This window comes from Oreochromis aureus, linkage group 22 (assembly GCF_013358895.1).
Source record: "Oreochromis aureus strain Israel breed Guangdong linkage group 22, ZZ_aureus, whole genome shotgun sequence".
NCBI classification, from domain to species: domain Eukaryota; kingdom Metazoa; phylum Chordata; class Actinopteri; order Cichliformes; family Cichlidae; genus Oreochromis; species Oreochromis aureus.
In genome coordinates this window covers 16,291,001-16,435,179 of record NC_052962.1, presented here as the reverse complement: position 1 = coordinate 16,435,179, position 144,179 = coordinate 16,291,001, and the positions used below count along the sequence as shown (strand labels likewise).

The 144,179-nt window shown below is 40.5% G+C and overlaps 6 protein-coding genes across 9 annotated transcripts in view; 3 read left to right on the top strand and 3 right to left on the bottom strand.

Moving 5' to 3' along the window:
- The window catches only part of vps50 (VPS50 EARP/GARPII complex subunit), a 116,444-nt gene extending 106,555 nt beyond the window's left edge, over nucleotides 1-9,889 (top strand). For both annotated transcript variants that reach the window (XM_031756891.2, XM_039605593.1), the window contains 3 exons: nucleotides 1,361-1,482; nucleotides 8,053-8,242; nucleotides 8,355-9,889. In XM_031756891.2, coding sequence (XP_031612751.1) covers nucleotides 1,361-1,482; nucleotides 8,053-8,242; nucleotides 8,355-8,474 — 432 coding nt within the window. In that variant the 3' untranslated portion in view covers nucleotides 8,475-9,889. The remainder of the gene's footprint in view (nucleotides 1-1,360; nucleotides 1,483-8,052; nucleotides 8,243-8,354) is intronic.
- A 31,803-nt stretch (nucleotides 9,890-41,692) lies between these two features.
- Nucleotides 41,693-101,145, bottom strand: calcr (calcitonin receptor). Of its 3 annotated transcripts, XM_039606051.1 has the most exons (23): nucleotides 101,011-101,145; nucleotides 100,788-100,906; nucleotides 74,670-74,737; nucleotides 69,925-70,075; nucleotides 69,412-69,519; nucleotides 67,523-67,608; nucleotides 67,282-67,423; nucleotides 67,075-67,185; nucleotides 66,767-66,879; nucleotides 66,572-66,644; nucleotides 65,284-65,394; nucleotides 65,017-65,129; nucleotides 64,736-64,901; nucleotides 64,537-64,647; nucleotides 64,339-64,451; nucleotides 62,458-62,549; nucleotides 59,195-59,321; nucleotides 52,605-52,758; nucleotides 50,456-50,516; nucleotides 50,219-50,285; nucleotides 49,875-50,093; nucleotides 49,009-49,050; nucleotides 41,693-42,932 (listed from the first exon to the last, which is right to left on the bottom strand). In XM_039606051.1, the coding sequence occupies exons 3-23, from the start codon at nucleotides 74,712-74,714 to the stop codon at nucleotides 42,711-42,713; spliced, it is 2,427 nt and encodes an 808-aa protein (XP_039461985.1). In that variant the 5' UTR covers nucleotides 74,715-74,737; nucleotides 100,788-100,906; nucleotides 101,011-101,145; the 3' UTR covers nucleotides 41,693-42,710. The 3 variants fall into 3 exon arrangements, with proteins under 3 accessions (XP_039461985.1, XP_039461986.1, XP_039461984.1); XM_039606052.1 differs by having other exon boundaries at nucleotides 100,788-101,115; XM_039606050.1 differs by lacking the exons at nucleotides 100,788-100,906; nucleotides 101,011-101,145 and adding an exon at nucleotides 78,918-78,951.
- Nucleotides 101,146-111,185: 10,040 nt separating this feature from the next.
- tfpi2 (tissue factor pathway inhibitor 2) lies at nucleotides 111,186-114,385 on the bottom strand. The gene is made up of 5 exons (XM_031756894.2): nucleotides 114,226-114,385; nucleotides 113,830-114,000; nucleotides 112,470-112,649; nucleotides 112,174-112,347; nucleotides 111,186-111,686 (listed from the first exon to the last, which is right to left on the bottom strand). The coding sequence occupies exons 1-5, from the start codon at nucleotides 114,344-114,346 to the stop codon at nucleotides 111,607-111,609; spliced, it is 726 nt and encodes a 241-aa protein (XP_031612754.2). The 5' UTR covers nucleotides 114,347-114,385; the 3' UTR covers nucleotides 111,186-111,606.
- Nucleotides 114,386-115,145: 760 nt separating this feature from the next.
- gngt1 (guanine nucleotide binding protein (G protein), gamma transducing activity polypeptide 1) lies at nucleotides 115,146-116,362 on the top strand. Its single transcript, XM_031756875.2, has 3 exons — nucleotides 115,146-115,479; nucleotides 115,603-115,701; nucleotides 115,857-116,362. Exons 2-3 carry the CDS (start codon nucleotides 115,606-115,608, stop codon nucleotides 115,980-115,982), a joined length of 222 nt encoding a protein of 73 aa, XP_031612735.1. The 5' UTR covers nucleotides 115,146-115,479; nucleotides 115,603-115,605; the 3' UTR covers nucleotides 115,983-116,362.
- Nucleotides 116,363-117,204: 842 nt separating this feature from the next.
- Nucleotides 117,205-139,433, top strand: zgc:85777 (uncharacterized protein LOC405871 homolog). Its single transcript, XM_031756886.2, has 9 exons — nucleotides 117,205-117,421; nucleotides 124,767-124,887; nucleotides 134,256-134,385; nucleotides 135,251-135,357; nucleotides 135,484-135,651; nucleotides 135,847-136,020; nucleotides 136,416-136,577; nucleotides 138,021-138,171; nucleotides 138,939-139,433. Exons 1-9 carry the CDS (start codon nucleotides 117,218-117,220, stop codon nucleotides 139,027-139,029), a joined length of 1,308 nt encoding a protein of 435 aa, XP_031612746.2. The 5' UTR covers nucleotides 117,205-117,217; the 3' UTR covers nucleotides 139,030-139,433.
- bet1 (Bet1 golgi vesicular membrane trafficking protein) lies at nucleotides 139,370-141,435 on the bottom strand. Its single transcript, XM_031756887.2, has 4 exons — nucleotides 141,268-141,435; nucleotides 140,995-141,101; nucleotides 140,762-140,818; nucleotides 139,370-140,136 (listed from the first exon to the last, which is right to left on the bottom strand). Exons 1-4 carry the CDS (start codon nucleotides 141,284-141,286, stop codon nucleotides 139,981-139,983), a joined length of 339 nt encoding a protein of 112 aa, XP_031612747.1. The 5' UTR covers nucleotides 141,287-141,435; the 3' UTR covers nucleotides 139,370-139,980.
- Nucleotides 141,436-144,179: the final 2,744 nt, after the last annotated feature.

Genomic DNA, 144,179 nt, shown 5'->3' with positions numbered 1-144,179 from the left:
CCCGCGCTCTTCACTACTGTACGTCAGGATGCTTTGCTTCCATCAGTGCAGACGGCAGAATTATTAACTTAGCTCTGTTAAAGTAGAGTCTCGGGAAAGTAACCCACACATCCTGCCGGCTGCTTACACTGGTGGAAAAAAACAATAATTTAGCCTAGATTGATCTGATTTACTTATAATTACTATTTTGGATGTATAATTTAAGCTGAATAGTTTAAAGTAGAACCCAAATGCTGTTTCTTGAGGCAGTGTGTAAGAGAGAATCAAAGGAAATCCTTGAAGTGTTGTTCATGACATTTTTTATTTTGTTTACGTCTTCCAGTTAGAATCCAACAAGGTCATTACATCTCAGTTCATCGAATAAAAAAGCAAATTAAAAAAACTCGAGCATCACAGAATTACACAAAATTTCAAGTAATTTTAAGGGATAAAGATGCTTTTTTTCTAGTGTCATTGTGTTGAGGGGCCATTTCAGAAATCCATTATCTGGAAAACTACTTGAGCTAGGCCCTTCAAAGTTTTTGGTATTATGGCTCTATGAATATGGGCTCTCAGGAGTGCATGCAGATCAAGTTAACATAGAAAGACGGATACTTGGAAGTCCCGTAATTATTTGTAAGTCTGATCTCTGACAGCAGATTTGGATGTTTCTAGAAACCGAAATTATGCAGGTCGGAGACAAATGTTTAGTTTATTAAAAAAACAAGCTGCATCATATCCTTTAACAGTCTAAATCAGGTGAATAGTTTCACACATGTTAAAGCTTAAATATGAAAAAGAAACATACTTTCATCCAACTTCAGTGTGATACCAAATCCAAATCATCTTTTTCAGAAAGGGCAAGTTTCTGTTTATTTTATATTCAAAATGTAGGATGGATTTTTGAAATGCACAAGTAGATACACAATAGAAGAACAAGAATGCAAGAAAAATGTCTAAAACTTTCATCTCTTTAGTTTTGTTTTTGTTTATTGTAGAAACAGTAGAGACCTCAAATTTTGCATAATCCATATTAAGACGTTATTTTCTTTTTCTGGCTAATCTGTGAAGGTTAGGTGGAAGCGTTTGGCTGAATAATGTCGTGTCCATAGTGGGATTTTTCTGTTTAGACCTACATGTAGCTGTAGTAATGTAGAAATATAGGAATCTGTTAATTAAAATGCCTTTTTTTAATTAGCTGCATGTTGTTTATATGTTGATATGAAAGTTATTGTACTTTTTAGCGAAATATGACCAATTGTATAAAATATATTCCTGACCACATATACTTTTTGGTAAAAGACCAGCGATTTGTTTTTCTGCTGCATCGTGTTGTACTCAGGGGAATGTGTTCACCTTTGCTTTCTCCCCACCTCATCAGGAGTTTGAGCAATTTAACAAGCGGTTGGGTGAAGTTTCCAGACATGTGCGCATCCCCCTGCCTGTGTCCAACGTCCTGTGGGAACACTGCATCCGTTTGGCCAACAGGACTCTTGTTGAGGGGTAAGAAAGTTAAGAAGTGTATGCAGTGAATTATTGTTAAGCCTTAAATATAAAAAACACAATCTGTTTTTGTACATAATGTTTTCCCCCCTCTACCATCTGCATGGAGCACCGACTCAAAGCCGTGCGTCGCAGACTTGGAGTCTGTCTGTGAGTCATTTGCTGCTTTATGAAAAGGCTGTTCTCTATTATCATACTGTTATGGGCTGCTCACAGTAAAAATAACCTATAACAGTGGCAGCGACAGTTTAGAGAAGTCTGTCACTCAGTTTCTCTACTTTAACATGAGCAAGAGATTCATATGAAGACTTGCTATTCCCTCCAGCAAAAAGCACTACAGGCTGTTTGCCACTGGCAGCAACCATCTCCTCAAATCTACTGAAACAAGTGCACATCCCAGTTTGAGTCAGACTGCCATCTGCCCGAAAGAAATTGGGCTTTTTTTTGTCTCTCACAAATATCATACCATACCAAACAGATACTGAGTCCACTTAAACTGTGCCTTTTTTACTACTTAAGTATATAATTAAGAAATACATCTTAAAATCAGTGAATAAAACACTCAGTCAAAGGAAAATCATTTTAATAAAGCAGTTTTAAGTAAGATACATCTTTGTTCATCAAATATTTTGAAATATGAGCAAAGCAGCACACATTTCTGTCAAATAAGGTTCAGGCAGAATCAGTACCTGACCTTTAAATGAACCAGTTGTGCTTATATGCGTATCCACCCACCTCCTACAATCCGCATCATGCCTTTCCTAAAGCCAAGAAAAATCCGGGTATGAAAGATTTCTTTAGGATATACAGGTGAATGCAAAGCAGTTGAAGTAAATGCTGTATGATACGCAACTATAAGGAGGAAAGAAGTGTAAAGCAAAATGTTCAGATTGCTCAATCCGAACATTTGTATGAGTTGTCAATGAACTATTTGTATGAGTTGTGTAACCAGGCTAGCTACCACACAGTTCTACTTTTAAACCACTGCATTTAGAAAAAAACACTGAAGCATTCGTCATCCGTCCGTCCGTCCATGCCCCAATTTTTCTCACTAGTTTTCATTAGTTTGTGCGCTACAGGCAACCGTTGACAATAAAACACATATCTTGTGCTTCTCTGTCTGACAATCCAATGGAGGGGTCTGGGTTTGGTGGTTGCCACGAGAACAGTACTTGTCTGACTGCATTGTGCCAAGCGTCAAGTTTGGTGGAGGGGGGTTGTTTTTCAGGAGTTGGGCTCGGCCCCTTAGTTCCAGTGAAAGGAACTCTCAATGCTTCAGCACAAGAAGATATTTTGGACAATTTCATGCTCCCAACTTTGTGGGAACAGTTTGTTTACAGCCCCTTCCTGCTCCAACATGATTGCGCACCAGTGCACAAAGATAGATCCATAAAGACGTGAATGAGGGAGTTTGGTGTAGAAGAACTTGACTGGCCTGCACAGAGTCCTCACCTCAACCTGAGGGAACACTTTTAAGATGAGTCGGATTGGAGCCTGTGAGCCAAGACATGTCATCCAACATCAGTGTCTGACCCCACCAATGTGCTTCTGGAAGAATAGTGAAAAATTCCCATGAATGCTCCTAAATCTTCTCAGCAGAGTTTAAGCTGTTATAGCTAACAAATGGTGGGCTGACATTATATTAAGTCCTACGGATTAAAGGATGGGATGTCATTAACGTTCGTGTGTGTGAACCCAGAAGAGTGAATGCCTTTGGCAACATAGTGTATGATACACTTGGCATTAAAGGGTTAAAAAACTGAGGTTCATCAATCTCTGCTGATTTTTTTATTATTATTACAACCTTGTCCTTCTGGATACAAACCAAGTATAAACATCTTTGGGTCTGTTGGAATTTCTTTTGAAATGATCTCTCATGTCACTCTTTACAAAGTATTTAAATCTGGAACAGTTTTCCTTTAACCTCGGTGCTTTTTACTGTCTTTTCTGCTTAAAACTGATCTTTTTACTCTCAGGTTACAGTCATTAATAGTGCCACTCAATTTGTGTTATGAGCTGAGATATTGCCTCAATGATTTGAGGCTCACACTTCTCAAAAGAATGACTCTTTCTTTATTTATTTCTCTCTGTGTTTGCTCCCCGGTTTAAACATCTGCATGTCATAAATTTAAAACGAAAATTCTTTCCAAAGCGTGTTGTCAAAGCAGCGGGAAGAGCAGAGAAATCGACCTGCCGTCCATAAAACTGTGTCTGGTTCCTTCAGAGGTATCCCCTGAGAAAAAGCACTCGACGACGCTGCATCGTCTCCTCTATTCATGTTGGCAGTCGCATCTCTGCAGCCTCACCAAATGCCCATCAGGGGATTACCTGACACAGGCCACTCACACAAACCGCAGAATGCTCTTGACACGTCTCTTGTAATGCGTTTTACCACTTTCGCCCTTGCAAGGGAGCGATATGGGTTGTGATAGGTGACAGATTGTCAGGGTTTTGGGGGTTTTTTTTGGTTTTTTCTCAGCACCTCCACTGTCGCTTTACTCAGGCTCGTACGCGGAGCATATGTGTGAAGTATGTTTTTAGATGGATGGTGCGATAAATCCCTCTGATCGGACAGATTGGGTGCACAGCAGCATCGAGTCACGCCGACTGGACGGTGACGAAGCGAGAAATAAGCAGCTGACAATCATCGAGAAGTTCACACATTTTATCGGGAATATGAAAGGACGCCGACTGACGTCAAAGTTATCCCAGGTTACAAATTCAAAGCAGATTGCGCTGAACCGTGTTGGAGCCAGGGAACGCGGTTCGGGTTAAAAACAAGTCCTTGCTCTAAGTGGCTTTGTTCTTTCCAAGTGTTTTAAAAAAAGAGGGAGAACATCGACTGCGAGGCATAGGTGGATGCCTCGGCCTCATCCACAAAGAGAAGGGGACATGTTTACTTCCCTACACATTTGCTGAGCGCTCTTCCTCTCATTGCGTAAGAGAACTTTTGAACCCTTTCCAATGAGCAAATGGCCCATTACGACTGCAATGCTTGGCAAATTTAAGCTGCTGTTGCCGACCGCCTGCCTGGTTCTCCCAGTACACCCTCCAAACACACATCTCCCAACCCTCTGGCACACCGAGATAGAGCGGTCATATTTATTTGTTTGTACTCTGACCGCCCCACTCTGTTATTAAATTTCTCTGTCCAGCGCTTGTCCCTCCCTCCTCAGAGACTCGCAAAAACAGCTCCGTTAGCATTCTGAGCTGCAGCTCAAACACTCGCCACCAAAAACTCTGGCAGGTTTGACAAGAAAAAGAGAGGGAGAACGACAACAGAGGTGATGAGAGAGAGAGAGACGGGGAAGGTGAGGGGAGAAAATGGAAACGAGAGAGAGAGAAAAGCTAAAGTGTGAGACTGGGAGAGTTTGCAAAGTGCAGATGTGTTGTGTGGAGTGTTAATGTACTGGAGATGTCACAGTCTGACCTGCCAGTGCGCAACAGTGCTCGCTGCCAAACACATGAAACACAAACAGACACACACACTGAAATGCATGTGTACTCTGGCCCACACACATGTACCAACACCACAGGCTGTGTGGAACAACCCGATGTAGTGTAATACTGAAGGGAAATAAAAAAGAGCCCGAATGCAAACACCCTTAAATACACATACAAGAAAATGCTGTAAAAACACACGTGTGTAACAGCTGGAACTCTAAACAGGTTTCGGTCAAACTTGATTCCAGAATTGAAAATATACACTAAATATATTCATCCAAATCCACACAAATAATGCAAAATATCGAGTTAATCCTACGTAAATAAGTAAATAGGAATTATTACTAATATTAAGTAGTATAGTAAGTATTTTAATGAAACAACAGCATATTCTGTAGTAATATCACACCGAATAATGACTTACTATATGACACTTTGGTTTAAGAGAACTGATTGTAAAATAATATAAAACTTACAGAAAAATGGTCTCAGTTAATTTAGCACCATTTAAAAGTGAAAGCAACACCCTGTTCGTTTAATTTGGAGTTAATATTTGGTATTTTCTTCTGAGAGATTAACAAAATTTATGTGAATAAGTACTAATTTTATTTTACTGCATTTTTTTACATTAGGAGGAAAATTAATGAATAATTGTGAAATCAGTATTGATCAGAATAATCAGGATTTTTAGCCATAATCGTGCAGCTACCATTGACGTGGTCCCAGTGGCAGCCACACACACCTGTGCCATAACGTGCCTCCACCATGTTTGACAGATGATGTGATAAGCTTCAGATCTTGAGTTGTTTCTTTCCTCCTTCATATTTTTCTCATCCCATCATTCTAGTACAAGTTGATTTTTGTTTCATCTGCCCAAAGATTTTTTTGCCAGAACTGTTCAGGCTCTTGTACGTGTTTTCTGGACTTCCTATTCTTTCGTGTCACCAAGACTTTGTACCAGCAGCTCTCTGTTTACATTCATGAAGGCATCTCTTGATTGTAGAGTTTATCAGTGATACATGTCCCTCCCCGAGATTTTCTTCTTGACTTTGCTACAAATTTTGAAGCATTTTTTCTTAACCATGGAAAGAATTCTGTGATCCTCCGCTGTAGTTGTCTCACGTGGTCTTCCAGGCCTTCGGATCTCAAATTGAGAGTCGAGAGTGAACAGCTGCCAAATAATTAAACACTTGGAAACAACTCCAGATCTTATCTGTCCAGTTTCAGTTTCAGTGATGTGGGCAAATACAGCCCACTTTGGTGTTATTCAGTGTAATTCAGTTTTGTTTATAAGGTGCCAGTTCACAACAACTGTTGCCTTAGGGCATAACCACTTAAACTCGCCTTACTGTCAGTGTAAAGAAGTTTAACTACACATTTAAAACCTGAGATATAATATTGTGCTTTTTTCCCCTTAATATAAGGGGAAAAAAGCACAATTTTGACTGTACGTTTCAGTTTTTTTACCTGATAAAGAAATGCTATAGTATATAGTAGTATATTTAAAAAGCATCACTCTTTGGGCTTAAATTCACAGACATAAATGTGTAAAATTAGAGAAAATGTTTTGGTAGCTCATTGCCTAGACTGTCTTTTAATTAGAAAAGAGAAGGTTTTTGTTAATTCACAACAATTTTCTTTTCTTACTGAATTTCCTCCCTCAAATTTCTAAAGTAGATATTAAAAAGACAGAAACTTTGGTCATTCACTTGTTTTTCTGTTGCTTAACTACTTTGATGTAGTATGAATGTAGCAAAAGCTGTACAGTGTAAGAAAATATAGTCTAAAAATTATGGCCTCCTCCAAAACCATGGAGTGGGTCCTGTTTGGACTCTTTGCCAGGCCGAATCTGGCCCCGGGGCCTTATGTTTGACACCCTGGGCTAATTTGTCATAGAATAGAGGGAAGAGGCCTCGGCAGGGCATGAAACTAGCAAAACTTACTTTCAAGTTCCTGGAAATTAAGAACTGTACGTACATATATATATGTATGTATTTTCTAAAAAGGCTGTAATTCCTAAATGGGGGTGCACAGAGGCAAAATTGCAAAACATGTCTCACTTCCAGTACTACACAGAACTACTACAGTAACTGTGTAGTAATGATTTTGTCACTAGTTTGCTTCTTTAATTTTGTAAATTTTGTGTTCCGTTTCCCTTTTTTGGCAATTGGACTGCACATTTTAAACACTGGAGTAGAGAGATGGCTTCTCTGAAACCATAACTGTACAAAAGTTTGCAAAGATATTTACAGTGTTATCATTGTGTCTTTTTAACATTTATTTTCTCGCTTAATATAAATAAAAATCTTTAGTGTTGAAGTATTGTGACATACTCCATCATGCAACTGTTGTTTTCATAGAGGTTTTGACTCGGAGCAACAAAACCTGCTGACCACAAATCACACTTCCATCATACAAGCTGAATGACTCATTATGCGTTTGTACAACGATGTAATTTATATACTTTTTACAATCCCGTAAATTTTCTCATTTTATTCTCTTTAATAAACATATTATACTTTTCTTATAAACTGAAATGGATTAAAAATGTTAAACTTCATCATGTAACCACAGAAGCCTCATTTACTTTTCTGCTGGGGTTTATTTTGACTTTTTGAATTTTAATACCCTCAAAGAATTTGGCTTTTTTTTTTTAAAAAAGCTGGAGCACAAATTTCCAAATGAAATATACCCAGGGGTATAATAAAGACAAGAAAGATTTTTTATTACAAATCTGTCTTGCAAGCTTGATGGAATACATATATATTTATATATATACACACACACACAGTACTGGACATTTTCACTTTGCAAGGTACATTGTGACTTTATTATGCACTCAGAGCACTTAGGAAAGGCAGACTTTGTCTGACATTTGGTGATCTGTGCTTGGAGATGTCTAAAGAAGTGCAATGCAGAATTTCTGAACATGGTGACATTTGGTTGGAGAATTTAAGTGTGGAAAATATGTGATGTTAAACATAACCCTTAGGTCTCATGCATGCGAGCGACCACTGGGGTTGACTTCCAGAATTTACTTGTGTTTCAGTTGTTACTTACCTCTACCTGAGCACTCAGGGCAATGCTAATGTCCTTCTCCGTCTGCTCCTCTGTCCTCCGCTGTAGCTACGCTAATGTAAAGAAATGCAGCAATGAGGGCCGGGCCCTGATGCAGCTGGATTTTCAGCAGTTCCTGATGAAGCTGGAGAAGCTGACTGACCTGCGCCCCATCCCTGATAAGGAGTTTGTTGAAACCTACATTAAGGCCTATTACCTGACTGAAAATGATATGGAGCAGTTCATCAAGAATCACAGGGTGAGACGGTGACAGAGGCTGGTGGTTATAGCACGTTTACGTCTCCATTTCTGTTAAAACAGCGAGACCGTGTGTTTGATTTTTCTGACCGACTCGTTGTGTTTCTTTGCAGGAGTACTCCATGAAGCAGCTAGCCAACTTGGTGAACGTTTGTCTCGGTTCACATATAAACAAAAAGGCTCGCCAGAAACTTCTGGCAGCCATCGATGACATTGACAGACCCAAGAGATAGACCAATGCACAGAGAAGCAAACATACCATTCATCCCACAGAGATGGACCCTCCAAGAGTGTAGCTCAGCGTTGAATGTCTTTATTTTCAAGTCTAAAAGGTGCATTTAGCAAGCTGGAAATAAGTAGCAGAGCTACTAGCTCTAATACTGTACATTATCTGCTAATTGCTAATTATGTGCTTATCTAGTCTTCATATGGTAAAAAATAATTCACTCCTGGTTGCTTGAACGCACCTTTTGACTTGCCGATATACATAAATACTAAACCTCTGTTTACTTCCAAGCATGTTGCAGGCATTCTATGCATATACGGACCAGAATGCATGCCCTCATGTTTTCTTACAACGTGAAGTTTTTCTGCAACCGCAACAGCTTACATTTTTTGAAGATCTCGAGTTTGATTGTCTGCTGCTCATAAACTCTCACTGTGTAATGCGGTGTGTCCGTTTACCACTCGGCTGCTTGTGGCATTCCACCCTCCGCAAAAAAAGCCAGTGAACATGTGCGAGTGGCTAAATCTGACTCTTAATGTTGTTACGCTTTCCCACGAGAACATTTTAATACGCCTTTACTGTCTGAATGTGTTAACTGAAGTCAGTGGTTCTGGGTTATTGTTGACCTTAATCGTTCACTGTAACTTATTCCAGGCTCGCTGTAGATTATTTCACTTCGGGGTATTTGCTGCGTCAGACTGGATTCCCTGCTTGGTCGTTTTAGTTAGTTCTGTTCCCGAATTAGATGAATCTAAATGAATGATGATTCTGAAAGTAATATAAATTGCTGTAGTTAGCATTCATTTGATTGGATTATATCTGCACCAGCTGCATTTATTTATCTGCCATCTGTCATATCCGAGGGGGAGGGCGGGGTATTTTATCAGCCTGGGGCGACTTTTTGCAAGTCTTCGTGAAAGTGCATATCCTGGACTTCAGTCTCTGGCCTTTTTTTTTGGACGAGCAGTAGAATTTGGCTCATTTTTATCTAAATTTGTTAGGCTCCGATAGTTTAACCTGAACGGACTTGCAGAGATGTTTGTAACCTTAACTTCCTCTGGAGAAAAAGAAAAAAAACAAAGGTTTTGCTTCACCTTCGTATATATTTTGTGTGCAACTATTCCAAGAAGAATACTGTAAATGTGAATGTTTGAGCAATGTCTGTATTTATTTCTTGCTTCGTGTCTTATTTTGGGTTTTTTTTTTTATATGATATAACTGCTGGAAGTGTACTGTAATATATCACCTCTCAGTATGTTGTGACGTATCACCTGAAGCAGAAACAAATATTTAAAACTGTCATATTATGTGAAGGGTCAAGTGCACTATAATAAATAAAAAATCAATAAAAATCATTAATCAGTGTTGGAATTGTAGGTTGAACCACGATGATTCTAACGCAATAAACACACTAACGGTCGATGCCAGTTGTGGTGTTTTTCCTGCTCGTTTCATCCTTTTTGGTGTCATGCTCATAATTCCCAACCTTTCCGATCTCTGTACCGCAGCAGTTTTAGTAGATTAACTGTTGCTTTAATCAGAATATATGAGCGCTGCCTTTGAGCAGTGCTGCTGTCCATTCTAATGATGTTTTAGTCAGCCAGGAGCAGGACGCTGTCAGACTTATTAATGTGGTTTCCTGTGTGGTTACAAGCCCACAGCCTTCCATTTCAGGGGAGACTACTGATTAGGCTGAGCAGATCTACCCATAACAATGATGAGTCATTGCTTCCTATTGTATTAGAGTTATAACTTTTCGCTTTGCCTGTCATCAGTTCGTGGTGGGTTTTGATATAAAAGACATCAATGTTCTAATAATGAAACCTGGAGGCTGAAAGTACAGGCATTTACTTCTTAACAGAGCTAAATGCTGTGGATGGATGTGCGTGTGTGTGCGTGTGTGTGTGTCCATAGAGAAGAGAAGTCCTTAAGCAGCATGCAAGTGAGCAAGGTGAACACTTAGCAACTCTTCATCAAGCTGGCGGTCTTCCGGGCACGGCGTAGTTCTGAAAATGATTGCACAGTGATGAAGTTTTCACAGTTTTGGCTCACACCCGCAATAGGTTTGAAATGAAGAGAGCATGATGTAATTGAAGTGCAGACTTTCAGCTTTAATTCAATGTAGGAAAATGTATTTAATGAGTGTTGTGAAATGAAAATGTGTGAAAGTGATGAAATAATAATAGGATTCCTCTTTTGTGCTGCTTTGCTAGCTCTTCACTGTAGCCAGTGCCGGTCGTTCACGAATATTCTTGCCTTTAGTCTTAAGTGAAATGTGTCTTGGTTGGATTAAGATCGGGTCAGTGATTCAGCCATTACAGAATTTTTTCCACTTCCTGACCTTCAGCTTTCAGACGCTCTTATGTTGGTATTGCAATATGTTTTGGGTCATTGTCTTATCTGTGCAATAAAGCATCTTCGAGTAAACACTGCTGCGTTTGGCTGAAAGTTTACCCGCGTACACTTCAGGATTCATCGAGCTGTGCTAGCGATACGCTGCTTCCACACTAGTGTTTTACAGGTGATGTATGCCTCGGATTATGATTTTCATTTAAAATTTATGCTGGCGGCTCAGAGAAACTATGAAAAGTCTGTCACTGTCCAAACATTTCCAGATCCAACTGTACATTAGATGTCATCTGTTTAATCTTGCCATGTCACCCAAACATTCAACAGGGAGAGAGCAAACTATCACTTCTCCTGGTGTAGCCGCTGCTATCAGCAACATGCTGGTTCTCTACGAGCATCAATCCCCCCTACCTTTACTGATTTAGTGTTCAACCACTGAGCAGTGCAAAAAAAAAAACGTAATGACCCAGTAAAAAAATATCCTTCAAATGATTAAATACGATTAAGCATTTTTAAATAATTATTCCAATTAGTGCAGAATTACTGATATGATTTTAATATTAGTAATTACTCAACGGGTCTCAGCGTGTTAGATGATAAAGTTCGTGAATGCACAATTAGAATAAGGCTGAACAAGTATGGTTTGTTTGGAAGGATTCCCAGGAGGCTGCTTCTTCTCATGCAAGAACATGGCAGCACAGCTTGGGTTTGCAAAGCTACATCACAACAAACCACAAGACCTGTGGAACAATGTGCTTTGGGCAGATGTGACCAAAGTGGAGATGTTTGACCATAATGCACAATGTCACACATGGTGAGCTCCAAACACCTCATATTGACCGTCAGGCACGGCGGTGGCGGGGTGATGATTTGGGCTCGTTTTGCAGCCACAGGACCCGAGCACCGTGGAGTCCCTGAGTCGGCCATGGACTCCTCTGTGTATCAAAGTGTTCTAGAGTCAAATGTGAGGACATTTGTCCAACAGCTAAAGCTCGGCTAAAATTGTGTCATGCAACAGGACAATGACCCCGAGCACAGATGCAAATCTACAGCAGAATGGCTGAAAAAGAAAAGAAACAAGATGTTGCAGTGACCCAGTCAGAGCCCACTGGAATATTCTAGCTGCTGTTAAAGCACAGGTGTAAAGAAGAGTGGGACTAAATGTCTCCACATAGATGTGAGAGACCGATAAAGTCATACACAAGACTATTACTTTAACTTGTTGAAGTAATTGCTAAAGGTTGTTCTGCTATTGAATCACATGGAGGTGTCTACATACCTTTGGACAACTTTTGTTTTTATTTTTTAGATTTTCCATTGTGTGAAATCTCTGTGGAACATTAAATTAATTTACCTCGAGGACATCATTTCACATAATTCATGATTTGATTTAATTCATCATCCTTGCATAATATTACTCTTGTAAAAAAGACTAATAACAAACATCATAAACATGCAGAAATGCAGACTGAATGATTTTATCAGTTAGCCATGAGGAACATAATGACTTTCAAACGTGAGGTTGGAAGTGTGCAGGGATGGGAGAGAGAAGAGGGGATGAGGAAAAGAGGAAGTGGATTAAAGGTGGAAAGAGGGGGGAGGACGAGGAAATGTTGCTCAGTCTCCTGAACCTTTGTGTCACTGGGAGATTTGTTCATGTTGTCACTATAGATGCAGCTCATGTTCTTGGCTTTCTTCTCCTGCTCTTTTACCTTCTTCATGCTGCGTCTTTGCAGCTTTTTCTTACCTTTACAGCTGTTTAAGTGCTTTTTTTTTTTTTTCATCTTTTCCTATGTCAGTTCAGTGTCTGCCATTTTTTAATTCATTTCCATCCTTTCCACCTTCTCCTCTTCAAATGCTTTCTGGACTTCCAACACTTCCCCTTTTTGCATTTTCAGCTCCTTTTTTTGTTACTTATTAAAGAAAACATGCCCACATTTCCCATGCATGGACAAGTAAAATAATGCCGGTGAGGCTGAGGGATCGTTGTAGCCTGCTGTTTGAGTGTGCAGCTAGAAATAACTGGTGCACTACTGGAGGTTAAAGCAGCCAACTAGTCACCTGCTGTTTATAGGCTTGAATCTCAGATCTCCTCTCTGAGATGTTTGTAGAGAACCCCTAACAAAAAATAAGGATGATAAACAAGACTAAACTAACATTTGTGACCCTAATTTGTTTCCATCCATGTGTAGCAGCTCTACAGGATGGTTTCTACATCTGCACAGTTATCTTCCTTTAACTAGGAGGGCAGGGGTCCTCCTTTATTTCCTGCATTCTTTACCCACCAAGTGTACTTTATCAATCTTTGGGTTCAACAGCTCAGCAGTGGGTTCCAAACATTCTGTGCTCTCATATTACAGTTATTTTACCAAGTCTAATTAACATTATTTTAAAATGAGAAAACCAGTAATTACACCAATTTCTGCCTCTCAGACTTCAGAAAACATGTCCTAATATAGGATGTCCACCTTTTTTTCCTTCTGACTTCTCCATTGGTGAAATAAATCATAACAGTGATGTGTGTGTGTGTGTGTGTGTGTGTGTGTGTGTGTGTGTGTGTGTGTGTGTGTGTGTGTGTGTGTGTGTGTGTGTGTGTGTGTGTCAGGGATAATTACTTTTAGCACAAGATATTCAGCATGGGTGTGAGCCGATCATTCAGAGGCAACTTTCAGTCTACACCTATGATTCACACAGAGAGCTCAACATAGCGACTAATACTAGTAATTACAAAATTATAAGAGTAATTACACTAATTAATATAAATAAATATTCTTGGGCCACATATGGAGTTTCTGTTATTATATATATATATATGTTGTTTTTGCCTCAGTGGTGGCCCTTCGGTTTTCTTGCTCAGGTTTCCTCGCCCTCCTCTAACGCTCTGATTCACGACCCTCTTCCCGCCACTGTTCCCACCGTCCTTGCGCGACACTTCAGGGTGCCCGATTGGACCGTCCCATGATGCCATGACCCATTTACCCTTTTAGATAAAAGACCACGCTCCCTTTTCCTCCTGAGTGTCTGCCACGCTGCCAAATTCCACGAGCCAGCCCTGTAGAAATCAATATCATTGACCTACATGGCCTCTGTTCCCTCACTGTCTGCTGATATGCATTCACGCAGACTTCATTCATGTCTATTCATACACATTTGATTGAGAACAATTGCTGGCGGAGCCCATTAGTACTGCTTACTTTGCGTGATGATTGATAGGACGAGATGTGACAGGAGGGGGGACAGCTAAAAGTAAAGGTGGCACTGAGAGGAGGCTCTCGTTGTTCATAAAAGAGGAAGTTATAACTGCACTGGGACAGTATTTAGATCGAATGTTACACAAAAAAAGTCTACTTTTTATCAACAATCATCATCTGTGAGAAAAAATGTATTTCCTCAGGCATGGGTAAGTCTTTGATAATCAAAGTCCTTTGAAAGCTTAAGCTTTGGCACACTGATTAAAAATCTGCTCAAATAAAACTTTATTAATATCCAAAGTTTATTGGGCTGTGTTAAAATTGCTTGAGTGTCTAATATAGAGTGAATTTGCTGCGGTGGGCGAGAGGCTGATGATCTGACGTGCAGGCAGGAGCTTATTTGAGATAAATCTGGCATTTGTCTCACAGAAATAAGACAAATGCATTACCTATAATATAATATTACAGTCTAGTTACATCAGCTCGAGGCATGTTAGCTCAAAGGCGCTCCATTGTTGCACGTGCGCTGTTCAACCCTTTAACATGTAAATAAATAAGAATTAAAGATAAGGAAAACCCGCTGGGAGTAAAGAGCGCTGCAACTTGTCCTTCACAGCAGGTCTCCTGTCACCTGTCTGACAGAGAAGACGGGAAAAGAGTGAGAGTTCATCTCGAGCCGGTACAAAACAATTTGGGGGGATGGGGGGTGTCGGAGAGCCACACGGAGACTTTTTAATCTCGGTGTCTCACTCTGCAAGAGCAGAAAATCGAAAACTGTAACTAGGGAACTGTGCTGGGTTTAGACAAACCCCTTTGCTTTTTCATAATGACAGCGCTCACAGAGCTTTTCATTAACGCGCTCTTATTGATTCAGCCCTATCACTAAACCTCAGAGGGAATGGGAATGGTCCGTTTCCCTAAAGAAAAAGGAATTTAGACATGTTTACTGTATCTGTTTCATTTGTCGCAAATGAAAATTTGTTCAGCTTGATATTGAAATTAAGCAAAACCTGAAGCCACCGAAATTAAATCACCCACAGCCTGAGCTGTTTGGGGGGTTTTTTGTATGCAAACTGCATAAAAAAAGATTAATGAATATTTTAGAAATACCGCAAACACACCGGTTGAGGTATTTAATATAATGCCAGTACTTCTCATCATTTTGACTGGCGTTACTGACTAAAGCGGCTAAATGGATGTCAGTCTCTGCTGCGTAAACGTGAACTTTAACGAGGAGCTCGCTCCACTAGCTGCTGCTAATTTCTCGCTTGACTAGCCGTGCTTGTGTGGAAACCATGTTTTGTGTGGTCGTACACATAAACAGGGAAACCTCTGAAGAACCACCAGGGCTCGGTTTTTTCACGCATCTGTGTTACTTGTTTGGATTTTGTACAGATATATGGAGCGGTAGCTGAATTGTTCTTTTTAATTATAAAGTAAAATTGTCTGCCTTCGTGTGGTTAAGAGACTGAAAACAAAAGCTGTGCAGCTTTCTCCTCATTTGCTGCAAACTGTTCTTTAACTTAGCCTACTTTGGAAAATTAGATTAAGATCTGTGATTATTGATTCTGAATTATTATTTAAAAAAAGCCATCCAAGGTAACATTTTCATGTTTATATTTACATTTAGGTTTGCAAAGGTAAAAATGATTGGCCTAAAGGTTTGATCCTAGAAGTGGAAGTGGTAAAAGTTATGAGAAGTTCTGGAGGACGCCATCACCGCTCAGATCAGGAAACGCAAACCGGTACACCTCCAGCTACACACACGCTACTTTTCACTTTCAAGTTAAATACATTTCATGAGTTTCTGGTGGTCTTAGAAATAACACAAAGTCAATATATGTGCAACAGTCTTTCTACCACAGGTACAGAATATTCTTATCTAATATTTTTAAGTATTATATTTGGTTTTCTTAAAATGTAAAAAAAAAAACATTTCAAAGAAGGGGAAGTTTTTTCTCAGCTGATTAGTTTGCTTGCAGCTGGAATTAGTTTCTGTGCGTATCTGTTTCATAATCTTAGCCCCAGCCAAATGGCCTCTAATGCTGTGCAGTGCCAGTTAATGGCATTTCCTTTCAGAGGGCATTGAAAATTAACATATCTTAATGGTCACTGTGTTCAGCGTTGAAAAGAACGATTTTTACCAAGATTCATCCTCAGAAATAAATAGGTCAAGTCTACTTCACCCTCTGGTTCATGTCACATCAATGCTATTCTTTTAATGCATAGGATCATACTCCTCTCTTCCTAAACTTAGAGCAGACCGAGTCTGTGTGAGAGTGCAGATCATGCTCCCAGTATTGATCTGTTTCCCCGCTAATATCTGACATTGGAATCTTAACAAGCTCCTACATTTGCCAGAGGATTAATTTTAGAGGGATATCATGGCTCCACAGTGTTTACACAAAGTTGTTTAACCCAAAGTGCAAGCTGAGATGTAGCCTGTATTGACTGTATGTAAAAGATGGAGGATGCTTTGTGATGGCCAATCCTGTGGTAACAAAAAGGATATCTGATTGATCAGCGGGGCTCTCCTGATCTTTGATCTCAGCAAACAATCTCCAGACAAGTTTATGGTTTCAATTACTTTTAAGTCTTAGGTCTCAGTCACACTAGTGTAAAAATAGGATTGCAATCCTCATCCGACCAGGAAAAACTGGTGGTTGGTGATTACACTGAATTTTTTCTGACTTCCACAGGTGGAGCGTGCAGCACCATCGAGCTCGGGCTTGGTGTTGGACACGAGAGGTCCTTTCAAACATGTGGGAAATATATTTTTTTACATTTAGAATTTTATATTCAAACGCTGTGTTTTGACTCAACTCATAAAATGATTGTTTAAATTGTTAATGTGCCAAAATGTTACCTTTGCAAGTAGTTCTAGTTTCACAAACAGCAGTTTGGACATGTACCAGTAGAAATAATTGCAGTGGAAACTCTAAACAATGACACAACACAGCAGAAGATGGGCAGCAGAAGAACATGGATGAAAGGACCATAGTCTTTGGATAGTGGTGAGAAACCAATGCAGGTACAGAGAGGACACGCAGCTCCAAACAGGAAGACATCAGCTTTCCAGCAGGTTCGAGCCAAGAACCTTCTCGCTGGGAAATGCAAGTGCTAACCACTGCATCACCATGCCAACCATCCGAAATGCTTAAAAAAATCATAATTAGGGGACTGATGTCTGGACCAGAATCCAGGCAGTAATTCTAAAAGTCGTTAAAGTCATTCAAAACCTAAAAATGTAAGTGTCACAGTAGCATTGCAGGACAAGATTAGCAACATTATTACTGTTCATTGAACCAAACTGGGGGAAAAGGACTGCTTGTATTTATAGAGAGTGTGCAGTGATAAACATGTAAGACATGGGAAATCTTTTGCAACTAACCCTGTTGCATGTGTATTTCTGTGATTTCCTTTATGACATGTAATTGCATGCTAATTAAGCCGATATTTAGTGCAAAAAAAAGTAAGCAAATTTTCTGTGCTTGATATCGAAATGAACTGACTAAAAACAGTTTAGCTTTTGTAAATCACCCATAAAACCCACCACACCTATGAGCATTATTTGGGTATTGCAGTCAGATGTTATTTTGCCCCATTCAGTGGATCGTGAATGTCTTTACAATCCAAGTTATAGCAGCTGAGAGGTTTCAGTCTTAGACGAAAGGCATGACAGCCTCTGAGTCGTTGCCCTGCTGTAGGTGAAAACCGTCAGACTCGCTGCCTACAGCTGAAGCAAACGTCAGTATTACAGAACCTGTTACCTTGTTAGCTCATTAGTGGCAGAGGTAAATATGACCCTCATGACACTCTCCACTTACATAATGGTTTCAGTTGCTTTGCATTTCAGTGACACTGTGTCCTTGTTGTCCCTGCTCCTTGTGTATCTACCTAATGGCCTTCCAGTTCAAGGAACTGCTATATCGGTGCCCCGAGGCTGCTTTGCACAGCACAGAAGAGTCACTTGATTTTAAAATTGTGGCCCTGATTCATTTCTACCGTGCCTAATAAGTGAGCTACCAATGAAGTCTGTGGTGATACAGTAGATGAGCGTGACTCACTTGGATGGGCTAAATATTGAAACTAGTAAACAAATAGTGACAACAGAAGCAATTCCACATGAATTTCATGGCTCGCGGTCTCTCCTATTGTCATCTTTGAGAATGCTTCAGATTGAAGGACAGCTTTTGTGTTTCTGAGGTTTTTGTGTTCATCAGCCACACTGGCTCACAAATCTAATCGTGTTTGTAGTTTATTCACAGACTCACAACATGCAGATATTTTCAATGAGCGTACTCACTCGTGCCATCGACTGAGAGTGCAATAAGAGCGCTGGGATGATTTTGAACTGACTGTTTTATGCAAAAAATCACTTTATGTGATTGCATTGTAAGTGCTGCACATTTGGATTAAAATGAAATAAAACCAGTGTGGCTTTATGAGTCCGTCTTTACTCCATGATCTGGAAATATACAGACATAGCACGTCATTGTCTCCTGACTTTTTCTAGATGCACTGCGTTACAGTCAGTGGCCTGTTTTGATCTCAAAACAACAAATACATGAAATCAAAATGAATACAAGCTATTGTGGTTACAGTTAGGTACATATAAAAAATTAGCACAGAGTCACGGGGTCTCCACACGGAACGGTGAATTAGCTTTAGCTGCTAATAGCGCGTTTCATGGCTAATCTACACCACTACACAATAAAAATACATAACACACAAAATAATTACCACATTCTCAACAACCCTGTGGTCTTAACCTTACACTAAGGTCAACTTTTAAACTTTTCACTGAAAATATACAAACATAGTACATCTTTACACATTTTGTACACAGTCTCTAGACTTTTGCTAGGTGGCCTGACCTATGTATGCCCACTACAGATGCTCCTTGTGGTGTCTCATTGGAAACTGGGGCAAACATTAAGTTGGACCCACTTAACTTTTTGTTTGTCCGTGCTAGGACTGCACAGTGTTACTAAAGGTCAGTGGTAATGTAACCAGCTGCACTGTGTTTCTTTTGCTAATAGCGAGCCCTTTTTTGTGATGCCGACGTATCGTAGGAGAAAATCAAAGCGGGGAAGTCGCCACAAAAATGTTCAGCTTGTTTGATTCTCTCCACTGTTGCCTGTGAAGGTGAAAGGACTTCCAACAGTCCAAACTCAGAAATGATTACAGGATTTTCATTTGCTCTGGATGGCAAAATAATGAAAGCAATACATCATACAGCAGAAAGCAAGCCTGCTTACACTCTGGTTTCTGAAGGAAAATGTATCACACAGCCACCATTACCATATAGACCAATATTTCACACGTCAATTTGTCCAAAGCTCCTTAACATTAGTTCTAGTAATACAATGTGTATACAGTGCCTTCCATTTCAATCACGGGGTTATCATGAGGACCAGCACGCTCCCCTTGGACTTTCCCTGTTTCTCATTACTCAGAGGAAAGCTGGGGCTTACAGATCAGGGGGTTTAAAGAAGTCAGAGTGAAGGCGACGCTAAATGAAGATTTAACAGGACGTGAGCTAACCTCAAACTGTGACAGCTTTTCTTCTACTGGCAATTACACACAGTCTTTGCCCAGCTGTCTTCATAACAGTGTGTGTGGCTAGAGACATTCAGTGAGAGGGATATTTATAGCACGTGTTTATACAAGTAATACACAATTTCTATGATCGTAGTACACAACATATATATGCTGCGTCACCTCGACACACAGATCAGCACAATATTCAGTCATATTCACTTCTCTTCCATTAGGTTTTTCTTTATATAGTGCCAAATCCCAACATCAGTCACCTCAAGATGTTTTATATTGTAAGATAAAGGTCCTACAATAATACAGAGAAAACCCCAACAATCATACGGCCCCCTGCGAGCAGACATTTAGTGACAGTGGGAAGGAAAAACTCCATTTTAACAGGAAGAAACCTCCAGCAGGAACATGCTCAGGGAGAGGCTTCCTAACTTTGTACTCTCTCATTCAATACATTAATCAGGTTTATTGTAATTGTAATTGTATAAAATTAATGTATGATTAACTGTTAGAGGATATACTTGTTTCAAAGTAAACCAACTTTACACATGAAAAGCCCAAACAAACAAACAAAAACATACCTGTTTGAATCAGCTATCACTCAGGAGTATCTTCCTGTGTAGCGGTGTTTATGGTCCATCACTGCAGCTCCGTTCAGATTCTACCACAAAGCCCAATTTTAATCGTATTCATTGTGTATCTGCAGCACAAGAGGATCTGTATTTGCACTGTTAACCTGTACAAATTTGTTGTAATGGTTAAAAAAACAATAATTACCACGGCCTTGGTATTACTTCTGACCTGATGTGCATCTGTGAGCCTTGAACAATGCCGACACCTTAACTAAAAACCCATTTTTTTGGTGTCTGAGTCACTATCAGGGAGATCACAAGGTTGTATCAGCTTTTCAAAATCTTCATTCACTCAAAAAGAAAAAAAAGGCAATAAGTTTGAGTAAAATGTAACTAAAAAAATACATAAAATCAAACATTCTAATAATTAATAAGGAGAATGTGTTTGGTAAAGTGAATGTATACCAATCAAGTATATGTCATTAACATTAAATTTAATGTTTGACATTGTAGTTATGTAACAATGTTATATGGGAGATTTACATGTAATCAAATTAAAGTCAACATTTTTGGCATACATTTTTCTCTCCGTGTTTGAAGTCTGGTCAGAACAAGACCTCAAAAAATCAAATAAAATCAATCAATCAGTAAAAAATAGGAGCACTGCGAGCGATACAGCACTTTTCAAGGAGACGACGGGGGAGGGTCAAGTGGGAAGGGGAGAGCAGTAGTTAATTCAGGTATAGATTTTCACACCGGTCTTCTAAATCCCTCATTGAACCAAAAGGTTGTGTGACCAGCTACAGAAGTTTGATTTCATTAAAAAAAAAAAAAAAAACTTGACATTGACCCGATTTGACTTTATTTTCTCTTTCAATACAAGTTAAGCTCATCTTTCTAACACTTGTGGGTTTTTTTTATTTGTGCTTTCTTTCATACATGGAAATCTGACAGCATCACACTTAAAGATAGTCAAACACCCCTTGAACAGTCTGTTGACGTTGCGTTTGGCAAACGTCAGCATCCTGGCCGATTTGGACAGATATGCAGGAATATGTGGTTTGCTGGACTTCAATCACCCTCCCTTGTTGCCCTTAATCCTTGAAGCGCTTTGAAGAAGATGACCATCAACCATCCTGATTGCTTTTTTAAAAAAATGTAGCATTCAAGATTTGGCACTTTTGATCTTGCCACTGGTAATCCAGAGGGTTTAGGTGTGTACCTGGGGACCGAGGCTTATAGGCAGGCTGTGGGGGGATCTCAGCTCTGACAGGTTTTCTTTTTCCAAGATCTCTCCCTGGATATGCACGGATGAGAGAAACTACAGACAGAGCACTCACACGCCTGCTTCTAATAAAACACCCCTTTCAATCCCACTTGGGCCTGAGCCACTATTATTTACATATTCAAATGATCCCAGGGATTAATTTGAACTCACTAAAGCAAATGCATTATGCATCGATCACATGCACAGGCTGAAATTTTCCTAAATTAAAATACTAACACTAAGTGGCAACCTACAGTAGCTTTAGAGTTTATGATAAAGGGAAAAGCAACCATGTTTTAAGGCTGGTTTTTATTGCATGTTTTCATTGAAATGACGTCTCACCTTAGCTATCAGCTAAATCAGCCAGGAATCAGGCTTGGACAAATTAGGTTCCAAGGAGGATGAACGTCTATCCGAAACATAGATGGGCAGAGAAGACGAAGGAAGGCAGAGAGGAGAAAAGAGGGTGAAGAGATAGAGAAACGAGGAAGAAAGAGGGAAACTGCACATGGTAAGCCGTTGAGAAGTTGTTTGTTTTTCAGCAAGCTTTTGGCAGTTTGCCCTGAAACAAACAACATCCAGTGGTAATGTTGAAAGGAGCGTGGGCGTGAGAGCAAAATGCTGAAGAGAAAGGGAAAAACAAACTCTGCAGGAACTATTTAAGGACTCGTAACCACCTACAGGTTTAGAGACTCTTGTTATTTTGAGGGGTTTCTCCTTTTAATTTAATTAACAAGAATTTATTTTAATTACCATGCTCCGAGTCCTCGCAAAAGATGCGAATACTTTTTAGAAATGTTCAAGAACAATGAACAATGGGTGATGTGTGGAACAGCAGTAACTGCAGAGGGATAAAGCTGATGAGCCATACTATGAAAGAAGATATGAAGAAATGGGAAAGAGTTGCTGGAGCTCCGTTAAGAAGAGTGAGCAGCAGTGTGGCTTCATGCTGAGAAAGAGCACCACGGATGTGATGTTTGCTTTGAGAGTGTTGGTGGAGAAGTACAGAGAAGGTCAGAAGGAGTTGCACTGTTCCTCAGTGGGTATACACAAAGCATGTGATAGGGTGTCATGGGAGTCAGAGGTGGCACAGAAGTATGCAAGGGTGGTGCGCTGTGTCTATGAGGACAGCGAAGATTTTCAGTAGGAGTGAGCAACATTGACAGGACTGGAAATGAGTGCATCACATCAGAGCGACGGCTCAGGTTGAGCGGTTTGGAGACAAAGTCAGAGCGGCAAGGCTGCACTGTTTTGGACATGTGCAGAGGAGGGATAGTGGATACATAAAAGGTACAATCAGTCATTATTTTGAGGTTATTTAATAGAAATATGTAGTTTTTATATATTCAATATTACTGTTGTAATACAAAGGTTTTATATGGGTACAATAACAAAGCCCCCCTCTTTTGCAAAAATAGACAAAGTACAGCTTACATCACTTAAACCACAAAATGTTCCTGCTAACTTTAACATAGTTTTACAGAACATCACGTCTCATCTCCATCCGGTGTCGCCCCACGACGCTTCCTTATCTTCCCGTAGATCAGGTATACTTCCTGTAAGCATCTGACAATCTGCCGGCACAATTTGCAATTGCAGCAAAAACACATCTTGACTTCTTACCTACCAAAATAGATCTGTTATGGTGTGTGTGTGTGTGTGTATGTGTGGGTGCCTGCTGTGTAGGCTATGTATGTGTCCTGACCCCCGTCTGCACCTTTGCTAACCTCACACTGCTCGTCTTAGCCAGACATCAGGCCTGTGCACCTACACAGCTGAACTCTGTGTGATCTCTAGGGTAAATGTCACACTCGAACCATGAAGGAAACTTACTCAAACTGAACTGAAACTTAAAACTTACTCAACAGATATAAGGTATAAATGATAAAAACTTAAATCTTAACTTTAAAGAATATAAGTAATAAAAGATAAAAAATCACTCCAGGCGTATGTAAGCAGGTGTGTTGCCATTCCTTTCAGAGCTCCTGTCCTCCTCACCGTGTATTGGCTGATCCTTAACGTCTGCCAAGAGTTTCTGACCTTCACTTGACCAGGAGCCACAGCTCTTTAATAAGCTCAAATGCAATCATGTGTAAAAGATTAAAATCATTTTCATAACAAAGTTCTCTCTTCTCAGATGTACCAATATGTTTGCTCGTCTCTACTACAGTTCAATCATTGAAAATTACACTGATCAGCATACTTTGTGGAAATTACAGATTACATCATGGCAAAAGCATTTTCCAGACCTCTCACTCCCCCTTTTGACCTCTGACTGACCAGAGGTCACCATACTTTCAGGTGCTTCACTCCTCGTCCCACACAGCGACTCCCATGTCCATCAAAGGCATCATGGGTATGTGGGCTTCTGCTCCTGGATCCACTGCCTTCGTGATCACCTTTTCTAACAGAGCTCGGGCACAAGGAATGAGACAACAGCCACAGGTCACCAAAATACCCACCAACACAGCTAATGAAAGCATAATGGGAAGTACAAACCCTTTCCACTGTCCGAAGACCGAGGTCATCCAGCCCTCCAGCGGATTCTCAATTCCCGAATGTTCGTGCATGGTCTTAGAGAGCGTTTTCAGCCCCTCTAAAGCTCGAGTGACTGACCCGTCTGGAGCCGTGTTATTAGGAATAAAAGTACAGCATTGATCACCGAACATCGCACATACACCGCCTCGTTCTGCTAACAGCATGTCTAAAGCCATTCTATTCTGCACCCCATCAACGAGGTCGGACCCACTTGCTCCACTAGCCCTTCCATCCCATCTCGAGTAAGGTTAGAGAGTCTCAGCAGATTATAGTGAACATAATTAATTCTATCCACATTCTTGTTAGGGGTCACAGGAAAGAGAGCAGCGATTATTGGAATATTTTCAAACCCGGCAGCTATTTGATCTGCAAGCTTATACTCATTTGGAACTCCCTGGGCACTCCTATTGAGTCTATCCAGGTCGGCGAGTCCATCCTAGGATCATAAGCATGTGTTCCCTCAGCCCCTCTTTTTTCCCAGAACGTGTCTCTTGCGCCTAGCTGTCAGTGTGCGTGTGTCGTGCTTTGGGAATGCCTTCACCCGGTTTCCTATTAACATAAGTGGCGCACCTAGCCTCACCATTGCGCACGTCCCCACGCTTCCCAGAGGAACACGAGCCAAAAGAGTTTTATGTCCGCAATAATAATAAAGCCCACTTCTAGCCCAGGTCCCAATCAAAGTGTTTGCATGACTTACATTGTTTGTGGTTCTCCCCGTTTTGGTAACCGAACACCAACTTGGGTCAATTTCTCCCACCTCATATTTCACGTGATCTGTGGAGAACTTAAAACACGTATAATTATCTTTTTTCGGCATAAATGGTCCCGCCTTCGTATGTTTATCGGTTGGCGGAAATAAACTGGACAACACCGTGCAGTTTCCAGTGTTCACCACTCCTCTGGTCAGTTGCAGCATACAGTCATAGCCCCACTGATCCTCTCGATGTAGTGGTGCTGGTTCTGTGAACAAACGTGGTCTAGCCGACGCACAAGCCACACAATTTGACACTTGCTGTTCCTCGGCATTTAATGCCATCCAGTCCAGCCACAGGTTACTGTCACTGAACCCGGTGGCGCGTTCTATCAAATCCTTTGGTTTTAACCTCGTATAATCTACCGTGAGGACCCGCCTGGCTTTTGGTTCCCGTTCCTCTGGTGCTGCGGTAGACGACACGTTTCCTACTGGCTTGGGTTTTGGGTTGACAAGATTTATCCTAATTACCCCTGTCGGATCTGTTCCCACCATATCTATCCCGATTACCAGGTAAAACACACCTCCCGGACTTTCTGACCTAGGGAGAGCATTCCAAGGACCCAGGGAAAGAGTAATGGGGTTCTGAGAAGTGGAAAATCCCTCTGTATTGCTATCCCTTTTAACCCTTCAGGCACTTGCGGCTGCCACCCCACTCCGGTCCATCCTACCACATTCCCCCAACCAGGAATACACCACTGCCCTGCAGTATAAGACCCCAGGACAGCGTGACTTCCCCAACTGGAGTGAGGGCTCCCTCCCCGTGTGCATATGGCAGGGTGACTACAAATCCACACATCATATCCCCTCCAGCTGCTATTTACCCCTTCGCAATCTATCACTTCACATAAGTCAAACGTATACGCACTTGTGGACCCTTTAACGTAGTCCAACTCTAGCCCCTTATATCTGCTGAGACACCCATCCTTTATACCCGAGATTTCACGCTTTGTTCTCACCCTTGGCCCCGTTTCAGTGAACGATCCCTCTTGTGGTGCTGGAGTGGGCTGGCCTCCGGGTCCGGACAGTTCGCTTGGGTTTTTCTGCAAAGTATAAACGAGCAAACATACGGCCATAATTAATATCATCACAGACATCAAACTCACAATAACAAGTAATATTTTAATTTGTGCCCTCTCTTCATGAGGGTCTAATTCACGGCGTGGCATTTTTCAGCGTATATTTAATGATTAAAAATAAAAGAATACAAAGCGTGGTTTTTCTGTGTCTCTTCGCTGCTTGCTTTTTCTCTTTCTCAGCTTTTTCCGCCACTCAGTTTGTGGTTGCTCCTTTCTGTAGGCGCGGCGACCACCCTCCTCTGCGGTTCTTCTTGCTTCGCCTTTCGGGTAGACTACCGATCGGCCCGTTGCACGGGGAGAGGATTTATTTTGCCTCTTAGATTTGTTGCTCCCCGTGTCCGGTGGCGCGGGTCCTCGCCCACTAGGCTCGCGTCTGCTGCCGCACACTGCGTCCAATGGAACCAGGTGTCGCCTTTCCCTTTCAGCTGGACCGCTGTAGCCGTCCCGCCCTGTCACCTCGTATGGACCTGTCCACCTGGGTTCCTTCCACTTGCGTTTGATGACCTTTAGCCACACCGCCTTGGCGTCAGGGACCTCTCCTTTCTCTCTGGGGTTCTCACACGTCACCTGTTTTGTGAAACTGGACACAAGGGCTTTCAACTCGTTAAAATATTCAGCATGAGACCTGTTCCTTTTCTGGGGCTGCTCGCCGAGACCACTGTCCAAGGGGCTGGAAACTGTCTCCCGGTCAGCAGCTCGTGCGGGGTAAAGCCTGTTGACTGATTCACAGAACATCGTATGGTCATCAAAGCAATGGGAGTGCAGCTACCCAACTTAACCCTGTTTGTGCGCATATTTTAGCCATCTTATTTTTTAAGTTCAGATTCATTCTTTCTACTTTTCCCTGAGACTGGGGATGATACACTGTCCCAAATTTATGCTGCACTCCCAACATTCTCTCTACTTCTTGCAGATCCTGGTTTTTTAAAGTGTGTGCCATTATCTGATCTAATCCTTCGGGAAACCCGTGTCGCGGAATGTAATGGTTAATCAAACACTTTATTACACTCTTTGCGTCTTCCTTCGGGTTGGCCAAGCCTCGGGCCAGCCGGTCAAGGCATCAACACACACCAACAAATACCTCACACCACCGGGCCTGTCTCAATCATGTCAGTGAAATCAATAACAATCTCCTCTCCTGGTCTCTCAGGGATCAAAAACTTACCCGGCTCTGGTTTCACTGCTGGTTTGGGATTGTGTGCTCCACAGATTAGACATGTTCTGGCCTTCTCCTGTACCATGTTCCTTAATTCGGGTGCCACCATCGACACAAGTTTTTCTCCATTTGTTTTATACCCACGTGGCCCAGTCCGTGAGCTTCGCTTACCTTCTGCTTTGCCATTTTAGTCGTCAAAACTGGACGCCCGTCCGGCTCCTCCACAGGCCTTCCTCCTGCCAGGCTCCTCTAGCCTGCCACACCCCCTTTTCCTCTGGGGATGCTTCCTTCTGAGCCTGTCTGACCTCCTCCAAGGTGTTGGTGCTCCCCTCCTCTTCTGCCGTTACCTGCACCATTTGTCTCTGTCCTTTGTAGCTCTGCGGCCTTTTTGCAGCTTCATCCGCTGTCCGGTTTCCTCTTGCCACGGATTGTCTCCTGTGAATGTCCTTTGCATTTTACAGTACTCACCTCATCTGGATCCTCTAGGGCTTTCTCCAGTTCCTCCATTTCCTTCTTGTGGCAAATCGGTGCGTTGGTTGCAGTTCTGTATCCAGCTCTCTTCCACTGAGCCAGCTCCACCTGTGCGGCTCCAAACGCATATGCTGAGTCAGTGTAAATGTTCACTTTCAGGTTCTTGGCCAACCGCAGCGCTCGGATCAGGGCTATCACTTCAGCTCTCTGGGCTGACTGCTGTCCCTCAATCCTTCCTGCCTCTATTACCTGATACTCCTGTCCTACTCTGCGAACTACAGCATACCCTGCTTTAAGTCCTTCTTCATCTCTGTGGCAGCATCCATCTGTGAACCACTCCTCTGCTCCTGCTATGGGTTCCGCTTTTAGATCCTTTCTCACTTTCTCTTCAACCTGGGCTTTCTTCACGCAATCATGTGGTTCCCCTGACCCCATTAAATCTGCCATATTAATGCCTTCATGTGTGAATGTCAGGTTAGGTGCATCTAAAACTTTGCTCAACCTCTGTTGTTTCAGTGGGGTCATTGTGAACGCCTGTGAGTTCACATAAGCCACTACACTGTGTGTGGTGAGCACTTTCAGTGGATGTTCCCTTACTATGTGTGCTGTTTTCTGGATGATTTTTTCGACCCCTGCTGCATGTCGTGTGCATGTTGGATGTCTTGCTTCTATTGGGCCCAGTTTTATGCTAACATACATGAGCACATCTCTACTCCCCCCTTTTTTCTGAAACAATACACCATTTACAATGTCATTTGTTTCAGAAACATCCAGGTAGAATGGTTCATCGTAATTTGGCGTGGCCAAGTCAGTGGCCCTCGACAAATCCTGCTTCAATGAAATGAACGCGGACTCTGTGGCCGGTGTCCAAGACAACTCAGCCCTCAGGTTTCGAGCGCCAACTTTCTTAATCAGGTCCCTTAAAGGGGCGGTTTTACCTGCGTAGTTCGGAATGAACTGTCTGCTGTAACCTGTCAAACCTAGAAAAGAAAGCAATTCTCACTGTGTAATTATATCTTCCTCAAAAAGTGGAATCATTCTCATAAACAATTAATTAATCCATTAAAAATACATAGGAGTGGGCTCTGGTTTGACCTGCCATCTTCAATACAGTGACCGTTCCACCTAATCATGTTTTATGTATATGGATAGGAACCAGCCACGCAGGTGGTACACTCATGCTGTGGATGCAAATTTTAATTTGTGTCTGCACATCCAGACTCAAGATATGAAAGATCATACTTATGTTTTATTGTCAATTTCACCAAAGAAGGAAAAATGCAAAGCAAAGAGAAAATGCCATCTGACTAAAATCGGAATAAAACCTCACGCTCTTCCTCCTCAGCCCAAGTTTCATTTTCTCAGCCTAAGTTAGAGCTCTAACACACAAAATCGCACATAATTATTCCACATATTGCCACAGGTTCTGACTATAAACCTCAATATCGCTGTTGTCAGACAGACGTGAGCTTCACTGACTCATCTATCTGTATTACACTCCACTCACAAGGTTTCACAGCCTCCTCCAGAGTAAACAGATGTGGACGCTCTCACCCGACATTGACAGCTGAGCTATACAGCGTACACTGAATAAAGATAAATGGCGGTCAGACATTTTTAATGCGACTCGGGGTTAAAAACCTAAAATACAGCAAAATGCTTGATTGACACATATCCATTTTTTATTTCTGATTTATTGCAGAATTTATTCTTGATATTAAATCAAATATACTAAAATATGTTGTGCACAAAAGAGTTTTTATACACAAACGGTCGAAGAATGGCCACCCACAGCCATCATAGGAAAATGCTAAGCGGCTGGACTTAGTCTCGATTTAATGTTTTCGATCGCTCTTGGATGACTGAAACATGTTTGTCCTACAGCAGTCACCGTAGCTAGCCACAGCTAAGCACTTGAAATGGGAGGGGTAAAAAAACAGAATTTATTTGACTTCAATCTGCAATCTACTGACATCTAGTGGTGAGATTTTAAACACTGTACTTTCAACCAAAGCAAAAGAGAAGCATTTCATCAAGCCAAGAAATATCTGATCCTGCGTAACTGTGTCTGGAATAATCCTCTGGGATGCTCTGGTCCACCATCTCTCATTTTTCTTGGCTTAGTGCCGTAGTGTGTAGTGAGCAGTTTTCCACCTCAACACACATCTTAGGACCTTTGGAAGAGACAGATTGGTGCTATCTAGGTGTGATTTAAGCCTGATGGGTGATATGGAGTGTATGTCGGTTAAGGTGCCACAGGCAGGATTGAATGACAGTAAACAATAGCTTATCATGAGTGGAGAGTGGCTGCCTGCTTCCTCCTCGGTATGTGTGGTATATTACTCTGGAGGGGAGTGGAAGAGACACTTTTCAAGTGTGTGACTTACAACCTGAGTACATGAAGTGCCAGCAAGCTGTTTATGTTTTAGTGATCTATTTGGGTGTAAAGCACACACACAAATCCTGTAAGGTGTATTTATTGGCTTTGAGGAAGAGGAGCATGCTCAAGCTAAACTGGGGTGGCTGGCCTCTTATTTTACCTCGTGATGATGTGAGAAAATAAATAAGCATTTTTGCCAGAGGAAATGATAGTTTTATTATATTTAAATGTTTGGACTAGTTCCCGGTATCCACACCAGTGAGCGAGACTCATACTGTTTGGATGGATCTTGCAGGACAGCTTGCTAACATTAGCTGATAAAGTAGTAGTCCAGAGTCTTCATATATGGTCTTTTCTGGATGTAAGAGAACAAGAAAACAATGGCCAACATCCGAAACCCGAGTCTTCAAAATCGTGCCCCACAAAGCAGCAGGTGATAACTCAGTGACTATTTCCATCTTTTACATACAGTCTTAACACAGCTGGATAGTGCATCAACAGTCACTGGCATTTCCCCAGTTGCCACTTGCTGTATTATAACAAAGCAAAAGCCCTGCAGCCAAAATAAGCTTTTTCCCTTTGGACCATTATTGCAAATGAGGTAACTATAAAACTGTAGGCAGTCGATACTATATAGATATGCATTGCTTCCCCAGAGACAAGAAACGTCTGGTTTTCAGTACAGCTCCCGATGTAAAGTCAATGCATGCCCACCACATGCTGTCGGCTACGCAGCATTTTGAGAATATGTAGTGGGCTGCGCAGTGCAGAGGAAATCACACAAGTTGTAAAGTCATTCTTTGCTCATGCACCAGAGAAGCAATTTTCATTTAAATGAGTGGCTGCCAGTATCCAGGTCTCCTTAATACATCTGTGGTTTCACAGGTTTCATCGTCTAACATGGGAGCTTGTTGTAATATTAACAAAAACATCACTAACAGGAAGAAACAAGCCTGCATCTCACCCTGTTCGACACCAGCCCTCTGCATGTGGTCTTCCTCGTTTCTCCTGCTTGGCAGTGTGTCCACTATCTCTCCTCTGCACATGTCCAAAACCGTCTCACCCTTGCTTCTCGAACTTTGTCTCCAAATCGCTTGACCTGAGCTGTCCCTCTGATGTGCACCTTTCTAACTGGTCACTCCCAATGAAAATCTTAACATTTTCAGCTCTGCCACCTCCAGCTCGACCTCCTGTACTTTTGTTAGAGCCTAACCTCCAAACCATACATCACTGCATGTCTCACTAGCATTTAGAGATCTTTCACTCTTGCTACTATCACCCCTAACACTTATCTCCACCTATTCCACCCTGCATAGGCTCCCTTCTTCCTCTCTTTTGTGCACAGTATGTAACTTGGCATATTGAACTCTGGTATTTAGACTCATCCACTTTCATGTGCGCTGTTACACCTGCCTCCATCTCATTCGCACACATGTATTCTGTCTCGCCTCCACCGACTTTCTTTTTCTTGAATTATGAATTTATTATTTCAATTATAGTAATTATTGCTGGATTCACCACTATTAAACTATCCTTTCTACTGTGCACATTACAAATGTAATGCACCAGAGATCAACAAGAAGCAAGTGACCTCTTATGAGAGTTCAAATGACAGCTTTTGGCTCAGAATAAAGGAAACAAGCAATAAAGCTTGTGACTATCAAAACAGCTAGCTATCTTTTTTGGGGGGTATCTTGTTTGACTAGTCTTACAATATCCTGCGAGCCACATGCAACCCAAAAGTGCAACAATTTCCTTTTGCTTTCTGTGACGAGTATGAGTGTTAGCAAAACGGTTACAACATTTATGAGCATATCAATCAACTTTTGCGTGCATTCAAAACACCTCTGTATCTTTTCAAACCTTCTTTAAATTCTCACTGCAGGGATAGCAAAACAGAAATAAGTTAGTCCTGCCCCTGCTGTGCCGAGACCACTCATAAAATGCTGTGAGTACCGTGGAAAATCCGAAGCACAGGCTGTGCATGAAAGAGGAACTTTGGCTGCTAACCCTGCATTTAACAAGGCCCTGTGGTCCCTTAACTTTAAGTACTTTGGATCTTTGGCTGCATAATCATAAGGTTTTTGTGTCAGAGAATTACAACAGTGGTGTACATCCGTATTTCTGCACAGTAGATGTTGAAATTTGTGGCTCAGGGGTAGTTGATGTTTGCATGTTAGTCGTGTGGGATCGGGCCGACTGAGAAAACAGCCTTGCGAATTTCTTTCTTTTTTTTTTGCCATATTTCTCTCTACACGTGCAGCCTAATTGTTACACCCTGTTGTATAATGTAGCTTCAGTCAGCCATATAATGATAGAATTTGGATGACAACCTGGTCTGAGAGGCAAATGACCTTTTTGAAGCGCTCTGCAGGAGGTGTGATTACAGTTAACAATGTCCTTCAGTTTGACTCTACATCAACATGTTCACAATCCTTGAAAAACTCTCCTCATGGGCTGCCCCTGACATGCACGCTGAGGTTTGTACTGAACGGCATTCCACATCACTGACACCTCCAGCTTTTTAAGACAATTTGAGTGTAGAGAGGAACTCTGTGACTATGAGCAACGGCAGAAAAGAATAAATTCAATTGTTCAACTGTAGTCGCTACAAAAGTGAAAGGCTTAAAGAGTTATTCTGCCTCCCTGCGATGGAGGGAATGGCGTTGTTTTTGTCCGGGTCCTTTTTTGAGTCGTTGCATTTTTCTGTCACTTCTTCTGAAGCGGGAATGAACCAGCACGGAGAACAAAAACACAGGAGCGGAAATAAATTGTTGTTTGGTGGAAAACCTCTCCAGCGCCACAGCATGTTCTCTGTCGAGTGCCCTGATAATTAATAACTTGCCTCACAAATCTCATTAGAGCATAATGAGGGAACAAGTGCTATTAGAAAGACATAACGGAGACGGTTATCTTCTAAGACATATTGTAAGCCGTGGGCAGACTGACAGACTCCGCCGTGCTTTTAGGACAAACATGATGCAAACAGAAGTCTTGTTTTTATGTTGTTTGATGCACTCGGGGGATGATATCGACTTCAAACATTTTGGCTTTTGGCTTTTGCGACTGAACAGATATTTGTTGGTTCTCTTCGGGGTTTCTTTTGAGACAGGACTCAGTTGTTTAGGGATGTCAGTGCCTGTATGGCAAAAATGTGCAGCAGCTTTGAGCACATCCAAATAAATCCTCTGCTCCCTGGACGGTTAGAAAAATATACTTTTTGCAAAGGCTGTTACAGCCCTCCTCATTTCTGCAGCTCTACAAACTGCAGCTACTACAACGCCTCCAGTTTCTCATTCCCTGGCAAATAAGACACTACGAGGGATGTGGCAGTAAACATTGTTACACAAGTGGATCAGGGGGAAGTGATCCGCTGTAGGGCACTGCTTTCTTTACTTACGTTCTTAATACCAGAGGATTTAATCAAAAGGGCCTAGATATTGTCGTGCAACATGCATTGTCTTCAAATAACACACAAAGAAATTGAAAACCAAAGCTCATTTGAGATTATAATTTAAAAGTGTTTCATTGTAATCATGAATGAGGAGTTATTTTATCAGGTAATCTCTTCCTCTGTCTGTATAGATATCTGCTCACTTGTTGACGAGGCAAGCAGCATCAAGTGGATATATAAAAATCCAATAGCATCTTAATTGTTCTGGGTTTTCTGAGTAAAACTGGCTTGGCCTTTGAAATGTGCAGCAGGTCTTCATGCACCACAATGGGATCTGAAATTATCCAGGTAAGGCTTTGTATTATTTGGAAATCGTGACAAAATGAGTGTAAAAGCAAGTTTCCAGTGCTTGTGGCTGTGCAGGTTGTCAGTCATCCACATGTTTCACCTCTCGTCCAAGAGAGTTCTTCAGTTTTAAAAACAAACGGTCCCGTTATTTAACCCTTAGTGGGGGCTGTGTGCTTTGGAGGTGGTCCTGAGCCTTTTTCACACCTTTACTCATGTGACGACTCACATGATCAGTAGTCAGCCAACAACATCAGGATCACCTCCAAAGGGGTCAACTCCTACTAAGGGTTAAATGTTTGGGACTCTCCACCAATTGTTACTCCTCAGCTGTAACAGGCTGATGGGGGCAGGCAGCGTGGATATCGAAGTTTGTGAACATGATAACTTGAACAGTATCTGAAAGTCATGTCTTCAAAAATAAGGGAAAAAATCCAGCAAAGATTTGATACAGGACATGAGAGTTGCATCATCAGAAATGGTCTCTGTGGGAGGATGGCTGTCAGGAAACCATTCTTAATTCTTGCCAAATTACACAACAACTGGACTGAAACTCAGTGCACGTCATCAACCCAGCTTTGAAAGTTTTAGTTCAAATGGCAAATATGCAGAGATGGTCAGGAGTTTTACTTCAGCCAGTGTTGATGCGGATTTTGTCAAAATTGATGGAATTATGAACCCACAAAAGTGCCACTGGATTTTCATCCGCCACGCAAGCTCATTGAAAAAGGGTGTGATTAGTAACAGCTTCATTTTTTCAGCATGTCAAAGATCCCAAACACAAAGCACACCTGGAGAGAAGGCACAATGAAACGCTTGACAGAAAATGGAACAAAATCAGCCAACATCCAAAGAAGAGTTTGAATAGCCTTCAAGAAGCCTGGAGAACGATTCCTGAAGACTACAAAGAAAGCTTGGCTAAGAGAGCTCAGGCTGTGTTGAAGAATAAAATGAGTCATACTAAATATTGACTACCAGGGTAGTTAGAACTGTTCAAACTCTCTTATTGCATTACATATTTTATTTCTATTTATTTTTGCACATTTCAATAAATCAATATAGCTGTGTCCAATTTTTCTAGGAAACGATAAAGAAAAAACTGGTCACAGCTTAGATAGAACTGTAGGTCTACAAGTTGTAAATAGAGTTTGGGTGGAACAAATTTGAACTAGAGATCTGATAATACCTATTAATTTATCACACATACACACAGAAAAAGCAAACTCCAGCACAATATAGTAGAAGAGAGTCCAATAAATTACACAGCAAAGCCATATTATTTGTCAGAATTAAAAAATGGTCCAAAGCCTTCCTGAGGTCTAGTGCAATAACATAAAATCAGCCTCTAATCATACCCCTAAAAAGGCATGTTTGAGCGTCAATAAATGTAAAGAGGCCTGTACAGTTGACCGGGAGGTGGAAATCGATCAAACGAAATTTACAGAATGAGATAAAATTCACTCATTTGTGTGCACCAGTTACCTATCATTTATTTTTTTATGAAAGCTAATGGTTTACTGTGTTCATGACCAACTGGTCAAACACCAGAATCTGTTGGTAAAATTTTAACTTTCGAGTCCTCCGGGCGAGTTTGGTTATTTAATGTGACCATGAGGTTGGTTGGAGGGTTGGTGGTGCTGCAGGGTTGAGAGCAGCACTTTGCACTGTAGCAAAGTATGAAACCAGAAACAGGAGGATGCGCTCTGAGAGGTAGATAAATGAAATGGCCCTCTGAGTCTTTGTGTGTAACCCAGCTGAGCTAGAGTTACAAAAAAGGCAACCATTTCTTGGATATCCTCGTGCCTTCTGCTGAGTTGCTCAGCTGAATTTCTGGCCATGAAAGCAGAAAATACCCCGAACCCCGGGTGAAAGAGTGGTTCAGCATACTCAGTCAGCACACTTGAGTTAGAATGGGTAGACATTAAGAGGTCCAACGTGTGGGCAGGGAAGAAAAGTAAAAATTCTTGACAACAGTGATCGGAGCAGTTTTAGCTACATGACGGTTTTAGGTGACCTTGAAGCAAACTGGAAGCACTTTTCAAAAAGCACTGCTGGAGATTTAGATGTGGAGCAGTGTCATTTCATCTTTTAACACAGCTGAGCAAAACGCTCCACATGATCACTTTTATCTAAGATTTATGGGCACACACCACATATTTTGGGATTGGTCCAGTGTACTGTGAGATTGTCGCTGTCAGGGAATGAAAGGCTTGAAATAAGCAGCTGCTGACATTTTTCTGAAAGGCTCCAGGTTAACCTTTTCTCCAGACGGAAGCTTCTTGCAGCAGTTTGCTGACATTCTTGCACTGTGTGGGTCTAACAAGGGGTTTTAGAGAATTTAGGAGACTTAAAGCTTACTGTACTGATTATAAAACTTCATAATCAGTACAGTATGCATACAGTTTCAGACTTTGCATAGACTGTTCAGTTAATTATTTAACGTGGGTTGCTTGGCAGATATTTTAATTGCGAGTTTCTTTGTGACAAATATTTGAGCAACAAATCTAGCTGCATGTCCAGTTCATATCTTATCGCATTGCAGCTGGCGAAGGTAGTCGCTATTCTGCTCTGCAGCCGCCGTGAACTCAGCATAGCAGCATAGGAACAAGCGCTTCACCTTCAGCACCTTAGAGCGGCCTCCCAGGTCACAGAGGATCTTCACAGAGGAACTCCAGAGATGGATTGGGAGGACTATTATCAGCTGCAGTCTAAAGCCTTGATTGTACTCTGTTGCTGACATGGACAGAGACAGCTGGAGACACTAAGACACAGCAGTCATTCCTGTAATATTTTGCTGAAGTCTTCTTGAAATCCACCTCCCTTGGGTGCGTGAGCAGTATATGAATTTTAATGTAAATTCTTCTACGACAAATCACAAAGAACAAGCAGGTACGCAGACATCCACGCAGATTTTCAGCGTCATTGTTGACAAAATTTATGTCTCACTGACCCGAGGGCGCTCTGGCAGACTCAGGTTTTATCAGATGCAGTCTAAAGCCTTAATTATACTCTGCTGTGGACATGGACAGAGACAGCCGGAGACTCCACATCTGAATAGTCATTCCTGTAATACACAGAAAGAATCACCTGATTTCAAAGGGCTATATTTTTTAAAGTAATGGGCGTAGAAGTTTGCGGTAAATTTGAAAAATGTGGCTGAATAGTTTTACATAGAAAACTTACAATCTTTACAACTGTTCGAATGAACGTGTTCCCCTCATGAAGCACAGCTTATGTCCGTTTGATAGTCACGCTCACCCCATACTTTTGTGAGCATGTCTGGAGTCACTCCAGCCGCTGCTTTTGTTATGCTATCTACCAGCAACCCGGTGAAACTCAGGAATCCCCTCTTTCTAACAGTACATGATTTGATAATTACTGGTGAACGGCTGCGGAATTAAAGTGCTTTGAAATCGGTTTATCCTTTTGATACAGCCTGTAGAGGTCTGCTAGCAATCTGGCACCTGGAGCGCATGCGTAGTATGTAACTGTAATGCAAATTCTCCACAGATGAGTCAGCACAGTCGCAGCGTCTGATGGCCAAGTTTCCATCACTCAGGCCTAAGTGCACTCTAGTGGATTTATGGATACTGAAAGAAAAAAGGCCTAAAAGTAAAATTATACTTCTGTGGTTAACGTATGCATTTGGAACTTCGTAACAAAACCCTAAACCATAACCTACGGTGAAACCAGACGTGTTGCTGTCTAGAAATGTAACTGCATATCACCGTTAACAAGTATAAATGCTGGCCATGGTGTCAGCCACTGGAGCACGTAGGTTCTACATAGATTCACCTCAGAAGTCTTAATCAAGCACAAGACTGTAGAGTTAAACTTTGACCACAGATTGAGCGACTCAACCTAGAGGAACCTGAATGATAATGAGCGACGCAGCATCAGTGATCAATCCCAAAAGAAACGAGATGGAAAGGACCAATAGCTAAACTGTCAAACTACGAGTAAGGGGACTGTCTACAAGTAATTTGGATGAATTTTTAAAAAGTAATAATAGTCTAAGATGAGATATACTTTGGGGGGCCATTAATATATCTGGCAAACCTCCCCAATAAAGTCTTTGAGAAGCACTAAAAGTAGTCTGCTAGCTAATGTTAGCCTGAAGGCTAGGATTATTGCTGTATTGTGAAAAGCCTTTGCTTCATCTTACCTGTACTCTGAAACTATACAGGAGCTGGTTGTTTAGCAGTCAGCCTTTTAAATATCCTCTCATCAACTTCTGGCTTCTTGTAGATTCTCCTTTAATAGACGTTGTAAAAATGTTGAGTCGCTCTTTGAGTTTGCAAGTGCTTTGGGGTTTTTAAAAGTAGTTCTGTAAACCACTTATATTACTGTATATCCTGGGCCAAACACTGATTCTGACCAATGTCCAAGACTACATTTCTCCTGAAAATGTTGGGTGAACCGGGGATTATTCATCTCAGAAACTGCTTTGGTCTGATCTCTTTTAGTTACACAGATGATTAGATGTCTCCTGGATACAGCATATCAAGTATCACTGAACTGCTGACTTATGAAGCCTTCACCATTGTGAGCAACATATCGTAATTACTTTAATATGTTATGGAGTGTACGGGGACATTCATCTTGTAGCGGATCCGTGTCAGTGGATTTTTTCCTGTTACAGACATCAGATGCTTTTATGCAATTCAGGCAGAACCTTTAAAATAAAACAGGGCTGTAAAGCGCTGCCAGCACTGCCTTGAGGAATCACAAGGCAAGACACCACATGGAGCTAGACTTCCCCTGTTTTCCCTGCACACTCATTAAACAAATCCTCTCAACCCTGAAATGTTGACAGGAGAAAGTGTTGGCGAGTAAGATGCTGCTAAATCAACACAGAATTTCGCAGAATTGCTGGAAAACAAAGTTTGTCTCAGAAAGGTTTTAAACTCCATAATCTTACCGAATTATTTACGAACCCCAAAACAAAGCACGCTTTTTAATCATTAAGTCATCAGACTCTGAAAATTGTCCACTTTCCGATTGTTAGCTTTCATCTTTTTCACCTTTTGCATTCACGCCGCAGCTTTCTGTTTTTGCTGATTGCTCAAGAAATAGAGAGCGACACCAAATGATATGTATCCGTTGTTGTGCTAAATGGGCGGAAGATTTTAAAAAACAACACCAATCGTTGTGGCTTTTACAAAATACATTTTTTTATCAGCTCTGAGATGATGCTAGTCCAAGCTGAGAAGGAGAAAGAGACAAACACAAGCCAAAAATAAATGAGAAGGGAGGGGGGTAACAAAAATAATCATCATAGAATTTCACAGTGCAAAAATCTATTATGTACACAGTGTTTGCTTGTATTTACATGGGCATGAACAAATATACAAAATATATAGAATCCAGAATCCACAAGACTAATAATATGTCTTACAGTGTGCACAAGATCCAGGAAACATCACCATAATAAAAATGAAGAGGAAGATGTATTTCATACTAAAATAAATAATTTTTCTCTCATACTAAAACATTTGAATCAGTAAAACCTATTCTGCCATCATGATTGTCTCTCTACAGTCCTTCCTAGTTCCTTACAGCCAGCTGGTAACATAAACGTCACTGAAATATGAAACATATCCCAATGTCTGTTTTATGCAAAGGGGTGGGGGCTGTAAGAGGATTTGCCAGGTGAAGCCATGAAAAGGGACTGAATGCATTCAGCTTGTGCAGCGTGGGGTTTATGTACTGTAGCGAAGCCGCGCCATTACAACTAGTAAATAGTGGCATCCCTGATTTGAGTAATTTCATCAAAATGATTTGATTTTCTGACCTGATTCATGACTGACTCTGTGTGATTCGCTCTCAGTGGTGAGTGCTCAGATGTACTCAGATAAATCTCCTATATAGCTATGAAAATATTTTTTAAAATGGTCTGCATTCATATGATTTTCCTTTGATTAAAGAAAGCAAATACTTACAGATTAATGAATATCAACAAGCCAATTCTTACAATCATTACAATGTACAAACTTATTCTGCATGGACACCTGTGGAGCATCTCTTATCCATATCGGACAGTGATCTCACAATGTGTATAAAGATTATATATATTTACTTTTTCTTATTCTAATCTCTCACAAAGTGGTGCCCAACGGTTGACAATGACAAGGCAAATAAAAACTGAGCACACATTCAACAAATGCACCACGTACACATAAAATGAAAGTAAAAATGTTTTCTCATTTATATATATATATGTAGCCAATTTAGTTTTTCAAACACCTTTGAATTGATTTTTGTGATTTCAGAATTATTAATAGTGATTCTTTGTTCACAGTTGAAACTAATCTCTAAAATGAACAGAGGCACCATGTATTGAGGCTGGGATTTTACTTGTCTGCCACCTTAGACGTGCGATGGACATGATGACAGTGCAGGGTCAAGTGATTAAGGCTCCAGTCACACAGGCCTACAGACTGGTCAGTGACTCCCTGGCAACAAACTTGTGTTTTGGTTGCCTGTAGTTACATGCAACACACTGACTTGCCCACAAACACTCACAACTCTCTGAGCAGCAGTGAAAGTGCAAAGAGTGCGACACAACCTGGAAGCAAAGACCGTTTTCCTTCACAGTAAAAGCCTTTTGAAACTTGTTGGGTGGATCGCACATTTACTTTGAAGGTGAACCTTCAACATCAGATTTTGATTTCATTTTAGTCACAGTCTTTTGACTAAAACATCATTTAGTTTTAGTCTTAGTTACCTAAATGTCATAAGACTATAGTTGACTAAATCTAAAGTTGACCAAAATAAAAAGTCTAAAAGTTTGTTGAGTTGCTCCACATGATTTACAAAGCGTCTGATTTTCCTTGACATAAAATAACAAAATGTGCCCATAAGTCTGCTCCTCTCTTCCTCCTGAAGAAAACAAATTTAATTAGTTTTGATTGGATCTCATTTCAGAATTATTTTATCTCGATTTTATTCGTTGGCATGAGTTTTTATTTAGTTATCACCTTGTTTTTCTCAGAAAAATAAAGATAATTGACAAAAACAATGAAAATGATTGGTCAACAAAATGAAACTGAGGGGAACATTCTCTGCTCTCCGTCCACTTTGTCAAGTTTTATTACACTTCTAATAGTTGGTGGTTTAAAAGTGAGTGGTTGCAGACAAGACAGTGTCTCCTATGCCATTTACAGGTGACCACAAGAGTTTGATCACCACCACAGCAATCATAAGTGTTCTGGTGCCGCGCCCTCTTTGCATTCGATTTCACCAAGTGACAGCCAACAACCTCTGGTAATCACTTGCCAACCACTTGGGGAACACACACTTCACAATCGGTGGTTGTATCACGTCCAATATGGCAGACAACTCTTGAGCAAACCTTTGTTTGAGTAATATTTTTTAAAAGGTCCGGGGTCTCCCCCTCCCCCGAGTACTCAGCCTTTAGTTTAAAGTACTAGATAAGTAAATGTGTTTACATGTTAAAAGACGTACATCTTTATTTGGGAGAAATCAGCACGAGCACCAGGAAGAACAACTCGCGCTGACGCACTGCTGAATTTCTGCTTACTAAAAGTGCAAAAGATACAGAGTATTACCAGCTTTATTATATAAGATGTTACTTCTACATGCCTTTTACCAAGAATTTAGCTCAACTTGGAACGCTTTTCCATTTTGACAATGTAAGCAAAGAGAAGTTGCTGCTAAGGAGGCAAAAACAAATCACAGTAATGTGAGCAGCCAGAGGATTTAATAGCCATTGGCTACATGCTCTAGAAATATAAATGTTTTGCTCTGGTGGAACTGAAATGTCTCTTATTGGACATGCAGTTTAAAAAATGATCAGATTTGAAGGACCTTGCACAGATAAATGCAAGACACAGCATTTACTCAGGTTTCAACAAACCCTTAACCAAGCCTAATAAAGAAAAGGCAGAGGAGTAATAGGAACGTGTTTAGGACCACTGATGGATGAGTTTAAACATCATGTTTGTGCAAGACCGTGACAAAGACGCGAACATGCATTTAAGACATCGGTAGGTTTAGTGTGTGCATACAGTTTGGATTTGATCTTAAGCGAGCCTTTCTCTTTTCTCGGATAAAAGCAGGTGACAGATTAGAGACATCATGAGCTCAGAAAGGATGGCCGAGGATAAATTAGAATCATTGGCAGAGCTGACTGAATCATAACTCAGAACACAGTGGATCAACTCCGGTGGCTCTTCAGCCTCAACAGAACGGTTTTATTTTTAGTTTTGAAGTACTTCGTGTGTGTGCATTTTTGCGTCACAGCCCTGTGAGCTTCAGCATCGGCACAAATACAGCAACTGCATAACAACAAAGCAGTCAGGAATGCAGCATCACGGGACATTTACTGAGCACGTACTAGGGAATCGGCAAGAATAAAACATTGATAGAAAGTGTGGGCGGGGGGGAAAACAAAAATCTTTTTAAAACATTTAAAACACTTTTTTTAAATGAAACATGGTGAACATACATTATGTACACAATTCCAGAGGTTGGAGCGCAGAGGGTCTTCTGAAAGTTGACCTCTTTCATGGCACATTTGATCAGGTCTATGAGGTTTGCTGACGTTTGCGTGTGTGTTTGCGTCCGTGTCTTTTGCTTTATGGCACCTGTGCTTAGCTGGACATAGCCCCCCCGCGGTCGTGACCACCAAACAGTACCCTTTGGTATAGGTGAGGTTAGGAATGATTGGTTCGTCTACTTCGCTTCGATAGTCATCATCAACACCATCGCAGTCATTATTCACCTCTACATCGTCGCTGTCACCTTCAGCACCGTCAGGAAAAGAAAGAAAACTTTGCTACCCTCTCTGCCCCCACAGTCACAGTTATTTCCACACTAGTGCAAGCCTCCATCACTGCGAGCGTGCACACGCAGTTTAGCAGCTTTAGGAAGTCGACACATGTCAAAAGCAGCTCTCCTTACGTCACAAGTTCTCAACATCAAAGTTCTGAAAAAGCAGCTGCAACAGCAATGTAAAGTAAAGTGTCAGCCTTGTAGCTAATCCACGTCAATGAGCTTTTTGTTTTCAGGCCTCTATCATCCTCCTGAGCTGAGCAAACCGGCATTAGCCTCGGAGATTTAATCGCTGAGATATGGCAGGTGAACTGAATTCATTTTCTTCTTTTTGCTGTACATTTACTTTGTTGCTCGTCCTCGGCTTTTTCCACCGCTACACATTTTATCCTCGGCGTTACTCAAGCGTACGTGTCTCCCGACTTTAGCGCCACCAGCTCAGAGTCCTCCGTGTGGCGCCCGTTCAAGTGTTCGGTGTTACAGTCGTGATGGTACATAAAGGCGGGTACCTCGGTGATGGAGGTGGCTGTGTAGGACGTGGAGCGCATCGAGCAGTGGTCCTTTCGTCTCTGACCCCACTGGGTCTTATACTGCATCCACTGTCTCTTCACAGCTGCCTGCACCTGGGTGTCACACAAGCACATAAAAAAGGTGGTTTAGTGTCTCATATGTAGATACATGCAGCCTTAATAATAATAATTTACATCTAATTTAATTATTTGACTTCACTGCAAGCTTTGTTTTTGTGTTTTGAGTCGGAGAAGTTTGTGACAACACTGATCCAACTGGCAATGATCTTAACTGATGTGCGTGTTATTACTGCAGCACATGTGGGCCACTCAAATTTCAATCACATTAGCAGATGACAGCTATAAAATGTAAATAGCCGTTTTTGGGGGGGAGGGGGTGGCCAGGTTGTGCATGTGGCCAGATCATCTCACTATAAAAAGAGATAAATACACAAGGTTTATCTTTCTAGTACTGGGCAGGAACCCCATTTCCTTCAGAACTGCCTTAATTTGTCGTGTCATACAGTCAACAAGGGGCTGGGAACATTGCTCTGAGCTTTTTTGATGAGTGAGTGAACTTATTGTCATGTTCAAGATACCAGTTTGTGATTAACTGACTTTTGTGACATGGTACATTATCCTGTACAACCATCAGAAGATGGGGTACGCTGCAGACATGGTCAGCAACACTACTCAGATAGGCGGTGGCATTTAAACAGTGCTCAGCTGGTAGTAAGGGGGCCTAGCAGCCTGAACTATTGATACAAAGCATGATCAATGCCTCTTTGTTGTTTACACCAAAGTCTGAGCTTACCATCCAAATATTGCAGCAAAAATCGAGACTCAGCCAACGTGTTTCCAAGTTTTTTTGTCTGTTGTCCAATTTTGGTGATCTTGCACAAATTGTAGCATCGGTTTCTTCTTCCTATCTGACAGGAGCATGGTCTAGCTAAGACATCTTGCATGGTCTACTTTGGTCATTCAATCACATCTACCTCAAGTATCAGCATTTTGTGCTTTCAGAGATGCTCTTATGCATACCTTGGTTGTAACTCTGACCAATCTCCTCTAATCTGACATCAACAAGGCATGTGTTCACCGGGTATTTCCTCATTTCAGGCCCATTCTCTATAAACCTAGAGATGGTTTGTAGGAAACTCCCAGTAGAAAAGCAGTGATGATGCACTGACAATGATGCCACATTAAAAGTCACTTAAATTACGTTTTTCCCCATTCAGATGCTCAGTTTAAACTTTGGTAGGTTGTCTTGACCGTGTCTAAATACTGATTAGATATATGCAGCAACGAGCAGCTGAACGGGTGTACATAATGAAGTGATCTATAACAATGTTATAAATAAATTTTCCCCCACACATTTCACCTACTAAATCTAACAACAGTTAAATGGCATCTTTCCATCGATGCCATTCAAAGGTATGAAAACATGACCATGATTATCCCAAAGGGTACATGCAATTTTTTCTTTCTGGCATCCTGACTAAAAAACAAAGCGCACAGCTTCTTTCTCTTCAGGCTTTGCACAAATTAAATGATCAGAATATGACTCTAGTGATTATATAAGCAACAAATCTTCCAGCACTCTTTGAGTGTCAGAGGGGGGAACTCAATAGGCATGTTGACAACCATTGTTATCTTGCTGCAACCATTTGACGCATTAAACACATTAATTTACTGTGAACCAAATCCATTTGTGTCGTCACGAAATCCATTACTACCCTCGTGACTTATAGCACGTAACCCTTCATAATCCTCCTATTTAAGCCTTAATGCGATCATTAGTCACAGCGTTACATGCAGAAACTTCAATCAATCTCGCCCTAGTCCAAAATTCAGCAGTGATTTTCCCTGTCAGTTTGCTTGAGAATCATGTGTGTGTGTGTGCATAAAAAATACAACTGATATGTCTTAGAAACTATGAGGTCATTGAAATAACCAGGAAATATGGAACTATTTTTTTGTCAATAGAGTCTTCCTGCGAGTTTCTTTACAATAACAATAACAAATAATTCAAACTTTTCAGCCAGCAGCCCTGCAGACTGGCCGCCGGCGCTGCATCTGAACAAACAACAGCAACTCTTCGTGGAAACCAATATTAGCATCACACTACATGCATGCTAAGTTGTCTACAGCATATGGTAGAAATCTTTATAAGTTCTTCCCAAAACACAAACTACACGGGACTAACGGTGCAAAGGTAATCATTTTATTCAGTCATGTCTTAATACCACTGTAATTACTGTGGGTACATTAACACAGAATGATCTAATGATATAAATTATGCCACTAATTGTCATTCTGAGACAAATGAGCATCTGAGTCTTACAGCTTCATGCTGAACGTCGTGCTTGGTGTCACAAATACAGTTTGAAAGCTGTTTGTCTCACTGACCTAACCTCACAATGGGGCTATTGAACAAACAAGGCAGGTCTTTGTAGTTTGGCCTTGAAATCAAAAAAAAGAATTGAACTCAGCCCAGGAAACCCGTGTCCTGATTAAGAGAGCATGAATTGGCCATTATGCCGGTGAAGCAAACAAACCATTGCATTCCCTTGTGACAGTTCGTGTGTTCACCCTTTACACGTATTCCCTACGCATTGTTTGTGTTCGACAAATTGTTTGCATCCTTTACGGTGACGAGACTGCTTTCTGTCTGCTCATGTACGAGTTAATAAGTGACATATTTTCCAAGCTGGATGCATAAAACAGAGTTTGACAGTGGGTTGCTAGGTCCTCTTTGCCAAACACCTCATGCTAAGTGCTCTAACACTTAGCGTGGACATTGTGCTGTGGAATGCGTGCGGTTGGCGTAGGGCTGCGTGAGTCACAAAAACACCACGATGAGCTTTTGTTTTAATGTTTCCAGTGTTTTGAAGTGCCACAATTCTGTGAAACCTTAAGATTCTTACCTAGTTTGTGTGATATGTGTGAGTTAGGATGATGTTAGCAGATGTACCGTCAAAATAAAATCTGATGCTGGAGTCATTTCCTGTATGCTAGCTGTCCTCAGTTCTGACACCCAGAAGTGTCGGTACTGGGGGGGGGGGGGATCAAGCCTGGTCTATTTTTATGTTTGCAGAGGCGAGATCCCTGGCATGTCTCTGTGCCTGGTGTAGCCAGTTTCACTGATTATTGTGGAAGCTTATACTACAGCCACTCTGCAAACACATTATTCCACTTCCTGACCTCCAAAACGTCCAAGTTGCTTTCACTGTATGTTTTGGCTCATTGTTCACGTGTGCTGTGCTTCTGCTGAAACACAAACCAATAAATTGGATTTGATTTAATCTGAGCAGAAATTAAAATGTTACACTCCAGAGTTCTGCTTCTGTCTTTTCTCAACTCACAAATAATGAAAACACCAGTGACTGAGTGAACATGTTCACAGCACGTGTTTGCCTTGTCACAGTAGAGAAAGCACAGGTGGACTTCAACATGACTCATGTCCATTAGGTGCCGCAGTAAGCCTTAAGAATGGAACGGCACAGACAAAAGCAGGGAATTCCCTAAGTGGGATGTATTTTTCCTACTGTGACAAATGAAAACATATGCAGTGAAAAAGCATACAAGCTGATGCCATCACATTTCCCCCACATTGTTTTACAGGTGATGGTATACTGTATGCTTTGGATCATGTGCAGGTCCAAGTATTTTCCATGCATTTCTTTCCTCCCATTCTCCTGCCAGAGGTTAGTGTTATTCTCATCTCTCCAAAGAATCCTTTTTTAAAATTGCTCTGGTTTCTAAAAGTGTTTTGGCAAAGTCTAATCAGGCTGTTCTATACCTGGAAAGTTGCCTGACTCCTGGAAAGTGTTGGGAAATTATTATTTTTCTTTATCATGGAAAGGATCCTACGATCATCCACCACTGTCTTCCAGAGATTTTTTTTGTTGCTAACAAAACCATCAAGCACTCCTTGCTCGGCCAACAGCAACAGCTTCCAAATATAAGAAGTGTACATATAACAGATCCACAGTGTTTTTTTGCCTTCTCAGTCTTGTTGCTTGTTATACAAACTCAAGCGACTCTGGAAAAGCACCTTTCTCTGGGACACCAAAGCCTCTGGTGGCTAAAATTGTCATCGTAAAAATCAGATTTTGTTGGAGATGAAAACAATTATTTTAAGAAATATCAAGATCCTAAATTCCCATAGGCTGGTATTTATTATTATTATTTTCCATTTATCCTTATCAGGGTCGCGGGGGAGTGCTGGAGCCTATCCCAGCTACCATAGGGCGAGAAACAGGGTATACTGTGGACAGATCGCCAGTCAACCATTCGCTCTCACATCCACACCTATGGGTAAATTAGAATCACCAATTAACCTGACCCCACTAATTGCATGTCTGTGTACTGTGGGTGGAGTATTTTTTTCATTTTCATTTTTCATTGGAGAAGAAGAAGAAGAAGAATTGTTAGAAAAAATTCTTAGTGCTTCTGCACACAGACATCATTTGCTTTGCATACTGAAGGACTGCATGAGGGCAGAGCCTGCACAGCAAATGATTGCTCTTAATGACAGCCCTCACAGTATGGGACCGTACAGTAGGTTCTGGCTAGAAATAGGACCCTGGCCAAAACTATTTTCATGTTGTGAAGTGATAAGCGCAGGAGACCGATCCATACAGATTTATTTCACTTGGCTTTAATGTTTTCCGTAGTTTGTGCATCTCTGCAGTATTTTCCACTATTGCAACAAAACACCTTATAAAAAAAACATCAATATTTGTTTGGGGAACACAATTTACAGCATAAATATTTCTTAATTAAACTCCTTAATTAAATATTACAGATAATAGCAATTAAATAGTTGTTTAATTGCTTGATGCCTACGCGCCATTCACACACCGGTGTGGACTAGCAAAATGCCTGAAATGTGTCCTCTAATGTTGCAACCCTTATGGAGACTTGAGCTTGAAAGCATCTTTCACACATTGAGTCTGGAGAGCTGTGAGGTCTTCACAGCATTATTAACCTGAGGTCTGCGTTTAATGCAACTCCAACTCATCGGTTTGGTGAAGCATTTGAATCAAGTTAAGGATGCTGCCGTCAGACAGCTGCAGACAGGCTTAGAAAGGCTGACAGGAGAACGAAGAAAGAAGAGTCAATATTCAGCTGAGCTTGGAAACCACACAGTCATTTATAAAGTGTGTCTTACTCCTCACCTGACATGACCCTTCTGCTTTTACTGTTGTAGCACCAGACTGGTCTCAGAAGAGGAAAAAGCGGAGGAATGTTTTATAACCTGCTACATTTGGAATTTGGAGAGATCTCTGTGAAGCTACAGCTATTTTACCCAAGTACTCAAGGCCAAAACCAAAACTATGAGTCCGTGTTTGGTATTCATGGGTCACTTCTCGATACAGATGGAAGAGATCTGACCTGAAGACAAATTTTGAAAATGTTTTACCTGATGCAGTCTGATGTCTCATGCATAATGTCATAAGGGATGAGCGGTTTTATTGCACAATCACTGAAAAGCTCCCAGAGTAACATGTGCAGGTTGACCTTTCCAAAAGGCCAATTGCTCAATCAAAACTACGCTATTATGATGTCAAACATGGCACAGGGGTACAATATTTTTAAAGGAACTCTCAGATATTTGGGGGATTATTCACTTTCTTGCCAGAAGTAAACCGCTATGATTGATACCACACTTAAATAAAAATATGATACTCATAATCAGGCATGTTAGCTTAGCTACACGTAGCGACTGCAAAGTCTAAGACAAGCTTCGTCCTGGGGCTAATTTCCCTTTGTTTCCACTAAACCTAATTTATTAATTACTTGCAGATTAAAGTGAACCAATTGTGTCAGACACACAGCGGGTTGCAACCACAGCAGCCCCACCACCTCCTATTCAAAACTTCTTTTTGGAAGGACTAGCATATAAGAAGAAAACTGGCTCAGAGAGAGGGAAGAAGGGAGCTAACGCAGCTTGTTTCAGACACTGGGAAACCCAGAGAGCTGTAAAATGGGCGAGTATAAAATAAATAAAAATGATTTTGAACTGTAAATCTTGCAACGCTACTCTAGTAGGATCCCAAAATAGAAATATGGAATTGGAAATGACCACAGTAAGCTCCCCTTACTGCCTTCTTGCACCTAGCAACAAATGACAGGTGAGCAGCGCTAATGTTAGCTAATGTGCTAACTAAATGACAGCCCTTACCTCCCCATTGAAGAAGCAGAATATGGTTGATACCAGCAAACCCTGAAACAAAGATGGAAAAAGTAGATAATCATTTCTTTTATAGTAGATTCAGTTTGTTTTTTTTACATCTAAAGAAAATCACAACAGAAGTAGTCTCAGACAGTGTAGCCATCTGCTGAACCGTTGGAGGAAAGAATTGCTTAGACACATGATTTTTTTTTTTACAGGGTGTGACTTTATAGAAGTGAGAGAGGAAAGCAACTTTTAAAGAGAAAATACAAAGAAAGATTGGGGCAACAACAGAATTATCTAATGGGCCTTAAATATTTCATGGATTGTTTAACTCTTTCCCCCATGGATGCCTACCAAGGTCAACCCTCATTTCTTTTTCCTCAACTGAGCGGCTTCTGTCGTATTTCATGCCCGCCTCCTTCAAATGTCGTCTTTATGGGGGAAGGAGTAAATTAGGAACCTACTGAAAAATAAAACAAAGCTAAGGTTGAACCCAAATGGTTTTTTTAAGGGAGTCACATGAATAGATAATAACAACCACAGGGTAGAGAATGATGTTTTTAAGGGTGTAAAAGTTCAGTCATGCAAAATTAAAAATCAGCATCCTGAGCCTGGGGAGCCCAAGGGTACGGACAAATCTGGGTTATACACTGTCTCAGTTTTGCACTAAGGTTTTCGTCTAAAGTAAAGCTCATGCTAAGTATATTTATTGCAGTAATTTAATTGCTTTTTTCAAGGTTATTATGATTTAAGCCCGAGGTGCAAAACGCCTGAATCCCCAGGGCAGTGAAGCTGCACTAGCCTCCTTTTTCAAGTCACTGTTGGATTACTCTGAACTGAGCTCCTGTGTGTTTGCTGCAGCTTGTGCCTACCTGGTAATGCATGAGTATGTGCATTATGTACTCGTAGACTTCACCAGCCAGCCGGTTCTCCGGCCTCCAGGGAATGATGACAAACTGTATTCCCAGCAGGGGAACCAGGATCAGGGTGGCTCTCACTGCCTTCATGTACATGTTGGACTCTGCCCGGTGCGTATCTCGCAGCTTGGTAACCAAAACTCTGATAATATTTAGCAGGAAAAAGAGATTGACCTACAGAAAAAGAAAAAAAAATCATGAATTAAACTCTAAATAAATATAAAAATATAAAGACTGATCATGTAAAATGAGTTTTTTCGTGCTTTTTCTGTGCGGAAACAGTGGATTAGCAGACTTACAAGAAGTGCTGCCACTATAGGGCCGTGGATGGCGTAGAGCAGATGGGTCTCCACACTCATCCAACAGCTACAGAAGGAAAAACATATCAGTCAGTGCTGTCAGCCTCCCAAAATACACATGCGCGCACACACATATGAAAACACGCGCGCCTGCACGCTCTCACTCTACCGCACACAGCCCAGCGCAAATGTAAACATCTTCTGTTTATTTGCCGAGGTTTCTGGAACATTACTCACTTGTCGTCAAAATACTTTTTCCTTGCCACGGCGTGGATGGATACAGGCACTAGAGGAAAACCTTGGAGAGGAAAAGATGGGAGCCATATGAGGTCTTGAGTGAGTTTTGTGAAATTGCATTTGTCATTAACGCAACTGTGAAAGCGTGGTTTAGCTTTGTTTGCTGGTCTAATGAAACTTTCCTTGGAAAGCTGGGTCCTCCTTATTTCTGCAGTCTCCTGCGACGGCTTTATTGTTGCACCGCTAACAACAACGACAACACTACCACACGGTTAATTTTCTGTTACTTTCCCCTCTAATTTGACATTGTGTGGGTAAACACCCACTAGACGCTGGGCACAGATTTTTCACTTTTCTTCTGGATATAAACACAAAAATCCATGTAGGGTCCATTTTCAATGAGGCCCTGCAGTGTGCTGGCCACAGATGGATCTGACAAGCTGGCCTCCCTCCATCCACACACACACACACACACACACACACACACACACACACACACACACACACACAGTAAAGACTCTCCTCAAGGTTATCCCAACATTTTTAATGATGATCATCCATTCAGTTCCATTGCCCGCTTTTTTCTTCTTTTTTTGACAGACTGTGTTATTCCCGTTTTGAGCCGTGTGGAAAACAAGACAGGAGCAGCGCTAAGCGACAGGAGGGCCAATAAAGCTGTCAGCATGTCCACAATGAAATACAGACAAGGATCAGGTATGGGCCTATATTACTACCTTTATCCAAGACCATGATTTCTTGCTTTCACATTCAGATATTACAATGCAAACGCTGCCCTCTGATCAAACAGACGACTGCTCGCGAGCATATTTGCTCTGCGCTTGCTCAGATCTACAATATACTGCTGCTTGCACAGATTTCAGTGATCCAGTCTAATCCACCTCCTTGCATGAAAGGTGCTTGTTTGTTTATCAAACCTCTGGTTCCCAGTCACTACCTCTGCTCACTTTGTAAATTTAATAAAGTGATAGCCAGCTTAAGGGAAAAATCAATCAGCCAGCCTGCGAGTCACTCCATTGTTTTTTTCATTTGTCACTAGCAGTCTTGCTCATCTAATGAAAAGTTTGATTTAGTACATACAATAACGGACCGGTTTAATGTCAGACAATATTTTCACGGACCAGGCTTTAACGTGTCGCGGATAAATACAACAAAATAAAATGATACGACCAAGACAAAATCTGTGGTATTTTGTAATAATAAACGCAAATTCACTGTGTAATTGTGTAACTTTATTAGCAGCGTCCTCCTGAAATGCGCCAACAACATTGAGAGTCACATCCTCCTTTCTGCCCCTTAACGCTCTGGTCGCTATGGTAACGTGTAAATATTTCTTTCAAAATAAGACACACAACTACAAAGACCCAGGGAAACCGAGGTAACGATAAAAACCCTGAAAACCTTAAATTTCACACCCGAGCCTCAACTCTTGCGGCCCGGAACCGGTCCATGACCCGGGGGTTGGGGACCGCTGTTCTAAAACATATGGTGCATGCATGTATATAAAATCGTGACTGTACAAAAGGAAGGCACAAATTTCTAAGTTATGAAAGGGAGAGGGAGAAAATATCTGTTCCTAAAGGACTCTCACAGAATTAAAGCACATGTACTCATAAATGGGGGAAAGGACAATGTCATTGGTCAACACCATATCTAAGACTTGAAAGGACAGTAGATGTAAGTAGGAAATGTGGGAACAAAGAGCTGGGGAACGGCATACGGCGAACTGTCTCCTTTGTGGAATCCCCACCACCACCGCCACCGCAGGGTTATCAGCTCATACATAAAGATGCATGAGCAGGGCTGGAGGTCCAAGAGCAAGTGAACAGAAGCAACTCGGGTGCAAGGATGGAAATGTTTGCAAGCATTAGAGTTCAGAAGACTATTAAACTGAGTGCAGACGTTTAAGGGAGAGCATTGTCTGAACAGGAAAAGTACAAATGATGCTCTCAAACTGAATGACCGCACTCGTGTTATTAAAATAACCTCAGTCACAAGAAAATTGTTAGATTGTACCCAATCTTGTTGAATTGCTTCTCTGGGTTTTTTCAATCTGCGAGAATACGTTTTTACAGACACACTATAGCAAAGAAACAAAACAACAAAACGGGCCATGGTACAAATGACTCACCCCAGCCCAGGAGGTAGTACCAGTGCAGGTGCTGCTCCTCTGCAAACACCGCCACCACGATGAGCGTGTGCAGGTAGATGCCTTCACAGAGCATCCAGAAGTAATTACAGCCCAACATGTACATGTGAAAGAACTGCAACACCTTACAGCCAACCTGCAGGGAGAACAAAATCAAACATATTAACCTTTTTTCTGCTTTGCAGTCTTGTTTTTTTTAAAATAAGATGATCCAGTTGAAACAGTCGTGACATCATCTCAGCAGGAGACATAAAAAAGATTTAATGGGATGTTTCAGCACTCGTGGCACAAAATCATTAGCCAGTATTATTCTTTTTCATACTGAGAGGATGTTTATTCATTTACCCCCTTTGGTGGTGGGTTAAGCTGGGAATCGTGATTTCTCTTTGTATTTGGAGCCCTCTTTGATTGTTCTCGTCTCACAAAGCAGTGGGATCAAAGCCCCGCTCTGCATTAGTGTTTTATAAAGAGCCGTGCAATTTTCTATTTATGCATCCACCATAAAGCGACATCGTGTCTCGTTATTTTTTCAGTTCCTTTCATTGAGACGTTATGATAAGAGATGATGACTTGATGACACATTCTTGTTATGTCAGTTTAAAAAAGAAACAAAACAGTCGATTAATGCCATAATTATCAAGAGTATCTGGTGCAGTGCCATCAGTTATAATTCCTCTAATAAATGCCAGACAGGCACCAATAAACCTGCCTGTGTTCAGAATCTACTAAAAAAAGAAAAGAAAAAAATCTCACAAACTTTTCTCCTAAAATAAGTTAACTTCCACAACATTTGTCATTACCGAATCTCAGGAGATTCGTTAAGGAAGCATGTTTTTGGACATGTTTTGATGGGAATCTCTGCCAGTGACATCAGCTTTCATGGCTTTTCCCCACTCATCCAAACACAGATTGCTTCTTCTTCCCTTGCGCCCAAGTTTGGATTATGTGGTTCTAGCAAAAGCCAAAATGGCACCAATTGTACATTCATCCAGAGGGTAATGGGTAATTTCACAAATTGCAACAACCAATGCAATATATTAGTGCTGCTCTACAGTCTAAGATACTATTTTGAAAAACTACTGAGCATCTACTCATTTTCTTCCACTTATCCTATTCTGGGCTGCGTGGGGGTGAGAGTGGGGGTCCTATAAAAATCTATGGGGAAAAACAGCTTTCTGCCTTGAACTCTATAAATACTTTCTTCATGATTTTATGGGTTCAGTCACTCATTTCATATGGCATAAAAATGTATTTTTTGTAAGTCTTCACATTCATGCTTCTTAAAGCAGGATTATCAGCGGTATGCTCCCTGACTAACAGCTTGTGATTGACAAGTCGTTAGCCAATGAGCGAACAGTTTTACAGTCAGACCCACCGCTCCTCGTCACATCTGTTTTTTTGAAACCAAGATGTAAAAATGTATTAATACAGTGCTTTTAACAACAAGAAACTAGTCACAAAGTGCTTTACAGAGACACCAAAAACAAGCTCCAAATGATAACACAAGAACCAAGAAAAACAGGAAAGAACACAAAAACAGATGAGTTTTAAACTGTTTTTTTAAAGGATGCCACAAAGTCAAGGATGCGAAGAGAGGGTGGTGAGCTGTTCCACAGTTTTGGTGCTGTAATGTTGGGAATGCACAGTATCCCCACTTGTTTCCAGACGGATACGTGGAATCACAAGAAGACCTCCAACTGCAGGCCTAAGGATCCAGCTTGGAGAATTGGGGTGAAGTACACTGACGATAATTGAGGGCTTCACCTCATAAAGAACCAAGATTTTAAACTGATACCTAAACCTGACTGGAAAGGAGAATAGCATTTTCTCACAAAGCCCCTTGAACATGGAATAATTAACAGATGGACCCAAGTTTAAACAGGCCTCTATCTGTCGGTGAATTTAAAAACACGATAATGAATGCAGTGAAGGAGACCTGTGGATGCTGCTTTTAAAAATCCAGTTAAAATGTTAATGTTGTATATTATGGATATTCTTATACTGTGTATTGTTTGTGTCTCTTGTAAAACAGACTGTGTTCTCAGTGGGACATCATGGTATAAGATAAGAGATAAGAGATAAGATAAAACTTTATTAATCCCTCGGGTGGGTTCCTCTGGGAAATTCAGTAATAAAGGTAATAATAATAAGAATAATAATTAATAAGAGCGAGTTAAAAACTTTGTGTTTTTCACAGCTTGGAGCGAATTAATATTTCCTTTAGACAACAAGAAAATAGAGAATTACAATAGTAATGAAGCTGGCAACAGCAAAAACACTCATCTCGAGGCTTAAAGCAGGATACCACCGTATCTATGTCCACCTCTTATACTGTCCATGACTTAAATATGTATGTGCAATCTCTAACTGCAAACAAACAGGGATGATTACAGATTTTTAATAAAAAGTTGTTTTTCACTGTGTAATAATTACAGTTTCAGATCGTTTCAAATTAAGCAGCCAGGCAAGTAATAGGTGTCTCACGGGGATCATTATTAGGCCCTTTCAGTTTTTACATGAATAATATTTGCAATAGTTGTATTCATTACACTGTATATACTGTATTGCTCTTATTCAGACAGAATAGCATTATTAACACTAAGCAATTGAGAAATATTAACAAATATCCTGCTGAAAACTGGGCTCTAAAAATAAAAAATATAATTAAGTTCCCACAACAACAAACACCATACAAGCCTCTGTGCTATCTGCACACGATTGCTCCGCTCTTCAGGCCACTTGCTGAAGCGTCTGTTGCTCATTACCGCTATCACACTCACCTCTGCAAATTATATTAAAAGGTTGGTTGGTTATCACTGGCATCAGCAAAGCTGTGTTTTCATTATGCTCTCATATCCTGAAATCCCTGAAAGATTTGTATGGAAAAACCTAGACAGAGGAATTCCTTCCTAGGAATATATATTTATTTTAATATTCACATTGGGGTTTCTGGTTTGTAGTCCTGTGGTGAAAGAGCATGTGTGCAGCCGCAGTATAATTCAGAGATGCTGGCATTGCTATTAACTGCTCTCTGAGGTCCTCTTAGCTCAAAACACACAACAGTTGTTCACTTTGAAACTCTTCGCCATATTTTTTCTCCCTTCCTTTCATACGTTTCCCTTTCCACTTGAGGAATCTTCACTATAACAGACAGCCGCTGCTGTCAGTATCTGCGAGTTAAGGCGCATAGTTTTCACTAATTCAGGTCTGCAGCTAACCAAGGTTTGTCTTAAGTTACTAACAATGTTCTGGTTAACAAATCAAGCTGCTATAGATCATGTACATGTTTGTCATGTTTTCAGCCTCCTCCTTGGTTTGACATAAGCTTTGGGGATTCACTCCCACATAATGCTGGCAGGCCAAACCAGACTCTATTACCACTCCAGAGAGACAACAAAGAGCTTGTTTTCTCCTCGAGAGCAAATCTCTGCTGCAATCCACCGTTCCTAAATCACCAGCACTGAAAACATGCTCATAAGTTTCACTCTGGCATCAGTAAATTTCAGAAATGTTTCCTCACAGACGCGCACGGATCCCAACCAGAGGCGCTTGTGCGCTCTCTGTCTGCTCCCCCCTCGAGAACCAAGGCCACGGTAACTAATTTTATTTTGACATGCTGCAGCAAGTTAGCACAACTTGACCGTACTACATCAGAAAGTAACAGATTCAACACAAACCTTTTGACAAATGATGACAAGGGGGAGATTTGAAGGGGGGCCACCGCACAAATGCACGTTTCCTCACGTTGATTATGACGGCTGTCATTTCTGTCTGCATCTTGGATACGTTTAGCTCAGTCTGAGCCAGACAGATTCACTGAACGGGGGGAAAAGCAGGACTTAGAAACAAACTGAAACCCAGCTGAAGCCTCTGCTGCGTCCTTGATGTTTCCAGTGCTTTGTCAGGCAAGCGATACTCCAGCTGAAAGCAGGATATGGCTGATGCGATTGTGCGCAATGCGAGCCAAACTCTACAATCCTATCTGCTGGGTTTTGGGGTTTTTTTGCTGGATGGCACTTTGATCATCTAAAGTTCTTTTTTTTATTATTTAGCTCTGTTTTAAACATATTACACATTGCAAGGAGGGACGTTTATTTTTACAATCTTTTGTACGTTTTTTAAACAATATGTTGTCAGTATTTATTGACTTGGAGGGACTGAATGCGTTTGATTTTATGTGGACTCGCAGTAAAACAAAAAATATGATCCTTTTCTGGAGTTAGTGAATCTCTGCAATAACAGCTTTTAAGAAGCAGCAAGCAGCAGCTTAACAAGCGTTTGTTATTTTGATTTCCACAAGTAACATACAAATTTATGCTCAGTCCAGATATCAAGGCATTCCCACAAGACAGATTTATTACCTCTACCTAAGATGACCTCGGAATTTCAAACAATTCACAAAAGGCAAAAAGTTAAATGGAATAAAAAGAGAATCTAAGGCGCTTGGAAAGAAAAGCAACTAGATTTCTTCTTGAAGACATTTCACCTCTCATCTGAGAAGCCTCTTCAGTTCTTCAGAACTGGAGAAGTGAAACGTCTTCAAGAAACTTAAAGAAGTCCAGTCACATTTCTTTCCAAAATATTTTGGATTACCACGACCTGGATCACTGAGAACCTACTATATATTATATATATATATATAACCATCCATCCATCCATTCGCTTCCGCTCATCCTCTTCAGGGTCGCGGGGGGCGCTGGAGCCTATCCCAGCTGTCATAGGGCGAGAGGCGGGGTACACCCTGGACAGGTCACCAGTCTGTCACAGGGCCAACACACAGGGACAGACAACCATATACCATATAGTAGCTTATATATATATATATATAACCTACTATATTTTTTTTTCACTGTTTTATATTTTTTTATTTGTATTTCTGGTTTTATTGTGAAGCACTTCATGATTTTTATCTGTGAAATGTGCTATATAAGTAAATTTTACTTACTTACTTACTAAGCAGACTGGATCTCACTTTGCATGTCCTGCACATCAACTACAATTAAAATAAAAAATGCTACTACAGTGTTTACATTTTTATTTGGCTTTGCATAAATTGAATGAAACAATAGATTATTATGAATGAATGAATTATAATTATATACATTATTGTAATTGTAAACTAATTACTTAATAATTAATAATTCAGAATATGTTATAAATTAAATACAAATACATACATTTGCATATTTTGTAACCAACTTGTCCCCCCTGCATGGTGGGTTTTTTTTCCTTTTCCTAACAAGCACTAGTGTCTTATACTTCAGGTTTGTCAGTGGGTCAGTCAGCCATGTGATCTTGGTTATATGGACAATGAAAAACATGGAAAACAAAAATCTAATAATGCTATATAAAGTATTCAAAAGTAATTTTTGATTATAGCTAAAGACTTATTATTATTATCTTAACACTCTAAACTAAAGACAGTGCAGTCAATGTTAAACCTAGCAGGAGGAGCCTAGCACTGGCACTGTGAGGATTTGAGTGTGCTACCGTTAGCATTTAGCAAATGTCATGTAGCTGCTTCCAGGACCTCCAGATGTCCTAATTCACAAGAATCAGTTTATTTAAAAGTACTTAGCACTTACTGAACTGAAGCGTGTCCAAAAAATATTGAATGTGAATATTCAGAATGAGCTGCTGGTTACAGGAACTGAAAATGTTTTCCTTGAGTTCGAGCCATTCACTGTGACTCAGGGCTGATGTTCACTGTGCAGTGCATTCATACTGTACATAAATGATTTTCCATCACGGTCCTTACGTCATAGATTTGTTAATGGAATTATGTCTTTAAGCATGTCGGCATTATGTAGTTTTGAAATTGGGGTGGATCTGAGTCTGCACTGGTAGAGCACATGGTAGCAGCCTGTAAACCAAGGTCGGCACGCCATAAAGCTTAACCTGCTTTATCATTCTTTTTTAATCTAATGGGAGCATAATTTACAAACTGAACACCATGCTGATTTAAATAAGAATTGAGAATAGTGATTAAGACCATAAACTTTTTATTGGAGGCATAAGTCAAGTGAGCAAAAGGGGCGTTTCCCATAAACTTCTGCACAGCCTGCAACCAGAGGAGTCCCTGCATTAAGGCATAATACAGGCTTTTCCTTTCCCTTTTCAGACTGAAAGAGTAAATGATTCACTTTACATATATAGTTCAGGTAACTACAGGTAGTTCAGGTAGTTACAGGTTGTTGGTCATCACAGTTGAAGCCTGGGAAATCATGACTTTCTCATGCAAACCACTCTAATAGTCACTCTTTTATGATTTTGTGTGTTGGGGAAATCTTCTGAAGTAAATGTTGAAGGTGTTCAGGTGACTTTGTGCTTTGTAAGTAGCCTGTCATATAGGCTTAGAGACCAGTTGGCAACCTGGGGCAACTTCCGGTCATTAGGGAAAAAGTGAATTATAAAACCAGTTGGCGAGTGGTTGCTGGCCGTCGCCTGATGAACTCAGTCGCAAAGAAGGTGCTGCACCAAAAACCTTGTGATCGCTTTGGTCACTAGCAGGTGACAGCTACCAGTAGTTTCCATGGAAGTCACGGTAAATAGGTAAGAGAGGATCTACTCACCGGATTTCTGGCCACCACTTCAGGATTGTTGACAACGGCGATGAGGTGGATGAGGGTAAGGGCAGAATTGAGCACAAAAGAGCAGAAGAGGTTCTTGTGGAGGGTGATCCTTTGGCAGCTCAGACTCCTGTGTGCAAGGATTAATTAAAATGCTGATAATACTGTTCACAAATGTGGAATAAAACCTTTTCAGTCACAGGAAACACAACATCAAATAACACAAAAACTTGGTACAACCGATGGCACGCACAGGAAAGAGAAGTGACTAGCAGGCTGATAGTTTAATGAGATGGTCAAATATTGTTTAAAGTGTCAAATAATTGTTATCTTTCATCTCAAACTGATTTTTTGGCAGCTGTCAAAGAAAAAAAAGCTTGGATCAATGAGCTGGATTGTCTCTAAATGGCCTGAACAAGCTAGAAGTTCTGTTAAATAATGCATAATGGATCCCAAGGGTGCATTCGCATTAGCTTGACTGGCCACTCAGGATTAATAGCGTAATAAAATGCATTACGGGCAAAGTGAAAACAACTATTAGAATCAAAGTCATTCATATCAGTATTATTGTTATTGCTTTTGATGGTTAATATTTTTTTTCTTGACAGCAATCAAACAGACTGCATTTCAGAGCTGAATGGAGTCCTGTAGCAAATTGCTTTTTTACAGAACATACCCTCCATTAAATACCCATTTTACAGTTAAATAAGTTGTATCCATATACCTCTCATGGCCAATTTTATCTTTGATGACTCATAAATCCCCCTGAGACCAATGAAAGCACTAAATGTCCTGAAAAACAGCATAGTGCAGCACATTTCCACAGCGGCCATGTAAAAATATTCAGGCATTTTTCTTTCTCCAGTTCCTGACAAAAAAGGAAATGTAGGAATTGTTCATTGTTTATGTAAGTTTTATTTATACAGTACAGCCCATTTCATTACACGTAAACCCAATTTTCTTCCCATAAAATTAAAAAAAAAAACTATGTCGTTTATATAGGGAGGACTTATCAAAAATGGGGCCATGGCAGCATTGTTCAGCTGTCACAGGTCCCAATGTCTCTGTCAGAATTTCCACCAGCCCCCATTTTTCCACAGAAAACTGGAGTATTTTTATCTGGGAATCCTGACAGTGTTGATGTAGAGTTGTAAATAACAGAGTAGCGACTATACAGCATCACATACCACTGTGAGCTTCACATCTGGATCTTATAATACAAAATCCAGTAATTTAAATGTTTTGGCAGTGAATATATTAAGTAATGGCTGCAAAGAGAGGAAAAAAAGATAAGATGCTCTCAGCCAAACACCTTGTTACTTTATTGAAATCTTAATTTGTTAGGACTTTAATCTCGATGAACCTTGACTGGCCACTGAATTGCTCTGCAGCTGAGTTAATAGTTTGACTCTTGGTGGGTCACGGGGTTTTGTGATTATGCACCTGCCCCAAACTCGGCCTCTAGATTTATGAGTGCGTATAAAACTTTGCTGCACAATAACGGTCTCTTACAAGATCTGTTCTGGATAACAGCTGTGTTTAGGAGGTCAGCAGACTTCAGCACATCAAAATTTATAACTGCAACAATCGCCAACCACAGGGGGAACAAGCCAGTGTTTCTAAATATTGTTTCAGAATGTAAAAAGCGTCTTTTTTATTTGTCGCCACATGCTTCGTGTTCAGAGTGCCTGCTTCAATTAAATGAAAAGCCTCAGTTCTTTTGAAATAACACTGATTAAGCTCCTCACTTCCCAGAGAAACTTAAAGTTTCACAACTATTTTGTAGCACAATCATTAAAATATTACAGATGTGTTCACTGAATATTCCATTTCTTTCCCTCTAATCTGGTTTGTTATTCTGAACTCTTATCTAATTGAATTTCAACTGAAGCACACTGCTTAACTTTGTATTCTCTTCCTCTGGGATTAAGCGTCTGTATGGATGAACATCTATAATGAGCAATAAACTCAGGTGCAAAGCACCAACACATTCTGCTCAGAATTTTAAATATGCACAAAAAACTGAAGATGTGTGAGAAAGCAAAGAAATTATTTACATATTCTAGAAGTAACCTTAATGACTCAGACCTTACCTTACTATATATCCACATGAGGCTATAAAAATAAAACTGAATTGAATTGAAATATTGGTTTTCTGGTGATTGCACAGACTTCTTTTTAGGCCAGAAACAAGCTGCAAATAGTTGCACTGACCAACTAGTTGTCTAGAGGTTGAGACTCTCAACCCCTGGGCAACCACCTTGGATCACAATGGGATTGCCAGAGTCATCAGGGTTGCCAGGTCTCCTGGTGGGAGGCAACCTGTTTCCAAACAATCAGAGTCCGACTCAGACCAAGTGCAACACTCTCAGATTACTGAGTTGCTGCAAAAAACTGCTGATTTATAAACACAGACAGATTGCCAACATTTCGTAATGAGTCTGAGTCAGTCTGTGCTGAGGAGTGCAACTCATCTGTGACATCTGTGTGTCTTTGCTATCCAGCTGCCAGCTGTTATTATCCGGGTTATGTTCCTATGTTGATCCTGAGTGACGGCATCATTTTGCTGTTAAATCACCATCCTGTAGCAACTATGTCTTCTATTCTGTTTCAGATTTATGAGGTTCTGGATGGACCCTTAAGTAGCTAATGTAAATTTCTTGTTTATGTGAATTTTTGCGTATGTAGATGGCGACAAATTCACAGTTTCTGCCAGTTTATCACAGTGAATCACCATATTATCCCAAACAAATTGCATTTAATTGCCAATTTGACGCTACTCAATCACAAACTGATAGCATACTGACTCTGTTTTATTGCCACTTTATCACCATTTTGATGCACCAAAGTCACTTTGAATATGGCAGCTGACTGTGAGTGGTCCTCAAAGACAACAAGTTCATTATAGATAGTTCTAATAACTGTAGTTATGCCTCCAGCCACTGTTTTTCCAAGTATGACTATAGTGTAAGAGAAACTGCAGTGTCAGATTGATAGTTTGCATTAATTTGTAACAGGGAATAATATTTTATTACAGTCTGTCTCATATTTTGCTGACTCCAAATGAGGCAAAGACAAGAATCGTGCTAATAATGAGTAAGGACAACATCATCACTGTGCCTGTCAGATCATGTCAGGTAAAGATGATGAGTCATTAAGGATGACAACACCACCTATTAATCATCATTGCGTCATCAAATCAGTAACTACAGCTGCATTCTCACAGTGCTGCAGTCTCACATGTAGCATCACATTGAATCTTTTACCTGAAGTAGAAGAAGATGGCCAGAGAGATAAGCAGGGAGGCTATGGATAAAGCATGGCCCACGATGGCCATGTAAAACAGGATGTAGGCGGACTGTAAAACAAAAAACACAAAGATAGAGATGCTGTGTATTACTAGACAAAAGGAACATGTTTTCTTGTCTACAGCTGACTTTCAGGTCTACCACAAAATTCAGCTGAATTAATTTGATGGTTTTTACTTTTAGGACAAAACGCTCAACAAGAAATGTTGTTGCACTTTCACAATCCTGAACCCGATTTCCAATACTGATATTTTCAATGATAACTTTAGTTAGTTTGAGTAAAAAGGCAAACAGGAGGAGGAAAACCATTCTCACTATTTTCCAAACTAATGCTGTTAGCTTTGAGACTGAAGTTTATTCATGTTTATTCATTATAACTTTCTCACATCATTCTGACCGCTTCTCAAAATGTTTTAACCTTGCACTGACACATACATATAACTTAGCATTTACAGCATAATTTCAATTAAGGAGCTTATGTATACTGGTGGATTAACAATTACCAAAGCATAAAAATGACTTTCTAATCACCAGTACTCTTAATTTAGGGCAGCTAATACATAGACCTTACATCGGGCGGTGGTCTGATAAATTTGTTAAGTACTGTATGGGGAGAGGTAACTTTAGACCATTAGATTCCATGTGTTCCCAGTGAGGATTATAATTTGTCAAACAATAAAACATAATGGATCACAGCTGTGCAGCCCAATCGAACAACAATAAATCTGAACATTTTAAGCCCCCTACGATCAAACACACGTGGAACAGAGATAAACAAAGCCTGACTTTTCTGCTTTTTCCCACAAATATGAATCTTTAAAAAAAAAAAAATCAAGTAAGAAATTAACTGGAGCTGCCAGAGGAATGTTTGAATCAAGATAAAATATTATTTGAATTACCGAAGCAGGTAGAGGTATCAATGTCAGTTATAATTAGCGCTGCAAACATTTTCTATCTTTGGCACAATTTAATCCCCAGGTCTAACTCTAACACCATGCTGATGAGATTCTGTTCACTGTATAGCCAAAATATCCATTAGTAAACAAAACAAAATTGCAATGACAACAAAATGAAACTGCTTTTGGGAAATTATGAATGGTCAGGGTCAACAAATCCAGAAAGATTCCAAATTTAAAGCCAGCTGCTGAACATTTTTGCACAAACACAAATGGTTTGGCATAAGAGTTGATAATAACATGCTTGCCCATAAAAGAGGCACAGTCACTACTAATTAAAACATTTCAAAAATGTTTTACTAAAGTTCAAACAGTCCATCTGGGTGTTTGTATTTCCAGCAAGAGTTCTGTGATGTTCTGGTCTGGTTTTCATGTGGAAAATGTTGTTAAAGGCTTCATTTTGTAGCCGTGGGCTGTTGGTGATGAGAAGGTTGTTAATATGTGGAGATGTCGTCGTAACACTATTACTAAGGAGACTTCCTGTGACTGTATAGCCTGTGGCACAGGCTATTGGGAAGCATTTATTGGAAGCAAGCTTCCAATAAATGCAAACTCTGTTTGTTCAGTCAAACAAAACCTACTTTGTCTGGACTTGGCCCCATGAGATAAGACCATTACGTGTACAAATTCTAACTGTAAGCAGGTAATAATGTAATTTTAAGCCTTCCTGCCTGTCATGTAAACAAATGCATCAAACTCATGCGTGGTCTGAAATGTCAGCTATGTTATTTTAGATCGGTATCACACCAGTATGGGAGCGTTATGAATCTCAGTAGTGCAGAGCCCCTGGCACAGAGGAAACTATTATGCTGACCCATCACACTGTGGCCACAATGCAGCAGATTAATGATAGCGGAATAGTTTTAAATTTGAAATAAATTACCTTCAGCTTGGCATTGGTGTTTTCATTGCAGAGTGTGTAGTTAGACCAAGTTCTGTTGGTGTCCGGGTGACGAAACCACTGCCCGTCCTCTCCACAATACTTTGTTGCTTTTTCTAAACATATCGGTCATGAAACAAGTTAATCGCTTCAAATCAAAAGAACTTGAGAGGAGCTCAATGTTTCAGTCTCGCTGCTTACCTGTAGGGTCGAAGTCATGAAAATAATTAGGGCAGTTTTGGAAAGTGTAAGTTCCCGCTGGAGTGTCGTCCCAGCACAGCCAGCCATCCCAGTTGCGACTGCAGTACAAACCTGTAACATCCACACAGTGTGATGACACTTAAACATTAATAGGGGAGTAGAGGTCCCAGATTTTCATTTAATTTGATATTCTTGTTACCTGACTTGTTATAAGGCGGATCTCGATTCATTTTCTCGAAGCATTTATACTGGTTGTCGAGGATTTTTTTCCTCCTTATTTCCTGCTGCTCCCGATTAGCCGTGGGACTGACCGTGGCCTCGTCGGCACTGTTGACCTCAGTCTCCCTGGAAAACTGGGCGGCTGCCTTGATTTTAGTGAAGTTTAATATCACACATACACACAGAGTCATGCTCAGTTAAACTAAACAATGACCAAGGAGAAAAACGGTATGGAATAATTGCACATTATTGTTGCATTACCTTTAACCTGTCTTTAGTGTTGATGGCACAGAGTGTATAGTTGGTCCATGTCTTGTTGCTCTCTGGGTGGCGAAACCACTGCCCATCCTCTCTGCAGTACCTGGATGCCCTTTCTAAAAAGAATGCTTATGTATAAATATATCGCTGTACACAATTTAACACTCATTGAGTTCTTTCTTTTAAAATATCATTCATAGAAGATCAGGGAAGGTAAGCAGGAAAGCAGCAAATCTTTAAACAAACAACGTGTTGAATTTTACCACCTACCAGTGGGGTCGAGGTCAGAAAAATAATCAGGGCAGCTCTGAGAGACCGTGGTTCCTGCCGGAGTGTCGTTCCAGCACAACCAGCCATCCCAGTCACGGTTGCAGTACAGTCCTGTAGGACCCAACAAACCCACAAAACATGATAGCAAATGTGTATAAGTCTCAGATTCACATGGATAAACGTGAAACTTATGATGACAGGTAATCTCACTGGCTAAAAACAAGACACTAATATTTAGTTGGACCATCTTTAGGTTTGATGCAGTCACTTTGGCATTGTTTTGTGCAATGTCACATTTATTTCCATCTTGAGTTGCATTGTGTTTTAGACAAGATCTTGTACTGACAATGGGAGAGTTAGACTGCTGGGTACAGTCTTCTCCATTGCATCCCAAAGAGTCTCAGCGGTGTTAAGGTCTTGTGGTCCATGAACCACTCTTTCACAGTTTGAGCCTGTTGAATGATGACGTTGCCATCGGGTGAATATTCAGGTGGTCATTTGAGCTCTGTACAACTGAAGCAACCGGAGATCACAACACCTCCCCCGCTGCGTTCTACGGTAGGCATTAGGCATGAGCACCTCATCCACCTTTCTTTTCTTACCTTTCTTGTCTATCATTTGTGAACAGGGTAAATCTGGACTCATCAGACTACAAGACTTTTCTGTTGCTCCAAAGTCCGATCTTTATGCTACCTGGGAAAACGAGGCTTTTTTGCGATTAGCTTCACTGATAAGTATTTTTTCTTAAAGCTGCACAATTGTTCTCTTTTATTGTGAATGCTCTTACTTTCACCAGTAAACAAAGCTGTGAGCTCTGCTGGTGGATTTTTTACATTTTTTTTAACGATTTGATGTCACCAAACATTTACGTAACCTCTGATCACTTCACCACATTCAGCTTTTTTTTCCGACTACATTTCTTCCTCGTAGCAGTCCTCCCAGCTTTAAATAATGCATCGGGAAGTTCCTAATCCAGCTTTAGTAATTTCAACAATATCCTAATTTGTTTTCTTTGCTTAATGCAGGTCGATAATTTGACTTCTGAAACAGAGTAACATCTTGTTCACAAGCATGGGATGCATCACCAGACATGGCTGTTTACGAACTGGGAAGCTACTCACTGCATCCCTTGGGGTTAAATAACTTCCTGCCAACCAAAACATTAATCACTGCAGAAATTATCCAATGGAAGGTTCTTATTCAATTATTTTGTGAAGTCCAGACGCTGAATTTCTTTGGCCAGGTAGTGTAAAAGCTCAGCATTGTGCAGAAGAAAGAATCAGTTTACCTGTTTTTGTAGACGGTGGCTCTTGTTTTATTTTGAGGAGACATCTGTATTCATTCTCAAGCAACTTCAGTTTCTATGGGGAAAAAATGAAAATGTCAGCTTTAAACAGTACTGAACAGACAAACTGAGGACCATGTGCAAGGACCTGTTGAATAAACACACATCAAACAGTTTATTACGTTCAGCGTATGTTACCCTCTGCCTTTTCTCATGGGTGGTTGCACAGAGCGTATAGTTGGTCCAAGTCCTGTTGCTGTCTGGATGTTGAAACCACTTCCCATCTGCTCCACAGTACTTAGTTGCCTTTTCTGTAAAGAATAATTCCATCACTAAATACAGGTGCTTTTTACTATCCATCCATTCATTCATTTTCTTCTGCTCATGGATTCAAACCAAGGACCTTACTGTGTGGAAACAGTGCAACGCTTCCTCTTCTTACTTAGACGTTTAGATGTTGTAACAGTTTATCAGATGAGCAAATCCTCTTGAATGTCTTTGCTCACCTGTGGGGTCGAAGTCACCGAAATAATCGGGGCAGTTTCGGGAGGCGTACGTGTCCGCTGGAGTGTCATCCCAACACAACCACCCATCCCAGGTACGACTGCAATACCGCCCTACACCAGGAAAAAAAGCAAAGAAATGTTTACAGCCCCATTATTCATAAATTTGCAAGCCTATGAAGTAGATGCTGATGAATGTGATATATTGACCTGATTTTCTATAAGGTGGATCATTCTTCATTTTCTCTTGGCATTTCTTTTCATTCTCAAGGATAATTTTCTCTGTGCTAACCCCTGGAGCCTCCGTGGTTGGCTCTGCTGCTGCGTCCCTTTGAAAATCAGGGATTTCCTTCTGGGAATGAAAAATATTAGGCTGCTGCATATAGAAACTGATGCAAGCTTTGTCTTGTTCAATCACTTTCAGAGAAAAAACAAAACAATGAACAATTACCTCTAATTTGTCCTTTAAAGTTTGTTGACAGGTAGAGCCAGTCTGGATCCAGTTACCTGATTCATCACAATATTTGGTCATTTTTTCTGTGGAAAAAAAAGGAAAAAGCCTCATTGGCTGCGCTACAGCAGCATTATCCATCAATAATTTTCCTAAAAGCCTCATATACTATATTAAACGGCTTACAGGCGCAGTCTACTGCTCCTGTTTGTTTAGCAGAGAGTTCAGTAGAGATTCTTTGTATGCTTTGGCTGCGTCTTTCAGTGTTTTTCAGCAGTAATACATTGGCATAGCCCAAACACATAAATCTAAACCTGAACCTTGGCATTATGAAACAAATGCATTTAACTTAGCTCGAAAAATATCATCAGAAGTTAGTCACATAGAAATGTCCACATTTGGAATAGTTGTACGGTCATTTCCTGTACGTCAGGTTTCAAACCACATGTAGTGGAGATCCATGGCTGGACCTATCAGTGAGATCACTTTGTTCCTGACATCAACAACTGCAGTCCGACTGCCTAGTCCTCTCTGGCAGCTCATTAACTGTTCAGCAACCACTTCCAACTGTACGTCTTCCCAAAGACCTCGTATCAGCAGCATCAGCTTTCAAGGAGTCATGAGGGTACCCTTAACACCGCAGGCATTTTGGGAAGATCCTTTATGAGCCGTCTCTTACAAAAATGGCTGCTCTGTTCCCACATTCATGTTCTCGCTCCCTATCCATCTGTCAGGAATCGAGCGTCCCTTTATATTTTTATAATTCCTCCCTTTCTTTTCTTTTCTTTCTTTTTCTTTGCTTGTCTTTTTCCCCCCTTACATATTCCTCATTCATCTCTCTGTCCTCTCCTTCACCTCTGCTCTCTTCGTCATATTGCATCTCCTAAATCAGACATGACTTGAGTCTGGAGTTCTTCAACTAGACATTATTGAACCTTGTATTACTCACAATGTAAAAACTGCACATTCTTTGGAAACGCTTTATGCTGCAATCCAAACATCAATTGTACTTATATAATCACAGTCAAATTCAATATGAATAAATCTCCTTTTCTATCCTGCCTGACTTAAAGAGTACAGTAGGATCCTGTTTTACCTTGTTTACAGTGTATTATTAATCTTTTCTCTAGCATGTCATACAGAAGCAAATATGATTGGGTTTTTTCATGAATCTGCAACCAAATAGTTATGCAAGGTTATGCTTAATCTCTACAGACTAATATCTTTATATAAGTGCACATAATCTGTAGGCAACCAACAACATTTTTGCTATTGGAATCTTTCTGGTTTTAAATTCGTGGTGTCCAGAAGACTGGCCAATCACATTTGAGCATTCAAGCAAATAGTTAGTATTAAGTTAAAATGTATCGACATTAATAAACAATGAATGGAATTAAACTATTGGCTTGGATATCTGCAGGTTACACCGAAACCAGTTGCACAGTTGTGCTTGAATTAAGATGGTTACCGTCTTCACGATCGTATTACTAAGCTGAAGCTTCAGTTTTGCATCTGTTGTGTGATAAACAAAAGCATTAACCTTTGACCTGAGGAGGGGATTTACATAATACATAATAGATAGTCTGCCTCAGCTAAGTTTCACATCAATCACTCTATTGCTTTATGAATAAAACAGATGATACTTACTGGCCGATGCAGTAAGTTTAAGACATCTGTCTTAAACTTATGCATAACATTCATAAAACCATACACTAAAACTAAGCAGTACTCCGCAGCTGTGAAATTTTAAGTCCTTACAGAACAAAGTTAAGCAAGCTATCTGGCCTCTGTGAGACACGATTAATTAAGTTGTGCAGAAAACCCAGCAGGTCTCACTTCAGACCGCCTGTTGCTGTAAATCTAGTGAGAGATGCGAAAAACGTTCTTACCAGTCGGGTCGAGTTGAGGATGATGCGGACAATTTTGTGTTACTGATGTCCCGGCTGGTGTCTCATCCCAGCACAACAAACCATCCCACATGTAATCACAGCGCACCCCTCGAAGAAGGAAAAAAGGGGGGGAAAAGTGTAATTACTGCCATAAGCAACACTTATTTTTCTTACATAAGTATACTATTAAAGAAAAAACTGTTAAAAAATGAAAAATGTCCTTGTCTTTTCTACATTACATTACAATTTAAAAAATTCTTTATTATTCATTTATTTAGTCAGAGTAATATAATGTACAATAATGTCTCTACAGATGTGATTACGTCTTGCAGCCTAAACTTTAAAAGCCCTATCGGGCCAGTTAGCTTGCAGCAGTACCACTATTATCTTTAACAAGAACACAAACATTGTTCTGATCCCATTCAATAGTTTTACATCACTCCACCTGCAAAGCCCTCCCAGAGTTAATGGATTTGGTCTCAAGAAGCCTGAAATTAATTTGGGACCTCTCACCAGTTCTGTTTTCTTGGCGGCCTGTGCGGGACAGCTCGAGACATTTGTATTGACCCTGGCTCAGCGCCTGCACACTTTGTCCCTCTATAATGCTCTGCTGAGGACTGAGCGATGGGTCTGAGGTTGAGTCAGTGCCTTCCGCCGTCCTGCGCTGTGGAGACAACACGAAATTAGAGTTGAGAGGAGGACATGCCCTACACTAAGTGCAATACGTGCCGTGGCCAGGGAAGCATCATTGTGTTATTTGCGGTTTCTGCTCTGATCTACATTTCTTTGATAGTCAAAAAAAAGGTAAATATCATCTTGAATGGTGATGTAGGTTTCAATTATAATATCTCAGAGTTTTATCATGCTTGGATAAAGATGTGCATCTGGATAAAGGATAGAAAAAAAATGAAAATAAATCAGCATGGAAAGTTTTTGAAGCATCTTCAAAGCTTTTCTGATGAGGATTTCACTCTGCTTTGAAATTCTACTCACGCTCCATTTGTGTAACTCATTAAAATGTTTGCGAGCTCACAAAGGACGTTAAGCAGCTGACTTTCTCCCAATGAATCTTTTCTCTGCTCTATTGTTTGTGTTTGGAGGTAACATTAAAATGGAGAAGCCCGCTGTGTGAAATGCTGATTCTGATAATGCTGTTCACTGAAGGATAAAGAGCCCATCTTGCTGTGACTTATCTTCCTTCTTTTTTTGGCAGAAAATTAAGCCTCTCGGAGGCTCATGCACTTGCATTTTCCAAATTCTTTGTGGAAATTTAACACTTTGCTTGGGAGATCGTGTCCTCATATCATAAATGAGATGCAAACCCACAATCCCCTGGTTCCCTGTGGAGGAAATACAAATTGTGATTAAATCAAAGTGTCGTCCTTACCTGTCCGATAAAAAGTTTGTAAAAAAAATACAAAGCAGGTTTAAAAAAAGTGGCTTTTGTTTGAGAGCTGATGTCCCATGTAGCAGTTTAGCAGCCGTACATATGATGTCACTCCAAGCATTGAAGTAAATGACGTCATACATACGACCACCAGGCCACCACCAGTATCAACAGCTGAGCTGAATGAGAAAAAATAAAACAACTTCTCATGTCAAGGTCTAACAGTTTCATCACCTACACAAGTCTTTAGTATTCAACATGACAAAACCACACAACACAGAAACACGTGGCAGACCTGCACAGGTACATCAGGCATAAATATTTAGCTGGAAGACCTCGTCCTCAACTCGAGCAGAAACGGAGGCTGGGAAAGTAAACTTCCATCTCTTTGTGACATTGAAGAATACCAAATGATTTTCCATGAAGCCCATTGACTCAAAAAAAAGTCTGTAAAAAGTTCAAAATGTTTTTTCACCCAGTTGGTGTTGAAGATCATTTTATTAAGACCTTAATTATTCAAGTAACCATAATTTGTACAAGCTCCACTTCAAAGTTTGACTTTTGATTGTAATATCTTAATAGGGCACATCATTAAGTGATAGAACACCATGCCAAAATATGTCATCCCTATATGACATACGGTTTGTGTTACGCTCTGTGACTGATGATTACAACAGCCCCATTAAGCTAATTGATGACATTCCTCAAAAGCTGGGGCTGGGGAAATGTCGCAGCTCTCCAAGGTGCATTAAATATCTGATCCTGGGGTTCAGAAGAGCCCAAATCAAGATTTGAGGTCAATATCTCATTAAGATCTTTCTGCTGTAGGCTGTTGTTTATATGGCACTGCTATTGGACATTAATATAATATAATGTCCAGAGATTGGTTAATAATATGAGATTATTGCATTAGGTTTTATTTCCTTTATTGCTTCTATTAACCTCTAACAGGAAGTTTACCTCCTGGTGTTTTATGCATAGTAAATCTTTAATCCATTTTTCTTTGATAAAGATCACATTTTCTACTCTCCACTGCCGTTTAAATTTTTTTTGCTATACATGTATAGCAAGGTACTCATTTTTGATTTTGAGGCCATGTACATAGCGGCACAAAAGTGGTACAAAAATAAAACCAAAACCAAAAATAAAAAAGTGACTTCTTTGTTTTTCTGTGGCTGATGAGAGAATGTGCTGTTATCATAATAACAAATAACTTTATTAACATAGCACTTTTCAAAATTTACATTACAAAGTGTGTTACAAGAGCAACAGAATAAAACCAGAGTAACAAACGTAAGAAATAAAAAGACAATTTAAAGCTAATTAAAGCTCAAATAAAATCGGGCAGAGCCTTGTCATTAAAAGTATCCTTGTGCCTGACTTCACCAATCCTGTTCCAGAGTGCAATCGCTCAGTGCGGTTAAGTGCTTTAGACAATGACACACTTTCTTGTTATTTTGACTCTGTGCACCAACAGAATGGATTTTAAATCAAACAAACAAGATGTGATTGAAGTGCAGACTTTCAAATCAAGGTTTTACAAAAGTTTTGTATTAACTGTTTAGAAATCACAGACATGTTTATACATCGCCCCCAGTCTTCAGAGGCTCAGAGTAATTGGACAGTTGACTGGCAAGCAGTTCCATGTTCCCTCATTAGTTTTTATCACAAATTAAGGAGATAAAACATCTGGAATTAATTCAAAGCATTAAACTTTAATTTGGTAGCTGTTCACTTTAGCTCTCCAAAGAGGAAAAAAAGAGATGTCGATATAAAGACAGAGATCGTCATTAGGATTGAAAACCAAAATAAACTTAACAGAGAGAGAAAAAAGCTGTAGGAGTGACCAAATCAGCAATCTGGTGATTCTTAAACAGAAGGAGCGCAGAGGTCAGCTCAGCAACACCAAACGGCCTGAAAGACCACAACGACGTGGACGATCACAAAATAATTCCCATGGTTAACAACAGCATCCAGTTATTTCAAGAATTAATTCAAAACTCTCAATGAGGTAGGCGTGTCGTTGTCAGTCAAGAGACACCTTCATTAATGTAAATACAACAAGGTGAAAAACACTGGTTAACGCTCAAGAAAAGCAAGGCCCGACTCTGCTGTTGAAGACCCCAATGAGCAGATGGACGGATGAAACCAAAGGTATAGAGGAGAAAAACGGCTTGATCTGTGGAGGAAATGTTATGGCATAGGCATGAATGGCTGCCAGTGGAGCTGGGTCACTAGTGTTTACTGATGGCATGACTGCTGATGGAAGCAGCAGGATGAATGGTGAAGTGGACAGGGCTATACTCTCTGCTCAGATTTAACCAAATGCTGCAAAACCGATCCAACAGTGCATCACAGTGGACGTGGATAACGACCCAAAGCTTACTGCAAAAGCAACCCAAGAATTTCTCAAGGCAAAGAAAAGGAGTATTCTTCAATGGCCAAACATCCACCTGAATCTCTGCCTCCACTTATGAAAACTGAAAACAGAAAGACCCGCAGACGTGTGGTATGTCATGGTCCCCATGTCCTCTCAGGTTCTGAGTTTCTTTCATTCTCTTAATAATTATAACAACTTAGATTTGTACAGCGCCTTTCAAGAAACCCAAGGACGCTTTACAAAAGAGTATAAACAAACGATCTTCTCCTCTACTTGCTCCATCTCTCTTCTCTCTATCATGTATATATATGTGTGGGCTTGAGTATTAACTCTGTTTACTCCTCCCACAAGTAGATACTCATCTGCTATCAGCAGCAGTATATAACCCTTCTTCTCCTCTCTGTTTCTTGTAGGAATGACTAATTTAGACCTCTTACCTTGTTTGCTTGTTAACTTGTTGACCAGTGCGCCATACTTACCCGACCTGTCCTCCTTTTTTTGCAGATTGTGTCCTGGTGTGCCTGCCTTCCTTCTGGAGAAACCTGCCTGACTTACTCTTTTTTCACATAAATACTTACCTGTGGGTTTGGAGGGAACTTACCTGCACCAGCGTGTGTGGAGAATATGTCCCAGTAAATACAGCTGTGGAAAACAGAATTTTACCTGCAGTTCTACTTGTGAAAGCAACCAAAATCAAGCTCTGCCTGCAAGCTGAGAGAACAGTGAACCTGTGGTAACTAGACTTGAACCTACAAAAAAAGAAAGACTTGAAAACCACTGTTTCAATATCAACTTTAGTAGTGTTGTGAAATGCTGTAAATACTTACCTGCTGTGAATTCAAGAGTGTTAATCAAAGCCTTTGAACTTTTTCCAGCCTTTTGCACCAACCATGAAAAAGCAAGTGAAGGCTACTGCAGTAAAGGCCTGGCAGAGCATCTCAAGGGAGGAACCCTAGTTTGTCCAATTATTTTTGAGCCTCTGAAAACGGCGCGCTATGTATGAAGATTTAATGTAACACAAATAATAAATTAAACCTCTTGCACTAAAGCTGAAAGTCACGCTTAAATCACACCTTTTTGATCTTTTGATTGGAAATCCACTAAAATATTCATAAATTTAAGAAATGACTTGTCCAGTGTGTCTTTTTGCATCTGAAGATGTCATTTTACATTAAAACCGTTGTGATCTTCTGCATAAAGGGCAAGGATCAGCTATATTTTGAAGCAGCAAATGCACATCTATACATATATATACTTGGCTCATTTATATTGGGGATATTTAAACTGGGGTAGTTCTAAAGTTAATTTTACAGGGTGAGTGAATTTGCTGAAAGAAAACCACTAGACCACAACATATTATATGTCCCTTTAATGAGAACTGAATCCTGTGTTTCAGGAAACGTGTACAGCATACAAAATGGGCAAAGTGAGAGATCGGGCCTTCAGAAATATATGCTATTGTACATCCTTGTGTAAAAAGTGTGAGCTTACCACCAGGAGAAACCAAAGGATCCAAATGGAGCCAATTAACCTCATATCTTCCTCTCGCAGGCAGATCTCTAGAGAGAGGGAGGAGAACAACATGTTAAACCTATCAGAAAAATAAATTGTCTACCGTGAAGGTGACTGACTGAACAAACAGTGCGCTGTTTCGAATCAGGATTACAGCTTCTCAGGAGAAAACAGTCACAGCAATCATTCATCTGAAATGCAAAACACTGCAGCAGCGCTGCAGTTTGTGACATTCCACACTCCTCGCCTTTGTGCGCGTGCCTGGGAGATGGTGAGACGGCGCGTCTGTCAGGATGCGAAACAATGGCATAAAAGGAGTAACTTTACATTGTGAGAGCAAAAGAATGACGAAAAGCAGAAACACATTCGGACCAAAATAGTTGATGCTCATTAATCATTTTGCACTGAGCCTCTAGCTCCGCAGGACGACAGGAGCGGAGCGGACGGTTCAGTAACCGAGTGCATGTGAGATTAAAATTCTCTTCAGGTCTCTTTGCTCAGGCTAACAGAGTCCCTGTTGAAAACCCATCATTCTGCAGTTTGAATAGTTACAATGACCCACTGGTTGTTCTCCACACCCCACAGCGGCCCAGGGGGCAGGGTGTTCAGCAGATACGCATGCATGAGCCAGACCAATAAATCACCATGAAAGGACAATTTATAGTATTTGTTTGGCTTCAGAGGCACATGGATGGTAGGCTACTTAGCTTTAGGATGACAAATATACCTGGATCTGCCAAGAGTGTGAGTCTAGCGATGCTGATGTCTGAACAGGAATCCCTTGAATCTTTTCCAGTTCTTATGTTTCGACGTTTCACTGCTTTCCTTTGCATGTGACCAGGCTACAACGATTTCATTTCTTAACTACCTGTTAGTGTTAGATTTGATTTGAACATTTTATTGCTGGTTTTTAAAGCCCTTCACGGTCTGGCTCCTGCCTATAGCTATGAGATGTTAACTTCATATGATCCGGGCCGCTGCTTGATATCTTCTGACTGGGCCTTGTTAGTGGTTCCAAAGGCTTTCACTAAAGGCAATGGGAAACTAAACTTTTTCTTTCTGTAAATCTCTTTTTGAATCACATCGTTTATCATTCAGTTTTCTATAGCTGCTCATGGCTTTATCAAATCTTTTTCACTTTTAAGACCCAAAGACTGTATCCTTCTTTTTCTTTTGATTTTTTTCATTGTTATAATTTATGTTGAATTGTTTTTAACTCTAACTTTTCATATCTGTTGCTTTTATTATTGTTACAAATAAAAGTATTTTGCAAAATTTTACAGCTTACAGTTTGTGATTGAGAAAACAGGAAATGTTTTCTACCAGTCCCATTATGGAAATACATGCTGATATTTACTGACTAGTTATACATATATATATAAGTTTTATGCTCATGGCCACAGATTTTGTGATAATGCAAATCAAGTGTCAACAAAAGCTCAGTAAACACAAATGACACAACACAATAAGACTGTCACAGATACACTGATCCTTTTGAAATTTGGGGTTTTAAAAACACAAAAATCCAGAGGCCACAGAGGTGATCTTAAATGTATAATTTAGTGTGGAAAAACTGCTAAAATCCCATGAATTAGGTTTAAATAACAATTATAAATAATAATAATAATGAGTTAGAGAATGACTGTAATCAGCCCAATCCTAATCACCAAACATTTTCAGTCCGAGCCTAAATGCTGCTCTATACTTTCCAAATAATAGAACAGAATTTACTGGACTATTTTTCTGGCTCCACCTCAGTGTTTAAAAGCTGAAGATCATAACGACAAAGCAGTTTACACCGCTGCTTTGAAAAGAAGCGGGGAAGGAAAACAAAGAAGCGCACAAATATAGCGATCATTAGGAAAGAGATGAGACATGACAGGCGAGGGAGAAGTATGGATCCCAAAATTGCCTCTAGGAGCAGAAGATCCATGAACACTACTATTACTGCAGCACAGAGGTTTCACATCAGTCAGTTATCCTGCTAATCACCGCTGGGTGATCACGCGCATGTGAATTTATCTAAAAGTGGATTAATTGCATATTCTGTGAGGCAGAGACTTTCCACAACGAGTCAAATAACAGTTAAACGCTGTTAGGACAAATGACATTGCTCACTTCATGCCAACTGGAAAAGGCTTCACTGAGAACAACTGTAACTGTCAGGCAGGAAAAATGGTATTGTATTATTTCATATATTTTATGTATGTATAATAGGAAAGCACTTTATATTTTAAATGCCACTTTTAATGGCTCTGTGAAGATAGAGCTACAGAAGGTTTTTAGGCTAGCATAAAAACTGGAAACATTGGGTATAGCAAGCCATTGTCCAAAGTTTAAAAAAAAAAACATTATTTATTTATTTTTTTTAGATGGCAACAAGAATTCAAACAAATCAGAAAATACACCTATGGACAGGTTTTTAAGGCGCCTATTCCATAATTGAAGTGGTAGGAGAGCTGCTATGCAGGCATTGTTATAAAGACTATGGGAACTGGGTGTGTACTTGGTGCCGGGTAGGAGTTGGGACTGTTCGAGACATCAATAACCCCTGGAGCATTTCAACATTATAACACACTCTCTGCCCATCAATAATAAATTTGCACGTTTCAAATCTTAACAGCTCTGCTTCACACGTGACAGAACTCAAACTCAAATCTCCAGGCTATATTCGACTTTCATCAGGGAAGAGGTTAGGCTATCCTTTCCCATTAGCTCCATGTACGTGTCTAAAAATAGACCCCAGAGCATTTTGTAGGCGGATGTGTCCAATGTGATAAGAACAGTGAGGCATGAAGCTCCGCACACTCCCCATAGAGAAGATGAGAGCGAGCGCTCAGACGGGATGAGGGGGCACAGAGGAGAACGTAAACAGTATAACAGTGCTGTTTAGGACTGGAAGCTGATGCAGATCAAGCAAAAGGTCAATTAGCTGCAGCAGGGATTTGCAAGGATCTTTTGCAACATTAGTTATATTCTAAATTACTTTGAAAATACAGCAGATCCACTTATTTTGACTTTAAGGGTAAGCTAGAGACTAAATGACTGTTAAAAGCAGTATGTCTTTAGCTTTTATAAATTAAATGAATTCAAAATGATGACATCAGCTGCTTCTATTATGTCTTTTGTCTTTGATTGGTGATTCCAACAGCAGACAAATCTAGATTTGTGCATTTTTTATTTAAAGAAACTGCAAACGTGTAAAGGGCGCAACGTCCACTTTGTGTGTGCTGCTTCTTATTGGAAATTTATGTGTTTTCCCTCCGTTTTTCCTTCCCCTCATCTCCCCTTTTCTCCCTCTCTTTATGCCGTCCCTATATCAAACTGACAGCAGCAGACAGAGCCACCCATCTCTTCTCTTTCCTCATGCAGCGAGCGGTCACAGGCACTGTGACAACACAGATTTGTGCTGACATCACATCGGTGATGGAGGATGCGGCGGCCCGATGCGGCTTCTCCTGACTCACCGTTTCAGACCCCATCGCTCAGGCTGAAGGGAGCAGGCACACAGACGTGATCTGGCACGCCGTTCCCAGGTCGCGATAAATGAGCCGGATCATGATGCGAGCTCAGGTGGATTAGTTTGATAAACTGACAGATTGTGAATGTTACCCGCAAGGCCGTTGTATAATTCTCACCTAAAGAGCAAAATATTTGCACTGATCTATAAACTGCATGATCTACAAGCTGAGGAATCTCCCTACTGCTTACTGCTACTCAAGTTTACAACACATCCATAACCGCACTTCCCAGGAAGTTTTATGTATATTATGTGACGACCTCCTGTGCTGTCAAAGAGAGTGATAAAGATTAGAAATAGCGTGTGGGTGATACATCGTACATATACGCATTAAATAAGAGACAATGTTCACTCATTAAGAGTTAACAATAGAATCAGTCTGTATGCAGTATTTTATAGCAGTGAGCGGTATCATGAAACATGGGATTGGTGGAAAAATACGGTGGCCCCGAGAGGCCAAACGGACCGCAACTTAAGAAAACACCAGCACACACCAGCACACAAAACGCAACGGAAATAGGAAAAACGAAAACGGAAATAGAAAAAACGAAAACAGAAATAGGAAAAAACAGATTTCCAAAAGCACAAGGGAAGTGTTTCTGGGGAGACAATAACCCGGCGGACCAGTTGCAGGAACCAAAACATGCTAGGTAAGTGTGTTTGATTCTGATGGATTTTTAGGCTAATAGTTAGGCTAACACACTTACCTCTCATCTTTTCTTTCCTCACAAAACCGACAGATCCTCCACTTCTTTTAAGTGTCTCCCAGCGCAATTCTTAGCATATTTTGGTTCCTGCAACTGGTCCGTCGAGTTATTGTCTCCCCAGAAACACTTCCCTTATACTTTTGGAAATCTGTTTTTTTCATTTTTTCTGTTTTCTTTTGTTTTGTGTGCTTTTGCAGCATTTTTCTTATTGCTGGTGTTTTCTTAAGTTGCAGTCCGTTTGGCCTCTCAGGGCCACCGTAGAAAACTATAAATGCATAAATATTCATTAATAATCCTTAAAGCACCTCATAAAATAAAGCACACTGGGATAAAATAGCCCAGTTTCTTAAAGGAAATCTACGAAGCTGACAAAGTAATGTTACTGTGTTATATAGCATGAGGTCTGTCTCTTAAACCACAATATATTAATATATTCCTACATTGTGATGTGGAATCTCTTTTTTTCCTGCAACAGTAAGCAAACTTTGTGGATTCAACGCAGCTTAAATTCGTCACTATAAAAGCCTGTTTATATCATTCAAAGCACAGAATTCAATTTCACAGATTGAATGTTTACTAGCAGAGTTTTCACAACCATTTCCTCCAATAAATTGCATCACCCTGAGCAAAAAAAAAAACGCCTTGTGATGAATAAGCACATATATCGCCAGCTATTTAAAGTCTCTGCAAGTTTACTTTCAAACTATAATAAACTTTAACAAGACAAAGCATACCAACAAATAAGAACAAGTAGAGAAAAAACCAGTGAAAATAAAAACCTTTGCGCTGTTCTGCCCGTGTGGACTGATCAGTCAATTCCAACACTTCGCTCTGAGTCACGTTTTGATGTTGGAAAAATGTGAAATGACTTGCTCATGTTTTTTAGGTTTATCATCTGTCTAAAAATATACCAAATGTTTCTCCAATTAAGGTAAAAAGAACAAGCTAGAGTTGTTTCCTCTCCATGCATTTACCTCCTCCACCGCCTCCATATCCCACTTTTCTCTGCATTCTCATTTCCTCTCTGACCTTTATTTTCGTTTCCATATATCTCCAGCTCCTTTAATCTTTTCCCCCTATCACCTCCTTTCTCTATCGCTCTCTCGTCCGCCTCCCCCTGTCTTCACTCCAGCTCCCCCTTCTCCTTGCCCTCCTTCCTTTCTTTTACAATCTCCTGCTTTAAAAAAGCTCTGCCTTTCCAGCTTCTTTTTCAAAGATTTTTTCTCTCACTCCCAAGGCAAGCCTAAAATATACATCAGCTAAAAAAGTGGTTAAAACATTAAACAGCTTCCTGTTATAGAATTTTTTTTCACCTCACTTGGTTGCACTTTAGCACAGTGCTATTGCTAATTGTTGTTCTGCAGCATATTTGACAGAGAGATCAGAGAGCACACACATCAGCTAAAATATTTACCCCGTTGAAGCAGCGCACTACTGTTTATACTGGATTAATATTATAGTCGTTTCTCAGGAGTCTAGAAACTGGAAAGTCGGTGGTTTGACATCACATTTGAGCGTCCTTGCGCAAGATACTGAACCCCAAATTGCTCCCAGTACATTGGACAAAGTGGGCATGTATGAGCACGTGTGTGTTTTAGTGTACGAATGGAGCCTGTTGTGTAAAGTCCTCTAAGTGCTCAGAGTATAAAAGCACTACATAAATAGAAGTCCATTTACCATATTTTCTGTAGCTTAGACAAATGGGACTGTTTTTCAGTGTATGGGGGATAAAATGCAGTTAGAGCACAAGTGGAAGTTAATGGCTCCGGCTTGGGGTGTAGAGATTTTAATACGGTACTACAATAAATACCAGCGTTCGGTTAACTAGATTGATATCACAGGCACACTGATGTCTAAAGCAGGCAATTATTCCACGTGTGCTTTATCTCAGTATAAATACTTAAAGCTCTTTTCCGGTATACAGACTGGATTATGCTGCTGAATATCTCACAGCGGAAAGGTTAAATATTTTACAGACGTGAGAAATTACTGTTGTGTGACCATGCACCTGCCAGTAATCATGCATAATGACAGTCATTCATTAGTGTCACTAATTTCAGTTTACCTGTCACCATAGAATGGCTATTAACTAACAGGCAGGAGCAATTCACTTTTCCCAAGGGGCCACATGAGAAACTGGGACTGTTGTGGAGGGCCACACCACAGCACTATTAGTGCACCATTTTCTCCTCTTGCAATGAAAAACCTTAAAAAAAACATCTATATGTATTTGGCCATACAGATTTTTCTTATTTAAACTCAAGAACTATTACAGAGCAAGACTTGATCCGTTGTGAAGCCTTTGAATTTGAAAACATCGGCCATTACACACCGAGCGCACTGCAAGCAACACAAAATTCAGATCCAGACTTGTCCTGTAATGTATACACACACCAGCGACATTGCTTTTTTGCGGAAACTTCTTCAGCATTTTGAAGAAAATGAAGTCAACGTCAGGCAATGCTTTAGTCCTGATGTTTCTTAACAAGAGAAGGAAGAAACTGAGATTCCGGGTTCATCCAATTATTAGGAGAAGGCAGCAGCAGAGGAAATTTCATGGTTTTTCATGGTTCAAATGAGCTGGATGCGTGCATGTTTTGAGCTAGAAGTGCACTTGTTGCCATGTGCAGTGGTCTGATTGGTCAGATCTGTTTATTTGGATCGGAAAAAAAAAAAAAAAATCAAGCTCAGTTCAATAAAATAAATTCTACAAATTCATCCAGTGAAATTACATGGTCAGACACACCTAAATATTAACGCACAAAATATTTGCACAGATTTTACATGTCTGGTGTGTAAAGTCTGGAGAGTTTTTAGGGCAGCTTATTGTGGCGGCCCTCCACAACAGTCCCAGTTTCTCATGCAGGCAACACTCTGCTGGGCCCAGAGAAAATAAATTGTACATATTAGGATTATTCAGGGGCTGAAAGATGGGAGCTGATTTTACATGAAAACGCACTTGAACTTATCTAAATTGCTGTCAAACAAACAAACAAAAATAAGTCGAGAACCGCTGTTTCATAGGATCATCATGTGCCACTGAGTCTACACCACCCACACAGACCATCCAGCGGGACTGTCTCCTCGAGCAAAAACAAGGCCGCTGCTGATTCTGTGGTACAAACTGTGGATGACCAATGGGAGACCAAACACATTTTGACAGGGGGACTCATCTCCATGATGAGCAAACAAATCAAGATGCAACTGAATACACAAAGCAAAACTGATTGAACAGTTAGCTCCTCCAGCACAATGTGTCTCATCTTCAGGATTTAATTGCAGACGCAGTCTTCCCACTTCCTGCATGTGTCATGCATTTTAGGCATTCTACAGTAGTTCTCTGATTACCTTTCAGTGAGTGCACAAAAGAGATCTTCATTTAAAATCCCTCTCTTCACCCCACCTCCCCCCACCCCCTTCTATTAAAAGCCCTGTTGTCTGCACTCAAGTGCCTTTCTGAAACCAGGCCTGTTATTTAGCAGCGAAGTGGCAAGAATATGGTAAGAGGGGGATGAAGCAAGGAAGCATTGTTTGGTCTGTGTTCCAGCTGGTCGGGACAAGTCTCCTGTAATAGAAAGACTCTCCCTGGCTCTGTGTAAACAGTTGATTTATACCTGATCTTTAACTCCATGACGTCCCACACACTTCCTCTGCTAGACTAGAAAGAAATTAAATAGGGAGACAGTAGAGAGAGACGAAGAATTATAAAGGCAGGTAAAGAAGGGAGACATGGATACAAGGAACAGGCCTCTTTTGGGAACAGTCTATCATACTCTAGACTTCCAGATACAGTTACTTAAACCGCTGCCCATGATTCCACCGTTTCAGGTTCTTCTAACTAAAATGGTCTCTTTTAAAGCACCAGAAGCATACATCACATGTTAATTGGAGTTAACTGGTGTTTGCCAGGCAGATGGGGAGCCATCTCAGCATTTCCCGCACAGGGCTTAACTGTGACTACATGGAACAGGTTGGAGGCTCCCAAGCCACTCTTCAGCTCCAGCAGCTAATAACTCAACTGTAGTGAGCAGGCAAAGGTGTGCCTGTGCATCTTAAGGACAACTTTTCTTTTTCCCTCCATCCCAAAGTGAAAATGCTTTTTTTCCCTCCATTTTTGTCACATGCCTAAACTAGCCTAAATTGGGCTTTACAGTGGGGTCCAGCAGTCTGTCCAGACCATGCTTTGGAAGGCTTTTCCACATACTGTATGTCCGCCACTATAAATAAACTGCGGTGTGGATCTTTGCTTCTGAGCTGTGTGTCACTGGAAAAACAACAAATTATTTACACCCACAACCTGTTCTTGGAAATCTGAGATCAAAGAAAATGTAGGTCAGAAGAGAGTATCACAGCAGCCGTGGAAGGCAGCGCAAATGCTTGGCCTGATAAAATCAACCCTTCTGGCTGAAGAATGCTAAGTATCTGCAACTCGTTTAAACAGAGACGTCTCTAGTTGGATTTTTCCAGCAGCAAACACAACACCGATAATATACAAATGTTATAACTTTAGCAACCTAATCAGTATCTATTCATACATTCAGCGGATGTGCATCTATAAATGCAGCTTATTTACAGCTGAATGTCTGGCTTGTTTTCCTGGCGAGCACATGCAATCTCCTTAAATTTCCTTTTTTGCTCTGTTTTGTTCTCCACCACCTCTGAGGAAACAATTTGCCTCCTAAGCTCCTAAACTAAGAAGCTTCCCCACTGACTCTAAAGTTGCTGCTGTGACACTTCCACAGCACTGAGAATTAACCAGAAGAAATTAAACGCTCTGCAGAGCAGATAGGAACAGATGGGTGATAATTCTTGCGCATGCTAATCGGGGATTGTTTATGAATACAAAACTACTTGTTTTCCTCTTTGAATGGAATAAATTTGGAAGGAAGTGCAACTGAGCTTGAAAAGCAAACTCCTCCCACGTATTGAGTTACATGTCCTGTATGTATCCTGGCAGCCATTTAGCTTTGATTTTTGCAAACTTCGCCCACAACTTCCTCCTACTTCTCGCTCTTCGGCTCTCTTTTTCCACCTTCTCTGTTTGTCTATCAAGGTCATGGTTGTCTTTGCATTAATGTGTGGAGGGACCACCAGGACTCAAAATTCCCCACCCGTCTCTGTCTGTTTTGCAGCTGAACCAACCGGCCGGTTGGAAAGCCGGCGCTCTTTGTTCTTTCTGCCCACAATGTCATGAAGTAATGGCTCTTTCCTTACAAAAATACATGATTCTACATGCCTCAAATAATATCAGTATCATTGTTGCATGGATATGTATGCCACATATCTAATAATGAAAGTTTTACCTGATGAATGGCCTTTAGTATTGCACTTCTGTGATGCATCATGCACAAACCAGTCTTATTTATTTATTTATTTGTAAATTTTTATGTTTCCTAAAATTTCTTCTCAAACTTCTCAAATAAAAAAAGCAAAAAAATAGATTTTCTTTTTTTATCGCTTTGTATTTTTTATGAATTTTCAGCTTGAAGTTTGTCAAGCTGTGTCTCTTCGCTCCAGTATGCAAATAGATAAATATTCCCTTCACTTTCAGAAATGATTATTTTCTGATGGAAACTCTACTACTGTGGGTTTACAAAAAAAAGACCATCACTCAGCATTATGCTTATAGGCTAAACATGGAAAAGTCGCCAGCATTGCTAAGGTGGCACATTTTGCCGGCTGACTGGTCAGATCGCACCTGTGGATGTGCGATCGGGGTGCGATGCTGTCTCGCAGTTTCCTTCAGCTTAAAAAAAAGGCTGATATGTAAACTTCACAAATGACCATCACTTTCCTATGAATTTTATTAAGTCAACTTTTCAAGGTTAAAAATAACATCCAGTCATGATTTATTGGGTTCATTTCACTTTCATTTTTTTTTGTTCTTTTTTTCAGAAAGCCTGGATTAGAAACTGGAGTTTAAGGGTTTAATATATAAGCTGGCATTTAGGAAGCATACAGGATTAAGATGTTTATTTCACTGGGTCTGTCTGACCAACCAGTTTCTGCAGGCTTTTTTTGTTTTGTTTTGTTTTCACTGCAACAAAGACATCTAATTATTTTTAGATAATTAATATCCAGTTCTCTTCAGATGCTTTGGAAAAGCATCCTTCTGATCTATTTTTCTTTCTTTTTTTGGCAAAACACAGTCACTTTCTTTGATGCCGAAGCAGCAAATCAGTCAATCAAGAGAACAAAATCATTACAGAACAATAAACAGATGTTAAACACTGCTAGTCATGCAAACAGCCCAGTCAACAAAAGAAGAACACTGGTGTGATTAGTGCTTTCAAAGCTTTCACTCATTTGCATACGGGTGATTAATTCCTTCCAGTGTCACCGGATCCCGAGGGCCGCTGCTGAAGTGGTGTTTAGTTAAAGACCTACTTTCATGGCGATATGATCTCTCAGTTCCTCGAGCAGAACTGTGCTACGCTACAAACTCTTTGACTTGCAGAGACACTGGTGATAATTAAGCTTATAGCAACCAAAATCATCATGTTGTATGACCATTAAACAAAAAGTAACAAATTTGCAAGACACCTTGTGTAATGGGTCGCCCCCTTACAACCGGTATTAACCAGTACCACCGCAGAACTGCACATACAAGACGCCGCACTCATGTCAATAAACATGTCAGGATTTCCAGTAAGTCTAGAGACCACTCAGCTGTGTTTACTGAATATTCACCCAGTTACATAATCCGCCCAAATTAAATTTTCTCCTCCTAATAGCAGTTAACAAAGAAGTTTGTTTATGAAGGCAAGCTTTGTTCTGTCAGATGAGCAGCGCCCTCCCTGACACTGACACCTCCCCATTAAGGTTTTGTTTATTTCCTGCAATGATTAAGTGTCACCTTATACTTTCAGCTTCTCTGAGGTTCAGGTGCTTACAGACATCTGCCACTGAACGGAGGGTATTTTCAGGGGATGAAAGTCCTTTTATCTGTCAACCTTTCCTTTCCCCCAGCCCCTTCATTTCCTCTTGACTTTCCACTGAGCACATATCTCATCTGTCAAACAAGCCAATGACATTTGTTTGTCTCATTTCCCAAAAGCAGAGCATAGAGGACAGATGGCAAATGCGGTACAGTCGCTTCCAAGTTTGGGTTCAGTGTTACAGAACTTCACTTCAAAAGTTCACTAAAATATTTACCAGATAGTTTGACATCATGGGGAATACATTTATTTTTATTTTTGCCCTTAGTAAAATAATTAAAAAAAAAACATTCTGGTGTCTATGTGTTAAATATTACGCTAGCTGGAAAACTGGAAATTGTGAAGCTGTTACTGAAACGGCGCTGTTACTGACATTTTCTGCCTGCAGAGAAGAAAGAAAGATTGCCAAAGACATACAAATGACTATTTTTACACTTAAAACATAATCTATAATAAATCGTCCATTTCAGATGTGCTGGCAGGCAGATATATTTGGACACAGCATGGCTAGTCTTTTGAGCTATGCTAAGATGCTATAAATTAACCAGCTGGCTTTAGCCACAGACGTGAGAATGGCATCAATACTTCTCAAAATGTCAAAGACAGCTGAAATGTCTATCTAAGTGAATAACTGGATAACCTCTGCGTGTTACCCATCTGCAGATTCTTGGGCTATTTTTTTCCCCACGTTTTCCTGTTTCCGCTGCCGGCGTCAGAAGCCCGAGCTTGGTTTCTGCAAGCTGAGTCTTTACTTACACGATCAAAGACTGTATCTTTACTCTAAAGTGCCACATTGAAGGCATTACTAAATAAAAGAGAACAAAATGAAGCTGTGCAGCAATATTCTGCCTTTTGTGCAGAGCAGAGAAGAGTTGCTACAAATCAAAGATAAAAGATAAGCCCCCTCTGGATCAGGGATCACAATCAGACCTAAAATGGATCCCAGAGGGCAAGATCAGAAGACCCAGGGGCAGACATCTAACTTAATCCTGCTACTCAATCTTGAAGTCAAACAAGACAGTTTAAAAAGCAGCAGAAAGAGAGGGCTTATTCGGATGGAAAACGATAGGCGCCTGTTGGAACAGCTAATAGCTCTGGGATGTACACTGAGTAAATGGAACAAACATTCTCAATGATAAATCAGGCTAGGTGGGAGGAAATAAAAAAAATAGGTTGACAGAAATATCCCTGCTACAGCAAACACATTAAAGACAGAGCACAGTCATTGCGACGGAGGCTCGGGGGGGGCGTCTCATCCTCGTAAGATCCAGTAAGTCTTCAAATTGAAGATAGCACGACACACAGTGGCATTCGCACGCGCACACTGAAAAACGCTCACTCTTAATGGATGCAAAATACTATAGTTATGTCTGTAGCCCTTTTTACAGCCATCAGAGCAAAATCTTTAACAGATATGGAAACACATTTCCAAGAAACCAACCATTTCCCTCAGGCAATACACAGTCCGCATAAATCCCGTACTGTACTATATCACTGTTATTGACGCGTTTCGCCTGGAGAGAAGAAATCCACAATGCCAAGGACGACCGTTTAAAATGGCCTGTCAGATGAGCAACTGCGCAAAAATTGTATGTGCAACATAAATACGGGAAGGAAAAGAGAAAAAAAAGCCAATTGCAGTGCTCATGCCTGCAGGGCACTGCGGCACAATAGCCTTTTTTTGCTAAGCCCTATTAAGGAGTAAACTATATGCAAATGATTTCAGATGATACAAAAGCTGCAGAAAAATGGGAGAGGAGGATAAACTGTTATCAAAGATTTCTTCTCCGGGCTGTACGAGTGAGTGTGAATGAGAGGGATTACAGTATCGCACACTTTCCATGTCTGCTCACGCGCGTGTGAGGAAACAGCGTGAGTGGATCTATAATTACCTTCTACTAAATTTATGGCGAGGTGCAACTGTGTGATTGCATTCCAAAGTGTTACAACCTACTTAACACTCGTGTAAACACACCACTGCTGCACGTATGCGAATCCCAGAGTGTGGTTGGAGTGCGTGAGTGTGTGTGGTCCAGGTATGACTCACATAAAAGTGTTTATGGAGGGTGTTTTTTTTTTTCCTTAAGGGGACAAAAAGCGAGTATGTTTTAGGTTGAAGGCATGTTTTAAGGTCGAGGTTCGACAAAGATTGCTCAGGACATCAAAGTAAGTCACTGTAGTGTCCTCTGAGGACAGAGAGTGCTGCACTGCAGTACATTTAACTATGCTCTTACATGTCTGTGTGTTATACAGAGGAATATTTACTAAAAAGGCAACTAGGCAATAAATATATGAGCAACAGCTAAAATATTTCACCTATAATGACTACAGCAACTAACTAAACAATCTCCAGATGTCTTAGTTGAGTCAACTAAATGCTGGCTCTCCAATTAATAAATCCATGCACAGTAAAAAGTAAAAAACAGACAAAAGAATCTCTCTTTTGATCTCTGTGTTCTTCCCAGTAAATGCTTTCCTGCTTTTACTGTCACTGTCACCAAGTAACAACATAACTTATCACTGCTGCGCTGACAACACACAGCTGTAACGGTGATGCACATTATCCCATTTAACCTCTCTGGAGAATTGCAAATTGCTATAAATAGCTAAAGTGAAACTTCTTCATCCTTTTTGGAGATCTGGACACAGCCCGCATGCTTTTCTCTTTATATGGGACTGACAATCAGCCATCCGTGTTTCTCCCTGCAGGAAAATGCAGCCCGAGCTTCCTTGCTGGACCAAGAGGAGACACGCTATCTCGTTCCAGATAAAATATAAATACATTTCTCTGTAAAGCACTTTATTTAGCTTTGTTCTTAACCTGTTCTCTGCAGCATAGCAAACTACCACTTGCCACAAAGAGGGTATATTTTTTTATGCCAGTCGCGATCTTGATCTCTGATCCTGGCCCTGCAGGATATCAAGAGAAATTTTCGTTTTTCAGCCCAGAGCTCTGATTATTGTTTTGTTCTGGGCTAATTGCATAAGTACACAGAGTCCATCAACACATTCAATCTGTTCATTTTAATGCAGAGGGGGAGAAATGGCATTATGAAATGTCAAGTCCTGTTAGTGAACACAAAGACAAAAGAAAATAGCCACTCAGAAACAAATTAACTAGACAAATGTCACAGTGACAGAAAAAAATATGGATGTATTTATACTGGCATATGAAGTATACTTCTGTTTAAGTTATCTTTATCTGAAACTAATAGCATGCCGAAGACCAGAAAAGTTCTCCAAACTCCTTTCCCATTGTTCATCAGCGCAGCCTCAACCTGAGCCGCACACTCATGCACACAAACATCCAAACCACTTCCACTAGCTTTAGCCATCTGCTCCGCTCGCTATGAATATGAATGTCTCCCGCAATTACATCAATTTCACTAACATATGCCGAACGAGGAAAGCTACTTCACAAAGTTCAAAGAAAATGTTGAAAGTTTTGAGAGATGGTAAAAAAATCAACCTTGATTGGAGGCAGCAGATAATGAAAGGCCCGAGTGCTGCTGCCTGAGCAGAAATGTCTGGAATGAAACCAAGCCCACATAAGGTTCCCACATCATGCGCGGACATGGGCGAGAGGATTTTTATTGTGCCTGAATAACAGATCTAATTACGTTACCGAGAATGGAAAGGAGGCGGCCTCGCTACACACGCATCTTTGCCGATATTTTAATTCGTATACTCTCAAGATTTGCTTCCCTTAAGCATATTTCCACATCCTGCGGGTGGCTTCGCACGTCAGCATGACACCTTTTAAATCTTCTGTGTGACCTAAGTTTGAGCGGCAGGTAGGTCACGCACCGCATGCAGAATCTCTTGTTGTAAAGTTCACTGACTCTGCAAGAGTGATTAAAGGAAATCGTTGGACTGCACCTTTACTTCGAATGCGGTGCCATGTTTCCTACTGCATTTGCAGACCTAATGCACAAAGGCTTGCTGCTAACTGTAATGTGAAATGGGGGAGTAATCTAGTGGCACCCTATGATTGGTCATGCCCTGGCAGCAGGACCACATTAGGCTCACTTTAGCAGAGCACTGATTTTTTTTTTTTTTGTATGTAACTGCAGCTCAGAGAATCACTCATCACTAAACTCTTCTATTTCATGTGCAAATAGCCAGGTCCACTTCTCTTCCTCACCCTCTGTGAATATTTTTACTTGCAGAAATGATCAAAAAACAGAGAGCTGAGGGGAAAACTGACACTTCTGGGTCCTTCTTCAGAAGCAGGAAAACTGACTTCAAAATATTCCACTAATATTTATAACAATCTCAATAATAAAAAAAATACAGCCTTAGATCAGAGCGCCTCTTAAAACTGTGTTGTGTTTAACTTCGTGTTCTTAGATAAGCACAGTTATCTTTTCGGAATCTGTGTTTTCAGCTGCCTGAAAAGCTTTGATTTTTCCAGATTTCTATGATAGTGGAAGAGAGAAGACGTGTGTGTGGGGGGACTTGGTGCAAATATATCAATCATGTTGCTTCGAGGACATCTTGTCAGGTGTGCACAGTATCAAAGCGTGAAAAAAATGCCTCGAGATCAGAGTACAGTTTCTTCACAGTGATGGATGCGAGCACTGTCTCGACAAACAGAAGCATAAATACATCATGGAAACCTGTTGTCGTGCAAAAGAGGTTGCCGCAAACTGTGCACATTAAAAACTAGGCTAATTCCAAGTCACTGCTCTAAAAATAACTAATGAGATGTAATTATTTAAAGCTGTCTTTCATTTTTCTCCTAAAGACATTTTAAAGCTTCTGTGGAAAGCTCTGACTTTTTCTTTTTGTCTGGTCTACATGTGCATTCACTTGGCGAATGGTCGGAGTGTTTTATCGCAGCGTAAGTTTTTTGTCTGTGGCGGCTGAAGGTATTCTTCTGCACATGTCCTCCTGGCTTCATGCATTAACGCACTCACTCATCTGCAGACACACACACACACGCACGCACGCAAAAAACCAAAAAAACCTTCATACGTTTGCAGAGGTGAAGAGAGTCACCCGGTCTCCCATTTCCTCTCTCTGATACCATTATCATTATCTGTGCCATGCTCGTGGCAACCATTTAGAGCCCAGGAAGAGTACGGCCAGCAAAGAACACTGCAAATTGGCCTGCTATTAACTAATCCGTGGATGAATGTACATTGATGTGCCCGGTGTTGTGCTCTGTTACTATTACAGTCAGTATCATAATAGTCCATTAGCACCATCCAAATGAAGTTTCATTATGTAGATGCGCTTGTGCAAAGTGCTTCCATCGCGCTACTCAATCTGCAGAATCTTCAGTTTAATTGAAATCAAATTGATGGACATTTTATAATTACTTGAGTAATTTCTCTTCAGTGAAAGGTTTCCCAGTTGGTTAATTTCATCTTAGCTGACATATAAATGTTTAACAAGTTGCACATTATTCCTTAAATTTAATTTTACTTGCAGCTAGAGTCTTGTTCTTGTTAAGCTGCATATATTAAAACGTTTTTTTTTTTTTTAACATTTGTGCATTCATGGAAAATATAATACAATGTATAAGTACAGGGGTAAAAAGATTTTACATAAATGTTACAAACAAACAAAAGAGTTGTTACTTAAAATGCAAAATAACCTTATTATACTGCTCTGGTAGCAACCCAGCTAAATCATTCCAGTAAAATCTAAACATAGATTACTTGTTTTATAATTTGCTCGTTGATGTTGTTATATATTTTTTTTATAATACTATCATGAAATATTAGGTAAAAAGTAGGACTGGGAAAGATAGCATAGAAATTTTTCAATCACATGAATAGCTTCTCATGAAGCACACACACACACACAACTGTACATTTTAAATGTGCAACAAAAAAATCTAAATGTAGAGCAAGAGTCTGGCTGACATTTGGATCCAAGCCCCTCTCGCATTTGTGGATGTTTTCCCCAAACCCCTGCAGTGATTTCGACAACAAAATCGTGTCTATTTCCGAAGCAGTGCCACCTACACACGACGGCGATTCAGTGCTTTTGGTTATATTTTTGGTTATTTTATGAATGTTTTACATTTAAATAATGTACTGCAGATGACAAACTCCCCCACATTTTTATATTGAGACACATTATGCTTCTTATACTTGTTGAATTATTATCCCACGCAGTCTTCCAAAGATTAGTGAACGCGTTCCATCTTTACGCCATAAAAACTAGGCCTCGCTGAGATGCAGGTTTTTTCCCCCAACTTGTGTTATTAAGTAACTTGAAAAGCCTAAAGTCTAAGGTCCGATCTCGTACTCTGTTTTTGCTTTTTGTGTTCACTTTAAAATACAGTTTGAAGTAAAATTACACAAACAGAAAAACATCCCCCTTCGGCGTTTTACAGCCAGTTCAGAGTGAAGAAAGATGGTGACAGATGGGCTGAGCCCAGGACCGCTCTGTCATCTAGGTGACTTACAGTGCTCTGTATTCCCTCCCTCCATCTGCAGCTCATAATTCACATCTTTAAAGATAACTTTGCGTTTTCATTCCAGCGAAATAAATTAAATAAATAAATAAAAATCATGTGCGCATTCCTCCACAGCACGCTCATGAAGTGAGGACCGTTCACAGGAGGTGTCTCCCTCTCGACCCTTGCTTTCCATAAATATGTTTTTAAAAGACTTTTTTATTGTTTTACATTTTTATCAACTGTGTCGGGATCAAACTTTAATGGTTACTTACTTCTTACTACTTCTCACCTGCTAGTTATTTTTATTGTTACATTCTTACACACAATTCTGCTCAAATCTTTGATTAAAATCTGGAGATGTTAAATTCAGCATTTTTGCTAAAATGGTCCCTTTTTCTCCTTATTCAATATCCATTACTTAAATATCTAAATCAGCATAGACTCAGATCTATAAGTAGTCAATAACTGAAAATCGCAAACTTTGAAAGCCTCATAACCACATTCAGTACAGATCTCCGTAGGATAACTATGCCTTTTGTTCTACACTGCCACTTGTACCAATGTGCACCGTGAGGAAACACACAGCAGCTGAGGGCTATGGGAAAGCAATTAAAGAAGTATTTTGCTGCTGGACTTCAGCTGAAAGGCATTAACAACAATTCCCTTCTGGGCAGAGTGTTCCTATTACGGTCTGTTGGGTCAGAGAGTGGGCTGTATCTGGGTGCTACAAACTGTAAGCAGACAGAGAGAGACAACGTGAGAGGGATGGGTGCTGTTATTGTGAGTGCACAATTTAGTCAGCAGGATTTTTAAAATAGAAGCGGCGGCTCTCCAACGGTCCTTCAATATTTTGACCTGAGGGTAAAAATGTAAAAAGAAATGAAAAGAGGAGGTAATAAAAGAAGTAATGGGAGAGAGATGGGCAGGCTAAATGAGCAACCATTACAGTACAAATTCAATTAACGTTAGGAGCAATGAGAGACTAAATGAAAGAGCCCAATGACAAAGAAGACAAAGTATGAAGCAGCGAGTGTGATCAGAGAGGTTTTGAAGATCAGAGCAATTGTGCTGCAAATCGCTTCCTCTTTACACAACAAGTCCCTAAAGCCTCATCCTGAAGCCCTCTCAGGCCCAAAAAGAGTCAGCCAGGACTACTTCTCCACCTCGCTATTACTGTACGAGCACCAAGGGTTTTTCATGGTAATATCATGATAGTGTGCGGCTTCTAGCCTATCACTGGAGTTTGTGAATGTCACACGTGGAGGTCAAGGATGGAGAGAGGACAGCAGTGTGCGATAATGGAGAGAACATCACTTCTGAAGCTGAAAACAGAGGCAGTGTGTGAAATTTGATTCCCAGTCATGCAGGGAATAGTACGTGCAACTTAAGAAACATCGTTCTGCTTCTGAACAACACCAAACTTGAATTCAACTTAGAACTGCAGCACCACCAAGATTTCCACAGAAAATTGCCGCACAGACCAAAAAAAGAAATGTGTTAGGGGAAAGGAGAAAATCGTTGGCTACAGCCTCCAAAGTGTGCATAACTGCTGTCTCTTGGTGCCACCAATCAATCACAGAAGCCTTAATAGAGGGTGATTACACCTAGCATTATAGCCGGTCCTGAGAGTCATAGAGAGCGTGAGCCAAAATGAGAAAGAAAAAGAGCTGAATAGCAAAGGAAATTACTGAATGGTCTGGTAGTCTAGGGATATTGTAATAAGTCAGAATTACCAGTGTCTCACAGCACACATAGAGCAGCCCAAGGAAGGAAAAAACAAGCTACATTAATAGCTGCCAACCCCATTTGGCTTTGCTTTCAGTCTAGATATTTCTTCGGGCCTTGAAATTATTTTTGTATCATTTCTTATCTTGTTGTTTACAATGACTAGAGTTTTTTTTTTTTATAGTCAAAATATGTCATTAAGCTGTTTTTGCTTTTTTATGTTTGTTGTTAAATATATACTGCATATACTGTACAAATAACACTTAAAGTAATTACTTATTCATCCCTACATCTTTGCACTATGCATGATTGCACCATAAATATAAATATGCTATATTGTTGTTATGTTGCAATTGTGTGTGTCATGTCAGTCAGTGTCTGTCATGTATTCTGTTACATACAGTGAGACCAAATAAACAGCCGGAGCTTAATTCCTTGTAAGTCTACACATACTTGGACAATAAAGCTCATTCTTGAGCCTTCTCTCCATTAATGAGTGAGCCTTAACCAACATGTCACTTAATTAATCGTAAAAAAAACACAACAACAAAAAAACATCCTGATTATCTTAGTAATACTCAGTAAATAACATTAAAGTTACAGTGTGGGATTGGGCTAACTAAGTTCGGTTTTCGTACCCCTCAAGTGCATAAATACTGTAGGGCAAACAACTCTGGCCACCGTCCATCCGTAGTGAGCGTAGGCTGTCAGGGTGCAGTTTACCTCAGATGTCAGTATGTGTCCACATCTATTTACTGGGGAGGAGGCTATAAAACTTTATGAAAGGAGTCCAATGTGAGTCCTCTTGTCATTGAAACCTTTCCTCTTGTGAAATGCTGCTGTTTTCACTGCTGTTAGCTGTTAGCCTCTGGTAGCTGCTGTTAGTCTCTGATAGCCGCTGTTAGCCTCTGATAGCCACTCTTAGCCGCTGTTAGCCTCTGATAGCCGCTGTTAGCCCCTTAGTTGCTTTTAGAAGTTAGTAGTGAAACTCATCTGTCCTCCGTGGCTCAGGAGGTTGGGAAGCGTGTCTGCAACCGCAAGGTCGCCGGTTCGATCCCTGGGCTCTCTATCCTGGTCGTTGTGTCCTTGGGCAAGACACTTTACCCTACCGCCTACTGGTGTTGGCCAGAGGGGCCGATGGCGCGATATGGCAGCCTCGCCTCTGTCAGTCTGCCCCAGGGCAGCAACTGTGGCTACAGCAGTAGCTTGCCTCCACCAGTGTATGAATGTGAGAGTGAATGAATAGTGGCATTGTAAAGTGCTTTGGGTGCTTTGAAAAGTGCTATATGAAATCCAATCCATTATTATTATTTATTTGAAGTGGATCTGACACTGTTGAACTCACTTGAATAAACTTATACAATGTGGAAATGTAATTTTTATCAGAGGCAAAGTGTTTTTTGAAGGATACTCAAGTTTAACATTAACTAGCATAACATTAACTTACAACCAGCTGTTGCTGTTTAGCTGGCTTGTTGTCAGTTATCTGGAGTTGTGAAGGTCACATGTCTAATCTGCTGACACTAAAATGCAAATTATACTTCTGCGTCAGATCTACGTCATAGCTTGCATCATAACCGGAACCTTATTTTAACCCTAAGCTGCAACCATTTATGTAAGTTTTTGAGCTAAGCATAGCCAAAAAGACAAGAAACAGGGGGAAATAGCTAACTTGGGTTTGTCCAAAGGTGGCAAAACTGCCTTATTAGGACCTCTAAAGCTAATGAATATGTTATATCCTATACTGAATGTTGAACCTAACAAATACCTGAGTAAAAAAGAAATCTGTGTTTCTGGGTTGATTCTTATCACTTTTACATCTAGACACGGGCCCATGGTAGCTGTTTCATCCAAGTTCACGGTCTCCTTGTTCTAGCTGCATATTGATTTTTCAAACACGAGCGTGGTATCAATCTCCGCCTTAGAAGAGATTACTAATATGCATATTTTCTAAAATGTCAAGCTTGTTTTCTTAATGACCTTATCATGTTTTCTCAAGGCTTTTTATGTAGGGCAAATTCTCATTAATAAAAAGCTTGCTGTCTATGGCACTTTCTTGACAGATTGCAGCCACATATGCAGGCAGATGCAGCACTGCTACGTGAGAGCGCCCAAAAATATTCAACTGCGTCACTATAAATGTCAGTGTTTGTGAAAAATGAATGCGTGAGCATATCTGGAGTGATAATCTGGATACCTGTTTCCCTTGTAAACAGATAGAAAGATCTCCAGTGAAGGAAAACAAAACAAAAATCGCATCATGAAGGGTTCTGTTCGACTTGAAAGATTGCAAAAAGTAAGTGTGTCTTATGTCTCAGAGACAAACCAACAGTGTTGAGTGTGTCAGTAATGGCTACTTGTTTGCACTTGGTGGCTGTACTTCTCCTCAACTATATCAGAGGCTGATAGTAAGGCGATGAAAACTCTCAGGAAGCATTTTCCAAGCAAACACAGAAGCGAGAAGGTAAAAGGGTAGAGAGAAAAGGTTTTGGACGTTGGAGTGCAGAGATGGGCGAAAGACAAGGGAGACTTGAGAATGCAATTAATTTTGAAGGACAAAGAGTTAAAGGACAGAGCAGCAACAGAGGACAGAGATGAAGAAAGGACAAGAAAGAAAGACAAAAGGAAATCAAATAAGTCGAGGCAGGCTGGTGTGTCAGCGTAGCCTCTGATAAAGACGGGAAAAGGCAAAACAGAAGAATGAAATGAAACAGGAGGAGGTTTGAGGCAAAGATGATAAAATGAGCTGGAAGTACGCATGAACAAAAATGATAGCACATAAGTGGAGGAGAGAAAAGATGACGTTACGAGCATAATGACGGCATTTTAGCAAATGAACAGCAGATACCAGTTTGATAAGAGGATAGAGGACAGTGTGTCATTTTTTGTTTTGTTTAGTCATTTTTTTCCGAAGACAGCAGAAAACAAAAGATTATGGATATTAGCATACTAATTATATATCATATGGTCATATTTGATCCATTTATTGTCAAACTGACCCAGAAACACAGAGAAAGGTCAAGCTTGTTTTCATGTAAAATACTTAATCACATCATACACTGTTTATACACTGTACTGTCTGACCTTATGGTTTCCCTCAGAATAAAAGCTTTGTGTTCAGTTATTAATAACAAAGTTCAGATCAAATGAGTTTCCTAGAAGCTTTCAGCATTGTTAATTGTTGTTTGGAGGTATTTACTGGTCACAGGCAGCATAGATAGAAGATTCTAGATATTCAAAGGCTTATTTAGCTTGGAGGAAATTTGGAAGCCCTTTTGAGCATTGAATTTGCATTAAAAGCCCAAATTAATAGCTGTAAGGCGCTTTAACCAGTCATTAGCACCAGCTAACAGCTATTTGATAATGAGCTACCTTACCATTTAAGAGCTATCTGCAAGTTAAATGGCCTCTTTGATATACATATATATATATATATATATATATATATATATATATATATATATATATATATATATATATATATATATATATATATATATTGACTGACAAACCCTTTGGCTTTGCTAAACATATTTTTATGATTTCGGTTAAGGGACAGTCCATCGGTTTAGGTAATAATGGAGCACATTTTGACACCAGCCATCCAGCTGTAAAGTCTTGAGTGGCAGTGCTGCAAATTGAATTCAGGTATTATAGGAGCAGAACACATCACTGGCCGGAGAAGACACAAAAGCATCCTGAGCCTCCAGAAGTGGATATAACCATGTCTCTGTCTTTGTCACAAATACACACACACACTACACTTGCCATGTTCAAACCTCTGTTTACTAAGTCATCAGCTATTTGCTCTATTCTAGCACCACCTATTGATACTACTTCAGCTGTTCAGCACATGAAGTGCTGTAGAAGCGACACTATCGCATGGTTCATATTTCGTCAACAACCGAGCTGAAGCATAAACCTTTTCCTCTCTCATGCCCGTCACTTTTCTTGGAATTTCACTGAGTTCATTCTCAAATCACATGCATGCAAATGCTCTGAGCTTTTGTTATGCTAAAACTACTGATCCAGCCACCTGGACTTAATGGGGTGGAGATAACTGAAACAGATGACTGTGAAATTAAATTTTACAACAGCAGATCCTCTTGTCTGCGTGGAAATACATGAATAACAACATTTGCCTGAATAAAGTTCATATCAGACTCATACAGAGAGCTGAGTGTGGAGCAACATGAGAAACTGGAAGAGCTGCAGCTGTGCAGCACATATTGTGACACTTAACTTTAATCACATCACACAACCCGTCCAGCTTTGCCAATGGTTTCACCTAAGTCAACTTTAGTACCTCAAATGCCTTAATCATTTTGCACAGAGCCAGCCATGTGCTGAAAAATGAAACCCCAGTAGCATTAAATTAAGAAGTAAAGCCTGACCTCTGTTTCTGACAATGTAGTTACACTTATGTCACTGAAAGGTTAAACCACACCCTTGGATCGGCTTTGATGGGAAGTCTAAATTGTAATGGGTGACACTTCATCCCAATTATTCAGTTTCTCTGAGCATCTCCTGACTAAGTAGTTAATTGCATGACAGCAAAATTGTCCACAACTTCCAACTGGTTGAAGCACAGGGTCACAGGGGCGGCGGCGGAGGAGGGGGATTCACCCTAACAGCTCTGGACTAGAATAATTTTAACTCACTCTGAGCCCTAACTGAGTCTTTGACTGTTCACAATCAAGTCTATTGATGCTCAGATGGGGAGACAGGGATACTTTAAAGGTGACTGAATTGCATTTGGTTAAAATTAGGTTGATTAACATTAATAAGTACCAACAGGTGATCGGTGTGTGAGTGCAAGAGAGAGCACAGCTACTCGTTGTTTTCCCCTCAAAAGCAGAAAAACTGAAAAATGTGCGCAGTCTCCGTGCATCCATCCGTTTACGTTTAGGTGTAAAGCTTTACAAACCTGTCGCCAAAAAAAGTTTAAGATCACTAAAATGAAGCACTGAAGACACAGTCCTTGCGTTTTCATCCTTTTATACACAGCACCTCGCTCTTGCTTCCAGACCTTTTACTTCAGTCCCTTCAAACGGGGGCGCACAAACAAGCAAATTTGGCGCTTGCTTGCCTGCCTGTCTGTCTCCAACCACACAGACAGGACAGATAGACGGGACAGACAGGCAGCGTGCGGAATGATGAATAAAGAACTTATCTCAGTTGCTCAGAAAGCAGCCAGACACATTTCCATCCCAGCCCAATTCACTGCAGGGCACCACATATCTCAGCCTGCCTGTCTGCACGTATCTCTTCACTGCTGTCTCTCTCATTCGGGCCGTCTCTCTCCCTCTCTCTCTCTCTCTTTGACAGCCTGACACTGTGTTTGTTGCTATTCTTGTCTTCCTCTGTACTGCGCAGTGTGCGTGTGTGCGTGTGTCATAGTTGTATATGCTGAGAAACTCACACATCAGCTCATTGAAGCCACTCAGCATCGCCTCTAATAAAAACCCACGCTTTTTCTTCAATCACGGTTACGAAAACAGAAAGGAATCCCCAGAAGAAGAATCTCAATATAACTGCAGACATCCTCACACAGCCACTCCAGTTTCTGCGCTTTTGCTGCCACTGTTGGAAGCGTTCAGTAGCGACTTTGACTTCATTTTTGAACGGGACTTGTGGCCCGTTGGGTCCGTGAAGGAATGCCTATTTTGCCCCCTTCATGAATGTGCTAATATAATCAATATGAAGGGAAAAGTTTTTTTTTTAATAGCGTGTAACATTTTCACAGGAGGACAGATGAGAAGAAGGAAGCCTTGGGTGGAATTGCTTCATGAAAATATAACTCACAGTCAGCAGTCCTGTCTGAAAGTAAAAATATAGACAATGTGGTCTCCTGGTGCGGTTAATGCACCAAGTGTTTCTTATTTCCTCTTCGGATAAGTGTTACTTTTTAATGCTCGTTACAGTGTGTATTCACAAGTGAGTTCATTGTGCTGCTGTGGGGAACGTACCAGATGTCTCACCATTTTGGCTCCGTTAATTTCTCTGAAGAGAAGCGGGATCCTGTATGGATACACGGCGGTGTCGCGCGCGTGTGGATGTATAAAAGTGCGTGTCTGACGTAAAAAGATCCGTCTGCAAAACACTTCGTCACATATATCTGGCTGCAAATAGGAAGATACGTCGGGAGGAGCTGCCTTATGTACGCAGTTTGTAGTTAAACAATGAAAATCCATTTATATATTTCCAACGAGTCACCAGAGAGCGTACAATCTGAAGAAGTTTGTTGTGGTATTTTTGTGCCATATTAATTTAGGATTTAAGCTGGGGAAGCCCAGGCTTTTCTTCATGGGAAATGCATGAAATCGTTACAAGAGGCTATCATAGCTGATGAAGACTCTTTTCACTCTTTTATTGAATTTTTCAACCGTTTAATAGAGAAAGGAGCAAGTGCGCAAAGCATTTTGCATTATTTTTTATTTATTCTCTCATTAAAATAATTCTCATCTAATCTTTTTATTTATTATTATTATTATTTTTAATATGTAAACATTCCCTCCACAGCCAATATGCTAAAAATGCATTTATAACATAAACCTTAGGAGCACGCAATGCAAATCCAGTTCATATGACATCAACCGCCAGCAAACCGCAGATTCCTCCATCAGTACAATTAAAATGGGGCTTAAATTAGTCCCCAAACCCCGCAGGTAAACTGAGTGACTAAACCCAAGCACCATCCTCTATTATCCTCACCAACCTTTGCGCTTTTTTGGAAAACACGTTGGGAAAAACAAAAAAGTTATAGAAGAAAAAAACCTGTCCGTGACTTACCTCACTTCAACAGACTTGACACTGCAGCCCGAGTGAAACAATAAGATGCTGAGGAGAATCACAGACGTCTTTCTCAGAGAAGTCCTTCCACCGAGAATGACTCCCAGCTTTTTGCGCTCCTATTTAACGCAGCGTCAATAAAAACTTTTTTTTTCAGATCCAAGGATATAAAACCCATTATAAAATCAATCAAATGCTTCTACAGCTTTCCCCACATGTCTACCTTTTAATTATGAGAAGAATTAATGATCTGCGGTGCGCGCGGGAGAGGAGAGGAGAGGAGCGTGGAGCAGGACGCCGGTCTGTTGCGGTGACAGTTGACTGCCCGGTAATCCAAGTGCGTCTAACAGCCTCCCGCTTACGCGGACGAGCGTGTGGTGGGAGCTCCTCCTCGCCTGCTTACCTCCGTCTCTGCGTTAAAGACACAGGAGAAGCCTCTGCACAGCGTGTGTGCGCCCGGCTCGGACACTCCTCTGGACACTCAAATCGAAAGAAACAGACACTATAAAGAAAAATGATGGCGATATGCCAGAACGCGTCCACTCTGTGACAGTTGCAGTTGAAACGCCTTGTTGGAGTTATAGCATTTTCTCTGCTCCCCCTTTTAACTCTGTAATCTAACCTCATAAAGACCGTATTGAGCAGTCATTATACTTTTTTCTGTCACAAATCTCTTGTAATAGGTACTCGTGGCATGATATGTGACCAGCCATCATGCCATTTGTGACAGATCGTGTAATATACAGTCAAGGGTGATACATCGTTTCATAATATCTACTTAGGAGCCCTTCCAGACACGTCATAGGGAATACATTCATGCTTTAAATTTCGATTTTGTCTCATTTACACCATTTTTTTTAACTAAAAATTGTAATTCTTTTTTATACATGCTTTCCATTATGTTAAGCTTTGCTGCTGATTTCACCGAAAAATCAATTCAAAGGGTACATTAGGGGCACTGGACCATACAGGTATCTTTTTACAGACAGATATGAATTAAAAAGAACAAGACAACCCCAAACTTTTTTATGTTTCCAATGTGCAAAAAGTCACACAATCAAAAAAGTAGCATTTGTCACTGATGCGAACAGCTGGGGAAAGATTATTTAAGTCAACACAACCAATTCAGTTCAATTCTGTTCGCTTTAACTGGATTTATATAGCGCCAAATCCAGGCAACAGTCGACTCAGGCCACTTTGTATTGTAAGGTAATGATCCTACAACAGGGACAAAAGGATAAATTGTAGCGTGGATGATAAGAAAAGCTGATCTAGAGATGGATATTGAAAGTAGTGCAGAATACCAGGAAGCATTATAGCATCATTTATTTATTACCTGGTTCCTGAAACATAATAAGTTTCACTTTAAATAGATACCGAGGGCAAAACTGGTGCATATAGATTCACCAGAAAGCAGGAAACTAAGTGTTTGATGATCCCTGTAGGAGGACTACCAGACCTCCCCCAATGTTCAAACAAAACCCAAGCCCACGCTCCGCACGCATCTCTTTTCTACAAGCACAATAGTGCAGCAGTAATGAGACTACTACACTAGAGCAAGAGAGAGAGTAAAGACTAGTAAAGTATTAAAGCGACTGAATAGGTGACCTCTAAAAAAGGATCTACCTTTGTTATTCACTCAGACTTGGAATCAGCGGTGAACCCTTCAAAATAATGTCATCACAATCCAGGCAGGATGGAAACGCCACCACACAACTTATTGTTAACAGTGTGATCATCTTTAATGACAGAGAAGGCTTCCATTCTGTAGTCACTGAGATCACGCTAATAACAATCAGCATGGGAATTAGAATACACTCTTCACGTCAAGCTGATTTTCCCCAGGACGGCTGACGAGTTATTGGTGGATTGAGTCCAGTATCCGACTGGCATGTATCTATTCTATTTATCCCGTCTGTTATTCATCAGTTTTTTTGTTTTGTTGTATTTTTTAAAGAAATATAGCTGAGGCAAATTAAAAAAAGAAAATGCAAATCACTGTGAGCATAAGGTACTCACCTAGCAAATGATTTCCCTATTTAAGGCACAGTGTTTGGTGTTTGGTAGCCTGGCTTGGCTTTGAAATCACCACCGGTGTATAAAACAGAGAAACACCTGTGGAACCAGCGTAACGAGAGTGCTTAGAGAGTGCTTAGTCTTCTCATTTTCGTTTTGTTGAACCGCAACTTTCTCCTTTCACTTAATTACAAGCACAACCAGATGTTTGTGTGCAATTCCTGTCATCGCAGATTTGACATTCATCTCTCTTCATCTCGCCCACATGCACACAGACAACCGCACACAGTAAGCGGTGATGAACATGTAGCTGCATATTTATAACACATTACGACAGTGTCAGACATGATGAGCCTGTCATCGCTAAAGCCATGCATTCTGCAAGCGAGCGGCGCTGCCTTCAAACCAGCAGTAATGGCAGAACATCCACTCGGGAGAAAGAGAGGAGTGGACAAACACAATCTACTTGGGAATGTTTGTAATCTTCGCAACGCTGGGGAAAAAAACACATTGCCATTGTCAGCTACATTTTTACATGCACATCTGCACACCTGCATACATCAGATTAACTTTAAATCATCCTACAGAAAAAAAAAACACAAAAATCTCTAAATAGAAAAAGAAAGAAGGCTATTGGGTTTTTTCTTCATCTCTCTATTTCAAATGACTTTCTCCTCTGGCCACCCCTAGATAAATGTCATTCCAAATGTACAACACCATAGTTATACAAGAAATCCCTCCTGGCAGAATACCCGCTTTCCCTGGTAGCATTTGAAGTCGTGCTGGCTGATGGTGCTGTGGCTAGAGGACACTTCCATGAAAAAGCAAGCCCTCTTCAGAGAATCCCTCATTATGGTCAGCTGTGGTGATGATGGACGCTGGAGGATGGATGATGAAAACGAAGCCGTAGTGAAGCCTGTTTCATGGAATCCACTGTGATGTGAACCTAGAGGATAATGGTGCCACAGCAAAGAACATACAAGTTTGACGCCAGTGTTGGCGACATCTGTGTGCTGTTTGCATGAACGTGACGCCACCGCATCCCACTATGAACAAATCTTGGACGCTCATCAGCGTTGCAAGTTAAAGACTGCAAGGGATAATTACACACAATAGAAGAAAAGTAGATACGTGTGTTAGAGTCACTTTCTTTCATATACAGTTAAGTGAAAAGAACAATACAGCCCACGATTCAATCGTTTTTAAAACCAACTTTAGCAGCAATAACTTAAAGTGATTCTTTTCTGTAGGACTTCATCGGTCTCACATCATTATGGAGGAAATTTGTCCCGCTTGTCTTTACAGTGTTGCTTGATTTATGCACAGCTGTCTTAAGGTCTTGCCTCAGCATTTCAGTAAGGGTTGAGGTCTGGACTTTGATTGGGCCTGTTTTGTTCAGTTGTTTTGCTGCTGTGCTTGGGATCATTGTCCTGTTGCATGACCCAGTTTCCACCAAACTTTAGTTGTCACGCAGATGGCCTCACACTGAATTTGCTGGGATCTTGACTCCCAGGAAGACTGTAGTGCTGTGTTAGGACACAGCTGACTGCTCCAGACCAGCAAACTGCCAAAACTTGTGCTTTTACAGAGGTGCTCACATATTGATGATCATGTAATCAGCTGGATTGATTAGTGGCACCTGGCTAGGGTTAGGGTGTACTTAGTTTTTCACTGGAATTAAAAAAGAAATAAAGGCTACTTTCAGGTACTGCAGGTAGCTCTGCATATTCTTGATATGGCTGATTTGTATACCAGATGCCCTTTGTGACCGCCCCCCCTCCCCCAAGAGATTTGTGTCTCCTCCCACACTCAGAACCAGGGGTTTTTTGCTTGTCAGGAAAATATGTAAAGCACTACACTATGGAGACACTGTATTAAATCTATAAATATGTTGGTTTTAATCCAGCTTCCAGCTAGCTGTGAATCACAAAATAAAATGCCTATATCAATAAAATTATACACTACTAAATCCTCTTCAAGGGTTGTTTCTTGATGACATAATCGCTTTTTTGTCTATCTGCGTTTAAGCCTAAAATAAATTCAAGCTGAACTGTTAAACATGACCCTGAATAAATACAATCATTATTTGTTTTTACATAAGGTTTTAATCAAATCAATATTCCTATGTGACAGTCCAGGTTCACACTAAAGAAGCTGCTGCTGCTGTGAGAGCAGGAAACTGTTTTCTGCACACTAAATTCCCAGCACCAAACAATAAGCAGCACTCTTGTGAGCATACTTGGGCACTAAGCAACTAAAAGCAAAATATATCCATCATCCACCTGACATTGCTGGCAAAAAACTAAAACATTAGGACACCGGATATCCGACTTCCATTCATGATGTGCTCTCTTTTTTTAAGTTTCATTTAATTTAATGTATTCATTTGATCTACCAAATCCACATTAGTGGTTTCAGATGTTTAGAGGTTGAGCATTTTTCCCACATCTGAATGGCTTTATGCAGGCGTTACTTCATAGCTAGTAAGGTGCAGGTACAGTGACAAATATCTCAGCATTCACATCAATGTGTGAGTACTGCATTAAGTAGAAAATCCTGCACCTATCCCTCAGTACCACCTTTGCCACAGGTTCAGCATCAACGACAGATTTTCATTCGCTGTGCTCTTTTCCCTGAGTGCTAACTATACATTCAGAATGTAATCATCAAAAAACATTGTATTTAAATCACAAAACTAGCTGGTGAGACCGGGGGTAACATTTTTTTTTTACTGTTTACTTCGTAAGTCAGACTACTAAAGTTACACTACTCATCTTTTGAGAAAAGGACCATTTTTTTGTGCACTAATACAACAACTAATATATTTTCACTACCAAGGACAAGGCTTTAATATTCATCTTAATGCAAGAAGTCAGAGTTTTAGAGTTGCCTTTATGTCAATAATATAGAGAAATAAAATGCATGCAATGTGGTCTTTAAGCCTGACGTCATTAGCCATTTCCGGGTCCAAAGTCAAACGAACACTGCGGCATCACTGAGAGTTAAAAACTCTCTAAATTCTTTCATCTTTAATAAAATGATCAGGGTGACCGCTCTACCAGGTGTGACAATTATGTTTAACATCCAGGCATCCATGATGGTTTACCGGAGTTAGAAGTTAGCAGGGAGTTAGCTCGCTAGTTTACACCTAAACATAACATACCATTTACAAAACCATTTCTGAAAAAACAAAAAATGTACAGCTCTGCTATCACTGCTATTTATCACATAAATGAAGACAGAAAACTAAACAGTAGTGACTTTTGTAGGGTTACTGAAGTCGGACTAGCTAGTATATAATAATGTGCTATGTGATCGCTAGTGACACAGCTATGTTAGCATAATATAAACACATTGAAGGTGGAGGATGAACGCTTTTTTCCACTCAATAAAAGTTTACATAAGGGTTCCCGATGTTTAGGGACAAATGCAATCGCATGGCAGGATGCTGTAAACTTACCAGCATGGGCTAATATAGGGCTATTTAAAAAACTGAGCCTTTGGTAATAAAGACCAAACTGACTTTTTTTAGGGGCTTGTTCAGATTAAATAGAACAAAATACAAAGCATTAACACATGGTAAATACACAACAACCTTAATAAACGCAGAGTTTGGACCCGGAAGCAGGGTTCATATGTCATCACTTAAAGACCAGATTCTAACTGTTATTATTTGCCCGAAATGCCCAATGTTACAATCTTGTATTCTAGCTAGCAGGACCTATATTAGCATGAGTTGTTTATGTATAGTTTTAACAGATAGCCTAGGGGGTAAGGCTGGTATAACTTCAAAATTCACAGTCATCTAAACTTTAGACAGCAGAAGAAAATAGTCAACATCCAAAAAGTGACTTCTTTATGTCAAAATCAGTTTTGTCCTCGTTACTCTGCACTTCTTCCACAGTCACAGAGTGAATCCTAATGAGCGTGTGCAGAATAACTGCTATCACTTTAGCTTGTTTCTGTTATAAGGAACCGAATGTGTTGCTATTTTCGCCGGTCTCCCCCTACACACTATATATAGGAGTCCACTCACTTGTTCTCTTCATCAGCTCATCCAGTCCATTTCAGCTGCTGCTTCCCAACCTTGCCACCTGCCTTATTTGTTATGTGTTTTCCCATCTATAGCTAGCTTCTATTTAGCTTTTCACATCTATACCAGTTTGCTTCTTCTTATTGCCAGCGTCTTACTGAACGGCATCCTTCTTTTCGGCGCACACCTGAGTTACCAGATCTCTCACAAATGTCTGACAGATAACAGATTGTGTGTGTGTGTGCTTTTAATATTTCAAATTTCACGGTTTTACCAAGGTACATGAGCAGAACAGAAGCATCATTAATGCTTTTAGTAATGCTTTTGCTTTTCCTGCTGTGAAAAGTCAAAATGTGTGCTGTGAAAAAATCACAACACTAACACGCTGCATTTAGTGGCGAAATAGTGGGAGATAATAACATAAATCTGCACTGCAATTTTATAAGCTAGTTTATTTTGATGACCTACTGGATACCATCCAGATAGTTTTACTTCCCAGTCTTCATAATTATTGATTGATGACTATGCTCTTTAGCCTGCACTTTTTCTATGAATATGTCATAATTGCATCCATTTTTTCAGATCTTCACTGCAGTCAGCTTATTTGTAGGTTTTCCGGCTGTCCAGTTCAACCCTCAAAGGGGTAAGCGTAAGCAATACACACACACATATATACATACGTATATATATATATATAAAGCAAAAAATATCATTATCAGGGAGCAAATTCAGCTGTGCCGATGTGTTGTGTTGGCTTGTCTTCAGAGAACTGCTGAACACTGGCTTAATATAAAGTCTTTGACCTCAGGGAAGCTGATAATTGAAACACACCAGGAAAAGGGAAAAAGAGAGGCTCCGTCACAGGTTGAAATCCTAATTTTTATTTATTCGATTTTAATACTTCATCCTCTGTATTTGTTCGTTATGCTCAAATCATTTTTAATCTTTCTTAATAAAAAAGGAGTGTGGCACATTTGCAGGCAGGTGGAAGGAAAGGATTTATTCACGCTGTGAGTCATCTGCTGCAAAAGAGATGCAATTCTCAGACAACAAGAGGAAGATGTTACTGCAAGGACCTGTGGACAGTGGGCATGCTTAAAGTCTATTAAACAATGATTAACTCTTACAGTTATTACTAAAACTACAATCTGTCATGGAAACTGTAGAAGTTAATATTCACCTCAAAAACTAATTACCGCACCACTACCCAAGCCACAGCACGATGAACAGGAGTAGTGAGGTGTGCAGATCACTGCACACACAGCTCTTTTCCGTCTATTTCTGTTGGCATTTTCTCTGGGAATTGATTCAGAATTTGTACCTCAAAGTCTTCCAAAACATGTCAGAAGCAAAAGGAGTTGCCTGACTTGTTTAATTGTACAACAGATACATGTGTTTGGAAGCCAGATGGACTGTGAAGAACAGTCCAGATTCTCCTCACCAGACACATCAATCTTCAGTATGTGAGGGGAGAGGGACAGAGACGTCTCACTTTATGCAGCAGACGGTGATGAATGCCGGGGAAACTCTGATGACATGTCGGGACACAGAGGGCAGCTGGCATGTTTGGTCTACGCTTGAAACAGACCAACTCTGTGATGTGACAGCAAAAGAAATGGCAACTCTTAAAATAGAAAACGTGTGTGGCGTACATTACTCCTGTAGTCACGGTTCTAAAAATAATGATACACTTGCGCTACTGGAAGTCAGGGCTCCTCAACAAAGGCTTTGAGGATATTTCTAAGAGGTCATGAGGTAAGTCGGAGAAAGGACAACAACACAAAACTAATACAAATTTAGACTTTTTACAACTCTGCAGCAATCTTATCAAGGTGACTTCAACTTTAAATGGTTGTGGCAGATGACTTCCTGTTAAAAAGGAGTTTTTCCTTCCCGCTGTCGCCAAGGGCATGCTCATAAGGCTGTCGTTGGACTTTTCGGGTTTTCTCTGTATCATTGGAGGGTCTTTACCTTACAATATAAAGCACCTTGAGGTGACTGTTGTTGTGATTTGGTCCTAAATAAATAAAAGTGAATGGATTTAAGTTGATATATGCAAATTGTGATGTGATACTGCTTCCCTATTGAAGGCCCACATCACAAAGGTTAACTACTTAACTTACGGGAAAAGGAAAAATGGCATTCACTGATGCCTTTTTCTATTCAGCATCAAGAGCTGTGCTCACATCCTGTTATGTTAGCTCGGGAGTTCGCATGAGCAACAACAAAGTTAGCCATCAATCCACAGAGAAGGCTGTTTTGTTTGTTGATAATATCACAAATAGCTATAATGGATTTCCTCTTCGGGGTTTGGGAACACTTGCACGGTGGACAAGATTGATCAGCTTAGGACAGTGTTCCCATTTTGAGAGGCCGCGCTTGTTAAATTACATTGCTTTACCATCCACCAGTGTCAGACTTCCTAGAACACAAAATGATTTGGTTTGGTGCCCAAAAAGAAATTTATAAAACATTTATAAACCATAAAGCCCCCCCGAGAAACTTGATGCACTTACAGAAACAGGCTGTAAATGAATAAATGCTGCTGAGTCAACACTGAGATGCTTGGCATGAGTTCCTCCAATATACTGATAGCTACTGTTGTACCCAAAGTTTAAAGCTTAGATTAAAGCAGCCAGATATACCCAGTGGCTTTCACATTGTTCATTAAATATTGATTTGCTCATTTAGTAGAAGTAAATAGAGTAATATAGTAGTATTAAATATATTTATACTTAAGTGTTTGGTTCGTCTTAGATTTGTGAATCAGCCACCAGGTGGCGTCTGAGAATCTTCTCCCCTTGGCATTCACCTACACCTCCAGTACACTCAGGCATCTTGGCACAGAGCAACATTGCTGTTTGACAAATGGTGAAAAGAAGCCTTCTATATTGAATTGATGCACTTTTAAATGAGGATCATGTTTCACGGTAAATATTCATTAATCACTATTGAGAATGAGGAGCAAAATTACTCTATCTAATTCACTGCAGTTAATGAAATAACCAGAGCATGATCAATTCATCTCAGTTCACCTGAACTGCACAAAATCAGCAATCAGTGTGATACTGACACTTGCTAATAGTCGTAGACTGAGCTTTGTTGTGATTTAAAGTTCATAACTGAGTCCATTTTTCTTCTTTTTTTGCCGTTTCAAAGATTTGTCACGTCATTTGTTGATTTAAAGGCACCACAGAAGAATATGCTGCTGCAAGGTGCAATTATGATTTAACAGTCAGAAGGTAAACATGTTGCCCAATATATATGTATATATATATATATATATATATATGTGTGTGTGTGTGTGTGTGTGTGTGTGTGTGCCTCATACAAATACCTTTAGTATATGTATATAGCCCTTTAGGATCAAATTTTCTGTCCTTCCTAAAATTCTGTATCCATAAAATTTTATCCTAAAGGGCAGGAAGTTGAAATATTATCAACAGCAATTCCCCCACCGGTTTCATAATGATAAGCAGTGATGATTCAAAGATTGTGTGGCTTTTTAAAGGCTGCATACTGTTAGGATGACTGTTCCCTTGCATACTTTTAATAGATGATTTAGCTTTGGTACTTAAAGCAATATCCCTAGCCAGATGCAGTCCCTTTTATTACTATTTATATTTGAGCCAGATGGATGAGTAGTTTCCATTTATATCTTCAATAAATATTTATTGTCTGAAGAATCACACGGCACTTTCTTATTGTATTACAAGAGATGGAGCAGAGCACGGACTTAAGGCAGTCAGGGTGTTCATACTAACAGCCTGCTTTACTTAATGACATTATAGACCGTTGTGATTTATCTTTGCGATAAAGAGAGTATATTATCTGAAAAACTACTGACCAAAACGCAATTGTTAAAACTCTTTTTTAATAACCGAGGTTGGGAGGAAAATATACATGTGCATTCATTTTCCTGCATGGATGCTTTCTGCTATGGGCGTGTTATTGTGTGTATTCCACTATAATTACATTATAATTGCTAAAACATTTGCAGACAATATTTCTGAAAGCTCATGACTCACATGTTGTAAACCTGCAGCTTGCTCCCCTTTAAATATGCAGTGCTGTTCTAATGAACCTGCCACAGCAGTGTTTCCCTGCCCCATGATTGCTTCCTTCCCGATTCAAGGCTACGCTGAAACGAATGAGATAGGCTCGAGCGCCTTGAAAAGTATTACCAGATAAGGAGGGAAGACAGCAGCATTAGTAAGGAACGGAAGAGCAGCCTGGAGATAAAGTGCAAGTGACTGAGGGAAAGTGAAGAAACCAGCCAAGTTTTTAGGGTAAAATTAGACACTCTGTGAGTTTATGTGAATGGTAATGGTTAAAGAAGACGAAATCCACATAATTTTAGTTTTTACTTTTATGAAAATACCGCAAAGCACAGTAATTTGCTTAACACAGTGTTATCAAAATACAGAAAAGCCAAAATTCTTGAACAAATTCAGGATATTTCATGTAAAAAATTGTAACAGAACAAAAGAAAAGAATACATTACAATCATACGGTATTAAAATACATAATGAGGAATGTTGGGCATGAATCAACAGCATCAGCAGCAGCAATCCATCCTCTTGATATTTACTGACAGCATACAGTCAATAAAAAATTCAGAGAAATGCTCTAATGACATTACAAATGTGGTCAAAATATGTCACACAAGGGCATAGGCAGCCTGGTCGTTATTTGAGCATAAACAAACACACATTAGCTTCCACGTGGAAATTCTCCAAGAGAGAATTCCTGAGTACAAGTGTCAAACATTTACGGCTGCAAGAATGTGACGAGTTTTCTATTTTTTCTCGATCGCAGAATTTTTCCTCGGCCTGGATGCTTTTTCCATCCTGGAACAAAAAAAAAAAAGCAAAAAAAAAAAAAAAAGCATAACAGCTGATTAGCATAACATATAATACTGACGATTGTGCACTTTTTAGTCTCACAATTAACCAAACTGGCTTTCTAGGAACAGATTTTGCTTGGTTTTCTCCAGATCATAGCATAGCGATTGGCAGCAGTGGATGAATGCTTTGAAAAGCATCATCCAGCCTGAGTCAAAGCCAGTAGTTGTTTTTTTTTCAGATACCAAGCATTTTTAGGCCTGATAATAAATCAACTTAGCATAATTTGGTCTCTTTCCAATTCCCCCAGACTTTCTGAATTTTCTCCTATTTCCATCCAGTAAGTGGGTCTGAGTGGCAATTCAAATGCTGCCATTATTGAATTAAGCAGTGAGAAAATTCTCCTGAAATTATCATCTTCAGATAAAGACTTCACAATGAGCTGTGAAACATACACCCATGCACCCTTCCCGCCTGGCTCAGGTTTGCACACCTTTTGCGCACACGTCCATGCAGGCTTGCCGCGAGACAAAGTTGTTGTTGGTCCCACCGCAGCCTGAGTAGACAAACTCCTCACACGTCTTGGTGGCTGTGTTATAGTAATAGCGAGGTATGGCGGCTGAACACTTCCCTTTGTCCAGAGGCTCCCCGCAGAGCACGGGAGCGGCTGTAAGTGACACAACACAAGGAAGAGCTCACCAGTTATTGTTTAATCATTTCCTTGTGAATGCAATGACTTTGTCTACTGTGTATCCTCACAGGGATGACTCAGGGGGGTAATCTGCTCACCTTTCTTTGGACTGCAGTACTCCATGCAAGAGGCTAGATTAAGGAAGCGGTTGGAATTCCCCTGGCAGCCACCATAATTAAATGGCTCACACTGCATGGTGGTCATGTTGAAGAAGTAGCGGGAGACGAGAGCCCGGCAGGGTCCCTCTTCTTTAGGAAATCTGCAGATTGGGGGAACCTCTGTGGAGAAGAATTGAAAAAAAAAATCAACATTTAACAGTGATATCTGGTGAAACAACACTAATTAATTCATATGAAGAGGTTAACAACCAGAGAGGCGCTGACTAGTTTCCTAAAAATGAAATAAAATAGAGATGGTTAAGTCACCATCACTGATATATCTACCGAATATCAGCTGAAACTGAAAGAAAATGTAATGTATCTGTGTCAATGCCCAATATTTATGTGTTGTGGGCTGGCTAAATGTTCAAAGATGGTGTAAAGAAGAGTTGAAAAACTTTAGAAACACATAAATTATTATTATTTATGTTTAATGACAGTATTTTTTTCCCCTGGACGAGAAGGCTAAGTAGCAAGATTAAAGATCAGCTCAATTCTTACTTAAAACATGGGTACTGGCCCAGAATTTCATCCCTAATGATTCATGATAATTCATAGGGGTCGGGGGGGGGGACGATACAGCATGGTATCGCGATATTTTGCATGACGATATTGTATCGATACAGGAATATCGAGTATACATATATATAATTAAATGAATTCAAATAATCTGAACAAGTATGCTCACTTCATCCCCATTCTGAGATAATGTTAGTTGACTTTAACTTTACAAACTTGCATTAAATCAACTCAACTGGAAACCCATCCAGCACACATTTTGGCTGGTTTGTAGGGGATTAAATGCTTATTTCACTCAGTGACATGCAAATCAGTTTATACCTTTTGTGTAATGTGTTATTTCTGGAGTTTGATTGATATTCTGTCTCACTCTCCATTAAAATGAAACTACTATAAAAATAGAGGCTGTTCATTTGTTTCTAAGTAAACTTAACATACTTTACTAACATTATTTCCCCCACTGTAGTGGGGGATATAATTTGACCTCATTCAATGACAAACTGATATATTACAGTAGTAATATTAGTAGTAAAAAAAAATAAGTGAGGTGAGATAACTTTATCTTATTGGACAAAACTGATTTTGACAAAGTTTCATTTTGAGGACATAGATCGCAGCTGGAAATGTGAGTAAACAGCAATACATGGTAATGCAATACTCAGCATATGACAATATCTTAAAAATCGCAATAATATCACATCTTGAGGGAAGAATTGTGATAATATCATATCACGTGTTGTCTGATTCCCACCTCTAATAATTCACGGGTCAGGCTACTTACTGGGAATTTTGTAGCATGTCTTGTGGCACTCCTGATAACTCTTGAAGTTATTGGCATTCCCTTGGCAGCCTCCGTAGTCGAAATCCTCGCACGTCTGGGTGATAGTGTTGTAGTAATACCGCTGGATGTTGCCTCTGCAAGGTCCCTCATCCACTTGAAGAAGGCACACGCCTGAAAAGCACCAAGCAGATTGTTATTGAAATACCGGAGGACCGTTGTAAGGACACGGAAAAGAAAGTTTAAGCAATGCTTAACAACACACGACAAACTGGATCTGTATTACGCCCGAGGTCATGTGATAACCAACAAGCTCAGAACTGCTTTTAAAAAGTTGGTTAAAACATTGAAGAAGCGCGAAGAAGAAATTAAACAAAAAAACACATGATGTGGAGTTACCTTTAGGTGGCAGCGCCAAAACGCCGTAAAACGAGGAAATTATTGTAAACAGAGCAAATGCGCAAAGCTCCATTGTGCAAAGTTTTGGTCGAGATCCAGACTTTTCCGCTCTGTCTACCATCCCCACTCAGACCTTGTTTTATAGCACAGCCAGGAAGAGGGACGGGCATGTACTGAGTCAGCGCGCCAAAGAAAATAAATTATTGCAGTTGATTAATGACGTCACAAGAAACGTTTTTATTCTGAATTACGTGGAGGAGCGTTAAATCCTGTGACTAAGTCTTAATTAAATATCAGGAGGAACTTGCTCTGCTTGAGAGAGTCAGATACTTTCACTGTCACAGGCCACTGGTTCTAGTGATGATGATGATGATGATGATGATGGGAATGTGCAGCGATCCAGTAACCCACACAGCATCCTTGTCAAATTTCCACAGAGCCAATATTGCGTTGTATCTAGGGACACACACGCTTGTGAAACATTAACACATCTTTCTTGTCTGAGCCACACAGGCAAGTCCCCACCAGAATACTCGTCTGACCGGATCTGAATCCACACACACACACACACACACGTACTCTCAGTGAGAGTCACATTAATAGTACCGTGGCTCATGTTATCACTTATTTTGTTTAATGATTGCCACCACTAACGTTCTTCTTTCATGATAAAAGTGCTTCTTTCTACGACGTCCTACCATGAAAAATCAGCCTTATCTGCAAGTTAAGTTAAAACTTACATTAACATTTGTATTGGTTTCATTCCATCCCACTGCTTTGGTTTTACCTTTATGAAAGATGTTAACTGGAAAACTGCAGTGCATTCACGTTTAGAAGAACGACGTGTCTCCACCTTGACAGGTGGAGGCTAAACACAGATTAGCCGTCTTATCAAAATTAAACTGATAAATGAAGCGCCACCCCTTAACCCATATCCAAATGAGCCTGCAAGAAAACTCAGAGTTAAAATAGAACAAAAGTTCCAAACTGAATCTATAAAAGACAAAAAATACATCACCATGTTTTGTTTTGTTTTTTTACACCAAAGGAGCTCAAATGGACGCCTGTGTGAGTTGCCCACCCTTTCCTTTGTGTACTTGAGCTGCTGGTATGATCATTCAGTGGGGCCTTGTTTTAATCAGATTAGGGGATTAGAATTGTTTATGCTGATTACTTTATAACCCAGATTGAGAGAGAGGAGAGGGATTCTTCAGCAGGATTTCGGGGGTGAAGGACTGCTCCCTGTAAGCGTTCGTAAGTGCATTCCTATCCCTTCTGCTAAGTCTTACGAATTGTGAACATTTCCTTTAAGATCATTTATTTATCATGTGGAAGTAAGCATTAACAAAAAGGTTAAACGTTTCCTTTTTTTGACAGAAAATGCCGGTCATAAATGTGGAGGATCTGACAGATAAGGACAAGGCTGTGATGGAAGTAAACCAGCTTAAACTTGAAGTCAAACTCGAGAGGTGGTTGGTAAGTTCTCCACACTGAGGTGATTTGTGTGCTCAATATGTGTTTTTGATTAGATCCAAAAGTAAATATCAGAGAGCTTCAGTTTATTTAGTCAAACTAATTACATCACAAAGGCTATTCAAAACTGAAATACGCTTTCTGTCTGCTGCTTTCAGACATCTAAATGCTGTGAGGAAATCAAGGAATATATTCAGGCTCTAGTGGAGGAGGACACCCTCGTCAAAGGCATATCAGAGGAGAAGAACCCCTTCAAGGAGAAAGGTGGCTGTGTCATCTGCTAGACTGGACCTAAGGAGCTTTTCATATCTCAGATTAGTACCCAAGGACGTTCACCCAGCCCTCGTAAAATGGATTTGCAGACTGAGAAGACTAGAAGGACACAATAAAGAAAACATTTATGACTTCCCGTGTAAAACAATTCTTCATCTTGGGGCCAGATTTGTAGCCTTCTAATTTTTTTTTTTTTTTTTTTTTTTTTTTTGAAAGATGCACTAATTAAAAGTTGTATTTGGCAAGTGTTACATAATGCTTCTCTCTCTTGTGGTGTATATAGTCTGAGCACATGGGCCCATATGTTGTTTCATTCACAGAAGCAACTGTCATTAAATGTGCACATTTATAATTCAGCCTGTCTCTGTGATTCACTGAAGGGTTGTAGACAAAGTAGAGAAACAGATAAATCTTCATAACGTCATTTGCATACATACAGAGGGTTTTTTTTCCCCTCCAAGTCTTTATGTGATCATTATTATTTTGTTCCAATAATGATGGTGAACATCAAATTTGAGATCTTATTCCCTAAAGTACGACGGGTTTGCGAGTCTTCTTCTTCTTCTTTTTTGCTCATTTCATTGTAGATTGAATTTATTTTAAATCTTCTTTCTGTAGTTTCAGGCAGACTCCAAAAAGTTTTAAGGCTTTGTTAATACAAGCAATTGAACTGAACAGTAGACTAGATGCAGCACTGGTAGAAAAAGAAAATGTTGTGTCTATCTAAAACCAATCCTGTGGAAAATAGGACTTTCTCCAAAGTCGCTTTCAATTTGCAGATTCTTTCTGCTATAAAGCCCTCCAGGATATAAAATGAGTGTCATAACATGTTTCATTTCTTCCTATTTTGCAATATGCTTTAACACGCTTTCTGTCAGACAGCATAATTATTAGTAAAATTAATCCATAATGGAAATAAAAATTAATTGCATTTGGGCACAAAATACTTTAAAAACAAAAGCGACAGCCAAAAGCGATAGTAAATCTTGCTATTACATTGATGAAAACTGATAGTTACAATGTAACAACGTTAGATAACTTACATGGCTACTTTAAATGCTTGCTGGTGATAGAGTAATTATTTACATACCAGGGTACCCCATTTACGATATATTTCATGACAAAATTTCCCCCCAATAATGGTGGGAAGTGAAGCTTTGCTAATATTTTACTTTCCCACTGGGTTAATATTTGATCCGGTGAGAACTTCCAACCAGCGCATGCGCACACACTGTTGTCAACAGAGATGGCGCTGCGCGAAGGAGCCCTGCGTTTAAACGTGCTGGTCAGAAGCCGTCATTTTTACAAGTTAACTTCACTGGGTGGTGGTGTCCGCTCGTTGACTGAGAAAGTGTCATCTAAACAAGTGAAGTCCAGTGCCCCAGAGACTGCGGCTGACCATTTAATCTACACACAAGAGCACTTTGCATTAAAGGAGTCCCTCAGAAAGGTATGCAGGACTGCTAACACCAGGAAGTTTTGAGACAACAACGAAAACACAGCATGTTTTAGCGAAGGGACAGTTGCAACAGCAGTGTTATTCTCCCTAACATGACCCTAAAATCAGCGCGGGGGGCAGTAAAGTAAAAGTAGGTGAGAGGTCAGTGCTAGCTTGTTCCTCCGCTGAGCTGTGTTGATGTCTCCTGTCTGCTCTTCTTCATGCCCACACAAAGGAATCAGGCGCCAGTGTTTTACTCCAGCTTTTTTCCGCTTGTTACCGCTACATTTGGAAAGTAGTGTTATTTTATGTGTCCGCAAATAACCGCACACGCGTGCATGTTTTGAAGGACAGAAGAAGAACAAGGCCGAACGCCAGGTTTGCCAAGGCCACTCTGTTTACAGTGATGAACACAGCCGCTGGGGTTCTGTCAAAAAGGGATTTCCGGTGTTTCCATGTGTTTTTTTTAATGTCTAATATCTTTGCTCATGTTGGTAAATAGGCTGTAGTCAAGAGGAACTACTAATAGGTTATATGTGTTATAAAGAAATAACTGTTTTTGCAATAATCCACGTTCTTTTGCAAGAGACTGCGTTAGTGTACCTACTCAGTGTTCTCCATTACAACCAGTACAGTCCTTTTTGGCCACTTGAAATATCTTTATAGAAATGTTATGTTGTACTTTTTGCAATTTCTGCTGTCCTCTTGGTCAGATCTCTCTTGAAAAAGACATTTTTAATCTCAATGAGTGCTTTTACCTGGATAAGTAAAGGATATATGAAAGTCTCTTTGCTAAAAAAGTGATTGCAGCTTCTACCTTGTGATGAGAAGTTGTTCATTGTTGCACAAATTGACTTGATATCATTCACAAACGATATGTTTGACAAATTATAGGCCAACAACTCATTTCCCATAGTTTAAATACTTGCAGAAGACTTTTGGCATATACAGTAAATTACTTTTTGGCACAACACCTGCTTGTATGGATTCATGACCTACTGTGCACTCCCACATCCTGCTAATTAATGTCAGCCATGCTCCCGCCAACATGCACAGCATGTTTATATGTGTCCGTTCAGATTTGTTATATTAAAGGAGCTATGTAAGGAAACTGAAGGTTTTGATGTTTATTTGTTAAATGAATATTCAGAAGCTGTGGTGTGGCGTGCTGGTGTGCACATTGATAAATATAAAACAATAAAGTAGCAAGAGCACATTTAAAAGTTATTTATGTAGGATATTGGAAGTGGAGTCTTATGTTTTTCACCATTAACCCTCTTTGAAGGACAGTTATGACTGTGCTCTGACTTAAATCACATTTAGGGTCACAATGAGACCATTGTTTGAGGGAACAAGTCCCCAAATGCCTGATATCAGTTGGTTTGTTGGTGGTTTATTTGTGTGTCTAGATAAACACTGATGGTGATTGGAGTAATGAGTGGGTCATGGCCTTCACATTAAACAGCTAATCAGGCCAATGTACTTTAGTCTAAACAGACCACATTTTTGTTTGTATCAAATAAATAGTTGGCTGGGAATCAAATAGTGCATATCACTTATCTAGGAGCCAGAGCTGGTGTTCTTCCTCTGGCTATAGAGGCTGGCTGTCAGAATTAATAATTTAAGATTATCATTTATGATTAGAAATATTTAATCATTTGTATGCTGATAAAGTATCCTATCCTATCCTAAGGTCGTACGTCTATGTATAGTATGGCTGGAAACACACACACACACACACACACACACACACACACACACACACACACAATACAGACACTGATGTTGCTTAAGAATGTCAGGTGTATTTGTAATTGCATATTCAAGAATGATTGCTTGCTGACAATAAAAAGTGATGTAGCGAAGGAATCAGTTGAAGTTGGCTGAGTTCAGGTGAAGGAATCTTTTCCTCAACTTTGACTGACTTACCTCGCGAGCCACAAAGACAAAGAGCTCTGTCTTGCCTTGTTTTGTCGTGCAGTTAGTTGGTCTCGTGTTCCAGCGGGGTTTGTGCCTAGATAAACCCAACACTGGCATTTTCAGAATTATTATTGAAGTTGTTGAAAACTAACAGTCACAGCCGTGTGATGTGGGAGAATCTGTTTGTGAGTCCAGTTTTATATTTTCAGTGACAAGCCCCTGAAATATTCTGGTGTACAGAAGATCTGAACTTTGGATTGTTGATTTGATTTAGTTTGTTTCTATTTGCTAAATTTGTCTAAAAGGCCAGGCAGAATAGGTAAGATGGACTGTTTTGCTCTTTGCTTAAGCAAGGCTAGGTTGTAAAGACACATTAAGTGAGTGTTTTACATTTTAACTGAGATAATTTAAAGGGTCTCGGGTGTCTTGGATTCATTTTGATGCCAATACAATTATGTATTGGCCTTCCTTATCAGAGATTTCTGTTTTTTTTGTCTCTTTGTTACAGTTTGTGCTTTCTGGCATTTAAAGCTTTGGGTTTTTTAGGGGCCTAAATATTAGTAGCTCCAAATTATGGTATTAAAAAAATGATAGGAAGCATTAGTAATTAGCCTGACTCATTTAGAATTTCTATTACTATAGTGACATTGGCAACAAAGTCTGAAAAAATAACAATAAGAGCCTAATTTAAGGCAAAGCTGTTGCTGTAAATAGAGGGAAGTTTGTCGTCTGACTAAACCTTTTAAGGATGCCAGAAGGTCAAAAATAAAATAGCACTGGGAAAACTGGGAAGGGTGTATAAAAATTAAAAGGAAATACAGGACAATAAGTTGGAAGTGCAGGAAAGGGAACTCAAGGGGGAGCAGTTTATTAAAAGAGCTGTACTGTCTTTGTTTAGAGGTGTCAAACGGGGTTTTAGGAAATCCTTTTGTTACTGCTGAAGGTTAGACGCTCACAACGCCAATGTTTCCACAACTAATTTAATACGAGTGGGTGTGACCATGTTGGCTGCCTTCGTTTACATATACAAAAAAAGAAAAAAAAATTTTGCCGGGAAATTAGTTTTCAGGATTAGAATGACTACATCTTCAGTGCCTGGAAGTTAAAGTGCTTTAAAAAATAAAATTTGCAAAAACTTCTAGGAAGAGACTACTCACATGCAGCCTCCGTTAGACGGGAATTTCTGACAGGTCAACAAATACAAATAACTTCTGTGATATTACACAACAACAATGAAGGCGAGTGGCCTGTAATGTCTTTTACTGTTTTATGTAAGAAGTAAGGCTTTTTTTGTGTCCTTGGGCAAGACACTTCACCCGTTGCCTACTGGTGGTGGTCAGAGGGCCCGGTGGCGCCAGTGTCCGGCAGCCTCGCCTCTGTCAGTGCGCCCCAGGGTGGCTGTGGCTACAACGTAGCTTGCCATCACCAGTGTGTGAATGTGTGTGTGAATGGGTGAATGACTGGATATGTAAAGCGCTTTGGGGTCCTTAGGGACTAGAAAAGCGCTATATAAATACAGGCCATTTACCATTTACCATTTGTAAAATTGGTCAATTTTTACATTTATTTCCTATCTAAGTGGTACTTTATATTGTAAGGTAAAGACCCTACAATATTAAACAGAAACTCAAACAATCAGACAGCCTACTATAAGCAAGATCATGGCAAAAGTGTGGAGGAAAAACACCCTTTTAACAGGAAGAAACCCTGGCAGGCTCAGGGAGGGGCAGCATCTGTTGAGACCTACTGGGAGAGAGATGGGACAAAAGGCACACTAATATAGGGCCTGTTTATTCAAGACCTTGTATGTAAGGAGAAAGATTTTAAATTGAATTCTGGATTTAACAGGGAGCCAATGAGAATGTCATTATGGGAGAAATATGGTCTCTATGATCAAATAAAAGAAGGCAAGTCCTTCATATTTGTTTAACATGTGCTCTGACAGACATATCCTGGTGAAAAAATGACTAATTTCTTAAAGTTCTACTGGAGGCCAAGGTGATGTCATCGAGAGTTAGTATCAGGTTAGTCACCATGTTTCTAAGATTTTAGGACCCATTATAAAAACCCTTTTTTGTCTGAATTTGGATTTGATTTGTGTCATCTGGCTTCATATAGAGTCAAATATAGAGTGTCATCTGCATAGCAATGAACATATATTCAATGTCTTCTAATAATAATAACAAGCATTTGAAAAAAATGAAGGATAGAAATGGCATTATAATTGGCTGATACAGCTGGGTGAAGAAAATGTTGTTTACGTACAGTTACCTTAAAAGCCCGTGGTACGTAGCCTGTTATTATTTTTGATGTTTTGCATAGAGGTCTATTGGGATCATTTTACATTTTGCACTCTGATTATTAATTAAGCAGCAGAAAGATAGACAGATTGCTCATAGGCTTCAAGGTTTTTCGCACTTAATCAAATTAATTTGCCGGATGTATTGATAAGTTTTGAGTTCATTATAATCAACAATAACAGTATTATCACAATACAATGATTTTTTGATATGGGCTGCATTGTATGACTGTCAATTATGATGTATGTCAAGGCGCAAGGAGAAAAAATACCCCTTCAGAAGGTCAAAAGCAAGAATGATTCATCTGTTATTATTATTTTTGTTCCCATTTAATAATGAGTCGGAGATTTTCATGCGCCTTCACCTCGTTTTTTTTTTTTTACTTCCTTTGACTTTAGACCCTTCCAAGACTTTTTCCAAGTACTGCTACTGTACGAGAAGTGATGAAAAAGTAACTTTGGTAATTCAGACTGGACGGAGAATTAGAGTGTCTGCTTGTTTTAGCAGATAATCAATTTGCACCAGTGTACTGACAATACTTTCTGTTAATATTTTGTCCCAGTCGTCTTTATAGTTATATATCATTAGTCACCTCATCATTTTCCAGCACTAACCTATGATATACACAGGAAGGTGAACCCACTTTGAGAACACTAATGTTTGGATTGAACAGATAAGCTCAGTGTGCATGTAATATCTGCTGTCAGTTTCTCCAAACTGGACATTTAGTAAGACTTTTTTATTGCAATGTTTCTGACCTGACCTAACTACATGGCAGGTCAGTGATGTGAAATTCTTCTGGTATGTTGCACAACACTACACAATAACCTTTGTAAGAATTGGGTTACTCCCAGATGACATTTATGTTTCCCTTTCCAGCGACAAATGGTCCCTCCTTTTCCCTCCGCAGGTTCTGAACGTTAAAAAGAACTAGTGCCTCCTTTTTAAAATGTTGGTTCTTGTGTTGAAAAGTTCTGTAAGTGAGCCTTCTTTTAAGAGAGTACAGCCCAGGTATGCGCACTGTATCAGTGTCAAAGGTATTGTCTGTTTTCTGTTCTGTACGGTGAAATGATGATGGTCATGTTTTCTTTATTTCTCACCCAGAATGTTGCTTTTGGCTTGTTCAGTAGTTGGCAGGTTTGGGTTTGCGTGTTTTGGCAGCCAAGAATGACCGTGGGTGCGTGACTTTTTCCAATCCTGGAAAAAAAACAACTTTGAACGCTTTAATACTGAACATTTAATCAAAAGAACAAAGAAATAATCCAATAGTTTTGACTTCTCAGAGCTCAGTTTTATTGGCTGAGACTTAAATCTAATTATTCCCGTTTCTACCTAATATGTCTTTTTTTTTTTTAATCATTACTTTTTATTGGCTTTTCCACCATTTAGAGAATACAGTACGTAGCAGAGAAACAGCAAAGGAGCAAATAGTCATGGCTCTGTTGAAAACATGGCCCATTAAAGAAAGCTTATTAACAAATAGCAAGTGAAGATGCCTCAGTGGATTTTTAGAAACATTAAAAAATGGACGGGTACAGTTACACCACATAAGTTTTTATTTTCTGTGTTTACGCGTTAATTGATTTGCTTGCCTGGCAGCACTTGATGCTGAGGTTGTTTTGCAGAAGATGTTGATGTTCTGTTATTGGGTGCACTAAAGCTTCATGTTAGCAAAACCTGCTGTGTGAGGGAGAATTGTTTTAGAAACTGACAAACAGGGTACCACATGAACTGTAACCCACACTATGGATGTAGCTATTCTCTGGGAAGCATTTGAGTTCATTGGTGCTTCACCATCTGGGGACCACTTCCAGGTGCTTGAAATGAGTCATGGCAGTTCAATGATTTCACAGTCTGCTTGAAAAACCAGGTTGCGACCTTCTCTATACTCACTATAGACACTTTAATGACTCAGAAAACACTGTTAGAGGACACTGCAGCTTTAATTTGGATTCAGGAGACAAAAGCAAAAGCTGCTCTCAGTGTTGATGGATATTATGTAAATTTGAGTTTCAAGATGACCACAAAACATTTGTTCTTCGCATATAAATCATTCTTCAGTTTAGTGTAGTTAAAAATGGCATGAAGCTAGGGTCACTTTTGTGTGTGTATATACAGTATATACATATATATCTATATATATATATCTATATCTATATCTATATCTATATATATCTATATATATATATATATATATCTATATATATATATATATATATATATATATCTATATATATATATATATATATATATATATATATATATATATATATACACATAAAATGTTAGCATGTACTTCAACAAGTCATCATCCTTTACCTCTTAGATTATGAAAGTTGTCCCTTGACCACAGATGCAAGCTTTACAGCTTTTTCCTTCCACTCTAAAATCATAAAACATGCCACAGTCATCCTTCATTTTGAGGCAGCTGTATCCCGGGCTTTGTGGCTGAGTAGATGGAGTGGCTGCTAACCCAAAAAGAATGCCATTGGTATGGGTTTCAGCACTGAGATTTAGTTTTGCATGTTGATCTAAATATTACTTTGGAGGTTTTTCCTGCGGTGCCAAGAACAAAATGATGGGGGAGAACACTGAGTCATTAAAATATTGGCATGCAATGCATACTAAATATCTGCACAATATTAGCTTCCAGCTGCATCAGTACAAAAGTGCTCAGCATAAGCCCTCAAAACGCAAGCGTGCACTGATAGCATATACATGTTGAGAATAGCATGCCTTTCATACTGTCGCCATATTCATCATGATTGTGGGCCAACCATATAATACTTTTTCTATTCATTGATATGTGATACCTTCTGTTTCTGTCTGCTTGAAATAGATTACATAGACTTTAGAATATATGTGCACTACACAGCAGGAAGCCGACTATATATAAAAATCATTTTAAGTGCTTTCCCACTCTCAGTCTGTGTCCTTTAGGTCTTATGAGACAGGAGACAAAAGAGCAGGGCTGTCAGCTGTTGTTAGAATATCATGATGGTTACAAAAACAAGAAAAAGAAAGAAATGAATGCACTAAAATGCTTAAGATTCACAAGAAACAGATATAAGGATTTCATATAAATTAGAAGTACAGATACAACATGATACCTCTCTTCTGTGGTGTTTGTGCCGTAGCTCATCGACCAGGAGATCAACCCTTACGTCGATCAATGGGAAGCAGAAGGGAAGTTTCCAGCCCACAAGATCTTCAAGATCTTAGGAAATGCAGGATTTCTAGGAGTCAACAAACCAGTTGGTAAGACACCTAATATTATCTTTCGGGTAATGCAGTAAGCCCTTCTAATATCAGTTTCCAGGATAGTGTCCAGTCCTCACTCGTGTTTTTTGTGAGGTTTGGCATGGAATGGCACATGAGTGAAATGAAACCATCTGCATTGTTGTTAGAGCTCTTAGAGACTTGCAGTGTATGCTGGGATGGGTTCCAACACCTGTGATTTTGAAAAATGACGAGTTTAATTAATCTGGTGGGGTTCATGCATTGTTAGGAGGAGAGGGATAAGGAAAGGCTTTGTTTCATCAAAAGCCTCAGAAACCTTTATTTTGGAGGAAGCTTGTTTTCTACGGTGAGATCTAAGACCTGCTGAGAAGTTATAATAGCCGTCGCACGAAGGTGCCAAATTTAGTGCAGCATTTTGCTTTTTTTGTTGTGTCTTACACACAAGGGTATTTTTAGGAAAATAATGATAATAAAAAGATGCAAGAATGACTTTCTCTAAGCACACAAAGTGCTAAAAAAAACTGGCGTGGTTTTTACTTGCTTCCTATTTTCTTTATATTGACCTTAAAAGTATAAAGGCAATCGGTGCTCGGCTTATGTTTGCAATATGTGTATCTATTACACGAGAATGACCTTGGCAGTATTAGAGGGCATGTCGCGACACAGACTTTTGTCCATTTATATTTCTTGCTCTTTCCCGTTGGTAATCCATGCAGACGTGAAGACTGATTCATCATCCAGGCCTCAGTCTACATGATAAATGCTGTTTGGTCAACCTGTTTATCTTGCCATTGCAAAAACCCCATGATGAATTTGTAACATAGCTAAGATCTGAAATCCCTTGGCAAAACATAAATATTGCTTTAAAAGATACGTTTGTTTTTTGTATACCTAAGAAGACTGTCATGAAAATCAGTCTCTCACAATCATAATTTAGGTGGTTGATAGAATTTCCCTTAATTTAGGGATACATGGATTGAAATATATCCCACAGCGCACTCGAAACCGAGGAATCCTCCGCCGTCTGCCCATTTTGACCATTTCTGCTTCAGCAGACATGCAGCACATCTCTTTCACAGCTGAATTCATGTTCCGTTTGCTTTTCTCTGGGTCTGACAGCCATTCATTATGAGTCGGGCTTACAAATGTTCCCACTGTGATGATGGGTGCTGGTGTCACAGCAGCATCCCACTACAGCTGTCTGAAGCTGACTATCCCTTTTTCCAGATGTATATCCAGCTGGGTCGTCGCTGAGATGGCGGGAGGCAGTGAGAAATTTACAGTACAGGACCACGAAATATGTGCGGTTCTATGTGTAATCCATTATGAATATGAAACTAGACTTATGGGAAGTGTTTGATAATCAAAAGCAGATGTTTTATGTCTAGTGTATTGCATTACTCCCACAGTATAAGGTCAGTTTCTCTAAATTAATTAGCCACTTCTCATCTGTTTCCAGCACATTCGAGCTCTCGTTTGTTTTCTGACATTTGACGGCGAATAGAAGAAAACCATGTGAGCAACATTGTTGGACAGTGAGTCGCCCGTAGACGTTTGCACCACAAGCCTGTAGGTCAGAGAAAAGGGAGGGTGAGGGAATTAAAATGTGCTGACTACACAAGCATTAAGCATTAGCTGACAAGATTAGAGAGGAGGATCCTCGCAGTGGGAAGACGCACTGTATGATCAGGTTGTAGATTAACTGCAGTCATGTATGGTGCAAGAAACATGCTTAAGGGATGCCATTTGAAAATACAGGCTCAGCAACACTCTGTTAAGGGCAGTTGTTAAGGGCATCAAACTGACATGGACGAAAATAATCTTGATGTGCAGCATATAGTCGGAATGGGACTAACATCAATACCATGTTGCTTTCTCCTGCAATAAAGAGAAAAGGATACTCCTGCCCAGTTTGTCTTACCACAGTGACTGCTTCATGACGCCTCGAGGTGCTGCAGAGAGTTAATTAAATTCAGAAATGATTAAAACTGAAAAAGCATGCTTAACTACGCACACTGTCACCACAACGCAGTGATTTTCTGCTTTTGTGTCATCTAAGGGGTATTAGCTCCTCATTTGCACAGACATCGTGACGTATCATATAATTGTTTTCAGTCTGTCGAGTATGCATCTCTTTAAAATCCCCCAGGAAACATGGCTGACATCTGTTTTCTGCACAAACACTGCATTTTACACCTTTACGGATTCGTCTTGCTGAATATCTTTTAATAACGGAAAAAAAGATTAAACTCTGTGAAAATGCATGCTGTCAGAAAAACTACAATAAGCTGTTTATGTGTGCCGCACTGCCGACTAATGAAGCAGACTCTCACATAGTTCTGTATTGTGTTAATTGATTCCGACGCTTGGATTACAGGAATGGGAAAAAGGGATTTAGGAGTCTGTTTAATTTAGATGTTATTCATCAAGTGAAAGAGAGACGTGTTTGCCCTTGATGAGAAAAGCGCTTAAGCTAAATACAGTGCAATAAACTCTTCAGAAGTACATAGCAAAGAGTCACTCATTGCAAAAACATATATTTGTAGTAAAAATGTGAAAGCGTGTTGCGATCGGGCAGCTTGTTCCTCAATGCACTGGAACAAAACTCTGCACAGCAAACTACTGAAAGGTATCTTATGCTTAGTAAATATAAAGCAGTCACTAAAAGATTTGCAAAGCAAAACAAAACAGAAGGACCAAGAGTTCAAAACAAAACACGCACGAAAAACACTGGCGCACAAAGAACAGTCCACTAATAACTCAGGGGGCCGACCGAGCAGATGGCATCGGCCGCGACGGGGCAACAGTTCAGGGGGCCGACCGTGCGGACGGCAGTGGTGGCGGCGACACAAGTCCGGAGGGCCGGCTGGGCGGAAGGCAGCGGCGGCGTCTGGGAGGTCGTCCATAGCGGCGATGATGCCCAACAAGCGGCCTGGCAGACGACCGACGATGTCGAGGCAGCAGTATGAGACCCAAAGGCTGCGTGGCCCCTGCAGCACCAGGCGAGGCAGAGGCTGGACCAGGTGAGGCTGAAGCTGAAGCGAAGGCTGGACCGGGCGAGGCTGAAGCTGGACCGGGCAAAGCTGAAGCTAAAGCTGAAGCTGGACCGGGTGAAGGCGAAGCTGGACCGGGCGAAGGCGAAGCTGAAGCTGGACCGGGTGAAGGCGAAGCTGAAGCTGAAGCTGCACCGGGCGAAGGCGAAGCTGAAGCTGGATCAGGCGAAGGCGAAGCCGAAGCTGAAGCTGGACCAGGCTGGACCAGGCGAAGGCGAAGCTGAAGCTGGACCAGGCTGGACCAGGTGAAGGCGAAGCTGAAGCTGGACCAGGCAGAGGCAGAAGCGGAGGCTGCTGCAGGCGAGGATGATGAGACTGCTGCAGGCGAGGATGAAGACTCTGAAGCTGGACCAGACGAGGATGAAGACTCTGAGGCTGGACCAGACGAGGATGAAGACTCTGAGGCTGGACCAGACGAGGATGAAGACTCTGAGGCTGGACCAGACGAGGATGGCACTGCAGGCAATGGCGAGGAAGCCGGAGACGGTGGTGCTGCAGGCGATGGCGTGGAAGCCGGAGACGGTGGTGGCGCTGCAGGCTGGACGGATCCCTCGGACCCTCCAGCGGAGACAGGAGACGAAGGCCGGAGCAGTCCCTCGGGCCCTCCAGCGGAGACAGGAGACGAAGGCCGGAGCGGTCCCTCGGACCCTCCAGCGGAGACAGGAGACGAAGGCCGGAGCGGTCCCTCGGGCCCTCCAGCGGAGACAGGAGACGAAGGCCGGAGCGGTCCCTCGGGCCCTCCAGTGGAGACAGGAGACGAAGGCCGGAGCGGTCCCTCGGACCCTCCAGCAAAGGCTACCACAAAGCCAGCAGGCATGGAGTCCTCTGGCTGACGTGAAGACAACTGGCGTTGCACTGAGCACTCACTCTGCCTAGGCAACGCTGACACGGTGCACTTCTCAGGGGGCTTCTTAGCCTTCAGGGGTCCAGAGTCAGCTAAGGGCTGATACCCTGCCTCTGGGGGAGCCTCGAAGGAAGTTACAGTTTCTATAGTAGCCAGTTCATGAGATACACCAAAGGTTATCATGCGATTCTCTCCCTACATCGAATGAATGTGTGAGGCCGGTGACAGTGAAGCCTGAGCTACGGGTAGCGGTGACACTGGGGCCTGAGCTACTGGAGACACTGGAGCCTGAGCTACTGGAGACACTGGAGCCTGAACTACAGGGAGTGCAGAATTATTAGGCAAGTTGTATTTTTGAGGAATAATTTTATTATTGAACAACAACCATGTTCTCAATGAACCCAAAAACTCATTAATATCGAAGCTGAATGTTTTAGAAGTAGTTTTTAGTTTGTTTTAGTTTTAGCTATTTTAGGGGATATCTGTGTGTGCAGGTGACTATTACTGTGCATAATTATTAGGCAACTTAACAAAAACAAATATATACCCATTTCAATTATTTATTTTACCAGTGAAACCAATATAACATCTCCACATTCACAAATATACATTTCTGACATTCAAAAACAAAACAAAACAAATCAGCGACCAATATAGCCACCTTTCTTTGCAAGGACACTCAAAAGCCTGCCATCCATGGATTCTGTCAGTGTTTTGATCTGTTCACCATCAACATTGCGTGCAGCAGCAACCACAGCCTCCCAGACACTGTTCAGAGAGGTGTACTGTTTTCCTCCTTGTAAATCTCACATTTGATGATGGACCACAGGTTCTCAATGGGGTTCAGATCAGGTGAACAAGGAGGCCATGTCATTAGTTTTTCTTCTTTTATACCCTTTCTTGCCAGCCACGCTGTGGAGTACTTGGACGCGTGTGATGGAGCATTGTCCTGCATGAAAATCATGTTTTTCTTGAAGGATGCAGACTTCTTCCTGTACCACTGCTTGAAGAAGGTGTCTTCCAGAAACTGGCAGTAGGACTGGGAGTTGAGCTTGACTCCATCCTCAACCCGAAAAGGCCCCACAAGCTCATCTTTGATGATACCAGCCCAAACCAGTACTCCACCTCCACCTTGCTGGCGTCTGAATCGGACTGGAGCTCTCTGCCCTTTACCAATCCAGCCACGGGCCCATCCATCTGGCCCATCAAGACTCACTCTCATTTCATCAGTCCATAAAACCTTAGAAAAATCAGTCTTGAGATATTTCTTGGCCCAGTCTTGACGTTTCAGCTTGTGTGTCTTGTTCAGTGGTGGTCGTCTTTCAGCCTTTCTTACCTCGGCCATGTCTCTGAGTATTGCACACCTTGTGCTTTTGGGCACTCCAGTGATGTTGCAGCTCTGAAATATGGCCAAACTGGTGGCAAGTGGCATCTTGGCAGCTGCACGCTTGACTTTTCTCAGTTCATGGGCAGTTATTTTGCACCTTGGTTTTCCACACACGCTTCTTGCGACCCTGTTGACTATTTTGAATGAAACGCTTGATTGTTCGATGATCACGCTCAGAAGCTTTGCAATTTTAAGACTGCTGCATCCCTCTGCAAGATATCTCACTATTTTTGACTTTTCTGAGCCTGTCAAGTCCTTCTTTTGACCCATTTTGCCAAAGGAAAGGAAGTTGCCTAATAATTATGCACACCTGATATAGGGTGTTGATGTCATTAGACCACACCCTTCTCATTACAGAGATGCACATCACCTAATATGCTTAATTGGTAGTAGGCTTTCGAGCCTATACAGCTTGGAGTAAGACAACATGCATGAAGAGGATGATGTGGACAAAATACTCATTTGCCTAATAATTCTGCACTCCCTGTACTGGAGACACTGGAGGTGGCTGCCGGGCAGCTAACTGAGCTGAAGGTGGCTGCCGGGCAGCTGGCTGAGCTGAAGGCGGCTAACTGGGCCTCAGGCCGGGCGGCTAACTGGGCCTCAGGCCGGGCGGCTAACTGGGCCTCAGGCCGGGCGGCTAACTGGGCCTCAGGCCGGGCGGCTAACTGGGCCTCAGGCCGGGCGGCTAACTGGGCCTCAGGCCGGGCGGCTGAGTCAAAGAACACGGCCCCAGAATAAACATTCCCAAAGTCTGAAACAGAAATATTGTCCCTGTTGCTCACCACAGACGGCGGCTCAGAAGTCACGGGGTCCGACTGTGGCAAGGGGCGTCGGCGGCGTGACCGTCCCTTCTTTTTCGGAGACGGCTCCGACAGGCCAAGCGGATCATGCCCAGCTGGACCGGACAGGTGAGCGGTAGCGACAGGGTGGAGCTGTAACTCATTACAGAGGAAATTCTGTGCCAAAGGGTCTAGCGAAGTAAGCAACCAGGGGAGACCGGAGATTAAACGCTGTAGCCGGTTTGCTACAGCTTGACGAAGTTCTCTCCCCTCGTAATTCAGCCAAAGGTTGATCAGCTTCTCAACGGAGTAAATAATATCTCCGCGAAGCTCCTCGGAAGAATCCAGTGCCGCTGGATCCATAGTGGCTAGTCCGTACTGTCACGGCTGCGGGGCCAGACGTGTGATGAGAGTGAAACAGGATCCAGACGCAGGCACTGGCTTGGAAGTGAGCGAGCTTTTATTTACCCAGTTGGCACAAACAGAAATACGGCGAGCAAAGCAAAACCTAAAAGTGGCCTAAACTGGGAATGACTAACACACGAACCTGAAAGGACGACTCCAGGAGAAAACGCAGGGAAGAAACACAGACGGACTAGCAACGAACATGAGGGAACACACACTATAAATACACAGAAGGGAACGAGGAAACTACACACAGGAGAGGAACACACCTGGAAGACATCACCGCTGACGAGGCACGGGAAACGTAATTAGAACGCACTGACATCAGACAGAGACCTTCAAAGTAAAACAGGAAACACATACACGTAATGACGCAAACTCAGAGGCGCAGACTAAACACAGACCTTACAACACTAAAGGGGATACACAGGCAGGGATGACACCAAACAGAGGGAACGCAACCTAAACCCTGAAAAACACAGTCATCATACATAAATCGAAAGTAAAAGTACAAAAACCAAAAACACTGGGTCACTGACTCAGGACCATGACAAAATCACTCTAACAGGCAGCCCAAAATAGGAATTAAAGAATATTATTTAAATGCAGTAGTGACAGTGGTAGCTTAATATTTAAGAAGCATTACACACTGTTGACTAAATAGATCTACGGCAGGGCTTGAATCTCATATTCTCAGTTTTTAAAAAAAAATAGGAATCAATAAAAGCCATAAAGAAAATCCCCCGTGTGCAGTCAGAAGACTTACTTTCTGCTCTTTCTCCCTGCACAAGGAAAGGCATTTTAACCTTTCAAAACACAAGAACGGGAAGTTTTCCCAAGGCAGCCACGTTGAGGGAGAAGAAGAGGATGACCCCTGGCTCCCTGACTATTTTCCTTTTCCCTGACAGAGAGGTATCTGCTGACCGTACAGTGGAAATGGCCTTGTGTCCTGCCTGACAGATAGAACTTGGCAGCCCGCGCATTTTCCCCTTTCACTGAGTGTTTTTTGTGCAGGATTTGAAATGAGTAACCTTTCGGTGAGACTCGTATGTCCAGGCTGTTGCTTTTCTCTCACTTTTTCTCTTCACCTATACTTTGACGAATACCTTACAGAAGGTTTTTCTGTCCAGAAACATAAGCACAGTGGTTTTAATATGACATCAGACTATAATGAGGACGATAAGGATGCACGCGTTCGCGAGTCGACAAAGCAGCACAATGGCACCTGTGTCCATTGTAATAGTTATTACAGGACAGTATTGCAGAAGGGCTTATGATGGTGATTCATCTTTCCTATCCAGGGAGAAGTGATCTGTTTAATTATCGGGTTCCTCATATCAATATTAAGTTCAGAGAAATAAAAGAAAGGCAGAACGTACAGTATGTTACACCCATCATCGCTGCAGTGTCTCTGTGCTGCATCTTCTATTCCCAGATTCTTCATCCTTGTGTTTCTCCTTCACGTGGCGCTCCACCCTATGGGAGCCTATAGCGAGGAACATCTGCTTCCCTGAGCAGACATATGTGTATGGGTTTGACATTTGTGACAGGATTTTGCTTTGTTTTTCTTCTGCTTGCTTGTTCAACCAGACAGCCTGCTGTTTTGTTTAAAGTGGGATAAACCTTGGTGCTTCCCTTCGTTCGCATTAACCGCTGCAGGGTTTCCAGGGCTCAGGGATTTATCTCTGCACAGCTGCACCTGTTTCCTCTTATTTTTGGCTCCCCCACTCCCTTGTTTGCTTGTCCCTATATATTTTCCCTTTTCTCTGTCCCGATTTATTTGACTCTTTCTGTTATTCGCTGTCCGTCTTCGACGTTCTGACAGACTGCACTTTCCATTATTCCCCAACTAGTCTGGCAGGTGATATTAAACCACTTTGCTTGAGTTGCCAGCCTCCGTGTGGTAAATTCACTCATAATTATTCATTGTCAGTCAGTGCTAGTATCCATCATTCAGTGGCTGCTGTGCTATATTTAGTAATGAGAAAACAGCACAGAACATTCACAAATACTTAGTCTTGTTACATTTGACTGCCTGGTCATTATCATCAGGACATTTGTCCTAAACGAATAACTGTCAGGTTAAATCTGCTTGACCAGCATGATAATTGAGGGATTTTTTAAATTATTTATATATATTTTTTGTACTGCAGAATGACAGTTTGTCTTCATAGTGTTTTTTCTTTTGACAGGATTTGTTTGCCAAACCAAGCTGAGAGAAAATTCATTATAAATGCGGGTACATCAGCTTCCTGCTTCCATGAGTAACAGATAGAAATGTGTCCTTTCGCATTAAATATGTAATATAACACCAGGTGCTTCATTTTAATTGATGATAAAAGGCAAAAGAAAGATAAGGGATGGGTCTTGGTGAGGACAACTGACATAAATGTGTGTTTTAAACACGTTTATTATACAGCATTCAGCTCTATTATGGACCTTTGCTCAAATATCCCTACTGCCGTAATGGAAGAAAATAGACATCAGTTTTTGGTTTCTTTACTTCTTTTTTGCAAATGAGTCGTTGAAGAGATCAAAGTCCGATTAGAGATGGTAGTAGAACACATGAGCTGGCTGCTGATCTCCCAGCAGTGCTTTTTACACATAATTACTGATAACACAGTTAATCATAACACCCTTTAATTAATTTGAGTGCATGCTCCAGTGCCAACAGATCACAATGTTATGTATGTATACCAGCGTATATTGCACGTGCATGTGTGAGGGTGGTGATTTTAGAGATAGAGGATAGATGGAAGTGACACAGGAAGGGATTTGTAAGCCGTTCTTTCTGCCTCTTTGTGCTTTGCAGTAAGGATCCACATTTGTTTTTCTTGAGTTTAAATGATTAAAATAGTGATATTCATTAATACGCACGATACGCTGAAGCGTTAAATGTGTTTTGTCTTGTGCAGAGTATGGAGGCTTGGGCCTTGACTTCAGCTTCAGTGTAGCAGTGGCAGAGGAGCTGGGCAACATCCGCTGTGGAGGAATCCCCATGGCCATCGGGGTACAAACTGACATGACGACTCCGGCGCTGGCCAGGTACAAGCCTGCAAACCTAGTGTCACATTCTCTCAATCCATTCTTATAACGATTGTCTTGGAGTCGTGTCACTGGACACTTTGGGTTGGTGCTTTGCTTGCTTTTGTAACTAATCCCCTCCAGTGGGGAGGATGGTGACATGGGAACAATGAAAATAAAACTCCGGTCAAAACTGTGCATAATATCGTAGTAACTTGTCTTTTTGTCAATATTCTTTAGATCAAAGATAGAAAACACTTAGATTTATGGAAAAGTACATGAACTGTGAACGGCATTATTTTCTTTGATTTCTTTTAATCAATCGTTCCTTCTTTTATGTAACATGTAAAACTGTTTTCTTATATTTTTACCATTATTATACTAGTAAATACCTCTAATGAGCAGCCATTGATCAGAGTTACACTCCCTAAGCTGTATGTGAATTAATATGCTTGGTAATACTTTGTTTCGCCCATTTGGTGTGGAGCAAACTGTTACCAAGCATACAGGACCTTGGCTTGTCACGTGATATCCCTTTTCTTTAGCTCTTGGTGACACAAGACAAAAATTCAGTGAAACAGACAGTCAGAGTCTCAGGAGCTTAATTAGAGGATCTACTCTCGCCTGCAATGAGGTTTAAGTACTATAAAAGAGCTGCAGATGAGTGGGAGTGATACCGTGTGAGCTCCCTCCTCACTCCCACTGGAGCTGTAATTGCCTCAAACATGGCAGTGTTTTTTTTAAAGCACACGATCTGCCACAGTTACACAAGTTCAACGAAACTTTCATTTGACACTGTCCTAAAAATATTGGTAGAAAATAAAACAACAGATGGAAAAACAAAGAGACGGCGTCACACAGTCATAGTGTTTCTGTGTTTGCACAGGTTTGGTTCGGACGAGCTTAAGAGGGAGTTCCTCCTACCCTCCATCAGTGGGGACAAAGTGGCCTGCCTTGGAGTGAGTGAGGTTGGAGCTGGCTCTGATGTCTCGAGTGCGTTTAATATTATATCTTCTTCTTCTCCAGTATTTTTAATTTCCATTAAGGGTCCATTTCTAGTCTTTTAATCTGAGGTTTCCATTTAAACCCCAGTTTTTTGAACACTCAACCACTTTTCAGGTATCAAGACCAAGGCCGTGAGGAAAGGTGATGAGTATGTGATCAATGGGGGAAAGATGTGGACCACCAATGGTACCCAGGCTGACTGGATGTGTCTCCTCGCCAACACCAGTGACGGGCCCCCACATAAGAACAAATCTCTCATATGTCTACCCATGAACTTGCCGGGTAGGGTTAGTCGATTTGTTTTCGATGGCAAAAGACATTTTCTGCAGAAATCCACTATCTGTGATTCATTTCCAAGTTCAAGATTGCGCGTGTTTTTGGAAAGCACACCGATTGTTTAATTTTGCGCCCTAAAACAAGTTATTATATTGTATTGTATGTTGACGTTCTTTCTGTTTCCCGTCTGTTCCATCGTAGGAGTGCACATCGCCCGAAAGATTGATAAACTGGGTATGTGGTCATCTGACACAGCCGAAGTGTTTTTTGATGACGTCCACGTACCCTGTAAGAATGTTATCGGCCAAGAAGGCATGGGCTTTACCTATCAGATGCTTCAGTTCCAGGAAGAGAGGCTTTGGGCAGTGGCCAATAGTAAGTCGACTTTACTCAGTGAAGCTTATCTTACTTATTACTCCAAGGATATGATGTCATCTAAAGTTTACTTTCACCCATCTTTCCCCCACATTAGCCTCCTACAGATTTTACTGGAAGTTTGCGCAGCTTATGCACTATTTCAGTTTCACGTTTAGTTTTCAGATAAATGGGGAGTTCAGGTCACATGGTTCAAGCAATTTGTAAAGCAGTTGTTTGCTTTTGATTTGAATCAATGTTGTCTTGGCCAGAATTCGTAAGAAACTATTTGTGCTGTTTTTACTGGATCGTGTGTCAGCCTATCTGGCTTGGTTGATCCAAACCAGAGCGTCTTCAGCAAAGGTAGAGAACACATTTCAGTGGAGGTGTTTAAAATAATCCTGTGTCACCTCCAGTCTTGACCACAACGGACAACGTCATTCAGGAGACCATCCAGTACACACGGCAGAGGAAGATCTTCAAGCAGCCCGTCCTTCATCACCAGGCGGTTCACTTCAGGTTGGCCGAGCTGCAGACGGAGGTCGAGCTGCTCCGCTCTCTCCTCTACCGTGCTACAGGTAGTTTGACTTTATAGACAACATAAAGCTACATGCTAATATTAGCTCAGTAATGTAGGCTGCACCTGGGTGACTTTTAATTAGTCCAAAGTGTGGTTCAGAGCAGTAGGATATACGGAAGACGCAGGAAATGTGACAGCTGTATGTTTGCATTACTAATAAGAAAACCTTGGACTTGTGTACCACAATGACATTTTATTATTATTTGATTTTAGAAACTGCACTCTGAAAGCATAAAGTACTGTGCAAAGGAGCTTTATTATGTTTGGCTTCAAGCAGCCAACTCCAAGAGTGAGTGAATCCCCATGGATGTCCACTGGAAAATGATCAGCTTTCCAGCAGGAAAGAATATGATTAATGGCATTTTCCATAGAAGTGCTTAAACGATATAATATATAATAATATATCATTAAAGGTATCACAGTATTATTAAAGATTTTAATAAATGTAAGCACAGATATGATGTGACGTTTTCCAATTCATTTGCATTTTAGCTTAATTTTGCTTCCTGTTTATTAACGTGCTTATTTCTAATTTTAATATGTTAAGTAGTATTTTCTGTTTTGTATTTTGTTAACTGATTTTTTAAATGTTTCTTTATGCATTTCTGAAAGACAGATGCGTGATGTCACAGTCAGATCCTCCCATCTTTTTTTTATGAAGCTACTTTCATCTGCTCCCTACAAGGGCTCACCACAGAGCCCAGAGCTCCACATATTTGATTTGGCAGGTTTTTACACGGGATGTCCTTTCTGATGCAACCCCCGAGAGATTTGTCCCTCCTCCTTGGAACGAACCAGACAAACCCAATTCCAAAAAAAGTTTCTCAACTTTTTTTGGAATTGTGTTGGTATAATAGCAGGTTGAGAGTGCATGAAGCTTAGTGGAGAGCAGTGGTATTAATATTACCGTAGAAAAGGCACGTGCCCAGCTCTGCCAGAATGCAGTCCAAGTGCTTCACATGGCCATCTTTATAATACGAATGCATGTCTGCATCTGTGGGGTCGCTGTCCAAGTTCTTGTGATTTGTCTCTCAGTTTAAAACCCCCTCAGTGGCCAGTAGCTTTGGGTGAATTCATCAGACTGGGAACAGTTCAAGTCAGAATTTGCTTGCCCAGAAAGCAGAGCTCTCTGCGACTGTTTGGTGCAGGTAGATAAGCGCACACACAGACACACAAACTCTTTTTTTTTTTAGACGCTGAAACAGGAGAAATCATGCAGCTCACACATGTTCCTCTAGAGGGTTCCTACAATGGAGGCACTGATCAGTTGCACTGGGAAAAGGCCTGAATGGGGAAAAACATTGAATCAGAGCCAGACGCATGTGATTCTGAAACTGAAACACATTTGTTTTATTGTCTGTTTTCCTCTTTTCATTCTGTCCACCTGGACATTTTTTACACTCTTCCCGGCTCGTGGCTATCCTTTGTTTTCCCTCTGCAGCGCTGTATATTAAAGGCAACGATGTCACCAAGCTGGCATCCATGGCCAAATTAAAGGGGGGACGCCTTGCCAGAGAAGTGGGCGACAGCTGTCTCCAGTACTGGGGAGGGATGGGCTACACCAGTGATGTGCTAGTCAGCCGATTTTACAGGTAAGATTAAACGAGGCATGAGACACCTCACTCTAACGTTACTAATCCGGATTTCCTTATTGTCATATCTGAAAATGATAAAAATGCAACGTAACCAGATAGCCACAAGTTATTACTCTCTGCAAAACAGAAAAAAACGAAATCCATGACTCAGCAGCTACTGTATGCACTTTTGTTAGGATATATTGTTTCTATGGCAACGGCATTCAGTTTTGTTGCAGGTCTTTAATTAAGCCTTCGATTAATGTATATTATTAACGATTTAAATGTGATTTCTTAATAATTAATGTTAAAATTTCAAACATGATTGGCTTCACTTTATTAATAACGCTTGAAAAGTCTCGATAGATGCTAATCATCCAGGCTAACCATCCCAAAAATGATGTTAAATCATTAAGCAAATGTTCTGTTTATAAGGCTGGGGAAACCTGCAGTCAGCGGATACTGAAGAAGTCACTTGAATGAGTCATGAAACATTTCTCCCACTGAAAACGCTACGTCCAGATGAACAAAAGCAACTTTTAGGGAATGTTGGAAAACTTCTGAGGCCCCGTTCAGTTATTTAGTGTCTAATCAAGTAACACTTAGTTTCAGATTCTTAAGTCTTTGTTTTGCACAATGCTGACATCTAGTGACAGGGCAAATAATGCAACTGGATTGTGTGACCCAAGGTGACTCAACTTTAGATCATTTAAATGACTTACATGCAGCTTCCTGTTTGTAACTGTGACAGAAAAAAAACAATAACAAACTTTCCTTCTCTGCAGGGATTCCAGGTTAATGTCAATTGGTGCAGGAGCTGATGAGGTAATGCTGGGAATCATCTGCAAGTACATGGACACACTACCTGGCAAGTGATGTAATGAACGCTAACCCCAGTGGGAAAATCACTTCTGATTTGTGCACTTTGATCAGTTACTCAGATGAGGAGATTTTGCCTTTTTAACAATACTGTATGTGGTCATAAAGACATCCTCATACGGTCAATCACACAGAATAATGAAGCCCCCCCCTTCCTTGTCTGTACACATGTGCAACAATGCAGAGTTTTGGTTGAATGTAATTTGTTACTTCTGTAATTATTGTTTAGAATAAAGAAAAATAATGTTCTTTAATAAAAATGGATGTTTTATGTTTGAGATTTTCATGCTGAAGACATTTCAGCACATCCAACAGCATGAAGTTACACCAGCTAATCCAGAGCATAAAATTTGTTTATTTACATTAATATTTTTACAATAAAGATGAAACAATGACGTACACTACTGTCGCACGTGTGGTCGTCATATGACAATAGGAATGTGTCCTTTCACCCTTAAAAGTGCATACACTAGATTATGCAGATCATTCTATAACTTGTTCAACTTGAACTCAGCTGATTGCTGAGAATTACAGTTCTCGACACTGCTGTATCGTCTACAGTCATAAATTATGCTCTTCTCAATCCAGGTTAACTGGTCAGATATTAAGTATAAACACCGTAAATACTGATATTGTCTGCTTCGTTTATGCATACAGTATGCACTACATTTCCTGTGATTATTGATTTTCTCAAACATTGTCCTAAACCACTTTTACTTTTTAGTACTCCATCAAACAGCATCAGTACACCTTTCTAAACTTCTTCTCGAGTCATTGTTTGAAAGCCTGACACTGTGGCACATAAAAGTGTAATGACTTAAAAAAAAACAAAAAAAAAAAAAACATCCCTGCCTTTTCTCTTTATTATCTTGGTCTGGTTCAGATGTGTCATTGTAGCACAAACTAGAAGAGAAGAACCGAAGAGCAAAGTCCAATAAGATCCTCCTATCACCTCAACCTGATAAACCAATACAGGACAAAGAAGACGAAAAAGCAGAAGAGCAGCATGTAGCACAGCAGTTTGGTCTGACTGCCCCGGGACAGCTTCTTGACTCTGCCGATGGTGGCACCAAGCAGGCCGCCCGTGGAGTCAAAGTCTGTGTCCTAAAGTGAGAAGTGGAGAGGAAAAGTGGTAAATGGTAAATAGACTGATTCTTATATAGAGCTTTTCTACTCTGCTGGAGTACTCAAAGCACTAAATACAATATGCCACATTCACCCATTCACACAAGCACTTTCTTCTATGATTTCAAGTGCTTACTAACCAACATTCACACACATTCATACTCTGATGGATGGGTCAGAGTGATGCATTAACTTAGGGTTAATATCTTGTCCAAGGATATTTGGCATGCTGACCAGGGGGAGCCAGGGGTCAAACCACCAGCCTTCTGATTAGTAGATGACCTGCTCCACCTCCTGAGCTACAGCCACCCTGATTACATGATTACAGACGTCCAGCAGAGAACAATATTCAAGTGCTAGGAGACATTTCTGAAGTTTACAGTGATGGAATCTGAATCATTTACTCAAATTCTTTAGTTTTGAGGGGTTTCTCACTGACTTTGACCAATAAAAGTCAAACCACAACATAAAACAACACACAAAGCAGGCAAAAATAGCTCCCTGCCAACCTCAGACAACACTAAACGTTGCTTCTTTTTTTTTTTTCTTTTTTTCTTTTTGCTGTAGCAGCAAGTGGTCCAGCGTACTCCAAAGTAAAACTCACCATATCCTCCAGCATTTTATTCTGGTATTTGACTTCTGTGCCAATGTCAATGGAGAGCTGTAAAAATCAATTCATTGTGATTACGTGACTTGTAAAACATAGTAATTGAAGAAATTAGTTTACATTTTGAGTACATACGGAAACCGTCGAGTCATTTATATTAAACTCTTTGCTGCAATATTCACTGACTGTTAAAAATAACAACAAAAAGCTCGTAATCAGCAGTTACTTACACTTTTCAAAGCGTTGACTTTAGCCCTGAGACCCTCCTGTAGGTGTTCATTTTCTTCCTCGTATACACTATATCCACTAGCTACATAGTTCCCCGAGCCTCCTTCACCTGTATTAAAAGACATTAAGCATTAATAAAGCGTTCATGAACAACAGAGTACTCAGAGTGCAAAACAACAAACATTTGTTACTATAAGCTAGCTTTAGTTAGCTAGTTAGCAACAAATGCTACGTATGGGAAAAGAGAAGCTTTGGTTTAATTGTTTGTTTCTTACCCAGTCCGGCGCGCCTCATTTTGACCCGACAGAAGCTAACACTGTCCAATGGTTTATGTTAAAAGACTAAATAAGAATGAAGTTCGACTTCTGATTGATCCGGTAACTGTAGCACGTCTGCTTACAACACAAACGCCACGACACCATACGGCGGCCGACGAGGACAAATGAAGAAAAACGCGTAAAAAGGAAAACCGTATGTAAGCTTGTTTCAAATGTTATTAAATCAGTTTCAAAAGGAAAAATGTAAATTGCTCATTATGTAATAGATTAAATTTTAAGTAAAAAACAATTAGCCGTCAAAAATTAGACAAAGATACATATTTTACAAGTGTATTTTTGATTAGATGTTGTTTGCTATGCCTTGCGCAACCCCGTTACTGTCATACTGAATATCCATTCAGTTTCAATACATTACAATAATACAATTAATTTAGATTAATTTAAGCAACTTTCAAAATTTACCTTAACTTTTCAAGGTGTGACAAATAAATACTCAGGAAAAATGACATGTTGTTTAATAATATTTATATGTTGGTAATGTTTTTTTCTATAAATTTCTTTTATGTACAGTGTTGCAAATCACTGTTAGTTGGCAGTGGAGTGTAATGGAATATAAATGTAGTAAATGTAGTGTAATTGTTAGAGTGGCACGCTCAATCTAATAAGAAAACATTGGAAAAATACAAAATATGTCATAGAGGTCTGACCTTTATACTATACATGGTGTTAGTAATCGCCTAAATCATGTCACTTATTTTTTTTTAAATAATGTTTTTATTGTCAAGTCATTCCCTGTTTTGTCTTTTTATTTTCCACACTGAATAGGTTTCAGTAACAAGGTTGCACATATGTTATAGAATGAAAGGCCCACACAAAAATAATCTGATGTTAGTTTGTCTGTGTACCCTGCAGTGTGTCCACAGTGGGGTTGTCAAACTTATTTTATGTCATGGGCCATACCATACAGCCCAGTTTGATCTCAGGTGGGCCAGACCAGTAAAACCTCTGCATAAAACAACACCCATCTGAACTGTTTCCATTCTTTAGCTGTCAAGAAGTACTTAAGAAGCATAAGCCTGAGAGAAAGACGCCACTTACTCAATTACCTTTGATATTTTCCAGATGACAGAAGGTATTGTTTTGGGGTTTTTTTTTTGTTAAATTATTCTTTTCATTTAATGGATGAACAATTTGAGAAATCTTCATTAAAAAATAATTGTGATTTCAAAAGAACATGTTATTTTTTCCTGTTCTCATTCCATATACAAGATTGCTTTGAAGAGCACAAAACTTTAACATGTGGACTTTCTTTACTCGTGTGCAGTAAAGCTGACAAAATAAAATGAAAAGCAGTGTATTTTATTTAAAATTTTAATTATTTCACTGCAATTTTCACACTGTCCAAAGACATCCAGTGGTACAAATTGGAGCCTTTGGAAGGCTAGTACTGCCGCCCGAGTCACATATTTGACACGGTGCTCTAAAGCATATAGTCAAGTGTGTATCCCTGCAGGGAAATTTTCAAAAGCTATGTAATTCACCTTGAAATTTGACAAACCCACTAACAAAGGGAAACTTTCATCACAAGTAAGCATATCCACATCAGGCTTTAGTCTGTGTGCCTCAAGCCCGTTGTGAGGTGACAGTATTTAAAGAGTTATAGTCATATATCGAAAGAAGCCAAAGTAACTCGGCTTTTTCTTTTTTTTAATGCGATATAAAGCTGATGTTGCCCCTGTATTGCAGAAAAAAAACCTGTGGGGATTTTGGATAACTGTCCACCAGTCTCTGACTTCAGATTGCTGGAATTTTTGACCTCCCTTCCAAGCAGAATTCCTTCTCTTACTTCTCACAGCTGAAAGCAGTCAGATGCACAAACATCCCACAAAATCTGGGATCTAAATCTTGGCTTTGACCACTATAAGCCATTCCATCACTCTCCATTTGTCCTTTTTTTCAATCATTTCATGGTGGATTTGCTACAGTGCTTAGGATTATGATGCTGATAAAAGGTCCACTTCCTCTTCACCTTAAACTTTCAGACAGATAGGCTCAAACTATCTGAAAGCTCTTTCATGTGAAACAGAATCAAAGTGGCTGCAATCTACACATTACCCACAACAAAGTTACCCCAAACCAACAATTCCACCAACATGCTTCACAAACATCTTCCCTGGAAAAGCTGTTTTTGGTCCGTGCCCAACAGATCCTCTGTTATTGTAACCACAAAAGTATATCTTTTATGTCTAGACAACATTATTGTAAGCAGTCTTAGCCTGTATGTTCAATAGCAAGCTTAATATTATTTTCAGACAATAAAAGCATTTTTTCTGGTGCAGCTACCATCCAATTTGTGCAGTCTCTTTCCAAAACTTAGACACCAACAGCAGCAGCAGTGACCTGCAGATGCTGTGACCATATCTGAGAGTGCTTGAAAACTTCTCTTTGCATGAAAGGGGTTAAATCTGCTCTCAGGCTACAGAGAAGCAGAAACGTCACTTTCCCCTACAGCGACTCATTCATTTCAAATAATTTTTAGATCCCTGAATGCCAGACCCCTACCATTTTTTTTTTCCTGACAACTTTAGAGATTTCTTCAGATCTTTCCACACTGACATCAAAAGACTTTATTAACAGAGTCACAGGCTCCGAATGTCAGAGGTTCTAATCTGAGCGCCTGATTCTCATGTAATGGGTCTGAAGCTGTGATAAATGTAGGGTGTTTTATGTGACTGATTTTTTTCATTTACATTATGAATATGAATCTGTGTCAGTTTCTCGTGTCTCTTGTTTTAGTATTCCTCCTTCAGGGAGGAAGGACGTATGAAGCACATTTAAAAAAAAACAACTCACATTGATCAAAGTGTTATAAAAAAAAAAAAGGTAAAATGGGAAAAAATACCAAAAAA

What these genes read in the sequence shown, in the direction of transcription:
- gngt1 (XM_031756875.2), top strand. Translation starts at nt 115,606, where the DNA reads ATGCCGGTCATAAATGTGGAGGATCTGACAGATAAGGACAAGGCTGTG. An exon ending in TCAAACTCGAGAGGTGGTTG is followed by an intron (nt 115,702 to 115,856) that starts GTAAGTTCTCCA and finishes TGCTGCTTTCAG; the next exon opens with ACATCTAAATGCTGTGAGGA.
- tfpi2 (XM_031756894.2), bottom strand. Translation starts at nt 114,346, where the DNA reads ATGGTAGACAGAGCGGAAAAGTCTGGATCTCGACCAAAACTTTGCACA. An exon ending in TTTGGCGCTGCCACCTAAAG is followed by an intron (nt 114,001 to 114,225) that starts GTAACTCCACAT and finishes GGTGCTTTTCAG; the next exon opens with GCGTGTGCCTTCTTCAAGTG. An exon ending in CATGGACGTGTGCGCAAAAG is followed by an intron (nt 111,687 to 112,173) that starts GTGTGCAAACCT and finishes TTTTTGTTCCAG; the next exon opens with GATGGAAAAAGCATCCAGGC.
- calcr (XM_039606050.1), bottom strand. An exon ending in GCCACCGTCTACAAAAACAG is followed by an intron (nt 65,395 to 66,571) that starts GTAAACTGATTC and finishes TGGGTCCTACAG; the next exon opens with GACTGTACTGCAACCGTGAC. An exon ending in TCCGCCTTATAACAAGTCAG is followed by an intron (nt 64,648 to 64,735) that starts GTAACAAGAATA and finishes TGGATGTTACAG; the next exon opens with GTTTGTACTGCAGTCGCAAC.
- bet1 (XM_031756887.2), bottom strand. An exon ending in AAGTCAACGCTTTGAAAAGT is followed by an intron (nt 140,819 to 140,994) that starts GTAAGTAACTGC and finishes TGATTTTTACAG; the next exon opens with CTCTCCATTGACATTGGCAC. An exon ending in ATAAAATGCTGGAGGATATG is followed by an intron (nt 140,137 to 140,761) that starts GTGAGTTTTACT and finishes TTCTCACTTTAG; the next exon opens with GACACAGACTTTGACTCCAC.
- zgc:85777 (XM_031756886.2), top strand. Translation starts at nt 117,218, where the DNA reads ATGGCGCTGCGCGAAGGAGCCCTGCGTTTAAACGTGCTGGTCAGAAGC. An exon ending in GCTTTGGGCAGTGGCCAATA is followed by an intron (nt 136,021 to 136,415) that starts GTAAGTCGACTT and finishes TGTCACCTCCAG; the next exon opens with TCTTGACCACAACGGACAAC. An exon ending in TCTCCTCTACCGTGCTACAG is followed by an intron (nt 136,578 to 138,020) that starts GTAGTTTGACTT and finishes TTCCCTCTGCAG; the next exon opens with CGCTGTATATTAAAGGCAAC.